The 120610-nt window shown below is 42.1% G+C and overlaps 2 protein-coding genes and 1 long non-coding RNA gene across 3 annotated transcripts; 1 reads left to right on the top strand and 2 right to left on the bottom strand.

Moving 5' to 3' along the window:
* Positions 1-50229: 50229 nt before the first annotated feature.
* RPAP3 (RNA polymerase II associated protein 3) lies at positions 50230-90160 on the bottom strand. The gene is made up of 17 exons (XM_049625341.1): positions 90065-90160; positions 87010-87193; positions 85858-85998; positions 82212-82334; positions 81254-81381; positions 74116-74237; positions 73331-73401; positions 72068-72193; positions 71011-71138; positions 67036-67157; positions 65569-65639; positions 65350-65451; positions 58792-59012; positions 57345-57531; positions 56181-56278; positions 55379-55479; positions 50230-52707 (listed from the first exon to the last, which is right to left on the bottom strand). Exons 2-17 carry the CDS (start codon positions 87160-87162, stop codon positions 52622-52624), a joined length of 1980 nt encoding a protein of 659 aa, XP_049481298.1. The 5' UTR covers positions 87163-87193; positions 90065-90160; the 3' UTR covers positions 50230-52621.
* Positions 90161-90210: 50 nt separating this feature from the next.
* On the top strand, positions 90211-105195 carry LOC125919001 (uncharacterized). The gene is made up of 6 exons (XR_007456658.1): positions 90211-90454; positions 93320-93520; positions 93749-93868; positions 94618-94701; positions 104534-104601; positions 105030-105195. It is a non-coding gene; the product is annotated as an uncharacterized LOC125919001 (long non-coding RNA).
* Positions 102328-117699, bottom strand: ENDOU (endonuclease, poly(U) specific). Its single transcript, XM_049625346.1, has 10 exons — positions 117645-117699; positions 112568-112690; positions 110184-110252; positions 109528-109662; positions 108882-109053; positions 108281-108480; positions 105190-105303; positions 104476-104582; positions 103596-103738; positions 102328-102452 (listed from the first exon to the last, which is right to left on the bottom strand). The coding sequence occupies exons 1-10, from the start codon at positions 117697-117699 to the stop codon at positions 102332-102334; spliced, it is 1239 nt and encodes a 412-aa protein (XP_049481303.1). The 3' UTR covers positions 102328-102331.
* Positions 117700-120610: the final 2911 nt, after the last annotated feature.

The following is a 120610-nucleotide window of genomic DNA, read 5'->3' on the forward strand; positions in this document are numbered from 1 at the left end:
TTTTAGGATAAGCTTATCAATTTCTACAAAAGCAGTCAGCTGTGATTTGATAAGGATTATAAGGATTGTGTTGAATCTATAGATCAGTTTGGGTAGTATTGCCATCTCAACAATGTTAAGTCTTCTTATTAATGAACATATTTTTTCCATTTTTTTAGATCTCTGTGTTCTCTCAACAGTGTTTTACGGTTTTAGTTATACAAGTCTCGGATTTCTTATGTTGAACAAATATATAAGTATTTTAGTCTTGTTGATTCTATTTTCAATGGAATTGTTTTCTTAATTTCATTTTCTGATTCCATTGCAACTGTATAGAAACACAAATGATATTTGTACATTGATCTGGCATCTTGCTCCTTGCTAGACTCGTTTATTTGTTCTAATAATTTTCTAGTGGATTCCTTGGGATTTTCTATCATATCATCTGCAAGTAGAATATCATATTTCTTCCATTACAGTATGGATGGCTTTTATTTCTTTTTATTCCCTAATTGTCTTGACTAGAATCTTCAGTACAATGTTGAATGGAAGTGGTGAGAATGAACATCCTTATTTTCTTCATGATCTTAGAGGGAAAGCGATCGGTCTTTCACAGTTAAGTACGATGTTCACCAAAGGTTTTTCATAGATATCTTTTATCGGGTTAAGGAAATTATGCTTTTATTTCTATTTTGTTGGATGTTTTTATCATGACAGAATGTTAGATTTTGTAAAATGTTTTGTCAATGTCCTATGTGATTTTTGTATCAGATATTTATTGATGTGTAAAAAATAACCCAAAACTTAGTGACTTAAAACAATATTGCTTTAACCTACTCTCCATTCAGTAGGTCAGCAATATGGACTAGACTCAGCTAGATGATTCTTCTCCTGGTCTTGCGGGGACTGGAGCTGGATAATCTAAGATGGCCTCACGCATATGTCTGGCAGTTGATGCTGGCTTTCAGCTGGGTCTCTTTTCATGTGATCTGTCATTTTCCAGGTGACTCAAGCAAGCTTCTCTACATGGCAGTCTCAGAGCAATGATGCAAGAAAATGGGAGAAGTTGAAAGTATTCTTGAGGACTTGCTCGGAAATCACACTGTTTATTCACCCACATTCTATTTGCCAAAGCTAGTTGCAAAGTACAGCCCAGCATAGCCCAGATTCAGGGAGTACCTTGAATCTCCATCTCCTGTGGGGAGGAATGGCATTTTAATCCTCACACCCATTAAAGTTCCTGTTTTCCTTCCTCCTGAGTCTGAGTTACATCTTCCCATAATCTTCCTCATTCATTCTTCTTTCCTTGAAATTCGAGGCACAGAATTTTCTTGGGTAGATAAGAACCAATAAAGATCACTTGTTCTGTGGTTTATAACCTTCTCCTCAAGGAAGAGAAAGAAACTAAATAAATTTCACTCTCAGAAGATAAGTAGACATGTCAGATCAAGGCAATGATAAAGTACAATTTACTGCTCCTATAAATGCAATGGAGAAGCATAATCTAGAAGATTGTAAACAGAATTCAGTTTTTTCTGTTTTCTGTTCAGAGCCTGGTATTTCTCTTAACTAATTACATTTACATGATTTGTTTGTTAATTGTTTCGAAGCAGCTGGTCCAAAATAAATAGAGACAATGATAGTAATTTGCATATGTTTTTTTATTATAATTAAAGTTCCAGACACAAGTTCAAGTCCTTTCAATGTAGAGCAGTTATGTAAGACTGTGTTTTGCAGAATGTGCCCGGGGAAAGTAAAGAATGTTGACACACTGGATTTATTCAATTGCCTAGAACCTTCAAGTTAACTGGAATTTTCAGCACTCCGTTGTGAAAATAGAGAAGGAAGTCATTAGAAAACATTGACAACTGACTTTTTAAAAACAAAACAAAACTTCTTTCTGTAAGCAGTACACGTTCAGTTTCAATCTCTTGCAATTAAAGAGAGGCACTCAGGCCTGTAAATCAAAAGAAGGTTTAATTTTAATCAGCATAAGGGTGGATGAGGCATATTTAAAAGATTTGAACTTCAGAATGGAAACAAAGGACCCTCTGGCACGCAGTTAACCAGAGAGATCAAGTAATCTTGATAGCCTTGTCAGCCCAATAATGCAAGTGAGTTAGGATTTACTTTTGTTTATAGTAGAGCCAATTTTATTTTTATTGATAATAATAAGTACCACATATTGAACGTTATCACATGCTTTGGTATATTGTATAAATTATTTAATCCCCGTGACAACTCCGTGTATTAGTTTCCTAGGGCTGTCGTAACAAAGTATCACAGACTGGGGGGCACATAATAGAGATTTATTTTCCTACGGTTCTGGAAGCTGGAAGTCTGGAATCAAGGTGTGCACAGGGGTGGTTCCTTCTGAGGGCTGTGAGGGGAGGCGCTGCTCCAGGCCTCTCTCCTCGGCTGTAAATGGTCATTTTCTCTCCATTTCTTCACATCATCTTCCCTCTATATGTGTCTGGGTCCAAATTCCTTCTTCTTCCAGTCCTATTGAACTAGGGCCCACCCTAATGAGCTCATTTGAACTTAATCGTCGCTTTAAAGCCTGTCTCCAAATATGGTCACCTTCTGGAGACCCTGTCTCCAAATACAGTGTTGGAGGTTAGGACCTCAATATATGAGTTTAGGAGGAGGACACGATTCAGCCAATAACAGATCTCTATTCCCCATTTTACAGCTGAGAAGATAGGCTCAGAAAGATTCCTATTTGTTCAAAGGCTCCAGCTAGTGGTAGTAGAATGGAGACAAACTCACATTTGTTGAATTCCAAAGCCTAGCTGTTAACCATGTCACTACACTACTGCCCTTAACAATGGTCATATGGGGGGCGCCTGGGTGGCTCAGTCGGTTAGGCGTCCGACTTCGGCTCGGGTCATGATCTCACAATTTGTGAGTTCAAGCCCCATGTCGAGGTTCATGCTGACAGCTCGGAACCTGCAGCCTGCTTCGATCTCTGTGTTTCCCTCTCTCTCTGTCCCTTCCCCACTCATACGCTGTCTCTGTCTCTCAAAAATAAATAAATATTAACAAAATTTAAAAAAAAATAGTAGTCAGATGGATCTTTTTCTCATCTGTGTCCCCCACCCAATTTCGGGCTCCCGTACCTCCAGGGGCTTCATTACCTTACACCAACTGCACCTCCCACACTAGCCTCCAGTTGTCCCCATTCTTACCTCCCCCAGGTCCTGTTGAGTGCTCTAGCCAGGACTTTCCCCCAAGACGGTCCCCGAGTGGCTCCCTTCCTTCCCAGCCTCCACCATCTCTGCTTCAATCCCTACTATTTCCACCTTCCAAGTACTATCAAGTGAGACACCCCCAGCTTTCTTTGAATCATATTTACACTTTATCTCATGAAGACTCCCTGGGCCTTCTAAGGCCCCATAAATTCAACCAAGATAATGAACTCAGGAGAGCGTTTAAGAGGTGCTTACTGCACACACGTGCCCGTCTCCTAACTTGTCTGTGTCACGAGCCTTTCCTGACTCTCACCCCCCTCCCCGGCAGAAGGGCTTACCCATTCCTTACGCCCCATGGGGCCAGAAAACGTTTTATCAGACACCAGCCATACCTTATTGTGACTATTTTCATATCTGCCTTTCCACCAGACTGTGAGATAGAAAGTGTGTCTATTTATCTCTGAATCCTCAGGGCTTAGCATTTTGCCTGGTGTTTGGTGACTAAACGAATGAATGAAGTCTCTACCTTATATACATCAATGTACTTCTTCACCCAGCCAAATGATGCATAAAATTATAATACTAGATACGGTGAGATTTTCTTCTTTGGGTTTAAGCATTTGTATCTTGTTCAAGGAGGAAGACTTTTCGGTGGTCTAAGCCTCGGTGTGAGTGATTTCCTTATGGGAAGGTGTATGGGGTTATTGGGAGAAATGATGGCTTGAGGCGCCTAATAAGAGGCTGAAGAAAGGAGAAGCTACGGAAGGATAATCAGAAGACTAGAGAAGCTTTTCCTCTTTAACAGCTTTTCTGAGGAGCAGCTCTGGTTGCCGTAGCAACAGCAGCACTTTGTGGTACTTCCTCCCGGCTTCCTACCTGCCAGTGAGGAGGAACTGAAAGCCACAACCTGTTAACCCAGCAGGACATTCTCTTGGCATCTCTCGAGAGGGGAGCTGGGGGGAAGGGGAGAGAGCAGCCTGCGCTAAACCAGCAAGGGTGGTGAAGGAAAGCAGCTAAGGGGAGCAGGACCACAGTGCTGCCGGGAGGTGAAGGCTAATGCGTGGGAACCAGTGACACGGGGGTAGGACGTAAGCTGCCACGGTCGCCAAATAATCGCAGCTGGGGCAACAGTTCTCAGGGCTGATTACCCAGGGATCCTCTGACTTAATTGATTTTATACGACCTCCTGACTGCAAAATTGGGAGCCTCAAACAATAAAGGCAATTTTCAAAGGACAGCTGCTTGCTCAAATGGACACCCCACCCAGAATTGTTTACTGGAGCTTCTAATGACTTATTCTTCTCAACGCGGCCAGAAAATGTTTCTCTAAACACCAAATGGGGAAAATGCTAGATCTATGAATAGAAGATTGTGCATGAGGGTGTTGCTACCGTGTGTAATTAGTAGTCTTCCTAATCAAATCAGCAGCTTTATTGTAAGATTCGCCCATTTCTCCAGCAGAAATATGATTTGAAAATGCTAACAAAATGTCTTTCTAGGTTCATCTTTTTGCTCATTCTAAGTTTCGAGCATAACTCAAATCAACAGTAGTTTTTGCTTTGTTTTGTTTTGTTTTGCAAGGTATAAGGAAAAGGGAGAATTAGAGGTAATCATAAATTACATTTGATACATTTATTAATCAGTTTAATTCATTTATTGCTGTGTAACCAACAACCCAAAATGAAGACATTATTGCTGTGTAACCAACAACCCAAAATGAACCCAAATGAATTCAGAAAAAAAAAAATTTGAAGCTCATCAAAGTTTTCCTTTAGAGAGAATTTTCTTTTCTCTCAACACCGAAGGGAAAACTTATCGAAACAATTCCTAGAGTTGATCACGGTTCATTGAGGAACAAAACGGCAGAAACATATAATTTCATGGCAACTCCCACCAAATGCAGCCTCTCATTACCAGCAACAAGCCAAATAATTTACTTAGCAACCCTTCTGCTGGCATTTAGCCTTTGTCTTTCTTACATCTTGTGCTCCAAGTATGATGCACTTAATAAACATGTTGATAAGCCGATAATTTATTTCTGGCACTCGGTTTGCTTCTTTTTACACCAAACTTCATTCACGGGGTGGAAACATCTTGATTGTCTCATTGTTCAGTGACCTTTCTTACTACGTTGATATGAGATTGTACAAAGCAGGCGGATGAGCCCAGTCTTAGAAATCATCAGCCTTGCATCAGCCGTAGGTTGACATTTTGTCCCACAGCCCGAGGTAAAGTGGCAAGCCAAGGCGCAGTGCGGGGGAAGCTCCACCTCAGAGCATTCCCAGAAGGCATCTCAGAGTCATAACAACATCAGGAATTGATGCATTCCGTGACCTCTAGATGACAATGCACAGTTTTGTTTTACGGCTACATGTTAAGTAGGAAAATCAAATAGAGCTAATGTGATTTGGTTTATGCAATTTTTATGTAAAAAACAGGCAGATGGAGATACCAGACAGTTACAGAACAACCAAAGACTGTTTGATATGTCTTCTAAGAGATTCATTCTACAAAATCTAAATGGCTCTTCTTTGCATGAGGATGTCACCTATGCATCCATGTGGCTGCCATTGACTCTGGGAGGAGATAGAATGAAGCAGCGGTTACCCTTCAGAGGACAGGAGCTCAGATCCTCAAGGGGAAGGCAGGTAGATAGATTCGGAAGTATCCTATGACAGAGAAACACCTAGACCAGGAATAAAAAGCAGCCTGAATCGACTCCTGGGTCTGCCACCAACAATCACGTAACCTAAATCTCTGAGCCTCTGTATCAATTAGCTATTGCCACATAGCAAACCACCCCAGAACGTAATGGCTAAAACCAGCAACCACTTATGATTTCTCACAGGTCTATGACTAGGTGGTTCTGCTGATCTGGGAGAGGCTCAAGGGAGCTCAACTGGGGTCCATGGACAGATGGAGGGGGCTGGCCGTTCTAGGATGGCTTCAGCTGTGACAAACTCGTTCTGCTTCATGAAGTTTATCTCAATTTCCATCAGGCTAGCCCAGGACTGTTCTTACAGTGGTAGAGGGATGAGGGAGAAAGAAACAGGGGAAGAGAGGAGAGAAGAAGGGGAGAGGAGAGAAGAGAAGGGAAGGGAAAAGATAAAGAGAGAGGAAGAGAGGGAAAGAGAGTGCATAAGAGAGAGACGGAGAGAGAAAAAGAGACAAAAAGAGAGAGAACATGGTCTCTTGAAACGTAGGCTTGGAACTGGCTCTCCCCACCCTGTGGTTCTCTGGGTATCTTGGGGGAAAAGTGAAAGTTCCCTAAGCAAAGAGCTGACACATTTTGTTTTTGTTGTTCACTTTCACCAAATGGCCACACGTTGGAGTTCAGATGTGTCTCAGGGGATGTATGGCACGTAGGATCTGATTTCAACTAAACTACCTTTCACAAAATGGAGAGAATTAAAGATAAATCCCCCGAAAAATAAGAAGACGCAAAAAAAAAAAGAGAGAAAGAAAGAAAGAAAAGAAAAGAAAATGGCATTGCATGTATTGCTGTGAATCTTAGAACATGCCAGCTTTTTTATCAGCCACATTATGAGGTAAAGCAAGGTTCTGATCTATCTGACCAAAAGTCAACCCCCAAATTTAAACTCAATAGAAAGCCTACTTAAAATATGGATTTACCTCCCGTCTCACTTGTTATGAACCTTGCCTTGAGTTTGTGTTGTGCCTGTTATTATTAGCTAATGGGAGCATGAAGTCATCAGGATCGGCAAGGCATTTTTAAAAGGAAGCAGCTAGAGCATTCATCATCATAATTGAGTGATACTGTTCTAGTAATTAATAAAATAAGAAAAAAAGTCACTTATTGTTATCTTTATTGTTACCTTTTCAATTGCTCTTTTATGCATACCTTGTAATATAGGTAACATATGGATATAGTGGCATGGGTATATAATTTATAAATAAATCCATACGGATTGGAGAGCATGCTGATACACTTTTTGGTTAATGAGGAAGGTCATTAAAACAGTCGGGTTATTGCTGCTTTAATTTAAAAGTTAACTGGTTGAATGGAATTATTAAAGTTAGAATCACTACATTTGGAGCACATTCACATAATAATTATTGTCATTGTAAAATAGTTGATGGAAGACTAGCCAGACTGGCCTGGCATCGACCCAGTGTGGGTGATGGCCACTGCTTTCCTTGTGTCCACGTTGGCCACTCAGCTACTCCCGGCCAGGGAGGCTGCTATAAACATTGGGGTGCATGTGCCCCTTCAAATCAGTATTTTTGTATCTTTGGGGTAAATACCTAGTCGTGCAATCCTTATCAAAATACCAGCAGCATTTTTCACAGAGCTAAAACAAACAACCCTAAAATTTGTATGGAACCACAAAAGACCCCAAATAGCCAAAAGAATCTTGAAAAGCAAAGCAAAGCTGAGGCATCACAATTCCAGACCTCAAGGTATATTACAAAGCTGTAGTCATTAAGACAGGATGGCACTGGCACAAAAACAGACACACAAATCAATGGAACAGAATAGAAAACCCAAAAGTGGACCTACAGCTCTATGGTCAACTAATCTTCAACAGAGCAGGAAAAAATATCCCATGGAAAAAAGATAGTCTCTTAATTAAATGGTTCTGGGAAAACTAGACAGCAATATGAAGAAGAATGAAACTGGACCACTTTTTTACATGGTATACAAAAATTCAAAATCCATGGAAGAACTAAATGTGAGAAAGGAAACCACCAAAAGCCTGGAGGAGAACAGAGACAGCACCGTCTTTGACCTTGGCAACATCAACTTCTTACTAGACATGTCACTGAAGGCAAGGGAAACAAAAGCAAAAATGAACTATTGGGACTTCATCAAGATAAAAAGTTCTGCACAGTGAAGGAAACAATCAGCAAAACTAAAAGGCAGACTACAGAATGGGAGAAGATATTTGCAAATGGCATATCTGATAAAGGATTAGTATCCAAAACCTGTAAGAAACTCATCAAACTCAACACCCAAAAAACAAATAATCTAGGTAAGAAATGGGAAGAAGACATGAATAGACACGTTTCCAAAGAAGACATCCAGACAGCTCACAGACACACGAGAAGATGCTCAACAAAACCACAATGAGATACCACCTCACACCTGTCAGAATGACTACAATTAACAATACAAGAAACAACCAATGTTGGCAAGGGTGTGGAGAAAAGGAAACCCTCTTGCACTGTTGGTGGGAATACAAACTGGTGCAGCCGCTCTGGAAAACAGGATGGAGGTTCGTCAAAAAGTTAACAATAGAACTACTCTATGACCCAGCAATTGCACTACTAGATATTTACCCAAAGGATGTAAGAAAGAAGAACTCTTAAAAACAATGAGTAGAATAGTGGTTACCAGGAACTGGAGGTAAGGGAATAGGAGACATGCTGTTTAATGGCACAAACTTGCAACTAATAGATAAATAAGCCCTGGAGATTTAATGCACGGTGTGGTAATTTTAGACAATAGTACCGCGTTATGAACATCAAACTTGCTAAGAGACCGGATCTTAATTTTTCCCACCACAAAAAAAGAAATGATAATTATGTGATATGATAGAAGTGTGAACAGTCACTACAATGGTAAACATGACTTAAATGAGTATCAATAACTTTGAATCCATATGGAACACATTCACCCTGAGCCAAAGCTAGCTATTGTCATATAGTCGCATATTGAGGAAAGGTTAGTAAAATCTTGAAGGATGCACAATGGCCATGAATGGACAAGCCAAGGCGAAGCTCATTTGCTCCTCATACAAAATGTTGGCCTGGAAACCCAGAACTACGGGATAGAGAGAAGATAGCTGTAACAATGAGGTGAAATGCTTCCAGTCCATTAAATGGTTGTTTAAAAAATGGGGTCCCATGTTCTTTGACTCTAACCAGATAGGACTGTGTCTATTGCTATCAATGTTTATGCACCTAAAACTCATATGTTGAATCCTTACCCCCAAAGGGGGTAAGCGTTAGGAGATGGGGTCTTCGGGGTGGTTAAGTCATTAACCAACCAGAAGCCCCTCTTTCTTCCCTTTTTTAAAAATTAGCAAAGCAGCCAATATCTACCAAAGAACACAGTGTCTTTTTAAGCGTCAGAGTCTGGAGCACCTCGGGGTGGAAGCCATGTGTGATGTGCATTGAAGCCTCGGTCTAATACAGAATCTGCCATAGAGTACACACTCCATAAATGGCTGTTGAATTATGAATGACATAAGGGCTAATATGTAGAATTTTTTAAGTTTGTTAATTTCAGACACTAACTTCCTTTACTCTTGTATTTAAAACAGGAAAGTAAACAAAGAATTAGCAGCAGCGTTTTTCAGATGTGTAGTTCCTGATGACGGACTCTGACATTTTTCAGTCTGAGCTTCTAATAACCAGCCCTGCCTGGCTTCTACAGAATAATGGCTGTTCTATTCTTAATAATGAGCCTACAGCTCTGCAAAACTCTGAATCACTACAGGAACACAAATTATCTCCAGTAGAATCTTAGAGCCGCACGTTGCATTGTACCCAGCATATACTGGCAGTGAGTTTAATGCCTCACTGGAAATATCGAACCAAAGACTGAATGATGATTATAGGTGGGTAGAAGGGACTCTTAAAATTATAAGGGGAAGGGAAAGGCAGGCTGTATGGTGTTGTGATCTGCAAACAGCATATGCCATGGTCATGATGTATAATTTTTAAAAATTGGCAATAGAATACAGCAAGGTTTATATCAATAGGACACTGGTTAAATATATTCTGTTCTACCTACTGGAAAACTGCACAAGGGAGAAGATAGGGTTATATATACTGACATGGAAAGAAGCCCATGATCTATTTTCTTGAAATATATTATGAAATCGATGATGATAACTTTTTAAAAAATTTGTTATGAAAAAGCAAATAACAGGGGTGCCTGGGTGGCTCAGTCAGTTAAGCGTCCGACTCTTGATTTTGGCTCGGGGTTTGTGAGATCGAGCCCCTGTGCTGACAGTGCAGAGCTTACTTGGGATCCTCTGTCTCTCCCTACCTCTCTCTCTCTGCCCCTCCTCCACTTGCACGCTCTCTCAAAATAAATAAATAAACATTAAAAAAAGAAAAAAAACAACAACAGAAGATTAGGTATTTATAAACAATTTAATTTTCATTTAAAAGGTAAATTTTGTGTGTTTTGGGGAACAGAGAAGAGTTTTAAATGTGCATAGAAAAATCTGGATGGCTATAGACCAAGCTATTGGTGATGAGTTCTGGGAAGTGAGACCAGAAGGGACCAGGAAGAGGTGGGCTTTCATTCTTAGATACTTAATACATAATCAGATTGTTTGAAATTTTTACAACTATGTACCATTATAAAAATATATATAACCAGTCACCCACGTGTGGGTAACCTACCACTCATGCGTGGCAACTTTCCATTAATCAGTATGTGAAGATCCTGTTTCTTACACAGGCGAGCTCACCACATTTGGAACAGAAACAATAGCCCTGTCAGAGTCAGGAGACCATATCTATTCTGCCTCTGCCCCAACCAGCTGTGTGTCCTTAGACAAGTCACTTCACCTTTTCGACCTCTATCAAGAGGATGGAAACATATTTCTTCACTTCTCCCTAAGGTCAAAATTCTTAAAGAGGAAAGAAACTTGACATAAGGGCCCACTTAAAAACTCGATTCAGCGGCAACTACCTAAATATAGTTTCTTCGCGAATCAAATAGTTCAAAACTTTGAAGAAAAAGGATGTGGTGGCAAATTTAAAAAAAAAAAAAATCTGTTGGACTTTTACCCCGAGTGCTGATTCTCCAATAAATAACCATACTCATTTGCCCACAAGACAACTCTTCCCCATTCTCTGATGCTGTGCATGGTCGCCCCAAAGTTACCAAGAGCTGCAAATTGCTTTTTCCCACAGCCTCCTGCTCCATGCATATTTATAACTTCTATCTTCTTTTGGAGAAAAAAATATACGGAGTTATAAAAGAGTTTGTTATGGGGATATCTAACCAAGCCATTAAGCCAAACAAACTTTATGCCGAAGAGTTACAAAGAAAGACAAAATGATTTATTTTGAGCCTAACTAAACATTCGCACATTAGAGTGGATAATATATCAATACCATGAGATTTCATGTAAACCCAAGAAACCAGGAAATTGGTTATATTTCAGCAATGTTTTAATAATAAATACATTTTGGTACAAGCCAGTCTAACAGATTGTGTTTATCAGTCAGACAGAGCGTAACTAATAAATAGGCCTAAATAAATGTCTTTTTAAATGATTTGACAACTGCATGAAGAAATATGGCCTGGAGCGTAAATACATTAAATTGTCAGCAGTAACGTTAACACAGCATTGCCATGAGTATCCATAAAGACGGTGGGTACAGTTCATCACAGAACGTTTGTGGATATTGGGACAGCTGGGCTGGGCTTGCACACAGCCGTGCCCAGCCAAGACCACCTTGCTTGAGGGAAGCCCAGATTTGATGGCCCCACTAGAAAAGTCTAGTCAAGAGTTGTGTTCCACAATCCCTGGCAGTTCTGAGCTTCGAAGTAAGAGAAGATGGGTTTAACTTTTTTTTTTTAATGTTTATTTATTTTTGAGAGAGAGAGAGAGAAATATAGCATGAACAGGGGAGGAGCAGAGAGAGGAAGACAGAATCCGAAGGAGGCTCCAGTCTCCTAGCTGTCAGCACAGAGCCCGACGTGGGGCTTGAACTCACACACCACGAGATCATGGCCCAAGCCAAAGTCAGACGCTTAACCAACTGAGCCAACCAGGCGCCCCGAGAAGACTGGCTTAAATCCACCTCCACCTCTTAGCCACGTAACCTTCCTGAGAGCGGGGATAATTCATACATAAAAACAAAGGAAGGTGGTCACCCACCATGAAAGAATACAGGTAAAATGGCTGATCACTGGTGCCCTGGTGGCTCAATAAATACTACTTTCCTTCCATCCAAGCAAAGATTCTCTTTCTAGAACCACTAGACCCCAGAGTGAACTCAGGACCTACTTTATACTCTTGGTCTGATGATTTTGCTGAGCCCAAATTGACCACTATGTGTCAAGTGAGCTGCGTAAGCCTCCCATCTATTTTCTCATCTGTAAGATTGGAGCAACGTCTCTTGGCCAGCCTGCTGCGTAGGGATGCCATGAAACCATGAGACCGTTCTATTTCTATAAGCAATGAAGCGTTCGTGCAAGTGTAAGCGGTAACATCATCATCACCATCCCTTTAGATGAAATTGCAGGTACCGCTTAAAACTCTCAGGTGAGAAAGAACGTTATAGAATGTGTAACCTCTCCCCTGGATTTTGCCATTGGAACAGAACACCTCCGGGTAGCCCCTCAACAGCGGGACTTCTGGGGATAATGGCCAGTGACAGAACTTTAGGCCAGCAGGCAAAGAAGATATTCAGGAGAGATGAGGGTCCCAGAGCACACATCCCGCATTCAAAGGAGCACCGGGAAGAGATATAAAATGTAGGCAATAAACAACTTGAGAATATAGCCCAATGGCAAGGGCCTGGTACAGCAGGCCCTTTAAGACTTTCATCCTCCTTCTGTGAGAAGCCGCACTTCCCAGGGCCTCTGGGGGGCGGGCCTCAGGGACCAGGAAGCTCACTCTTTGACACCTCAGAGCCTATTGCTGGCATTTTGTTCCAATCTGGCTGTTTTTATTTAATGTCCAGCCCAAGACTGACAACATGATACACTTTTGGTTTTTTTTCCAGAAAGCAAACAAATATAAGGCTTTGCACAAGGGGGGAAAAAAAGGAGCCTAATGTGGCTATTATTCCTCATTAAAACTTAAAGTGTCAAGCTCTAAACCCCAAGGAAGTTGCTGAGAGGCACTAGCTGGGAGACATTTATTGACTAGAGAGAAGCAGTGATAGATAGAAAGAGAAAGGTAATAGGATTGTGTCTTCCCCATCTCTCTCCGATGTGTTCCAGGTCTTGCTGTGGAAAGCCTGGCCCCGAGCAGGAGTTCATGTCGCATACCGCAAGCCGCATTCGTCACCCTGTAGCCCCAGCTGCCGCTTCCACGACCAGGGTTTAGGCTTCATATCAAGAGGGGTGACATGGGGGTCCTCTCCCCACACAGGCAGCTGGGCCCCGGACTCAAGGCTTTGTGAAATGCTCCTGACTCACCACTCATAAAAACAAAAACCCATTCTCTCATCTAATCCTCACTGCAGCCCAGTGGGGAGGTACTCTTCTTATCTTCATTTTATACGTGAGGAAATTAAGGTTTCGAGAGAGTAAGTAATTCGAAAGAGATTAAAACTCTCTTAAATGAGGACTCAGGGTGCAATTGAGATGCCTCCTCTCCGAGAGGGTAGCAGTCGATATGGCAAATGCCACCTTTTAAAAATACATAGCTTCCTACGTTTTCTAGTGGCTCATGAGTAACACGGGGAGGGTAGAAACATGGAGAAAAATACAGGAGGCAGCAGGTGTGAAGGGGCACAGTGGGCCACAGTAAGCACTAAGTCATGGTAGGTGTCCCCATTAAAACTCACAGCATCCCAAACTGGTGCAGCCACTCAGGAAAACAGTATGAAGGGTCCTCAAACAAATTAAAAATAGAACTACCCTACAACCCAGCAATTGCACTACTAGGTATTTATCCAAGGGATACAAGTGTGCTGTTTCGGAGGGACGCATGCACCCCCATGTTTGTAGCACATTATCAACTATAGCCAAAGGATGGAAAGAGCCCAACTGTCCATCGATGGATGAATGGATAAAGAAGATGTGGTATATACATATATATATATATATATATATACACACACAATGAAGTATTACTCAGCGATCAAAAAGAATGAAATCTTGCCATTTGCAACTACGTGGATGGAACCGGAGGGTATTATGCTAAGTGAAATTGGTCAGTCAGAGAAAGCCAAATATCCTATGAATTCACTCATCTAAAAGACTTTAAGACACAGAACAGATGAACACAAGGGAAGGGAAGCAAAAAATAATATAAAAACAGGGAGGGGGACAAAACAGAAGAGACTCTTAAATACGGAGAACAAACAGTATTACCGGTGGGGTTGTGGGAGGGGGATGGGCTAAATGGGTCAATCATTGTTGCACTATATGCCAACTCGGATGTAAATTTTAAAAAATAATAAAATAAAATAAAATAATTAAAAACATAAAAAAAAACCCTCAGCATCCCTGTGAGAAATCTGCCCCCACTTACCCATGACGAGACTGAGGCTTCACCATGGATAGATGGGCCCACAGCCATGTGGGTAGGAAATGGATTTGCTGGAAGGGGAACCCAGCTCCCACCCAGTCTGGAACCCTTCCCCTCCACCTCAGCTGCCCCCCAAATTCTTCCTGGACTCCTGGGGGTACCCCGAGCTGCACCACGTGCTTATTTTATCGAGTGCACACAACAGCCTGGTGATGATGGTACATTATTGTGCATTTAAAATTACCTAGTATGGGGCACCTGGGTGGCTCAGTGGGTTAAGCATCTGATTCTTGATTTTGCTTCAGGTGAGTTCGAACTCCTCGCCCCCCACCCCACACCCCACACTGTCAGCACAGAGCCTGCTTGGGATTCTCTCCCTTGCTCTTTGCCCCTCCCTCACCAAAATAAATAAATAAGCTTTTAAAAAAAATGAAAAAATAAAATCCCCTAGTATGAGAGCTTTGAAACTTCCAAATGAAAGGCATGTATCTTTCCTTTTCAATCCTCGTGTTGTTACCGAGATTTGGGCATTCCGAGAACAGTCGGGCAGGGAACACATCACCCATCTTTATGATATTTCAGGTCTGAAACTGAAAGACTTAAATTAGGAAAGGAAAAAAAAACTCAAATAAAATGTGGATAAGATTGAAGTTCTCTGATTTTTTTTTTTTTAAAGAGAAAACCTTATTTCTCATTTGATTCAGCCAGCCCAGGTAACGAGCAATGCCTCAGGTCACCTTCTAACATCACTACAACATAATAACACTGCAGACAGTCTCTTGAGACCATAACTTCATTCATTTGAAGCTGGCGCTGAGGTTATTTGAAATAACATTTTAATTTCTTCATCCCACCGTGATAGAATTATGCTTTGCATCTGAAGATCTCTCATGACATTATGTTCTCAGAATTAGCTGTGACTCAGGAGTGAGTCTGCCCCAGAGCTGCTCCATTTACTTGATAAGATAAAGTGAAAATCACCTGTCTAATAATGCATGTCTGAATTTTACTGTTTGCTAAAACTTTGAGATTAACATCTTTTGAACCAAAGGAAAAAATGCAAAACCTCACTTTGGAGGAGTAGAGGATATTCAGAAGAATTCTAAGGGCAAGGTTCTGAACTTGGCCTTTAATCCTTATAATCTAACTTGCCTTTAATCCTTATAATCACCTTCTAAAACCTACCCTTCTGAGAAGGAAGAGGGTTGTGACTTGGGGGTTGGGGGCGTGAAAGAGTCTGGGTGACTGGCAGGGTCCTGCATCGGGCAGGGGTGGTACTCTCCAACAAGTCATTGAGCTGCCCGTCTGTTTTCTGTGTTTGTGTTGTATTTAACAACTTTTAAAAGATTGTTTGTTTTAAAGAGTTCCACTATGGAGAAGGCAAGACACTAAGCTCCATGGGTTTAAGATCCCTTGTTTCTGTTTTGCTCACTGCAGAATCTTTAGGACCTATAAAAGTACGTGGCCTTCAGTAGGGACCTGATCAGTATTTGTGGAAGATTACACAAGTGAAAAGGACATTTGTTCATCCATTCCCTCACTGAGATAGCATATTTGATCAAATAAGATGCCAACTAGGGTTTAGCCTCATTCAGTAGGTCTGGATTGGAAACTAGGAATCAGAATTATTTTTAACTTTTTATTATGGATATTTTCAAGCATATAGAAAAATAGAGTATAATCACTCCCATATAGCTATTATTTAGACTGAGAGTTGTTCACATTGTTATATTTGACTCACCAATTTTTACTAAAGGATTTTAAATAAATGATAACATTTTTCTTGTCAAAGTCAACACCATTATATAGCTTTTAAAAATCATGATAATTCTTTGTTATTATCATCTAATATCTAATCCTTATTCAAATTTTATTAATTGCTCCAAAAATGTATGTTACACCCAGCTTAGAACTACAAAGATCCAATCTATGCTATGTTCGGTTTTTATATCCCTTAAGTCATTCGTAACTGAAAACAATGCTCCCCTTCCCCCTTTCTTCAGCATGACATTAACTTGGTAAAGAGACCAGGCCAGATGTCCCTCAGAATGGCCCACTTTCTGGATCTGTAGTGTCATGTAACTTATTCCTCTCATGCGTGCATTCCCTGTAAACTAGAGTTTGGATCTGGAGCCTGGATTACATTCAGGTTAAACATTTTAGGCGAGATATCATTATTTATGCTGTTTGATATTGCAACACATCGTGAGGTATATCATATCTAATTGAACCATTATTGGTAAGCCAGAGATAGCTTCATCCCTCCATTGTGAAGTTCCATTTTCTTTTTAAACCATCAGATCATCTGTAGAGTAATACTTCAGCTGCACTAAAGTATCCAATTCTCCATCAATATATCGCCTAATGGCTTGATCACTCACTGATGATTCTTACCCTAATCAATTCCTTCATTAGGGGTTGAAAAAATGTGATTTTTTTTTCTGTTTCTATCATTCATTCTATATTTATTAGCTGGCTATCTTTATGAGAGAGAGAGAGAGAGAGAGAGAAGAGAAAGAGATTTATTTCATCACGTGCTCCTCCTAGAAACACAAGGTAAATAATTATTTATCTTGAATTATCACTTTTCAGAGTAAGGAGTAGGTAACAAATGGTGTTTTGTTTGTTTCATTCTGTCTTTGATTTTCTCTTTTCTGAGTATCATTTTATAGACTTACAGATTCATATAGTCAGCATGTTTCATTCCATTGCAGTGACTCTTTTTGAAGCTCAAATTATTCCATTTTTGTCCTGTAAGCCCCCTCTTCAAATTGGCTCCTTTTCTAGCAAGCAAGGTATTCCAGGCTCCCTTGCTCACCCAGGCCCAGAATCAACCATTTCTCTAAAGAGTCCTGGTTCCTTTCAGTGGGAATGGATAGTTAGAAACCAAAATCTGGGTGCTAGGGGTACCCACTGCCATTGGATCATCAATGCTTTCAGGCCCTTCTATTGATAAAGGCAGGGGGAAATATACATATGTATATTTTTAAATCATATGTTCATATGGAAATTTCCAATTCAAAGTTAACAATACAGAGCTTTTACTTTAAGCAGATAGGAGATGGAAGATTGGTCACGTACAGGTGGATTGGGCAAATAAATGACTCTATTAAGGAAAATGGCAACCAAAGTTTCTCAGTGTCAGAGAAGGGAGTAACAAACAATAGGAAGGGAGAAAAGTAGAATGAATCCTGTGATATTAACTAGAAACTGGAGCTATCAAGCTGACCTCAGTTTTCAAAATATATTCATAGACATAGAAATAAATATAGATGTAAATTTATACATACAAACATATATATGTATATATACGTGTGTGTATATATATATATATATATATATTCATTTGTCCACTGATTTGTCCTGAGAGCAAACACTCCAATAATAACAAGTACAGCTAGCATATAAATCTTAGTTTGTAAATCTCCATCATTCTCCAGTAAAATGAACCAGGTATCCCTGGAGAAGTGGCTGATTCCAGGGCTGGGCAGGAAAAATCCAACATCAGAATACCATGTGCCAAAAAGCAAAGAAGTACTCCAAGAATAATGAAACCATCTCAAAAGGACCCAGAAGCCATCTTAAAGAGGCTCCTACTCATCAAATTTGGCACAGTTTGAGCCTCAAAATAATGATAGTAACAAATAATAATCCATGAATAAAATAGGAAACCATGATACAAATTAATTAATCAAAAGTTTGTTGAGGAACAGGATATTTACACACTTTCAAAGTCCCTGCCTACCCACTACACATTAATCACAAAGGGAAAAAGAGTAACTATAGTGGACCCCCTCAATCAAATGATCAAAGTTGACATCATCAGTCATGAGACAGCTCAAATTTATGTAATGAGAACACACATCATTTTTGTGATGAATGCACACCCTTGAACCTAATCATGAGGAAACATCAGACAACCCAAATCAAGGGATATTCTTCGACATAATGAGTATGCAATATTCAAAATCTTCAGAGGGTCTTGAAGTAAAGACTGAGGAACTGTTCCAGACTTTAAGAGACTAATGAACCTGACACTAAACATAGCATGTGATTCTCAGCAGGGATTCTTTGTTCTAAAGGACATTCAGAGACTGAATGGGGTCTAGGGATCCACACGTACATGTTTCTGTTTTAATGTCCTGATTTAATGATTGTACTATATTTCAGGGAAATGCACACTAAATTTTGGAGGGTGAAGGAAGCACTATTTCAGCAATGTACTCTAAATGATTATGAAAAAAACTTATTTGCCCCAGACTTGCAACTTTACTTTAACTTTGAGATTATTTTTGAAATAAAGAAGACTTTTCAAAAGTTTTAGATAGGTTACCATTTTTATTAGTTTCTGATTTAAACTTCCAATGGCTTGTGGAAAGAAAAATTAAGAAGAAAAATATGTAGGGGCGCCTGGGTGGCTCAGTCGGTTAAGCATACGACTTTGGCTCAAGTCATGATCTCGCGGTTTGTGGGTTCGAGCCCCGCGTCGGGCTCTGTGCTGACAGCTCGGAGCCTGGAGCCTGCTTCCGATTCTGTATCTCCCTCTCTCTCTGCCCCTCCCCTGCTCATGCTCTGTCTCTCTCTGTCTCAAAAATAAATAAAACATTTTAAAAAAAGAAAAAAATACATAAATTCTTATATCCTCCCTTCTTGAGCAAAAGTAGCATGGCACACAACAGGTCCTCATTCTGCTTTTTGTTTTTGACACTTAAAGTATTCTGGGTGGCACTTCACATCAGTAACATGGAGATCTTCCTCATTCCTTTCATGGCTGCATAGTGCTCCACTGAGTAGCCATATTATGACCTATCCTCCAGCCCTCTATTGATGCTCATTTGAGTTATCTCCAATACTTTTAAATTATAGGAAAGAAAGAAAGAAAGAAAGAAAGAAAGAAAGAAAGAAGAAAGAAAGAAGAAAGAGAAAGAAAGAAAGAAAGAAAGAAAGAAAGAAAGAAAGAAAGAAAATCATGATGAATACCTTTTGCACATGTGTTATTTTGTACTTATGCAGGCATATGTTTAGGATACATTTTTAGGAGTGAAATTTCTGGACCAAAGAATAAATTCTTCCTTAATTTATTATTCTATAATGTATTGTCATCTTCCTCTGCTAAGTACCAGATTGCATTCCCACCACCAACACATGAAAGGATCTGTTTCCCCCATAAGTCTCACAAGCAAAATGGGTCTTATAGATTTTTACCAATCTGACAAATAATTTGCATTTATTTTATGGTGAGGGTGGTTGAAAGTCTTTTCATATGTTTAAACATCACAGAAATTTGGTTAAACTCCACAGGTGAATCTGATGGGTGCCAGGTTTGGAAACCACTTTCTTGTCCTTTTGTGATTTGGGTAGCTAAGAAGAAGCACTGAATTAATAAATCTGTTCATGTTTATTGACTTTCACTGGAGTTTAGACAGACACGGGAAGATAAGTTTTATCTACTCAAATATCGTAGCCTCTACGAAAACTTCCCCAACTTCACTGAGCTGGTCTTAGCACGGTTTCCCCTGGCATTTTATATACACCTCTATTAGCACTTATCTTACCAAATTAAACCTATATGTTTAAATGACTTCCCGCTGGGTTTTTGAGCCTCGGAAGGTAAAACACTATACCTTATTCATCTTTAGATCCTTAGGATCAAATCTACTTTCTGGCACCTGGTAGACACTCAATAAGTGTGGTTTTGAATAAATAAATAAGCAACCAATAACACTGGTGTTAAATTCATAATCATATCTAGCACATAGTTTCTCAGTAAAAACACACAACAGAAAGGAAATGAGTTTTCTTTCTTGGACACCTTGAACTTTGAAGGACTGTTTATTTCAAGCTTCTGATCTCTGCCTAGCTTTGGTAGGCTTCACTAAGAAAACATGTCAGTCTCCAAAGTTCCTGCTTCCTTTCCTTTGCCAACACGCAGGTGTAGGAGCCCAACTCCTTTCACAGTGACATCTTCTGGTGCTTCCCAGAGGGAATGCTCCACAACCTGAACCCCTGCCTTAGCAGCAATATCTGTCACATTTCCAGAACATTTGGCATGAGTACAGTTGTCATGGGATGCCCTTCTGATGCCTTTGCTCCCTCTCTCCATGCTCCAAGAAGTTGCACTTCTGGCAACTCATTTCATCTGTGAAATTTCACTACACTAAGGTTAGAGCCCAATCATTTGAATCCAGAAGATGACAAGCATAATGTTCTGCCTTGACTACTGTGGTTCCATTTTTCTACCTAAGGGGGGGAAAGTCTTAAACATAAAACAACTTCTACTAATGATATGCCTTAGGAGATGGAACTCTCTTTCTAATAGTCTTATTCCTAGTTAATGCTCATATTTTTTCTGAGAAATATTTTAAATCTCTTTTAGAAGACAGCCATGTTCCTATTGCAAAGCATTACTGTAACATTGCATACTAAAAATGCCAGGACCCACGGCCGCACACAACGTTGTAATCAGAGAATAGGCACATTTAATCACATCATTTGTAAGTTAATTTAAAAACATACGAAGATTGAAGCTCTGGTCTTTAGGAAAGCTGTTCTGTGTAGTCATAATTGCATTTGTTACTTCAATAGTCTTTTTCTTTCCTAGCCCCCAAATATATCTGTACACTTCTATTAGAATGGCAAATCAGTTCTAAACCACCCATTGCTATTTATTTATTTTCTTAATTTTAGTTCAAAATCAAAGATGTTAGCTGGGATTCCATCTTGGCCATGAAGAATGTTGGACCATATCATTTGAAGGATGAAAGAAAGTGAAATGTGAAGAGGTGAAGAGAAAGGAACACCCCAGGAGGGTGTTTCTGGCTCCAGCCTGGCTCAGAGATGGTGGGGAAGAAGGCTTTCCCTCTGCTGTTCTGTGCTAGTTCCCTGGTCAGGCGACTTTAAAGGCCACCTCCACCCAGGACAGATGGAAGAAATGGAAATAGTTAAGCCAACTAACTGAAATGTATAAATCAAATAACATTAAGTTAATAATTTGTACCCACAACTATCTAATAAAAGCAAACAGGCAGGGTAGAAATTTTATTTTATTTTTTTGGCTTTTTTTTCTGTGATGTTGTATAAATACATTTAAAAAAAATAAAAGTGTGCACAAACTAGAATGACTGGACCGAACTGTTTTCTGCCTGAGACCTGGGAGGGAGGGGAGAGGAGTCGAGGGGTCGTCCTGGAACCCTCCCTCTCCTTAGTCCCCATGATGTGACTGCCTGGTCCTATCCCTGTACCTCTGGCACATCTCTCATTTCCATCCTCCCCACCTCGGCCTCATCACCTCACACTTACATCATGCAGGCAGCCTCACGATCAGCCTCCCGGCAGCCACACCTGAAGTCCATCTGCAGGCAGGTGGACTCTCCACAATTCAAAGCTGAACCCAGCCCCTCTTCCTGATGCCCTTTCGTGCATGAAAGGCCCTTCTCTGGCTGGCCTTTCCTATCTCCTCTGGTCTCATCATTTCTCACGTCCTGCACCACCACCTTCAACATGCACCCTTAGCTCTAGTCCTACTTAAGAACATGCAGTTCTCCCCCATGTAACATGCTACTTGAGTTTTTGAGTTGTGGACTTTTTGCTGGTTTGCTGATGGCTTGTCTCCCTTCACTAGAGTACAGGGTAACGAGGGGGAAAAACTTGTCTATCTTATGTATGCATTCCCAGCATTTGGAAGGATTCCAGGCACCTTAAAGGCACTTTTATAAAGATTTGTTGGCTAGATGAATGAATACCCCAGTGCCTTTGCACATGCTGCATCTACTATTTAAACTGTCCCTTCCCCCTGCCCTTCTGACTTAAATCTTATTTCTCTCTAAAACTCAGCTTAAATATCAATTCTTCTGGGAAGCCAACCATTGCTATAATTTCCCTTCCCTCTCCGACCACACACATGGACAGACACACATACACACACACACAGTTGGCTTTATTTCTCTTCTGAGCTCTCATTACACACTCATCCTCAGTGTGTAAGTCCCAAAAACAGTTGACTGTTTGCCAAAGACAAATACTCCCCTTCCCCTTCCATCATGTAGAATTGTTTCCAGAAAGTGGCTGTCCAGCCATGGCATTATGTGGAGGCAATGTGACTAAGCTCTGACAAATGGCCTGTGGTCACCACTTTCAAGCCTAGCCCAAAATTATCTTCCTGTGCAACACTCCAGTTTTCTCTTCCTTCCATCTGTTGACTGGATGCTGAGGACCCAGAAGAGAAACTCCAAGGCCATGGAGACTGTTGGAGCCATATGATGACTGCTTTTCAACCACTCGCATGACTCCGTAATACAAGAGGGAAATAAACACCTACCGAGCTGAGTCATGGGCTGGGGGTTGTTACAGCAGCTAGCCCATCATAACCTTCCCAGCATGCCAGTACCATAGTGCAGAGTCCTGCCATTGCCCATGTGTCTGTCTCCTTCTCTGTAGTCTGTACACTTTGTGCCACATTGCCATGTTACCAGGGTCTAGTTCAGGGTCTGGCACCTGCATGAGGTTAATACTTCTGGCAGCTAGTTCACAACTCTAGAAAAAAAACAGACTGCGCCAACCCTTGGTTTTCTCCCTAACAAACTTCCCATGAATACCTCTGCCATTTCCACTATAGAGAATTTCTCATATATATGTTTTGTCTTAAGCAGTACTTGGCCCCTCCTCTCTGCTAAGACACCTCACCCATCTAGAAGACCTCTGACCTCTGGGCTTTGTTACCAAAGTGTTCAGCTCTTGCCTCTACCCAAAGAGTTCAGCGAGGAGAATTTCTTTTGAAAAAGCGATCTATGCCTGTGATTCATTCCACCCTTCTGGGAATGTTCATTTGTTTTGTTTTTGTTTTAAATAGAACTTTTTTTCCTTTTAAAAAAATGAAATAAAATGTGCCTAATTTCTCTTCTCCTTTCCAATCCAAGCTGATCATTACCGCTTCTGACTTTGGTGAACTCATTCTTGTGAATCTTACATTTAATTGAGGTCCTAAAACACCACGGTGGGAGTTAATTCCATTTCTAACACGAAACATAAAATCTAAATGGATTCCAGAGTGTGAAACAGACTTTTCTGTTCCAAGCTCATGTATGGACTTACCACATCAAGTAAATCACTTACAGTAGGCGGGAGCATCATTTCAAATCATCGTTAATAACGACAAAAGGTACCATCTCGAGGCTCTATGCACCAGACACCATAGTAGACGCTTAAAATGTCATCCTTACCACAACAACAGGAAGTAAGAATTACTCCCTTTTGTAGGGTCACCATAGAATCTACTCAGGACGCTTGACATGTTGAATGGAGACGCTATGCATAAGTGTGCCAGGACACAAAGCATAAACCAAGATTGGCCCTGGCAAAGCGGGGCATATGGTACCCTCCTCGTGTTTCAGCTAAAGAAACCCTGACCCAGAGTACCAAGTGCCTTACCAGGTCCCACAGCTTACGAGGTGACAGGACGCAAAGGCAGGTCTGTGTGACTCCAAAATCCATGCTCTTTCTAGTGCCTTTGTCTTAAGTACTGGGCACAGTGGGAGGAGGTGGGAGGGCAGAGGGTAGAAGCAGAGGGCGTGAGGGTGTGACTGATCTGGTTACATCCACCTGCTTAACCAGGTCAGCCTCACTTCCACAGGCTGCCACCGTCACTGCTTATTCTGCAACTCCCCAAACTCCAGACCACACAGAGCCCATGATGGGACACAGTCAACCTGTGCTCTCTAATGATGGACTTTTCATGTAAGCTTTCTGGGGGGAAAGAAAGAGAAAATAAGAAAAGAGCAAACTGAAAGACGCTTGGGGATAACAAGGGAATCTAAAGAGAGTCACCAGAGAAACCAGACTAATGAACGCAGGAGGCTTCCCAGAGGACCCTGGGTTTTGCTGTCCAGGAACCACAAGTAAGAAAGGGGGGCAGTACACACTTTTAGCAGAAAGCATGATGATTTTTCAACCTGTGAGACGATTTCATAACCCAACCAACGGTTTCAAGGAATTATTCACCACTGCATATGCAGATGAATTTACATAATAAGGCTTCTCCATAGGCAAGTATTTACCATAAGATACGAAAATACATCTGACTTCCACAGGCTATGTTGTCTGAAAGCAGTTGTTTTTTAAAGAAATGTTTGACTCATGCATTTTCACTAACATGCCTTGATTGCATCTAAAGAAATATGAAATGAAATGACAAGTACTTCAACTGAAAAAAAAAAAAAAAAAAACAAGCAAAAAAGCAGTCACTCCCAAGGGGCATCTTATATGTCAGCTCAGACTATGCAGCTTGTGATTGATGTAAACGTGTTCTTCACCCCATAAACAGATATTCACTTCACTCGACTCCATGGCCCAGCACCTCCATTCCGTGAGAGACATGATTATTTCAGCAATGAAACCTACCAAATGTTAAAAATGACTCACAAGGCAGCGAGCGGCATGGAGATTGGACTGTGAGAGCTTCGGGATGGAAAAGGTCGGTAAAGAAAACAGTAGAAAGATTGGGAGAAAGGAGAGCGGCTGCAGAAACCTGCAGGTGGAGTCCCGGTGGGCTCAGGGCTTCGGAAAAGGGACTGGGGAGGAAGTGGTTTTCTGTTTGTCTGCCGGCTGCAGGTTCTGACGGTTAGGCACCTGCTTATCTGTCCCCTTCTCCAGTAAGTCTCTGAGGTCCCTGAAAAGCCAACACTGAGAGTGGAGAGGCAGCTACACAAATACTCCCAGTTTTTAAACAAGCTCAAAACTATTTAAAACCTGATGCTTCTGTTGCCACTACTCCCTAGCTTTCATTTCTGCCTTTTCGTGTGGTTACATCTTCACGTTTTCTTCTTTTGAAAGGTATCCGAGCCTCTCTTGAAACTGCTCTGATGAGCTCTGTTTGATGCGTTTCTTTTCTCCCTCTGTGCTCAGGGAGGTAGAGCACCAGGCCAGGCTGGCTCGCCATTCGCTAATGCTGTGACCCAGATTGCGTCTGTTTGGTTTAATAAACAGGCAGAGTTTTAGCCTCGGGGTGGTGATACATCTGAGGCTGCATCGAACCCCCAGTTTGTTTATGAGGGATGTTTTTGCCTGCGGTAAAATGTAGGCATCAGCTTTGGATTTCTTTGGAGTCCATTCAAGGTTCAGGAAAATTTTTTAGACTCTTCAAAAATATTCACAAAGGTGTTATCTCTGTCTCTTAACCTACTTAGGAAGAGGTGTAAGTTGCTTCCCCTTTTAAACTTGCCAATTTCTGTCCCCTTCTGATTACTAACTGGAAGGAAAAGATAGTGCCCAGCAGCACTTAGTGTAGAGAGAGCACTCAGCAAGCCTTCCTGATTTAGCCTGATAATGTTGCAGCATATTTATGCATATTATTTATTGAGCACTTACAACGTACCGTGCTCAGAGCTGAGCACTTCACATTCTCATTTAACTCATTTAAACTTCATAAGTACACTATGAGATAGATATCACTATTATCGCATATGATGGGTATCCAAGAACACACATCTATTAAGTAGAATGAAAACTTGCATCTGCCCTACTCCACACAGACCAGAGTTATTCTAGGAGTGCATAAGACTATAGATTCTAGATCACTTTAACTTTGGAATGATGGGGTTCCAGACATACTACCCTAAAATGTGGCACCTTGGCATATCCAACATTTTAAGCTGAAGGAGTTTGAGCAGGAAGGCCACCATGATCTTCCTTCCATCCTTCTGGAAATAGGTCATAAAACCCTCTTGTGGGAGGTGCCCTCCCCTGTCACTAGAGGCAAGGAGCACCCTTATCTCTGAAGAAGGGACCTGGAGAGAAATCCTAACAAGCAAGCCTCCCTAGGTTTTCCCAGCTTCCTACACTTACCTCCTACACCTCACTCTAACATAGTCCTCCATGGCTGTTCACTCTTCATTACATCTAATGTAAAAATACTCAGATCTAGGTGATTCTTTGGGCCTTCCTCTCCTTACGAAGTCTCCCATGTCACATGAGAGTTATCTTCAATAAATTTGTATGATTTTCCCCTTGTCAGTTCAAGTTTTGGACCCAGCCAGGGACCCTAAGAAGGTGGAGAAAAACTTCCCCCCTGCTGCAGGGATCAGCACAGCACCATAAAGCAAAGCACTCTCTATCTTTCAGACAAAGAAACCGAAGCTCCAAGAGTTTAAATGACTTGCCCTAAGTAAGGGGGCCAGACATAAGGGGAGAAAAACACAGGATACCTAGTTCAATTTATTCCAGGTAATAACAAATAATGTTTTAGTATAAGTATGTCCCCAACATTATTCATTATCTGAAATTCACATTTTTTAAATATTGTTTTAATGTGTATTTATTTTTGAGAGAGAGACAGAGACAGAGACAGAATATGAGCAGGGGAAGAGCAGAGAGAGAGGGAGACACAGAATCCAAAGCAGCTCCAGGCTCTGAGCTGGTAGCAGAGCCCGACATGGGGCTCGAGCCCACAAGCCATGAGATCATGACCTGAGCCGAAGTCAGACGCTTAACTGACTGAGCCACTCAGGTGCCCCTGAAATTCACATTTAATGGAATGTCCTGTATTTTTGTGGCAAACTTAGCCTACAGATGTGGTACTGATGTGAGGCAGTGTTGGACCGTAAGAGCCCCTAAGCCCAGGGCTCTTTCCATCACCTGAGGAAAAGGGCCTCAAATCCCTACCAGATTTGCAAATCATCCTAGAAAACTGCCTCTATCAGCTACTCAAACAGCCATGTAAACTACTGTCTGTCATGATAGCTAAACTGACCTTGTATTAGGTATGAACCTCAACCTATATACCCTGGTGTCAAAAATTATAACTTTATTTTTTATAACTCAACTTAGTTTCTATTTTATTTATTTTTTATTTTGTTTAATGTTTACTTATTTTTGGGAGAGAGAGACAGAGAGTGAGCAGGGGAGGGGCAGAGAGAGTGAGACACAGACTCTGAAGCAGGCCCCAGGCTCTGAGCCGTCAGCACAGAGCCTGACCGGGGCTCGAACCCACGAACCATGAGATCCTGACCTGAGCTGAATTCGGACGCTCAACCGGCTAAGCCACCCAGGCGCCCCACTCGGTTTCTGTTTTAAATCCTCCTTCTCCTGGGAAAGTGGAAGCACTGCTTCTTGATGCTTTCCCTGGGGTGTGCCACTGTGAGATAATAGAAAATAGAAAATATTGGCCTCTGCCCCTGTTCTTGGCACAGAGCTCCTAAAACCCTCGTGGATACCTGAGTGATAAAAGCACTTTTGTTCTAATCGTTGGTCTTTGACCCCAGTTCCTAACACAGATGTCCTAAATTCCATGAAATTTTCTGAGCAATAGTGTCTTTTGTTCTAAACAGGTGACTTTTGGTGGACTCCCCGATGGCTCCTGTCCCCAGAAAGACCAAGCCATGATGAGAAGCTCGGAATTTTCAGCCCTCTCCCACCACCACCGCCCCCCAACCCCTATTTTCCAGAAAGGGGAGAGGGGCTGGATATGCAGTTAATAATTGATCGTGCCTACGCCCCAAGGTATGGAGTTAGGAGAGCTTCTAGGTGGGTGAACACATCCACGTCACTTACTAGGAGGGTGACACAGCCCAATCCACAGGAACAGAAGTTTCTGCGCTCAGGATTCTCCCAGACCTCACCCTAGGTGCCTCTTCATCTGGCTGTTCATCTGTGTGCTTTAGCACATCCATTATTATATAGTAAACAGGTAAACATAAGTAAGTGTTTTCTGGAGTGCTGTGAGCTGTTCTAGGAAACAATCAAATCCAAGGCGGAGGACGTCATGGGAACCTCTGATGTGTAGCCAAGTCAGACAGAAGGTGTGGGTCACCCGGAGACCTACTACGTGCAGTGCCGTCTGAAGTAGGGGCAGTCTCAGGCAACTGAGCCCTCAGCCCGTGAGATAGGGTGCTACCTGGAGGTAGATGGTGTCGGAGAATTGCTTGGTGCAGAAACCTGGCCGCACCTGGTGTCAGAAGTACTGTGAGTGTGACAGTCGCGTGAGAGAGGAGGAGACACGCGGGAGGACAAGTGCAGGCTTCCTGCTCGGCCACAGCTCTGGAATCTCACAGTGCCAGGCTGCCGTAGGACAGGGTTTCCTCTGGTGACCGAGTTGTCCGCTCGCAACAGGGTGCTGCCTACAAGACCCTTCGAGTCCCGTGGTCCTGGTGCTGCACTGACATGGGGCGCAGGCCTTTGGGACCAACTAATTGCCTAAATGTGGAAGAGTCAGAAGTGAATTCCAGGAGAAAAAACACACATATATCCATTAGCATCTTACGATATTCTCCCGCCTTACATTACAACATAAGGTCCGAGCTATGCTTTTGCAAATAAACTATTTACACGTTATGAATTCCTCATTCGATACACTGCTGTCTACAACTCTGTCATTAAAATTAATATAATCGGCTTAACACATTGCAGCCAGACTGCTTTCCTGAAGGCGGATTCATCAGATTAGTTCAGAGCTCAGATCCCTCCAAAGGTTCCCCTTTGTCTCTGGAACGTAGTCCGGGCTCCTGGGTTTGGCGCCGGAGAACGTTCACAACCTATTCCCTTCTGTTTTCATCTCTGGCTTCCACAACCTGACACAGCAGGTCACAAGCCCATCAGAGCACCACCCCCTGAAGTGTTGCCCTGCCCCCCTGCTGCCTCTCCACACCTGTCAAGCATAACTCTTGGGTTCATACCCTGAAAGGGCGGACCTACACCAGCCGACTCCATCTTGTTCTGTGTCCTCCACCTTGAGTGACTATGTCCCCGACATGCCCTCTTTCCGTGGAAAATGGCAGAAACCTCAGACCATGCCTCCCCCCCTTGAGTAACCTCCCGCTCACCCGTTCAAACTTCCCAATCACAACACGCCCGGCAACCTGCCTAACAGGACTCGGACCCTTCCCCAGCCAATCGGCTGAGGCCACGACCCTTCCCCAGCCAATCGGCTGAGGCCACAGCCATTACCTCACCAACTGCCCCTAGACCCCAATAAAACCTTTGTGCTTTTGAACCTCGCTCTGTCTCCCCGGCATCTCACTGCTGCGTCGGTGCAGGTAGGGGATTGAGCTCGAGCTAGCTCGAATAAAGGCTCTTTTGCTTTTGCATCGGACTTGGCTCCCTGGTGGTCTTTGGGGATCACGAATTCTGGGCATAACAACCCCACTACCCAAAATGACGCCAGCCTGTGCCGACCCATTGTGGCCCACATCAACCAGCTCTCCCTTCAGCCACCTCACTTGGTGTCCCCTTTAAAACCTCTGAGAAGGTCACCTTGGCGGAGGGGGGCCAGGGATCACATGTGTGGGCACACAGAGTTGCCAACTAACACATCCAAGTTTCCTTGCTTTGTACTGGAATTGCACCACCTCAAGATAGTAAGGTGATGTCATAAACGTGAATGGCTGACCAAGTCCTGGATCAAGAAAAAGTGAGACCATATGTTTCCACTCATATGTGGATCCTGAGAAACTTAACAGAAGACCAGGGGGGAGGGAAAGGGGCAGGGGGAAGTTACAGAGAGGGAAGGAGGCAAACCATAAGAGACTCTTAAATACTGAGAACAAACTGAGGGTTGATGGGGGATGGGAGGGAGGGGAAAGTGGGTGATGGGCATGGAGGAGGGCACCTGTTGGGATGAGCACTGGGTGTTGTATGGAAACCAATTTGACAATAAATTGTATAAAAAATAATAAAAATTAAAAAGACTATCTTTTCTTCATTGCAAAAAACAAAAAAAGAAAAGAAAAAGAAAAAGTGAGAAAGCAAGGTTTGGTAGAAAAGGCTAGGAAAAGAAGAGATTCACTCAGATATAAGAGGCACTGGGAAGACCATCCCACCCGTCCAGCACACCCTTCATCTCACAGTTGAGGAAATACCTTCTGCCAGCCCCTGCCCCCCAGAGACAAGGTTCTTCCTGCCCCATGAAAGGTGGAAAACCCACCTGCTGAGAAGCTTATCAAAACTCATGGGCATAATTGGTGACAATCCAGAAACGTACCAAATGTGTGAATGGAGGACCCCAAAACAGACACTCTGGGAAAGGCATTGAGGAAGAGAGAGAGTCTGCCCAACTCTGGAAGGAAGTTTGTCCTTCCAGGCCTTCACTCTTCAGATCTCCCAGGGGAGCACCGTTTATCAGTGACTTCCTCCACAAAGCTGTAAGTGGAGGAACATTTTTAGTTATTATTTCCTCCCTTGGACATGTTAAGAACAAAACTGCTTTTTCTAAGCAGAGGTTTCACCTGAAACGCACCATCTTCCCAGGTGGCTGGAGAAAGACCCATCTTTGGACCAGAACCCAAAACTCAGTGGGAAGTCCCTACTGGACAGACAACATTAGCATTTTCCCTTGGCCTTGAACTTGAAGAACTGAAAGTGGCGAGGAGGCTAGGTGCTTACATCTGGGAAAGCAGATTGTGGCATCAGAGAAGAAGGCAGGTGCCCTCTGCATGGAGGCAGTCCGGCTGCTGGGACTAGGGGACTCCAGAAGGGACAGCAGAGTGCTGCAGGCTACCCAGATGTCACGACCCCCGGACTGTGCAAGCTGAACTTTGTCTGCCTCCAATATCTGCTTCATTTGTGTTCTATGTTTGCTCTTAGAATTTGGTAAAGTCAGGGGCGCCTGGGTGGCTCAGTCGGTTAAGTGGCCGACTTCGGCTCAGGTCATGATCTCGCAGTCTGTGAGTTCAAGCCCCGCGTCGGGTTCTGTGCTGACAGCTCAGAGCCTGGAGCCTGTTTCAGATTTTGTGTCTCCCTCTCTCTGACCATCCCCCACTCATGCTCTGTCTCTCTCTGTCTCAAAAATAAATAAACGTTAGGGGCGCCTGGGTGGCTCAGTCGGTTGAGCGTCTGACTTCAGCTCAGGTCACGATCTCACGGACCGTGAGTTCGAGCCCCGCATCGGGCTCTGGGCTGATGGCTCAGAGCCTGGAGCCTGCTTCCAGTTCTGTGTCTCCCTCTCTCTCTGCCCCTCCGCCGTTCATGCTCTGTCTCTCTCTGTCTCAAAAATAAATAAACGTTAAAAAAAAATTTTTTTTTAAATAAATAAAGGTTAAAAAAAAAAAAAAGAATTTGGTAAAGCCCTCTTGAAAATGTCAGTATGCCCGAGATCTGCTGAGGGGAACCAAAGAAAGAAGTTTCTATCTGTTTGTGGACCTGAATTTTCAAGCTTAATCGCCCAACCCTGGGAGCCAGGCCCTGGGGTGGCCGTGGCCATCCTGGACAAGTACTCCAAGGGAAAGCCAAGTCACAGGCCCTTGGTCCTGCCACACACCCCCACCTGGCAGGTCCCTTCAGCCCTGGGAGGGAGACCTCCGCACACCTGGCCTACAGGAGCATCGCCCAGCCCCTAGCTCTACCCACAGGGGTTACTGAAAATAGCAACAGAGCTCAGCACTGTTAACAGCTGGCCTTCAGCAAGATTCTCAATCCAGTATGTAAATCTTTCAACACCCGTTTCTTCCCCCTTACCCCTACAGATCTCTCGCTTGCTATTTATTACATGTCACTCTTTGTTGAGAGTCTATCTACTCATGCAAAAAAAAAAAAAAAAAAAAAAAAAAAAGAGCCAGACGAGCATGAAAGGCAGAACTTCAGAGCTGTCCTTGGGACTTTGGCTTCAGAGCCTGTTGGGGACAGGGCCTGGAATTACTGGTGGACCAGGGCTTAGTTTCAAGACACCACTGGTGTCACCAGCTGAACAATAAATATCCCCGTGGCAAGAAAACGAGAAACACTAACCCTCAGACATGCAGAGCCTGGGGGAGCCCAGACCACAGCCGGAGCCCAAGAGCCTCCTTTTCTGGAGGAGTCTTCACTACTATTCCAAAAATAAGAGCCAGAAGCCAGAGGGCTCCCTAGCGGAGTGGAGATTTAATTTAGATAGCGCATGCAGAAGAAAGCATGAAATCGGAATTGACGGTAGATAAAGGGCTAGTATGTTTCTTCCTATACGTGACCCAGACTCTAAATGAGAGAAGGTGATCTCAGCCACATCAGATTTTTAAAGCCACTCACTGGCATCGCTAACCACTGTGAGCTTGCTGCTAGAGGGCTGTTGCCTCCCCTCTAAGAAGGAACAGGATTCCCGAGCTGCGGGGAAGTTACACAAGAGGCTACTGGGGGCAAGGTGAACCCGAGTAAGGTCCTTCTGTTACCATGATGCCCATGAGGACCGTCATCACGGATGCCTCTCCTTCCAATTGGTCTGTTGATTTGGGTCAGGGGCATAATCGGCCGGATAGAGCTCCCCTGTCTGAAACGGGTCCCACACTAGACGTCATTAAGGCACCCTGCCCTCCACCTCTGCCTCAGCCCTCACATTTTATTACCTTCTCATTAGATTCACTCCCGGTAATAATAAAATACAACACTTGTCGTCACTAAGTTGCAAACCCAATGCCGAGCACTTCAGATGAATTGCCTTCTTTAATCCTCCCATCCACTCTGTGAAGTACATGCTACTATTATCTTCTTGTTACAGATGAAGAATCTGAACTTCAGGGACTTTGGGTCATCAACCCCCTAGCTAGGATTCACACTCCCAGCTTCCTGACTCTCGAACCTAAGTTCTGACGCTCCACTGCCTCTCTAGCCTATAAAGCACAGATGCAGGAACGGTATCGATCACTGATTCACACACAAACACTTATTGAACAACTACCACAGACCGTCCTGGGATATTCTAAATGCCAAGAGTACAGGAAACAGACAAGGTCCTTGTTTTCAAGAAGTTAGAACACAGACAAGAAACAAAGAACTTATAGACAAGATCAATCAGGCAGTGATGAATGCTAAGCTTGCAATAAAAGAAGCAAGCGGATATGCTGGTTAGAGAATGACTAGAGCAGGTGTATGGCAGGGAGGAAGAGAAAACCCGAGGCTGAATGATGAGGGAAGACCTCTCTTAGGAGGCAACCCTTGAGCTGAGGCCCAGCAAGATGAGGTGGGAAGAGAGTTCCAGGCAAGGGCCTCAGGCATGTCTGAGCAACAGAAAGGGGGCTCAAGTGGCTGGAGTGAAACGAACAAGGAGATCCTACCCGATGCTGAAAGTGAGAGTTTATCGTCAGTGTAAGAAGGAGCCAACAACAACATCTCCTTGGCCACGCAGTCTACAGCACTGATGTGTTCAAGGTACATGTCACTGGAACTGAATAAAATGCTCGCTCCTTGAAGTAGTGAAAAGGGGGACGGGACCTAGCTTCCGGTTCTTAGGAAGACTTCACAACACGGTGTATCCAGAAGTGGACTGATGGCTGACATTGACCCAAGGTGCAGAGTCCTCTACTTCCCAGCCCCGCTGCATGCTGGGAGAGCCCAGCTGGGTGGGGCGGGCTAGACTCCCCAGAGGCACTGCAGCATCACAGCTCACTCGTGTGTATACAATACAAGAAGGGGGAGATGGGCATGCACCCTGGAGGTGTGTGTGTGCGGGCACATGTGTGTGCACGCATGTGCGTGTGGCGCCCCTACCCACAAGCTGCACAATGGCTTCTTTGTGTGGCGGCGCGGCACAATCTCCTCTAATCTCCGGACGATGAACGTGCGTAACACCCCCAGGAGGCCATTTCCCTGTGGACTACAGTCCTCGCCTCCGGGTGACAGGTCCTGAAGAGTCCTGCTTCATGCTTTCAAGGGATGAGCAAGTTCAAGGGAACTTGGCAGAGAATCACACCGGCCTTCCCAAGGATGAGGGACAACGGGTTTAAGCCCGCCTGTACCTAACACTGTTTGCCTGATTCACACGTTGCCTTCTTTCACACTGTTCTTCTCATCTGTGATATGACATCTGATGGAAAAGGTTTTCTGATTATCTCCAAGCCGCAGATTCACTGTAGGGAGCAAGCACGCGGGCCGCTTTCAAGAGTTATCTGGTACAGTTTTATTTTGCCAAGAATTTTATTGGCTTATCCAGATAATGGCTCTGTGCCTCCAACTTCTCTAGACAGGTGGCACATCAGTGAGGTCAAAGAGACAACTCCTGGACTGGAGAGACGGTGCTATCCTTCCTCAGGGTCAGCCCAAAGTGTGACTGTGAACAGAGTGACCTGTGGCTTCCCACTCTATGTCTTGACCATTTTTTTTCCCACCATGCTCACTGTCACCACCACCACCCACCCCACCCACCCCCCCCGCCGTGTGACCACACGCTACCTACTATAGAAGGCAGGTGCCGAGAGGCAATCCAGCTTTGGAAACAGACCTGGTTTTGAATTCCAGTTTTGTTACTGTTAGAAGTATGACCTCAGTCGAGCTACTCAACTCCCACGTGCCCCAGTGACCCAATCCGTAAAATTAGAACAGCGTTGAGGAACTTAAAATGCCAAAAGCACCAGAGCACCCAGCTCTGTGTATTTCTGGCATATATTTGGCATATTCTCCTTCTCGTCTTCCCTCTACAACCAAGTGCCCATTCCCTCGGTTCCCGAAGGACACTGGCTAGCACGGAAGGAAGAGGCTCACGGTTCACTCTCAGGACGATGTTAATGTTCATAACGGTTTTCTGTATTTCTCTTCCCAGTGATATTTGCGTCCCGCCCAGCAAGACTGAATCCACAGCCAAGAGTTCCTAGTTCGGGGATTTCATGCTATGTGGTCATACCAGCAGAGGGTAAGAAAGCCTTCCCTAACTACGGTCCACCACACCATGCCAAGCCTGTGGAAAAAGCAAGCGAGGGCGTTTGCGAATTTACCATGATCCTATCCCCACTTTCACGTGGTGCAACGACAGTTCATTCAAACAGAAGAGGCTGATTGAGGGAAAACCACAAACAACTTCGGAAGTAAAATCTTAGACAAAGCAAACGTTCATTGACTCTTGGAGACAGATCAAATATTTATTAACTCAGAAAAGAATTAAAGTCTATTCATGCAGTTCTTGGGCCAGATTCACTTTAATGCTGACTTTAATAAGTGTTGTGAAAGTCCAGCCTGCTCTCAAACAGCTCACTGGCCCCTCTGCTTTCACATCTCCTCTCCTCTTCTGTCTGGAAAAGCTCTTATCACCCCTTCTGCACCTGGCAAAATCCTATTCATCTTTGAAGGCCTAGCTCAAATGGCGTGTTCTCTGTAAAGCGTTTCAAAATCTTCATCCAACCGTCCAGCAAAATTAGTCACACAATTTCTTTATCTCTTAGTGTTTTGTTCCTACCTTGAGAATAAGGTTTACCACAGTTTATTCACACATCGCATTGTAGTATTGTTAGCGCTTTCTGCTCTGTCTCCCACACCAGACTGTGAGAAATTAGAGGGTAAGAGCCCTGCTTTGTTCATGTTTGTGTTCCTGGAGCCACATATGTGTCTGGCATGTAGTGGGCCCTCGGTAAATGACGGTAGAACTGAATTCACTAATGTTGGGAAAAGTGCTGAGTCTCCTCAAGCCTCAGTTTCCAGCTTTATAAAAGATGACCAAGATATCTAGAACAAAAGGCCAGTGGTCAGATTCTATATGTCCAATATGAAAAATTATCTTATACCCAACATAGACCTCTGTACATAACTAGCTCGCTAGGAGTTGATTGAATTCATCCAATTAGTAAAAATTATTTAGATACTGTGTCTCCAGTGCATCTCAGAAAACAAGATAGGCAATAACCCTGATCTCATGGAGTTTATATCTCATAGGGAGAAGAGAACTGATGACTAGTAAACAGATATACCAGAAAACATTAGGGATAGATGTTTTGAAGGAAATTAAATAGGGCGTTGATATAGAAAGTTACTTAGGTAAGAGAGGGGGTAAGGAAAGCTTCTCCCAGAAGATGATGTTTTAGACAGAATCCACATACGCAAAAGAACCCTGTGAAGATCTGGGAAAAGAGCATTCTGGGCTCTGTAATAGCCCTGAGGCAAAGGCCCTGAGGCAGGTCCTAGAGAGAAGTACCGGGCAGGAAAAATGAGGTAAGTAAGATGGGATCATTTTGACTTAAAGGAGGGGTAGAAGAGATACAGATAGAGAGGTAGTCAAGGGGTAGATCATTTGGAGACTTAACAAAGTAGGATAAGGAGTTCGCATGCTATTCAAAATGCAATAAAAAAACCATTTAAAGGTACTGAATCAGGGTAGTGACATGAAGTGGTTTATATTTTTTAAAGTTTACTGTAATAATTGTAAGAGAATAGGTTGTAGGGGCAAGAATGGAAGCAGGGAAACCAGACTACTACTATCCGTAGTGGTCTAGGAAGGAGATCCTGACTTGACCTTGGCTAATGGAAGTGAACATGGAGAGGAGAGGATCTGAATATGTTTCAGAGATACAGCCAAGAGGACTTACCAATGGAAAATGAGGGAAAGTGAGGAACCAAACATGATTCAGAGATTCAGACTTAAGCTTCTGGAGGAGATTAAGTCTAAAAGTACAAAAAATATTTTAAAACTATTAGTAATAGGTGTACCTTTCCCTAGTTCTCCTGCTAAATACAAATAAAATCCCTAGCCATTACTTATAAATCAAATATAAGAAGATTGAAAAGTAGAATGAGACAGATCAACTAGGGACTTTGGGACCCAAAGAAAACAGTAGTGAATACCCTGAGTTTTCTTTTTGCCTCACACATCCCAAACATGTTGCTGAAAAGATCAGCAATCCAGAAACACCAACGGGCACAGATCAAAATAAGGCCCCCAAAGTTTGCCAAGGACCAGAAAAGGAGCAGCCAAACAAAGCACCATCTTTTAGAGAACAGAGCTCTGCTCCAGACAAACACCACAGAAAAATCTGTGGCTCCACTCTCATCCATACCAGAAAAAGCCAAGTAGGGAGCCTAGGCTCACACCCTCACCAGACTCTAATGAGGAGCTCCAACACCCGAGAGGGCTAGTAGGAGAGAAGGACAAGTAGGGGGCCAGGAATTTTATCCCCACTGGCCAGTAACAAGCATGCCAACCCCTCGTGGTATCAAATGGAGACCACTGGGCAACTGGACTTCAACCCCCACCCAGCAATAAGGAGGTGCCCACTCCCCTTCCCAGATGGGATGGTGTCAGAGGAGGCCTAATGGAGTATCAGGACTTTGACCACCACTCAGCAATCAGGAGACTGCCCCATCACAGTGTCAGTGGAGACCACATGAGGAAATGACACTGCCATATCCACCCATCAGTATGAAGAATCCCCATCCTCATATAGAGGCTGAATGGGGAACCCAGAATTCTACTTCCACCTGATAGTAACAGGGTGGTGGTGCCCCCACCCACATCTCTGCCAGAGAAGTGTCAAATTAAATCAGTTTAAAAAAGAAGGTTTAAGTAAGATCCAAATTCTCATACATGATATGAATATGCCCAGGTTTCAATTAAAAATCACTGGTTATACAAAGAAATAGGAAGTGCTCAAACTGAAAAGGACAACAAACTTCAACAAACAATTACAAACATGCTTAAAACAAATAAAAAATGGGAAACAGAGGATGTAAAGAGCGAAGTGGAAATTTGAGAACTGAAAAATACAATGACTGGAATAAAAATCTCAGTGGATGGGCTCAACAGCAGGAGGAAACATAGGAGAGAAACAATGAACTGAAAGATAGAACATTAGAAATTACAGAATAAATGAATTAATAGATTAGAAATATTGAAAGCAGCCAGAGAATAATGACAACTTAACTATAGGAAAATTACAATGACATTGGATTTCTCATCATAAACCACAGAGACCAAAAAGAACAGGCACAGTACTTTTCAGTGCTGAAAGAAGAGAACTATCAACCAAGAATCTAATAGGTTCACCAGATTCCAGTGAAGACATCTTTCAAGAATGATGTGGATATCAAAAAATTCTCACATGAAGGAAAACTAAGGTCTTATCAGGAGACCTGTCCAAAAAGATTGATTAAATAAAATTCTCTAAACAGAAAGAAAACAATAAAAGAAGAAACCCTGGAATATTAAAAACTAAACAAATACAACAGGCTTTCCTACATTATTTTCTTACATTTTTCCTATATAACATTATTTCCTACAATAAGCTTTCTGAATTATATTTGAGGGTTGAAGCAGGAATTATAACATTGTCTGCTATGGTTCTAAATATATGTAGAAAAAATATACAAGACTGTTATGCTATAAATAGGGGAGTATGAAGAGACATAAAGAGAGGTAAGATTTCTATACTTCACTCAAATTGGTAACATGACAATACAAGTAGACTACAATAAGTTATGTGTATATATAATGCAGTACCTAAAGCAACCAATAAAATGCTTTATTAAAACATAAACTTTAAAAACGTACAGAAATAATCAAAATGGAATTTTAGAATATGTTCCAATAGCACACAAGAAGGCAAGAAAAAGAGAACAGAAATGAAAAACAATAAGAATAAATGGAAAACAAAAAATAAAATGCCAAACTTATATCCTAATGTATCAATAATTACATTAAATATAAATGACCTAAACAGACAAATTTAAAGATCGGGATCAGCATATTGGATTACAAAACATGACCTAACCAAATTCTGATCGCAAGAAACTCACTTCATAATGATATAAGAAATTTGAAAGTAAAAGGACAGAAGAAGGTATATCATGTAAACATTAATCAAAGGAAAGCAATCAAAGGAGTGCCTATATTAAGTAAAGAAGACTTCAGAACAAAGAAAACCACTAGAAACAAGGAGATTACTTAATGACAAAAGGATCAATCCACAAAGAAGACATAGCAATCTGAAATGTGTATGTACCAAACAGGACAGCTGCAAAGTATGTGAAGCAAGAACTAATAGAATTGAAATAAGAAATAGACAAATCCACCATTATGGTTGGAGATTTCAACATTCCTCTCTCAACAGTTGTTGAGGACTAGACAAAAAATCAGCAAGATATGGAAGAACTCAACACCGTCTACCAACAGGTTGGGAGTTTATAAAATACTCCACCCAACAACAGCAGAATCCATAGCTTTTTCAAGTGCCCACAAATCATATACTATATCCTGGGCCATAAAACAAACCTTAAGAAATTTAACATAATCGAAATTACTTCAAGGATAATAAGAGAATACTATAAACAACTCTACACATACAAATCTGACAACTGACAAGAAATGAATCAAAACACAAACCACCATTATCATTCAATATGAAATACTTTAGACTTATAGTATTAAGGAAATTTAATTTGTCATTTAAAAATCCCCCCAAAACAAATCTCCAGGCCCAGATTGTTTCACTGGAGAATCTGATCTAATGTTTGAGGAAGAATTAGCACCAATTCTACATAATCCCTTCCTAAAAATATAAGAGGAGTAAACATTTCTCTATTTGTTTTATAAAACTACTATTACCTTAGTTCCAAAACCAGACAAAGACAGTACAAAGACAGAAACCAATAACCCTCATGAATATGAATGTAAAAAAAAAAAAAAAAAATCCTTAACACAATACTAGCAAATGGAATTCAACATGATACAAAAAGAATTCTATACCATGAATGGGCTTTATTCCAGGGATGCAAGACCAGTTGAATATTCAAAAAATAATCAATGCAATCCACTATATAAAAAGGCTAATGTAAAAAAAACTGAATGATCTTATCAATCAATAGAGAAAAAGCATTCAAAAAAATTTAACACCCCTTGTTGATTTTTTAAAAAACTTACAGAAATACAAATAGAGGATAGAGGGGACTTTCCTCAGCTTAATAGAGTATTTACATTTAAAAAAAAAAAAAACCTGCATCTAGCATTATACTTAATAATGAAAGGCTGAATGCTTCCCCTCTAAAATCAGGATCAAGGCAGAATGTTCCCTCTTACCAGTCTTATATAGCATAATGCTGGAAGATCTGGTCTGTGCAATTAGCCAGTGAAATTTTCACAAAAACTTACCCGAGATGGATCATAGACCTAAATGTACAACACAAAACTTCTAAAACTGAAATGCAAAGAGAAAAAAGAGTGAAAAAGACAAAATAGAATATTTAAGAAACATGGGACAATTACAAAAGGTGTAAAATACACATAACAGGAATACCAGAAAGACAAGAAAGAAGCAGAAGAAATATTTGAAGCAATGGTGACTAAGAATTTCCCAAATTTAATGAAAGACACCTACCCTACCGTTTCCCTGTTTCAGAGTCTCTCAAGCATTCTGGAATGTATTCCGATTAGTTTGCTAGGGCTGCCATAACAAAGTACCACAGATAACGTGGCTCAAACAGCAGAAATTCATTTTCTCACAATTCCGGAGGCTAGAGGTCCAAGGTCAAGGTGTCAGTAGGGTTGGTTTCTTCCGAAGGACTCTCTCCTTGGCTTGTAGGGAGCTGTTTCTTCCATGTGTCTCCACGTGGTTGTCCTTCTTCCCTCTGTGTGCCCTAATCTTTTCTTTATAAGGACAACAATCACACTGGATTAAAATGACCACATTTTAACTTAGTTACCTCTTTAAAGACCCTGTCTCCAAAGACAGTCACATTGGGAGGTACCGGGGGCTAGGACTTCATCATATTCAGCCACGACACCTTCCATATGCTCCTTCATGCAAATTCTTTCTCTAACACCCTCCGCCTTCATCTTTCCAAAATTTGTTGATATCTCATTTCCTAACCCCCAATTGCTTTTCTTTTTGCTGTTTATGATTTATTCATTTGTAATTATTTACTACTATTTTTGTAAGATCTGAGGAGGGAGAGGAAGAAAACTAAATGTGCTTGAGACACCATCTTTATCCAAAAGTCCCTACCTATCCCTTTAATTACCACCTCTGAAAAGTCTTGCTGATGTCAGGCCACAGCAATCTCTCCTTCCTCTTAACTCCTAATTCATTTAATACATAACTATCTTCTGTTTTATTATTATTAGCCTTGTGACTCCACATCTAAGTTTTAAGCCTCTTAGTGCAATGATAGCTTTTTATATTTCTACTCTACCTGCTGAAAATCCGGCACAGGATTAAGCATGGACTATTTGCTTGATAAAAAAACAAAACAAAACAAAACAAAACAAAACAAACAAACAAACAAAAAAACCCCAAAACCCACCACATTAATTTTATGAATTTAAAATATAATCCCAGTCCTATAACTCAGACTCAATGTTGTATTATTGTTTTAATGTAGTGAACCAATGAACACATTACATCGTGGATTTCACAATGCCCCGCCCTATTATCCATTTCAGTTCATGGGAAAAAAGGAGGTAGAAGATTTCACATCCAAGTCGCAACACAAAAAGCACACTGCCATCTCCTGGATCAAAGTTAATAATGCAGTCCTTTAAAAAATGATAATCCTACAGCTCCAGCTAAGAAAAGCAGATCTACAAAAAGTAATTATACGTGCAAATGAGACTCTGCTTTCCTTCTAACAAATGTTAAGGACAATGTCATTAACATCAATATTGATCACAATAGTAATGAAAATCTTAATCCTGAATTCAGGTCATTTACAAACCAGTCAATTTGGCCTATTAACATGAGCTTCCAAGTTCATCTAAGGACCCTCATTCCCCTAGATGCTTTATTCTTTTTCTGAATCTCTACCAGGTCTGGATTCACAGTTCTCTGGCGGTTAATGATGTTGTGCGTTCAGTTAGTGACAGCTTTGTTCTGCTTTGCTCTACCGAAAGCAATGACAAAATCAAGTGTGGCGCTGCAGCCTGACTTAGAAATATTTCAGACGGCAAAGGCTAAAGTTTGACAGATTATACACTCAGTTTGAACATTCTGACTTACTCTGATGACCCAAATCAGGCTTTCTTGGGTAGAAAAGAAGATGAAAAGGATGAGTAAAAAGGGCTAAGTCAAATCCCAAGTACCCAATGTAAGACACAAGGCTAAAATAAATAAATGAATTAATTAATTAATTAATTAAAGCCAACATTTGGGGAATCACAAGCATTCTCTGCGCATTCTGTATTAACTGGACTTTGTTTTTCTCTTGGGAAGTTTTTCCTATTGCTCTGAGAAAGACAAGTTGCGTTTTGGTCAAGCAGATCTAAGGCTAAGTGCCTACCCACTCATCTTTCTGAGAAGTCCTGAAGATGGGAGTAATCCAGGGCCAGGAGCAGAGGCTACAGAATGAGAGGCCGAGCCTTCAAATGTAAAAGCTACCTTCACAAAATAATCCTCTGCACAGAATGTTAGAGGAGGGCACCTGGTTTTTGCTTTATCTGGCTTGGGCCAGCTGGAAGAGAATTCTGGACTTGAGGAGGGGCACCATGCAAGGAAGCAGTGGACTCCAGGAACGGGGATGCCTGGTTTCAGATTCTCTTTCTGGCCTGTAATGTTCTGATGGCATCCTCAAATGTTGGATGAAGTCTTGTTAAGCTTCGCCTTCTAGTATCCCCTGTGTTTGGGAGGCTAACAGAGAGGTCTGTGCCCACACTTTGGGTTGAGCAGGCTTTGGAAGGTGCAGAAGCCAGAAGAAGTCGTCACAGGGTGGCCACGGCCAGAAAGCCTGCATCAGCTGTCCATAGAAGCTGCTGACAAGGAGCAGTCAGGATGGATTTGTGCACGTGTAAACACTCCAGGGTGGGTGTTTCTGGGACCCAACGGAAGATGATGTCTTCCAGGGACACAAGTAGGAGGCTCAGGCTATGTCTGGGGAAAATCAAAGAAATGGATGACCCACTAGAGCTGGAGCCCTTGAGGTTCTCCTGGTGAGTTACAGAAATCTATTTGAATCTGGATTCTGCCGTGTGAGGGCTTCAGATGGCCTTGCTATTTGGTTTGCAATAGGGCTGAAGGTAGATGGGAGCCACTTATAGCATCCTACTGAAACTTCCCTCCCACCACCTTGCTCTAGTGTTTGCTGGGGTAACAATAACCAGAGTACCTAACACTGAACTGACCCAGGAGAACACTCACCCTGGAGACCCATGGATACTTACATCAAGGCTGTGAGCCTAGGACCTCAGTGTCTCCAGGCCCCACTCAGGCAAAACTTTGAGTCTGTGGGAGGTAGACAGGGTCCATTTGCCTTCCTGTTCTCCTTCTCCAGTTGCCCTAGTTAGGTCACTCCCTACACTTCTGGATTACTTGGAATCTCACCCTGGCTTTGGCCTCCCAAGTCTGCCTTTGGATCCTTTTAGCATCATCCTCTCCAAGGCCTGAGGGTGGTATGGATTTTATGAGATAAAATCATCTCTGTTAATGGGCCAATTAGCTCTTTCAAATTATAATGACCGGGCCAAGGTAAAATTGTTTGTCTCCAAGAGGTCTAGAATAGGTTTTTCAGGCACTGCAGCAAGCCAGTGGGGAGATGTACTTGGCAAGGGGCCCTCTGGCACTTCTCGGTGGCCGCCTAATCCAGGCCCAGGGCTGAGGACACGATTGAGTCTATAACCGAGCAGAGTTTCTACCACTGTTAGACTCTAGAGATAATACTGCCCTGGGCCTCAAATTACAGGCTTTTAGGGCTAAAATCAGGTCAGTAGCAACTTCAGCTGGAGAAACAGCCTGGCACATCACTTTATTGCTAGGCAATAAATGGATGAGTCCTTCCCTTTGGTCCTTTTGCCATCCTAATAAGCTAATTTCTGCCCAATGAGCAGTGACCAATCACAGAGAATTCAAGGATGTTTAGCATTCACAAAAGGCTTGGTTCAAAGAGTAGAAAAGAGGATTGAACATGGCATAATCTTCAGGATATCGAACCAATGACCACAAAACTATGACAACATCTTGTTCCCAACTTGGCTTTTTGCCATGACAAATGCACCAGTTTACCATAATCCTGGATCTGCCTTGACTTCATAGTTATCATAGTTTTTGCTCTGATGTTATGGAACATGCACATTGAAATTATCCCAGTGAGAAATACCCAAATCACCATATTTTATTACTTAAATGGACTCCGTAAAGCAAAAATCAAAACAATTTTCTTGATGATGGAAAATGGGAAGCAAAGAAAGGAGAAGAGAAACAGATGGCCAGTAGCTAAAACAGACCTGAATATCATATACAGACCCTTAGCCATTTCCCACCGCACATACACACGCACACACACGCTCCTCTCTCCTCTGTCCCAAAGAAGGACAGACCATTTCTACACACTCATTTCTAACTGCATTTTGTGACCTCTTCAAAGTCCAGTCTATTTTTATTTTAGATCCCGGTCCCAGGTACTAAAGTACTGAAGGGAGGAAGAATACCCCCACGCACACCCTCCTAGTCCCTAGAAAGATCTTGTGACGCTGTAGAAAAAGGGATTCTGCTTGGCGTGGAAAGATGGAGCCTCTGATGTAGCCACAGCTGGGCACTGACTTTGATGTGGACATTTGCCCAGTGACCTCACAGCCTCCCAGTGTGAACACATCCAGGGATGTCAGATGACTTTGGCAAGACAGAGTGAATCCAATGGCTCATAACGGGGCTCAAACAAACACTAACAATACCCTTTCCTGTGTGCCAGCTCCTGAAGCCAACCACCCTGATGCCCGGCACAGAGGAGGTCTGCAGGACCTGTTAGTCAACAAGATGAACTGAAGAACTCACGCAGGACCAGACGTAACAAACTCTTGGCCACACTCTGTCCCTTCCCCATATCCTCCTCCCAGGTTTCAATACGAAACAACACCATCAAAGGTTAGACCTTCACGTTTGCTAAAAGTGCTAGGAGATTTCTACAGACGCTGAAGAGCCAACATCTTGCTGAGAAATTAAAATTCACTCTCATTTGGATTCCTATCAGCATGCTGTCTGTCATGCATGCGCTATTTTCTGAAGATGCAGTGGGTGGCAGTGATACCAAAGAAATGCCAGCTGCCAGCCTGTGTCTCCAGTCACCCTACTTCTGTGTTATTGGGGAGAGAGCTTGGCAGTGACTAAAGTGTGGAAGGAAGAGTATGAGTGTCTTAAGTCAGACTAACCTCTGTTCAACTCCCAGCTTCCCAGAACAACTTCTTTCTGAGCCTGTTCCTAGGACGGAGATAGTATGTGCAAAGCCCTGGATACAGTGCCTACCGCACACACAACAGAATGCATATAAATGGCAGCTAACATTATCACTAAGCCTTTTGAATTGTTATGACCAATAAGAGAGTTCCACATGAGAAACAAAATTCCTATTCCCTCTCTGCATTCATTTAAAATTCAAAGAACACTGGGGGAGGGGTGAAGTTCTCTGAACACAATCCTGCAAAACAGAATTAAAATAAGCCTCATTGATGATGAAAGGTCTTTAATGTTCAGGCAAGTGCTTTGAGCCAATTAAAAGGCTATTCGCCTGGAGGCTTCATCTTATTCCATAGCGCTTAATTCATTCATTCAGTTATTCAGCAAATATTAACTTCATTTTATGTGCCAAGTAATGTGCTTTGGAAACCATCCCTTGAAAGAAATCACATTACATGTCTATAATCCCACTGATATGCAGACTAACTCTAGTTCCCACTGAGCCACCAGTCAATGGTTTGTGGTGCTACGAGTTGCGTCGTAAGATCATTACTGGATTCCATGAGTGGGGACCTAATTGAAGTTTCTAGAACCACCACAGAGTTTTGAGTTATGTCGCAATTCACACGACTTTGGGCAAGTAATTTAACCTAACAGCTGCCCTATATATCTCACTGGATAGTTTCAAGGGTCACAAAGGAGCAACTGAATGCCATGCGGCACCAGAGCACGTATGATACAAACTCTACCTTCAGGGCGCCTGGGTGGCTCAGTTAAGTGTCCGACTTCAGCTCATCATGATCTCACAGGGCATGAGTTCGAGCCCCACTATGTTGACAGTGCAGAGCCTGGAGCCGGCTTTGGATTCTGTGTCTCCCTCTCTCTGCCCCTCCCCTGCTCGCACTCTCTCTAACATACATTAAAAAAACAAATAAATAAAATAAATAAATAAATAACCCACTTTCTACTATGGCCCTGATTCTTTGAGACAGAGTTCCAGATGTATTCTGAATGGTACTGCAAATTCCATTCTGGTACCTGATCAATAGAATGAGTCATCTACCCTTGTGTGTTTCCACTACTCTGGCTATAGAATGGCTGCTTTTAGAATTCTCCTTTTGTAAGATCAAATTAATTTACAATCGCTTCCGCCTGGTGTTGGTGAACAGGACTCAGCGACAACTGTCTTGAGCTTTACTCACTTTTCAATCAGTGAAGTGTTAATCGAGTGCCTACTCTGCTCTGCTCTATGCAAGTCAGTCTCCATGCTGAGGGAGGAAGCAAGCTTGTGTGGTGAGAGACTCATTACTAAAAGAGAGGCAGACCAGGTCAGAAAAGCATTTGATAGATTTCAGTAACTTACTAGCAGCTGAGAATCTTCTATTATTGATGACATCTTTACATATTTTTCAATATTTCTTCCTGTCTCTACCCAATCTCTATTAATCTCATTTTATCCTGTTCTTCGGTCCCACATCTCCCAAAGGATGCCCTAGTTTTATGAAACTACTGTTCTCCCGACTCTCAGCCTCAGCGTCATCTTCAATGTGTTCATTGGCTTTGGTGATTTTAAATGTCAGTCGGCAAGGCAAGCAGTAAAGTAGATTGAAACAGAACTCAGACAGGACTTCCTCATTTATGCTATTCCCTGAAGAGATGATAAACCAAAAGAAGGATCCTAATGAGGCCTAAATTTGTAGTTCCATCCGCGCGGATTGCATGACTGTCTGTTTCCTTTGATTTTTTTTTCTCTGACCCCTCCGGCTGGTATTTGAAAAGTGTGAAGTTTAAATGCTACAATGTCATCATGTAAAAATACAAGAGCCTCCGGGAGACGCAACAGAGGACAACTCTACTACTCACGGAGGGAACAGGACTGGGCTTTGCTGCCCCATTCAGAAACTGTCACAGCGGTTTCCATGCTGCCACTTTGTTGTCTATCCGTAACCCCTGGCAGCTAGGGTCACCTCTCTCCTAGCGAACCAGATCCTCTATGCCCTTCCAGGCCGCTCGGACCTCCTCACACAGCCTTCCCTGCCTATCCCCGTTATCTCCAGCTCCAGAATCACCAGTCAAGTCCCTCCACTGCTGGGTCTTTCATGACACACAGTCCTGCTTGCTTTGCCGCCATCAACACAGCACCAGTCGCTGTAAAGGCACAGTACTGATTCCATAAATCGACGGTGTCCTACCTCCCACGTTGGACTGGCTGGTTGCAGTCAGAGAGATCAACAAAAACTCAGAGTATCTTCTTAGATCTGCTACCCACAGCCCCATGTCCCGGGACAGGGAGGGCCCAGAGGCACACAGACCAAGCCCACCCCAGCCCCCCACACCACCACCACCCCGCACTGCTACCCGTGGTCCCCTCCAGAGTGGAAGTTCAGTGTGGCACCAGGGAAGGGCTGTGTACACACACAAGCTGTGTTTCTGCTGATGGCAGGGTGTGTGTGTATGTCTTGCCTTTCTGTTATTAGATATGGATATTCTAAGAGAAATATAGATGAACATTTATTGGATAAAATTACCCAGAGGTCTTTTTTACTTAATTTCAAATGCCATTGTAAGCATCAGCCAATGAAGGATTATTTCCAGATACTCGAGGTGCTCCAACTTTAGGAGCAGCTGTTTTCAGAAGAAAGATGTAGAATTCGGCTCCTCATGAACAGGTTAGAATCAGCAGTGCACATGGCCTGCTATATAAAACAAATGATCCATCTCGTTAGAAAGGCTGCTCTTAGGGCTAATGTAGACGGAGGCTTTCCATCCTCACTTGAGAGGGAAATAATTGAATTTTCAAACCTATCTATAATTCAAAACAATCATGTTAAAAAGAATTGCTAATCAAGTCCTATTGTTGCCCCAAATTATTTGACAAAACATAATCAAAGTGATTTTGAAATAACCTGTACCAGGTACAGCTTCACTCTTCTCCCTTTCAAGTAACTATTCTGGAAAAAGTTGTGAATAGTGTGATTCTCCAGTGAATTAGAAATTCTGCTTTATTTTTTAATTTTCTTTTTAACATTTATTTTGGAGAGACAGAGTGTGAGCAAGGGAGGGGCAGAGAGAGGGAGATACGGAATCCAAAGCAGGCTCCAGGCTCTGAGCTGTCAGCACAGAGCCCAATGCGGGTCTCTAACTCACGAACCATGAGATCATGACCTGAGCCGAAGTCAGATGCTTCACCAACAGCCACCCGGGTGCCCCAAAATTTTGCTTTATTTTTTAATGTGACCTGCTTCATAACTCACTTCAGAAAAAACTGAATCTCTCACACCTTTTTCAAAAGCAGACGCTCCTGAAAGTCTACTTTCCATGCCATTTCGGATTTTTAAAAGCATGAAAACAAGATTTAACTACATCTGTAAAAACGAGCCGTCACCAAATACCTGCCATCCACGCCACATCAAGTCACAGCCCCAGAAGAAAGGAGACGTAGCACCGTACTGTTAACGGCCAGTTTTTTGGACTCCCTAGCTACACTGAGAGTCACCTGAGGGTAGAAGCTGTGTCTGGTTTTCCCCAGTGCTTAGTCCCCTACATTCCTGTGTCACCCTCTGTGGTCTCCATTTCTGCGAATGAAACCACCACTCTCTGGGGGGAAAACTGGGCATGGTCCTCAATGCTTCCTTCTGCTTCTCAACCTCTCACCCCAATACTCGTTCCACAACAGGATCAGAAAGCTGCACGGATAGGAAGCATTCACAGTACGTCCAGGGGTGCCATTCCCTAGGCAGTCGGTGCGAACGGGCGCTCGCTGGAGTGACGCGCTGAATGTGGAGGCCCTGGATCCAGAGCCAGGTCTCATCTATTCTACTTCCTAAATATTTCTCCATTCTTACCACTTCTCTCTCTCCTTATGGCTAGTACTCACCATAATCTCTTACCTTAATCACCCAAAAAGTCTGCCAACAAGTTGCCCTGACTCCAGAGTTCCCATGCAACTGTGCTTCCCACAGCAGCCAAAGGAAACTTTGTAAGATACAAACCTGACGGCCACTCCTCTACATGAATCCTCCCTAGTTTCCCAGTTCGCTCACAGGAAAGTCCACGTCTCTTATGATCTTGGCCCGGCTTTCTTCTCCCGCTTCATTTCTTACCGCTGTCTAGCTCCCACTCCATGCTCCAAATTAAAGTTTGTCAAACAGGGCTTGTATTTTGCATCTGTTCCTGTTTCCCATGACCCCCTCGTATTACCTGTCATAACAGCTGTCATACTGTTTATTTTATCCCCCACACCCTTTTAAGCTTTGTGAAGGCAAAATCCATTTTTAGTTTGTTCATTTTGTATTTCCAGTGCCTACTAGCGCCTGGCATTAGATGTGTACTCAAAAAATACTTGTTGAATGAATGAATGAATGAATGAATCAAACAATAGTTTAATTAACATTAAATGTTTTAATGTTAAACAGAATTCTGACAAATATCAAACATTAAGAAATTATAAAAAGGTAAACTGAGCTTTGGTACTGTGTTCAGAAATGCTTTCTCTTGACACAAATAATAGATTTGTAGGTTGGGAGTAAAATCTTTCTCAAACGCATTAACAAAAACTACTGAAATGGTAGGGACTTGGGTACATTGTACCCATTTGTTGAAATTAATGCAAATAAAAAGACTGGGAGAAAGTCAATAAATGGTAGGCATGGTTTTCTGTCAATAATGCAAGATTATGATTTAAATGTTGCTATCAAGTAAGGAGATATTATTAACAGTGAAGAACTAGATTTTTAGAAAGAAATCATTTGGGAAGTTCTGCTTTTGTGTTTTTATGTCAATTAGTGATATTACTATTATTAACAAAAATAACTAAGCACTCACTATATGACAGGCACTGTATTAAATGCTTGTATGTATCAGCACATTTATCTTTCCAAGAATCTTTGAAGGAGGCACTTACTATTTTTCTAATTTTATGTAAGGAGAAACTGAGGCTTAGGAAGGTTGAGCAATGTGTCTGAAGTCACAAGCAATTTAAGTGCAAATGGGATGTACACTCGGAATACAAAATGACTCTCTTTACCACTGTGCTATTTTGCAGTAAGGCAACAATAAGACATTCCCTAAAGACTATATTCCAACAACTTTCAGGATATGAGGGTAACTATAATAATAACAACAATAGTAACTTAAAGTGCTTGCTATATATCTGGACTCTGTTCCAAACACAAATGTGTCCATTCCTTTAATCCTCACGGTCGCCCAATGAGGTAGAAACTACTAGTATGTCCATTCCACAGCTCAGGAAACCAAAGCAAAGCAAAGTGATTGGTCCAAGGCCCTAAAGCCAGAAGAATGAAGCCAGAATACAAATGAGAAGTCTGACTCCAAACCTTTGTCTTAACCACTACATGAAATCTTCTCTGGGGGAAAACAGGCTATCATTAAAACTAATACAAATTCTAAAGTAAATTTTGGGATCCATACTTCAGTCAGTCCACAGTCTGTACGGAAGTAATGCAAAATAAATATTCCAGGTTGGACTAGTTCAAATAGCTGTAGGTTACGAATAGAAGACACTATATTCTGAACCTATTCTGCTATTTTTTAGCTCTGAAATCATGGAACCATTTACCCTGTAAATCTCCGTTTCTTGTGTTAAAAATGGCAATCGCCTATCGATAGATGAATGGACAGAGAAGATGTGGTGTATATATAAAATAGAGTATTATTCAGCCATAAAAAAAGAATGAAATCTTGCCATTTGCAACAAAATGGATGGAGCTAGGGAGTATAATGCTAAGTGAAGTCGGTCAGAGAAAGGTAAGTACCATATAATCTTACTCATATGTGGAACTTAAACTAAATGAGCAAAGGAAAATGAGAGAGACAAACCAAGAAACAGACTCTTAACTATAGATAACAAATTGATGATTACCAGAGGAAAAGTGGATGGAGGGATGGGTGAAATAGGGAATGGGGATTAAGGATGACACTTGTGATGAGCACAGGGTGATGTATGGAAGTGGTGAATCACTGTTATATACCTGAAACTAATAGAACACTATACTATGTCATACAGTATGTTAAACAGTATGTTAACTACACTGGGATTAAAATTAAAAACCTAAAAAAAAGGCAATCACACTACCTGCCCTAACTAGTTTGTAAGCCTTCCAAGGATCACTCAAGAAAATAAAGAACATTTTTGCCTTTGGAATGCACTTCTGTACATCAAAATCATTAAAGTCATTCAAAATTCAATACTTGTAGCTTATGTATAAGCTATACATAAAAGGCTCGATTTCATTGCCTTTCCATAGGCCAAAATAGAATACACTTAGCAATGCATAACACTAACGAGCTCTATCCTAAGTGTATTGTAAAATACGGAAGCTACACAAATTATGATCATTTTAATAATGCATACCATGAACTGGGAAATTATCTTTGTAAACACAGTACGATTATTACTCAAGCAATTTTAAGCATATGTACGATGTAACAAAATAACCAACAGTATAAAATAAAAGTCCTAAATTTGTCTTACTGATGCTGATAACAGCTACAGAATGGTGACCTAATATTTTAACAACCTGATGGCCTCTAAAATTAACTTAGTTTTAACATTTACAGTATGCCCAAAATTTGCTAGGGTGCTATTTTAAACATTTACTAAAGTTGATTCCTATGGTAAAAATGAATTAAATTGTGTAAATACCAATTGAGTGCTTTATTATGTGCAAAGGACTGTGCCAGGTACTATGTAAAACAAGGATGAGTAGAACACCAGCCTTGCTTTCAGAAGCTTTACAGACACCACCACACTTACACACAAACACACACGCAGGCTACATGCTAATTACAACTTTAAACATTCTTAGTTTTTAAAATTCTTACACTTTACTTTAGATAACTGTCTGCCTTTAGAAGACATAAATGTGGATATCAGGAGGAAAAAAAACTGCAGCATGAAAACTGAAGGATGCTGTGACTCTTTGATTAACCTGTTCAAAGAGTCTAGTTAACAGTGTCCTTTCAACATAAATACTAAAATTATATACCCTGCAATTAAATAATTTTATATTACTTAACTAGCATAATGATATTAAAACTATAGAAACTGTTTATCTACTTAACCTCTATACCAATATAACTTTATTCATATGCTAACGAAGCAACCTTGTCACATGGCTACAAAAACATGAAAATATAAAAATACTGTTATAATTATGGGGTACTGAAGAATGTAGATTTAAAATTTTAAATGACGTAAAATATTGATCTTCATAAGTATACATTATATTTTTATTTCTGGAAAATGACTTATAAATAGTTCACTTGAGGACATTTCTCATTACTTAAGTCACAGTTCACTGTACAATTAACTTACGTCTACAGATACTCCTTTCCTGTATGATTTCATTTTCTTAAAAAGCAAAATACTTTATTTTCAGTAAAAAAAAATTTACATATGAAAGTCAAAGACAATAATTTCAGTAAACAATGGAAATCAGCCACCATATCTTTTCTTAAGTTCTTCAACAGACTTATCCTTCAATCCTGATTTGTCTATGTGATTGAACAACACACGTGCAACTGAAAAAAAGAGAAAAGAATCATTTTAATCTCCATTTTTTAAAAACTAAGTGAAACAAAAACTAAAGGCAATAACCTGATTTGCCAAGTAAAACTCTTCATATTTTAAAGCAATAATCATTAGGATTATTTATAAATTCTAATTCAGATATTTAAAAAGGTTATCTGAGAAAAAAAACACAGGAAACTAATGACATTTCTTACCAGAATATTCTGTAAAAAAATTCCCCTACTTTCTCAATAACATTAAACTTGCAGATTAAACTTAACTGATTCTGTACTACCTTAAACACTTTTGCCTGTGTAACAAGTATACTTTTAGTTACTTAATATTTCAATTAACTGTTTTTTAAACTGAAACCATTTTATTTTAAAAGAAAATTCTGTATCACTACTGTAAATTAAAACTTCCTAATAACATCACAAAATCATGTTAGTGATACATTTTTATAATATCTAATAAAATATGCAACCCTTAAAAGTTAAAACAGGGCGATTGGGTGGCTCAGTCTGTTAAGCGTCTAACTCTTGATCTCAGCTCAGGCCATGATCTCATGGTTTGTGGGTTCTAGCCCCAAGTCAGGCTCTGTGCTGACACTATGGAGACTGCTTGGGATTCTCTTTCCCTCTCTCTCTCTCTCTGCCCCTCCCCTGCTTGTGTGCTCTCTCGCTCTCAAAATAAAAAAATAAACTTAAAAAAGTAAAACAGAATTTGCCTATAAATCATATAAAATCACCTTTCATACCACTGAATGGCCCACATTCAACACTTTGGAAAACTCCGTTATAGTTCATACATTTCTCAACATTAAAACCAGCTACTGGTTGTTAATGATACAACAGATAACAACAGCTAAATATTAATTAAATGCTTAGTTACATGCCAGGAGCCCTTCCAGGTGCTCCCCAGGTGCTCCCCTTGGCTGGCAATGGTGACCCAACCAAGACAGTACTGTTGGTAGGCCAGTCTAAGGAAACAACTCCCATTCTTTGAATACACTTGAACTTCCCACATGACAGTAGCAAGAAGCTCCTTTATTCAATGCATTTATACTGACAGGCTGTTATGCACTAAGCACGGTTCTACGCCCTGAGGCCTAGAGAACAAGGTACACAAAGATCCTGTTCTCAGGGAGCTTTCATTCTAACAGGGAGAGAAAAATAATAAACAAATACAGGAAATATTTTCAGCTAGTTACATACTATGAAGAAAAGTGAAGCAGGGTAAGAAGCCAGAGGTGATGAGGGAGGGCAGAGGAGCAGTTATTCTGAGTAGGTCTACTGAGAAAAGGTGCCTCTGAGGTGGCAACTCTCAGGTGAAAACTGAATGAAGTGAAGAAGTAGGCAAGGGGAAGACATTCTAGGCTGAGGCAACGGCCAAACGCAGAGCGCCAAAGGCCAAAATAAGTTTACTAGATATATCTAAAGTTTATATAGATATATATAATATAGATATTATATATAGATATATTATATATATTATATAGATATATATATACTAGATATATCAAGTTTACTTGATATATCTAAAGATATAAAGTCAGTATAGTGGAGCAGGAAAAAAAGTAGTACAAAAGATTAGAATAGTAATTAAGAGAAGCCAATATTTTTTAGGGAATTTCAGGGGCTATTTTTGACTTAAAACAGAAACGTCTTTTACTTTTTAAACTCTACCCAAAAAGTTCATGTAAAATTACATGTCCACTTCTCTAAGTACAATGTAAAATGTATTTTTCTTAGTGATTCAGACTCAATGTTGCTGCGAGAAACATAAACAAGAAAAGGAGCCCAAAGTACGTTTAGTCCAGGAGGTATATGAAAATGGTACACAGTTTTTGCTATTTTTAAAACTAAACAACCGGTACTCTTGTATTCTAATACCTTTCTCTTTTTCCTAAAACTTAAGTAAAATCCCAAACTCTAAGTAATTGAAGTTCCCGCACAGGTCGATTTTAGTCAGGTTTCCCTAAGCTGACACCTCATGGTAAAGACCAAGATGTAGAAATAAATAAGGAATACAATTCTGCAGGCTCATCACCTGCCAATTTCCCCCCCATAATCCAGCTGCACTGTACTTAGTTTCTGAATTCAGTCTGCTCTCTCCTGCCTCAGAACTTCTGCATACGTCACTCCCTGGGTCAAAACTCTTCCCCACCCTCTTCATTAATCAACTCCTGTGCTTCTCTGAGGATTCAGCTGAAATCAAACACAAGAAAATTACTCTCATAGTATGAGTCCCACCTCCTTGCACTCATGCCCAGTTACCTGCTCCTGTGGCAGGTACCCTTTACGTGGTCCACGACAGCAGGCTCTCCACCGTTATGCTCTGATGCATTTTCAAGAAGAGTCCAGACTATAAAGCCAGACTGCCTAAGGTTGAATCCTGGGTCTGACTTCCTACCTAGGTGACCTTGGTCAAGTTCCTTACCTCTCTATGCCTCAGTTTCCACCTTTGTAAAAGGGAACTGATAATCACACCTACAACTCATAACGCTGTTGTCAGGATTAAAAGATTTTATTTCACTTAATTCAATTTAACTTGTGATTAAATTTAAATGTATGTGCCTTATACACAGTAAATATTCAATACATGTTCCCTACTGTTTGTTGAAAACATAAAGGAACATGTCAGAATAAAGAGATCTGGAAAAGCTTTCTTCACAGAACTTACTTTTTTTCTCAGGTTCTGACATAAACATCACTGCCATATCAAACCTTTTTAGTTCAGAAAGTCTCTGTAAGATTTCAAAGATGAGTGATGGCTCTTCTTTCCTGAAATAATCCAAATATAAAACAAATGATTAAAAGTAGCTCATTTAATTCTGGTTTTTTCTAACACAGTATTTCTAATTATATAGAAATAAGACCTCCATTTATCTTTCTCCCTGGATATAGTCTATATTTTAAGTGCCCAAATGAAGAGATTTATCGTCAACTGAAGAAATTACAATATTCCTAAATGTGAAGCTTAGCACAGACTTTATTAACTTGCTATCACATCTGTCACTTCTACACCTTCCTTTCTTTAAAAAAAGTTTTTTTAAGGGGCGCCTGGGTGGCTCAGGCAGTTAAGCGTCCGACTTCGACTCAGGTCATGATCTCACAGTTTGTGAGTTCGAGCCCCACATCAGGCTCTGTGCTGACAGCTCAGAGCCTGGAGCATGCTTCAGATTCTGTCTCCTCTCTCTGCCCCTCCCGTGCTCATGCTCTGTCTCTGTCTCTCAATAATAAATAAACGTTACAAAAAAAATTTAAAAAAATTTGTAAGTCCTTTTTCCTCCTACCTAGTCATTTCTCTTATTGCTTGCACTTGTCATCTTTTTACAACTTCTGTAATGCTGAAATTTACTAGAAAGCTGATTTAGTTATACAGAAGGTAGTAATAATGAAATCCAAGAGAATGACTTTCCCAAATCACTAGAAACAGTGTAACATTACAATACACAGGTATAAGGGAAAAAAATTCAACTTACTCAATGTAAAAGTCATGCAGAATTTTAATGATTTGGTTGAATACATCTGGATCTAGATTCTTCTGAAACAACTTAGGATACATGGATGGTTCAATTTTCTTGGAAGAGATATAAAGAGTTAGAAAACTACATTATGGCAACATTCACATATCACAAATTATGTATATAACAATTGCTTAGGTGAATATGGTAAAGAATAACTATTATGCATTAGTCCTTACTGAGTAATAATGAGGTCACAGTGAAATGTAACTGTGATAGAACCAAAGAGGAACTGTAAGATAATCACTCTGCTCAAGGCAGAGAAAAATCTCATGAACAGAGAGATGGAGATGTACACCCCCTTAGGAGAGACAGGAAACTTGAGAGTGCTCTCAAGGAGCAATAAAAATAACCGGACAGTTTAAAAAATAGAATTAGGGGCGCCTGGGTGGCGCAGTCGGTTAAGCGTCCGACTTCAGCCAGGTCACGATCTCGCGGTCCGTGAGTTCGAGCCCCGCGTCAGGCTCTGGGCCGATGGCTCGGAGCCTGGAGCCTGTTTCCGATTCTGTGTCTCCCTCTCTCTCTGCCCCTCCCCCGTTCATGCTCTGTCTCTCTCTGTCCCAAAAAAAAAATAAAAAAAAAAAAAAAAAAAAAAAAAAAAGTTGAAAAAAAAATAGAATTACATGAGACAATGTATTTAGAAGTAATTGCGTTCTGGAAAATTGCAAGGGATTATTACTGTAATCACACTTGAGAAAGACAATGCTAAAATCCATTATTTGGTCAATTTCATAAGATTTGTTCTTTTTCTGGGAGCAAATAAGAGCTCATTTTCAGGAGAATGATTGCCTAAATATTGCAAGCAGTTGCTTGGGGCACATGGAAGGCACTCAATGTATTTTAACTTCTTAAAGAAGTTAAAGAAGAATGAAGAATTAAGTTTAGGTTATGGTTTTTCAAATTAGATTAAGTTATTTTAGACCACAGAATTTAACACAGAACCTATTTCCAAAGGCTTCCTGGTTGCAAGTATTTAAAATAGTCTGGCCAGGGTAATATACGCATTCAGCAAGTGCTCTACAACCCTCTTATACAAGAGCAAATACAGTACTCTTATTATATAGTGACAAAAGCAGCTCTGACCTTTCACTTAACTAGAACTGCTAGCTTCCTCTTTCTTACCTTCACATACCGATACAACATATCTGGGGAATTTTTAAGTTGTCTGAAATCAGATTCAAGCTGAAACGAGTTTGCAGGAACAGGAGGAAGAACAGTAGTGATAAACTGAGCAGGTGCTCTGTCTATCTGTATAGAAGTCTTCTCACTGAAAGACTGACATACATCCTGTTTCAGGTTGACTTGGGGTCTGAAATATTTCAGAGGCATCAAACAATTAGAAAAGAACCACAAATCGTCAAAGCTTATATAAGGAGACATCAACAGAGATTTTTTAATTTCTGACTTTACTAATATATTATTGTAACTATTTATATTCTGCACATAGCAAATTCTTTTAGCTGTCAATATCTGTATTTTTGGTAAGACAGATTATACTTTTGCAAATTTTCACATACTGGCTATATAACAACTATTCTCATCTATAGGGCTAATATAACCTGGTCACCTTTTAAAGCGCACCATTTCTATATACAACATTACTACATCACATACACTCACAACTCAGCCTTTCCGAAATCTGAATTAGCACGTGTCAAGAAAGATACTCCAAGACACTAAGTGCCTCCTCCTTTAAAAACAATATCTGCCTACTTAGTGTTTTCCTCAAATCACTTATCACTATCACTTTAAATAAAACCACTGAAATTCAACATTAAAAAAAAACTTTTAATAGGATTGCTGAGTGGCAATACAAGAATGGATGAATAAAGCTTCAACATCCCAAAATAAACCGAATTAATCTATATCTTTTATGTTCTTACCATTAAGCATACATATGACTATTTTAAAATTCCAAGCATAATTTAAGGAGCCCACAAATAATCTTATGTATTAATGACTAGAATAACGATGACTAAATTCTACACTTTTTATGAAGCTTCCTTTTAAAAAATTAAAGATTTTTGGGAGTGCCCAGGTGGCTGAGTCAGTTAAGTGTCTGACTTCGGCTCAGGTAATGATCTCACAGTTCGTGAATTCGAGCCTCACATCGGGCTCTGTGCTGACAGCTCAGAGCCTGGAACCTGCTTCATACTCTGTGTCTCCCTCTCTCTCTGCCCCTCCCCCACTTGTGTGCACTCTCAGTCTCTCTCTCTCTCAACAATAAACATTAAAAATTTTCATAAAAAAGAAACTAAAGATTTTTCTAAATTAAAAAGTGAAATACATACACTGAAGTTCTAGAACAAAAATGCACAGAATCAATTTGCTCAAGATACTTTCTTATTTCTAACTCTCCCACTATGGTATAGGAATAGTGATCACACCTTAAACGAACCCTCTCTTACAGTTAAGTACATATGAAAAAGAAAAACTAGAATGTGAAGTTGGGCAGTTCAAAGAATTTTGGTGATGAGCACAAACCAGAAGTCTCATCAGTAATATCAACTTTCTAGTGAATTACAACCATTCCAGATGAGTATAAAATAAGAGTATTTCTTCTACTCACGGCCGGACTGAAGTATCACTGATTTCTTCTATTTTCAGTACTTTTGCTTTTGGAATATCACTTGTGGGCAAAAGGTCATCTTGGCTTGAATTTTTCTTACTTGTAGCGCCTGCACTTGCTATCCCATTTGCCAGAGTAATGTTATTAGCAGCAGTATCTGGCACATCAATAGTCTGTATCAAATTACCAGTTTCTTCAATAATAACCTTCTTGAGTGGTTTCTAAAACAATTAAAATCAATTCTTTAAATCAACGTATTAGGGTTTTCTATTTTAGGATCACAAATTAAAAGGTTGCAGTGTTCTTACAGCTGATATCGGCTATGTATTTTGAGAATGTACTTGGATTTTAATTTCCCAGACTAACAGTTGTAAGTAAATTCAATTTGATGGTTAGACACACAGGAGTCATACTCTGAGAATATAAAGACTAAAAAGATGCACAGTCCCTACCATATGGAAGTCTAAATGGGAGAAAGAAGAGATGCTCCTATACATAATTACAAGACAATGGGATGCATGCTATAAAAGGTGAAGTACAAAATGCTAAGAGAACAAGGGAGGCTTCACAGAAAAAGGACACATGAACGGCAATGTGGAAGGGCACTGCATGGTCAGTGGAAATATGAGAAGTCCAATGGGGCTGGTGCAAGGGGAGGAGTGGTGGTATGGACAAAGCCTGAAAGGCTCCTTAAAGGCAGTTATAAAGGAATTATGCGCCATGTCAAGGAGTTTGGACTTCATCCTACAGGCAACAAAGCCAAGAAAAATGATAGCCAAACCTACAGTGGGCTAACTGAAGACACGCAGAAAAAGGTCAGTTAATTAGTATTCTGTATGAAACAGACTAACATTAAAATCGAAGTAGATTTTCTAATATGTAGCAGCTGGATAAAACCAGCGAAGGATTAAAGATCTGCCAAAGATATTCACGAAGTTGGTAAGACTTGACCGTATGGTTTTTAATTTAATAAAATAAATAGGGTTCACTCTTTCAGTCACTGTGTCAAACATGTTCAATTTCTTCTTAAGTTTACATATAATACTCTGTTAGTAATAAAAAATTTTTCTTCAATATAATCTAAGTGTTCATTCCAACTGTATGGTTGAACTTTAAATCAAAACGTTGTAGATATAAAAACTTTTTGGGGCGCCTGGGTGGCTCAGTCGGTTGGTTGAGCATCCAACTTTGGCTCAGGTCATGATCTCATGGTTTGTGAGTTCAAGCCCTGCGTCAGGCTCTGGGCTGACAGCTCAGAGCCTGGAGCCTGCTTTGGATTCGGTGTCTCCCTCTCTCTCTGCCCCTCCCCCGCTCATGCTCTGTCTCTCTGTCAAAAATAAACAAACATTAAAAAAAAAAAACTTTTTGACATATATACTGAACTCAATGACATACAAACTCAATGTTAAATGCAGACATTCTATTAACACAGCTAAGACTAACAGTTAACAACCAAATGTTACTGGATGAACGTAACTTTTAAAAGCCATTAGCAAATTTGTTAACAGAATCACAGTAGCAGTTCTATTTAAAGTGCAATTACGTTAAGCTAAGGCCTTCGCTTTGCTGAGAAAAATCAACAGCAACAGTTTTCTATGAAGATATTAACCAAGAATGGGCATGTGTTAGTGCTGCAAAATAAACTGTCATTTCTGACAGGCAATAATCATTGAACTAAATCAATATAGTCCCATTTAAAGCCAAATCCTTTCACTGACAACAGATGTGTCAACATGATCCCAATTTTAAAATTTCCTAATCGGTGGTCTCTATTAAGTGTAGGCAGCTCCCACTGGGAGCTGCTGAGGGCTACTGATGGTTAGGGGGGCAGGGGGAATGACAGTATGCTGGTTAACAGGAGTCAAACACAAAAGATATCACTACAGAAAGATGTAAGAATATATGAAAGCTTCAATTAACCATTTTTTTAAAATTAAATTTAGATGCATGACATTTTACTTAGCTCTATATGAACATGGCCATTTCAAGAAAAGGAAGAGAAAAATAATAAACAGAAAGGGAGAAAGAGATGGGAAGTACCAGGTAGAAAGGTGAAGTTTTGCTACAGGAAAACAGAGAAATGAAAATAAAGTATTTCAGCAGAGGCTATGAGATCAGGAAACGCTTCATTTACTACCACCCATTAGGGAGCCCCAGGTCCCAGATAATCTACATCACTGCTCTTCTACATTCTCTCCGGAGATTTGCCAGAAGTGCTCTCAGGCTGTCAGCCCTTGAAACAGAGACTTCCCTGGCCTAGGCTCTCACTTGACTAAAATCATCCTAGGACTCTCTCCACGTCCTGGACTTTCCTCTCTTTCCTGACCACTTTTCCCGTGATCAGGTTCCTGAAAAGGAAATTAATATTCATTTCACCTAAAACTGCCTTAGCGTTAATCGGTATTATTTCCTTTGATCTAAACTAACCTGTGAGTTATTCTCAAGGAGAAAAAGTAAGGATCACACAGGGATTTGGTAACTGGCCCAAGACTTCAAAGTTTATGAAGGGGGACTAAAATCAACTCTTAAAAACATTACATCAAACTGCATCTTTGATTTTTTAAATAACACCCACTTTTTTACTATAGAGACCTATTATAAAAATAAACAGCAATTTTCCCTTCCCCGCTAGGATACTGATTTTGTTTGGGATCATTTACAGAATGGTTTACCTCAGATGTTACATTTCATAGAGGTGTTTTGTTTTGTTTTGAGGTCTTCCCACAAAAGATTTAAATACATGTTGCGTTTTCAAACTATTAACATAAACTGATTTTTAAAGTGAGGGAGAAGAGAACCTAACAAATATATAAAAGCTCCTCAGGGCACACTGGCCATGGCACATCACATACACAGATATTTGGTTTACTACATGTCAATGTTTTTATAATTATGGACAACGAAGTCTGACAAAAGCTTTTTAAACCTTGTGAATTAATTTTTGTGAAAACATCTTACAAAGATGTAAAAGTTTAAACCACTTTTAATTAAACATCTGATCACCTTTACTGAAAAGAACAGAATAGCAGCACATTAACATAATGTATGAAAATGCATACAATGTATAAAAGCTACTAGGTTTATGCCTGGCATATGAACAAGTACAGTCTCAGAATAAAGTCACAGTAAGAACACTAGGGGGCGCCTGGCTGTCTCAGTCAGTAGAGCATGCAACTCTTGATCTCAGGGTCCTGAGTTCAAGTCCCACGTTGGGTGTGGAATTAAAAACAACACTGGAAAAGCATTAAACTAAGAAATTCTGTTACTAACCTGAAATATGAACTTGACAAACTTTCTTTGCCTTTCTTCCTTTGTAAAAAGAAGACAAAGTATCTGTTTTGACTTCCTCACAAAATTATTTCTCTCAAAATATCTGCTATGCATAACAGTTACTTCCAGGAGGCAGGGAGAGAATCACGAGCAGTGAGGGGCACACGGGGAGATTTTGGGGGCTGACACCTTTCAAGTTTTGACCTAGCTGATTTCATGGGTGTTCACTTTATAATTATTTTTTAAATCTTAATTTGTCTTGTGTACTCTTCTGTATATGTGAATGTTAGAAATTACCATAGAGTCATATCATATATAGATATATTTATATATATATATATTTGCCCTAAATGAATAACTTTAAAGATCCAGCACAGAACAAATTGCTAAATTCACACCAGCTATTCCTTCTAATATTGCAGGGGGAAAAAACTGGCTTTGTTGGGCTTAATGAAAAATACTACAGTATACCAAAAACAATGTGCAATGGTATATTTTTAAGGACGATTTGCATATACTACAGTTTTGCCGTAGGTGCTGATTTTTTTTTTTTTTTAAGGTGTAGATATAGTACTGAGGGCTTTGCAATGTTAGGGTAATAAACCTGACTGAGGACATTTTAACGATCCTCAGGTTTCTCCGGACATACATGCGATGGGCTGTGTCATTTCCCCACACAGAGCTGGGAGCAGGTGTCTCTCAGAGAGAATGAGGCTGATTACAGCAAGGTGGACATACCACTTGTGCAAATGTGCATTGTACAAAGACCATGTGCTGGATTCTTCGAGCCACGAGGCACACCTCTAACTTTATTTCCAACTGACTGAGCCCCAGGCTGTCCACAGTTGTTTGATGAGTTATGAAAACACCCGAACCAGGGCCCTGTGGTGTCTTCACTAAGTAAAAGGGACAGGTCTCCCCCTTATCCTTGGGGGTTACCTGAACATGTGAAAAACTCTCTGCTTCTGAGCAGGGACCTGAGAGTAGAGAGTTTAAGATGGTGAAGGAATAAATGGGGGTTTCTTTTAATTCTGCACAATCTATGCAAATCACAACAGGCCTCCAATCCTCCTAGGGCCTTTATCAGATCCAGAAGCTGGTGCTGCTCCCGTGAGGAACAGCAGCTCTGTCTCTACCAAGGGTACAGAGGACAAGGGAGACGCTGCGGTCATTTTCAGTTGTGACTCTTCCGGGAAACCTTCATCTTTCTGGACAGCACCCTCTCCTGGCCTTACCTCTGTTTTGTGTGTTGTGTGGTGTGTCTGCTGCGTTACTTATTTTCAAAGTCCAAACTCTTAGCTCAGGAGCCTCCAGGCTTCTCGATTTTCAGCTTGTTGTCTTGGTTGTGCCTCCAGAAGCCAAAAGCACTTAAAGGCTGAGGACCTTGGGGCTTTTACCGCGCATTTCTGGGAATAACACGAGGAGGATGGCACCACACTCCATACTGAAGTCTCACGGCCTGGCTGACTCCCAAGAACTCCTCTATGTGGGATGGTTGTTGTTTCCTCCTCTCCTGTCTCCAGTGAGACAATTAACCTGTTCAGAATGTCTGCGGTAAATCCTCACAACTGGAAAATGTGAAACCTCATCCCTCCAACTTTACACTGTGTGCTTTGTGCCATTTTGAATGGTCTTAGGTAAATTTCCTAACTCATCACTGCTCCTTCTCTGGTGGCAGATGCGCTACACGGAATCCCTCCAGTTGTACCCTGGGTAAAAATATGCTTAATTATCAGAAGTCACGTATTTGTGCTAGAAAACGTACACTGGAAATGGAAGTTATGAAGAAAGAAAATCAGTTAAAACTGCAGGGCCAGTTCCCCACAAAGTCCTTCAGTTGCGTTCACATGAGCACGTTCTGTTGTGTCCTGAGTCACTGTTAGAATGGATACCACCCCTCATGATACATCATGGGAGTTTTATACTAGAAGCTGAAACACATCTGTGTTGATCCTATCATTTAGAATTTTTGTCTTTTTCCATAGAATATAATCACTGTGTCTCACAGTGTACTTAAAAATCAGAATTAACAAAGTAACATAAACATAGCTGAGCTTAGTTGACATTTATAAGTAACATGCTCCTCTCAGAAAACACGTTCTCAGTTCCCCTGCAAGACTCCAGACATCCCTATCCAACCAGAGATCTGAGGCCATTGACAGAACTCCCAGAGAAGACTTCTTTGTCTGGGAGGGACACAGAGGGAGGTCAGGGCTGACAGGCAGAACTTTTTCATGGGAGTGGCTATGATTCCACGTGCAGAGTATGGGCTTTTTATTCCCATTCGTTCTCTTCTCAATATACAAATAACAACCTTCTGTGGCCACGGAGAGGGAGGGATGCGAATGCCTGTCTGAAATGCTACTTTATTAGTCTGTAATTACTTGTGTTCGTCCTCTAGGATGCGACCCCTTGCTGTTCTACATTCGCAAACATGGGCAGTGACGGGTGGTGACAGTCGTTTAACCTCCTGGCATCTATTCCCCCAAGCTGTAGGTGACACCCAGTGGGAAGGGTAGCGTTTTCTGGCACTGATGCTGCTCTCTTGCAACCCGGTGGTAGGAAAGGTGGCAGGTGCTGACACCTGCTTTTTTGGGTTTCAGCTGCTGCTGGTATTGGTTCTTCTGTCATATCAACATAGCTTTCACTTCTGTTCTGCAGGTCAATATGGATGCAAGAGAACTTCCTCCCTTACCAGGACCATCCTGCACGTCCTACTCCATGCCCCCCCCTCATCACCATTCATGCGCTACAAGCCACCTCTACCTCCCACATCTTGGTGGCCCCGGGGAGTGCACCTACCACCTCCACCTGCAGAGGATGTGAACAGTAGGAGTTGACATGCAAAGCACATTCACCTTATTTCTGTTGTGGTTGAACTCAGGTGCTGATTTTAGATTAAACCCCACACAAGATGCAAAGCTCTTATAATAAAATCATAATCTCGAACAAGAATGGTACTAGCAATTAAAAATATTTAATTATTATAAAATGTAAAACGACTTCAAATATCTTTAATATCAGAAAACATATGGAAATATTTAAATTTATACCGCTAAATTAAGTCACTGAAAAAGTTATACCAGAATTCTAAATAGCTGAATTTTCTCCAGTTTTATTACGTCAATAATCCTAAGAAGTGTTTTTTAAAGATTCTAAAAATGGTCCTAAGAACTTTCAACATTTCTTTTCAGAGTTTATTAATTCAACAGTTTGTTTCCAACTCTTATTAATACAACACTGATACTTAAAATGGAAAAAAACGAAAGAAAAGTGCTTTTCACTTACAGTTGACCCAAGATGAGATGGATTATCAACAGGTTTTATCACATTTTGCCTTTGTGCAGAATCGAGAAAAACATCATCCCAGTGTCCTTTCTCAATTAAGTCCTTGAAAATAAATTTGTAAGCATGACTATCAAAATATCCTCAAGTTATTTATGTTAACAGATAATGTGTTTCTGTTTCAGAAAATAAGACCGTATTTTGGTGAAAAGAACACATTACCTTTTTAATTTTGGAAAGTTCAGTTACTGCTTGCTTATTCCCAGGTTCCAGAAGTAAAACAGTTTCAAAATCTAAAGTGAATTTTTAAGAACTACAATAAATTAGTGAAATACTTTATGGAGTTCAAGACATGATACATTTAGTTAATAACCCATGTTTATCTCAAGAAGTTTTGCTCAGGATGCTAGAAACAGGGAGCAACAGTAAGAGCTAAGCATTTACTAAGTTCTATTCTAGTTACTTTATGTGAATTCTCTTGTAACCCTCATCACAACGCCACTTTACAGATGATACAAATAAGACCTAGAGGTCATCTAACTCACCAAAGCTCTCACACACACTACTAAAGAATGACAGGGTCACTCAGCAAATGTAAGATAGAATCTAAGAGACCATATAATGGGATATTGTTCAGCCTTAAACCTTGAAGACATTATGCTAAGTGAAATAAGCCAGACACACTCCCTCTCTCTCTGACCCTCCCCCGTTCATGCTCTGTCTCTGTCTCAAAAATAAATAAACGTTAAAAAAATAAAAGAAATAAGCCAGACACAAAATGACAAATATTGCATGATTCAACTTATATAACGTATGTAGAATAGTCAAATTCATAGATAGAAAGTAGAATGGTGGTTACCAAGGGCTGGAAGGGGGGGGGGGGGGGGGGACAAGAAGTTCTTATTTAATGGGGAGATTTTCAGGATTAGATGATGAAAAAGTTCTAAAGATGTTTGGTAGTGATGCTTGCACAACAGTGTGAACGTACTTAATGCTACTGAACTGTACACTTAAAAAGGGTTAAGATGGTAAATTTTGTTCACGTTATGTATATTTTACTACCATTTTTTAAATGCATGAGCTACAGCTAAAGCCAGGCTTAGAGAGAAACTGTCATATTTAAATGCACATATGAGAAAAGGCGGCTGAAAATCCAAGTACTGACGTCAAAGTATTAGAAAACATGCAAATTAAACCTAAACAAAGCTGAAGAGCAGAAATAAAATGAAACAGAAAACACACACAATAAAACCAAGTTGGTTCTTTAAAGAAACTAACAGAATGAATACTTAAAATCTGACAGATCCTGGAAAAATAAAATAATTAGTACCAAGAATAAAAAGGCGCATCACTCCAGATTCCACATTATCCTCTAACCCTGAACAGCTGATCCCCTTCCCTTTTCTTTCTGCCTTTTCCTTTTCACTGATAATTCAAATTACTCATTAATTTCCACTGGCAGTTAGCCAGATTAGACTATATGCTATTAAAGTAAAAGATAATCCGGTCCACTACGGAAGCCATATTCCTCCAAATATGCCAACTATGAATGATCTAAACTGTGAAAGAAAATTTACTTCTCTAAGTTCTGTATTCTTGAACCCTGGAAAAGCTACATGAATCTCTGCTTCTGTAACTTGGCAGTCTCATCAGGACAAGTGAGTGACAGTTGTCATAAAACAGTCGTACCTTGTTTGGCATCATTTAACTTTCCCAAAAATGTTCTCGCCGTTCCTCTCCTGGCAAAAGCTTTAGAGTATGAGCCATCTAATAAAATAGCTTGTGTGCAGTCTTTTTCAGCTTCTTCATATCTGTTAAACACGACAAAATTACCAACTGGAAAATGCAGCTTATAGAAAAACTTCACATAAACTTGAGTTTCTAATGTAAAAAGCAGGCATATTATTTCAACTAAAAACTCCCAAATCTGTCTTTGAAGGAAGACCATTTCTTTTTTATTCTTCATTCTCACCAAAACTTGGGATCATTTGGTAAGGAGGGAAAAGGTACCAGATTAAAAGAAAGCCAGAAAAAAGTGTGCTGGAAGGATGCAATCGAATGATGGTAAAGCACAAGCAGAGCAGACAAAAGAATCCCACTGCTGGCAGCCTACCTCCCCTCTAACTTTACGTGTAGTACACGTAAGTACTACACTAACAGTTAGAACTGGCACTAATTTTCAAATACAACTTCAATAATATTTACCCACAATAGACACCACCTAAGGAAAACAAGACCATGGGACTTAGGACTCCTTATATGTGTGATGGCATATCATCTAACGCTTTTCATAAATTCTACTCAACCATGCAACCAGCTATCAATTCAGTCAGACTGGGTAGTGCTCTATAAAAACAAAAAGCTAAGGAGACCTTAAAAAAAACCAAAAACTTAAGACCCTCCTATATTTCAAAATGACATTAATGAATTACTGTAAATTTATTTGGCATGATAATGGTATTGTGGTTATGTACAAAAAATCTTTTAGGGATTAGATGTCATAATACCTATGATTTGCTTTACAATAATTCAGAGGGAAAAAAGCTAAATGTAACAAAAAAAGTACGGCTTGTTAAAACTAGATGATTTGGTACATGAAGTTTATTATATTACTTTCATGAAAGCTGCAAACATTTCATAATAAAAATATTCTAAAACAGGAGAATCTCCTGTGATTACATTTTCCCTAAGGCCTACATGACTGCTATCCTATCCTTGAAACAAGACCTCCTAAGAACAAAATAAAATTTCTAATGAACTTAAACATCCCTTAATCCTTTAATTCGCTTTTCAATGAAAGAAAGAGTATGTCTGTATATGTGCAAATATAGAGGCCCTATGCCTCTACCAATATATTTTCTACTTTGCTGATTAGGTCATTCTCCCATTCAAGACATGAACACGGCCCCCACACTTTTCAGGGTACAGTACTTTAAAGAGCACAAAGCCAAGGGCTTGTCTGGCTCTCCAGCCTTATCTCTATCACTGGACCCTGCATAACAGTCATAATACGAACCACTTGCCCTTTCAGAAGTTACATGAACTTTTCCACTCTGAACTGGGACACTCAACCTATTTTTCACCTCTCAACCTATTATTCACTCTCACTGATCAAAATAATGTATCTCTAATTGTGTCTATTTTTTTAATTTTTAGTATCTATTCAGTCTTGAGAGAGAGAGAGAGAGAGAGCGAGCGAGCAAGGGGCAGAGAGAGAGGGAGACACAGAATCCGAAGCAGGCCCCAGGCTCCGAGCTGTCAGCACAGAGCCCAACACAGGACTCGAACCCACAAACCACGAGATCATGACCTGAACCAAAGTCAGATGCTTAATCGACTGAGCCACCTAGGCACCCCATGTTTGTCTGTTAGTTTAAATGAGGATATATATAAACAAAATTTACTTGTATGACAGGAGTTCCTAACCTGAGGTCCTTTGAGAGATGTGAAAAGCTGAATGGAAAAAACACTACATGCTTATTTTCAGTTACTTACTTTAAATGGGATTTAGCTTTTCTTTCCATTATAACTGCAGACAATAAACCATGGTAGCAAAAGCAGTAGGTGATTTTACACTAATAAGTATCACTGATATTTTCATATCACATTACAACTGTTACAAACATCTCAAAATACTATTTATGCTCACCACTATTTCAGATTTACAGTAGTAATTTAACCTGCTGTTTGTTTGTATGTGATCACAGAATCCCTGTTTATAAATGCTCCTATGACCTAACTGGCCAACTATCGGGCAACTCTGTCCCTAGCAGTCATTCAGATGCCAAAGAGCAAGGTCACGTGTTATCACACTGGGAACACAATCATCTGTGCACCTTTTTGGGTATTTCCTATCCACACTTATCAGTTCATCAGTATGTGGAAGAAGATGTCACAGATCACCCCAAACCTAAAGTTTCACATTACGTCTTTCAAAAACATTTTTAGCTTTAAATTTACCTGTATTTTTTTTTTAATTTTTTTTTTTTTTAACGTTTATTTATTTTTGAGACAGAGAGAGAGACAGAGCATGAACGGGGGAGGAGCAGAGAGAGAGACACAGAATCGGAAGCAGGCTCCAGGCTCTGAGCCATCAGCCCAGAGCCCGACGCGGGGCTCGAACTCACGGACCGTGAGATCGCGAGATCGTGACCTGAGCTGAAGTCGGACGCTTAACCGACTGAGCCACCCAGGCGCCCCAAATTTACCTGTATTTTTTTTAAAGTAGGCTCCATGCCCAGCATAGAACCTGAACTCACAGACCTGAGATCAAGACCTGAGCTGAGATCAAGAAGTCAGACGCTTCACCAACTGAGCCACCCCAGCACCCCGAATTCGCCTATGTTTTAAATGTAGTTTCTCATTTTGTTGTGGTATGTATATCACTGTATCACAAATTTTTAAAAACTGTTTCAATAAAATTGATTTCCTTTGTACTCTCAAATGTATAATTATACATGGAAAAATACTATTCTGAAGAAGGTTCCCCATGCAGCCAAAGGGGTCCATGGCACCAAGGTAACTACGAATCCCTATTTTAAGTATTTACATGGTTTTTTCTTAAATTCTGTCACTAGTGTATAAAATATTATCACAACAGATATAAAGAACCATGAGACACAGTTTCTGCCGTCAGATATTATCCTGATTGTCCAACTTGGAACCCCTGAGTACATCCCGAACAGTTGTTTAGTACCATAGGACCAAGTTTTAGCTGTATATATATAATCAATCAGCTTATCTCAATGGCAACAATTCTCTTTTGTGATGTATGGATATGCATATATAAAACACTTCCAGATAAAAATGTGCCCAAAAGGTTCTGAGGTTAAAATAATTTTTAGGGACACCTGCGTGGCTCAGTCAGTTAAGCGTCCGACTTCGGCTCAGGTCACGATCTCACAGCTTATGAGTTTGAGCCCTACATCGGGCTCTGTTACTGACAGCTCAGAACCTGAAGCCTGTGTCTCCCTCTCTCCCTGTCCCTCCCCACTCAAGCTGTCTCTCTCTCAATAAACATTAAAAAGATTTTTTTAATAATTTTTAAATCATTAATTCAGAATAACACGCATGAAACAATTAATGTTAAATTGTGTAATGGCAGACTATTAAAAGTGGGACAATAGGGGCGCCTGGGTGGCTCAGTTGGTTGAGCATCCGACTTTGGCTCAGGTCATGATCTCACAGCTCATGAGTTCGAGCCCCGCGTCGGGCTCTGTGCTGAGAGCTCAGAGCCTGAAGCCTGCTTGGGATTCTGTGTCTCCCTCTCTCTCTGCCCCTAACCCACTCGCATTCTGTCTCTGTTTCTCTCAAAAATAAACAAACATTAAAAAAAACAAAAATAGTGGGAAAATAATAACAAGAGCTAATATTTACTGAATACATACTGATATTCAGTCTCTCTCTCTCTCTCATTTAAATTTAATGCTCAGCTGCTTCTGATTCTGTGTCTCCCTCTCTCTCTGCCCCTCTCCCACTCATGCACGCACGCGCACGCTCTCTCTGTGAAAAATAAACATTAAAAAAAAATTTTTTTTAAATAAAAAATAAATTTAATGCTCAGGAGTAAATAAATTATATTTTATTTAATTGTCTATCTAATAAGCCAATTTATGGTAAATTTCATTTTCACCCTGAAAAGCATTAAGTACATCCAACACTTACTTCTGAATCTTCAGATAGGCCATTGCTCTGTTAGCCGGAAGAAGGGCATTAGTGCCATCTGCTACTATCCCCCGAGTGTAGCATTCAATTGCCCTTTCGTATTTCCCCTCTTTGAAAAATCCATTCCCCTATCATTTTGGAGAGAAATATAAAGAAGAACGAAAAAAAATGCCAAAAAGTTAGTTGAATCCAAATCTTAAGTAAACACTATAAGAATACTCAACAATATTATACCAGTAATTAAAGTATATTTTAATGTTAAAAATCTAGTCCATGATATATGCTTTAGAATGTTAGTTTAGGTGGTTTTTTGTAATGGCATTCTTCTCTTTTCAGAACTAAAAAGAAACATACACTACTATCCTACTTTGCAGCATTAACCATTATTCTACTAATTAAATGTTAAAGCTTAATTTAAAAACACATTGTAATATAGGCTTAAATATTATACTCTAGTTACACCAAAGGTTGCACAATAGAATTTCATAACCCAAGTAATTTTTGTGAAAGGACAGAGTACCAAAATTGTACAGTTCATTCTTTGCTAACATTAACATGTCTAAACACAGGATAAATTAAACCATATTAGAATGTGCATACCAGATTACCCTGTAACATTGATTTATAGGCTTATCACAATCAATAATCATTCCATAAGTATTTATTAAAAATCTTCTGTGGGTCCATGAAAAACTACAGATAAATTAAATGTCAATGATTTCTAAACGAATTTATTAGAAACAGTCTAGTGTGAATTAGCGGAAAAAAAATTATATAGAAGAATGAACTGTAACTTATTTCTACGCTAAATTTACATCTATATGTAAGTATGTTAAAATAATCAGAGTAATTTGCTCCCTAAACTATGTTTTTTTTTTTTTAATTATGTACCAAGTCATCAATTACTCAAGTTTTGAATTATAAGCTCCAGAGGTTTTTAGTGTAATTTGCAACTCCTACTGAAGAATCTAAATATTAGAGAAGACAGAAACAGATGAACAAGAAACAAAGAGCAAATTCAACAAAACATATGTATGTTGAAATCCCTCTGGATTACCAGATCTTTCTGTGAAATGGCCTGCTGCTTATTCTGTTGCTGTTCAATTTGCTTTTTCTCTTCTTCAGTTGTCTTAATCATCGTATCAGCTCCCTTTGGGCATGAATTTTCTTTGGATGCTAAAGCCTAGGAGACACAGTAGTCCACTAAAATAAAACAAGTAATACAAGATGCATACATATTTCACTGTGAAATACTAAATTACTCAAATATATTAGAATTTCTACCATACTTCAAATTAATACTGAAATAATATCTTTCACTCTAATTCAAAATCTAATTCAAATTACAAAACAAAACAGATACATAATAAATTTAATACACATCTTATTCCAATTAAAATCACTAATGGTAGTTGTTCATTTATTTATCCAACAAATATTTACTGAAATTCTACACAGGCCAGGCACCATCCTAGAAACTATTTTCAAAAATAAACGGATAATCAAGACATCACCAAATTTCTCAAACTTCATATTCATAGTCATTACTTGACCTCAGACAAAATATAAAAATATATAACACAGTTAACAATTATAAGACAGTTGATATATTTATCAACAGATTTTATGTGCTATAAGTAATGGCAATATTTAAAAGCAGATTTTCCCCAATCATTGTCACTTTTTTCTCAAAGTTTCAATGCATGGCACAATAATTATGACTCTGATTCAACAGCAAAGTGAAAGGAATATGTAACTGTACAGTATAATTTGACAAAAAACTTTTTAAGTATTTTCTTACTGTTAAAAAATTAGTATTATTTTTGCTAAGATATAAACTATAAAGACAGAACAACTTAAAACTAACAAAATCAAAGAAATATGCAAAAACTTAGTACAGAAATAAAAGCACAAGCCAAAAAGAAAAATTATGGGGATAAAGAAAAATAATTGTCATCTGGGAAAAAATAAAGCAGCAGGAGTTGAAAAACTTCCAGTGATTTTTTTTGAAGATTTTAAGTAATCTCTACACCAACAGTGAGGCTCAAACTCACAACCCCAAAATCAAGAGTCTTATACTCTATACCAAGTGGGCCAGTCAGGTGTCTCTCAGATGACTTTTTTAAATGATGATTCCTAGGGATCCTGAAATACTATTCTACTTCCTCTAGCTTGCAAATTTGTTTAGTAAAACTGTACAGTACAAAGAATTAAAATTAGAAAAAGTCTATATTAAGTAATCTATGGTACAAAGACTATGCAAAAACCTTTACTTCATCAAATAAACATTAAGTAATGCACTTAAATAACTATGTTTTACCTGATTAATTTTCCTGAGTTCATTTGTTGCTTCAAAGTTATTTGGTTCTAGTTCTAATACTTTTTCATAATCTAAGTAAATTTGAAGATAAAGAATATGTGAAAGACAAGATATTAAAAAATTCCATAGAACAATCATTTGCTACATGTGACAAACAGGCATGCATCCTACAGCAAAATTACGAGGAACCAAGAAATAACCAACAGGACGGTTACTGGACTATCTTCATTCTCCACCAAGACAAACAAAATCCTAACAGAATCCCTTGACAAATCACCCTCTTCCACCAGCCCCAGGAAGGACACTTACTATCATTAAGTTGTACATCTTAAAACCAGAAACACAGAATCCTATTAGATTATCAACTTTATTCAGATTTTATGATTTATAGTACACAAACTTATTTTATGGAGTAACAAAAGGCTTAGACTTTACAAATGAAGAAAAACATGTCACGGACTCTATGTGCCGTGCCTCTCTGCCTCACGATATCCAACAAGATGCTTTAATCCCTATTTTACGGCAGGAAAACTGAAAATCATAGGGGACCCACAACCTTCCCCTTGGTCACATAGCTAATACACAGTGGAGTAAGAATTTGAACCAAAGTCTGATTGGTGGCAAATAATGCATTCCTTCCCAAAGTAGCAAAAATGAGATTTCTTCAAATATAGAAATCTCTCTGAGGGTAGTAACTGTGATTACCTAGTATTCTTTGTATAGCATCTGTTAAATTAAACTATTAAAGAGTGTTTTAGATAATAATAAGATGAAAATATTAATACCTTTTTTGGCATCCTCTAACTTTTGCAAAGCAAATCGAGCAGCACCTCGTCTTGTATAAGCCTTGGTGTAACTTCTATTCAAGGCAATCGCTAAATTACAATCAGACTCAGCAACAGCAAATCTGCAATTTAAAAAAGTTGAAGTTAATAATATTCATTTGTCAAACCAAAACTTCAAAATTTGTTTCTGAAATCCCATCTTCTTTTATTTACTTAAGGCTACTGAAAAGCATTAATTCATGATGGTGAGATGTAAGTAACATTCCCTCTAAACGAAAAAGAATGCCCACTACCACTGCTTTCTGTCAGTATTATATTAGAGGTCCTGGCTAATGCAGTTTCACAAGAAAGAAATATACAGCTAAAAGACTGGAGAGGAACAAAACTCAGATGATGTGATGGTCTACCTAAAAAACTCAAAACAATCTGGAGACACTGTTAGTAATAATGAAAGTTTGCAAGGTGACTGCTTTACTAAAGATAAGCAACAACAACAAAAAAACAGAAATAAATCTAACAAAAGATATGTAAGACCCATATGCAGAACATTTGAAGACTGTCTTCAAAAACATTAAAGACTTAAGTGAAGATATATCATATTCATGATTTATACTAAGTCACAAAACCATAGCAATATAATTCTCTCCAAACTGATCTATAAATCCAAAGCAATTAGAATCAAAATACCTACAGAATTTTTCAAGGAGTTTGACAAGATGATTCCGGTATTTACACTGATAAGCAAAAGTCCAAGAATACCCAAGACATTCCCAAAAAATAATAAGGTAAGAATACATGTCCTATGCCAAATATGGAGACTTATTATAATGCTATAGCAATTAAAGGTAGTATGGAATGAGTTATACGAATAGGCAACAGATCAACTGGAGAACAGAATGATGAAAAAGAGATCCATGTGGAACACCTAGGTGGCTCAGTGGGTTGAGCTCAGTGGATTTCAGTTCATGGTCTCATGGTTTATGAGACTGAACTCCACATCAAGCTCTGTGCTGACAGTGCGGAGTCTGCTTGGCATTCTCTCTCTCCCTGCCCCTCCCTTGCCCTCTCTCGCTATCAAAATAAGTAAATAAACATAAAAAAAAAAAAAAAGAAAGAAAGAAAAAGAGATCCATGCAAACTAAGCATACGACAAGGTGGCATTGCAGATCCATGGGGAAAGTGTGGATGTTCAATAAATAAGACTGACATGACTGAAATAGTCATATGAAAAGATACGAAATTAGACTTCTACCTTCAGCATACATAAAGACTTAAACATGAAAATTAAAACTTAAAAACTTTTAGAAGAAAATATAGAAGACTATTATGAGCTTAGCATGGGAAACTACTGTTGTAACAAATTATATTTTTTAAAGTGCTAACCTCTAAAAAAAAAAACAAATTGAAATATATTAAAATTAAGAATTTCTGCTCATTGAGACTTCACAGAGAAAGAAAAAAAGCAAAGCTGCAGATTGGGGGGAAATAATTATTATAAACACTGAAGGATTAGTATCCCGAAAGAATTCTTAAAAATCAATAGAAAAACAGACTTACAGAAAAATGCCCAAAAGACAAAACAGGCATTTCACAGGGAAACAAAGGAATACAGGTGACAAATAAATATATAAGATGTTCAACCTCATTAGCAGTTGTGGAAATGCAAATTAAGACCAAGGTGAATTACCATTTTGCACCCACTTGACTGAAAACAATTAAGAAGCCCGATTCTACCAGTGTTGGTAAAGACACGGAGCAAGCATCCACACACACTCCTAATGAGAACATAAACTTCTACAACTACCTTTGCATTACTTGTACAACTGGTCATCACCATGTAAGTAGAACGTATATATACATCCTGTGACCCAACCCCAAGAAACCTACAAAACTGTCAACATTATCACTGCTTTAAGGAAGGGAGAAAAGGGTGGTAGGGAGGGAGAGAGGGGGGGAAAGAGGGAGAAGAAAAGGAAAGAGTGAAAGAAAGGAGGCAACCAACAATCCAGCACCAGGAAAATGGATACAGGGAGGAAGCCCTGGTGGTGAAGAAAGATAAGAGAGAGGAGAGCACACCGGGAAACGCAAGGGGAGAACACTTCCCCAAAGCCACTGGTTTGGAAAACAAGGGACTAATTTTCTAGTTTCTGCAACCAGCAGGGCTCAAAGACAGGAGTTTTAGAGGTCATAGGGCAGGGCTAGGATAGAGCCCTGAAGGGCACCGCCCTACTCCTGGAGGGCAGGCAGGCAAACAACCCTGGGGCAGACAGTACAGTGATCTGAGGATCCCCTAAAATTGTTCCCTTTTCTTGGAGCACATCTATGAGAGGTGGCTTTCAAAAAGGGGCCTCTCCGGGGATGAAAGAACCATTTCCATCCCCCCACACCTCTCAGCGTAGGCACAGAGACACTGACTGAGGGCAGCTAACCCAGACACTGGCTATTTAACCTGCTTTGCTCCAAATCCCATGACCCTGAGCTACAGCGATTGCCCTTCTTGGTCAAAACTGCATCCATCCCAGCACAGTGAGACCCTCCTCCAGATGACCAGCGAGGGTCCCCACCAGACCAGGTCCCTAAAGTCTGGAGTTTTAAAAGTCAGCAGCCTTGGCTACAACAGAGCCCAAAGTGCACTGCACTGTTCCAGGCAGGCAACATGGAAAGAGCATGAAACCAGCAATCTGAAAACCACCTGGGATGCACAAGGGAAAATTATTTGCTCTTCTGGAATGCTTCCCTGAGAGCACAGAGACCCCTCTCCGAGGACAAAGGAGCTGGCTGACACCAGTTCCCTCCCCTACCACCCAGCATAAACCAACTTCAGTAAACAACACGGTGCCAACACTGGCTGCCCTACCTGCTCACACCAAGTCACACCCACCTGTGCTCCACTGGCACTGCTTTTCTCAGGCAAGAGTGCCTAAGTCACAGAGCAGCAGGCCCCTTCCTCAGAAAGCCAGCAGAAACCTCTTCATGCACCACAGCTACTGGCCATAGAGTTCTGCAAAGCTCTGGTTCTAGTGGAAGTAGACTTAGGTCTCATTTAATAAGTGGACCAAAGCACACCTAGTTAAAACTCCCCATACTCTGGCTAATCCAAACACTGCCCACTGCAGGCAAGGAGAGCCTCTGCAGATGACTGACCTGAAAGACAGAGCAGCCAAAACCCAGCAGCAGAGTGCATGCAGCACACACCAGAGACACTTCCTGAAGCTCCACGCCTTGGACACTTATATGACCTCTTCTTCACAAAGCCATGACTCTCAGGAGCAGGAAACATAACAGGCTTTTCTAACACAGAGAAGAAGACAGAGACTCAGACAAAGTGCCAACATGGAGGAATTCATCCCAAAAGAAAGAACAAGAAAAGATCCTGAACAGAGATCTAATGGAAAAAAAGCATAAGTAATATGCCTGATGGAAAATTTAAAGCAACACTTAAAAGGATACTTGGTGGTCTTGAGAAAAGCATGAAAGACATCAGGGACAGCCGTACCACAGAGAAAAAAGAGCTAAAAAACAGTCAGAAATGAGAAATGCAATAACCGAGATTTGAAACAGACTGCATGTAATGACCACAACGATGGAAGAAGCAGAGGAACAAATAAGTGATACAGAAGATAGAATAATGGAAAATAATAAAGCTGAACAAAAGAGAAGAATTATGGATCACGAGAATACTAGGGAACTCAGTGATTCCATCAAATGTAGTAATATTTGTATCATAGGAGTCCCAGAAAGAAAGACAGAAAAGGGTGCAGGTTTATTTGAGGAAATAATAATTGAAAACTTCCCTAATCTGGGAAAGGAAATAAACATCCAAATCCAGGAGGCACAGAGAACTCCAATCAAAATCAACAGAAGCAGACCAACATCAGACATATTCTAATTAAACTTGCAAAATACTGTGATAAAAAAAAAAAAATCCTAAAAGCAGCAAGACAAAAGAAGTCCCTAACTTACAAAGGAAGACCCATAAGGCCAAGCTGCAGATCTCTCCACAAAAACTTGGCAAGCCAGAAGGGAGTAGCATGATACATTCAACACGCTAAATAGGAAAAATATGCAGCCAAGAATACTCTATCCAGCAAGGCTGTCATTCAGAATAGGAGAGATAAAGAGTTTCCCAGACAAACAAAAACTAAAGGAGTTCGTGACCACTAAACCAGCCCCGCAAGAAATATTAAGGGGGACTCTTTGAGTGGGAAAAGACCAAAAACAACAAAGACTAGAAACGGATAGAGAAAATCTCCAGAAACAACAATAAAATAACACTAAACTCATATCCATCAAGAATTACTCTAAATGTAAATGGACCAAATGCTCCAATCAAAAGACGTGTCAGAATGGATAAAAAAAATAAGACCCATGTATATGCTATCTATAAGAGACTCAGCTGCAGACTGGAAATGAGGGGATGGAAAACCATCTATCATGCAAATGGAAGCCAAAAGAAAGCCAGAGTAGCAATATCAGACAAACTAGATTTTGCTTATTTTTTTTAAGTTTATTTATTCGAAAGAGAAAGTGCACGCGTGTGTGCAACCGGGCAAGGGACAGAGACAGAGAGGATTCCCAGGATCCCAAGCAGGCTTTGTGTAGCCAGAACTCACAAACCATGAGATCATAACCTGAGCCCAAATCAAGAATTGGAACACTTAACTGACTGAGCCACACAGGCGCCCCAGACAAACTAGATTTTAAACCAAAGACAAGAGAGGAAGAAGGGCACCATATCATAATAAGGGGACTATCCAACAAGATGATCTTAACAATTATAAATATTTATGCCCCCATATGAGAGCACCAGATATGTAAAACAATTAATATCAAACCTAAAGAAACTCATTTATAATAATACAGTAACAGTAGGAAAGAATATCCAATGGAAAAAAGACAGCCTCTTCTGGGCACCTGGGTGGCTCAGTTGGTTAAGCATCTGACTTCGGCTCAAGTCATGATCTCATGTATCGTGGGTTCGAGCCCCAACTGTGCTCCATGCTGACAGCTCAGAGCCTGGAGTCTGCTTTGGATTCTGTGTCCCCTCTCTCTCCCATGCTCATCCTCCCAAGCTCATCCTCTGTCTCTCTCCCATGTCTCAAAAATAAATAAACATTAAAAAAAAAAAATTTTTTTTTAAGCCTCTTTAATAAATGGTGTTGGGAAAACTGGATAGCAACATGCGGAATGAAACTGGACTACTTTCTTACACTATACACAAAAATAAACAAATTCAAAATGGATGAAAGACCTAAATGTGAGACAGGAAACCATTAAAATTCTAGAAGAGAACACAGGTAGCAACCTCTCTGACCTAAACCATAGCAACTTCTTACTACGCATGTCTCCTGAGGCAAGAGAAGCAAAAGCAAAAATGAACTACTGGGACTTCATCAAGATAAAAAGTTTCTGGGGGCCCCTAGGTAGCTCAGTTAGTTAAGCATCTGGCTATTGATTTTGGCTCAGGTCGTGATCTGGTGGTCATGGGATTGAGCCCTGTGATGAGCTCTGCACTGATAGGGCAGAGTCTGCTTGGGATTCTCTCTCTCCTTCTCTCTCTGCCCCTCCTCCACTTGTGCTCTCTCTCAAAATAAATATATAAACATTTAAAAAAATAGCTTCTTCACAGCAAAGGAAATAATCAATAAAACTAAAAGGCAATCTTCAGAATGGGAGAAGATATCTGTAAATGGCATATCTGATAAAGGTTTAGTTACCAAAATCTATACAGAACTGATCAAAAACACCCAAAACAACAAATAATCCAGCGAAGAAGTGGGCACAAGACATGCATAGTGATTTCTCCAAAGACGTACAGACGGCTAACAGATGCATGAAAAGATGCTCAACATCACTCATCATCAGGTAAATACAAATCAAAACTGCAATGAGGTATCACCTCGCACCTGTCAGAATGGCTACAATTAACAACGCAGGAAACAACAGATGTTGGTAAGGATGTGGAGAACAGGGAACCCTTTTACCCTGTTGATGGGAAGGCACACTGGTACAGCCACTGTGGAAAACAGTATGGAAGGTCTTCAAAAAGTTAAAAAGAGGACTACCCTAAATTCCAGCAATTACACTACTAGAAATTTACCCAAAGCATTAAAAAATACTAAATACATGCACCCTGATGTTTATATCAACATTATCAATAGCCAAATTATGGAAAGAGCCCAAATGTCCATCAACTGATAAATGGATAAAGAAGATACGGTATCTATACACAACAGAATATTACTTAGCCATCAAAAAGAATGAAAGCTTGCCATTTGTGTCAACACAGAGGCAGCCAGAGAGTATTATGCTAAATGAAGTAAGTCAGTCAGAGAAAGACAAATACCATATAATTTCACTCATATGTGGAATTTAGAAAACAAATCAAATGAACTGGGGTGGGAGGGAGAGAGACAAAGCAAGAAACAGACTCTTAACTTTCGTGAACAAACTGAGGGTTGCTGGACGGGAGGTGGGTTACGCTGGGGTGGGGGGATAGGTTAAGCAGATGATGGATATTAAGGAGTGCACTTGTAATGAGCATCAGGTGTTGTATTAAGTGACGAATCACTACATTCTATACCTGAAACTAACATTACACTGTATGTTAACTGGAATTTCAATGAAAACTTGGAAGAAAAAAAAAAATGAAGACCCCACCCCCATTTTCAAGGGAAGATGACAGTTATCTTTTTATGATGTATGGTTCCCAAATGCTACTCTGCATGCAAATGCCAAAATTTGGGACAAGTTTTTACCACTTTATGTTGAAAATCTGGAAAAGAAAGGCCATGTGGGAAATTTTTATAAAGCCAAATTGATTTCATTTAAAAGACTGCTCTAAGATTATGTCCTTAATACTGCCAAATGCTCTTTTGTTCAAGAAATTATAATGAAAGCAAATGATTGTAGGTTTGTTTTACTATGCTTAGTAATGAGAATAAAAAGTCAGTAACACTATTAAAAAAAAAAGAAGAAATATGTGTCTGGAGTTTCTCTACGACTTTTCAAGGCTTAGTAACTCATGCCTTTTTATTTCTGAATATTATGTCATTGCCTGGGTGTATGAAAGATTCTTTTCTTCAATCAGTGTTGATACACACATAAAATATTCACACACATTATGGAAATCCCTTACTTTTTCAACCTAAAGTACGCTGACGCTCTGTTTGTTGGCAACACAGGATTATACGGATCAGCATCCATGCCTTTGGTGTAGCATTCAATTGCTTCATCATATTTTCCTTGTTTGAAGTATTTATTGCCCTGAAAAAGCATATAAGTCAGATACATACTGGCACAGAATTCCAGAGACATTTGCTTTCAATATTATGCATAGCTTTCTAACTCATTAGCTCTGTAATCAAGGTTAACAGTAAAGAAAACAGAATTAAGCAAAACGGTCTTTCAACAAATGCTGATAATTCACTATATAGTCATTGTATGGGCACAATCCAAAAGCCCTGGTAGAAAAATGAGTAACACACCTAGCATTATATACCTTTTACTGACAATAACCCACAGAAATGTAACAAAAGAAAGGCATCAAGATGAAGTTTAATCTGAAAAGAGTTCCATCTTTTTGAAAAGCAAAAGGCTTTTTGAAAAGCCTAGTTTTATAACAAGGCTTTTCCAAAGAGGGATGTTTAACATTCCAAAAAGTAACCAAAGATGGCCTGTGATATGGAGGAGTGGAATTTAATACCCATGTCATGCTGATTTTAAGTTACTTTTGTCTACTACAAAAAATCTTAAAACGACTCTCTGTACAGTCCATGCACTTTACATATAGTAATTCCCTTAATATTCATAATAACCCATTGAAATTTACTAATAATATTAATCTGATATTTACAGTTAAGAAAACTGAGGTACAAGCAATTTAAAGAACTTGTCACAGGATCTGAACCCATGTAATCTGGTTTCAGAGCATACGTTCCTAATCAACAAGCTCTACTCTCTCTTGATATGGGTACAGCCAATAAAAACTTAAAATTTGAATACCCCCCAAACTATGTTGAAGAAATAATGGGAGCCATGTGATTTTCTACATATCCTGCTTACATGAAGGAAACTAATGCTAACCTAAAGAATACCTTTTCTTTTAGAGTAAGAGCCTTTTGTGAATCTACATGAATCCCATCTTCTTCTGACTCTGATTCTTGAGACACAGAATCATGGGTACTCTCTTCTTTATCAAGCTCATCAAGGATGCTGTCCTGAAATTGTAAGTAGGAAAACTTAGTGTTCATAACTACATGACCATTAAAATAAAGAAGACATAAAAAAGAAAAAAAAAAAAAAAAGGACACTCAATAGAACTTAGGTTGTTATCACCTAAAGACGTAAAGGTCTAAGGTTGCTTTCAACCCATATAACCCCTCATGGTTAGGATTATATCCAGAGAAAAATGTACCCTTAGAAAACCAAGATCCAAACCACTTAAAGAATCTACCTTTGAACACATAAAGTAAGCTAAGTCAATAGGGTCCACAAAACACCCCTAAGTCACAAACTATTAGTAGTGAGGTATTAGCTTGACATAACCAAAGTTTGCAAATAACCCCAAATTAATATAATAAACAACCAATAGCCAAGAGAGTGTTTTTTACTAAAACGCTTTTTCCTTCCTTAATCTTAAAACATTAAAAACTGCTTGTAGAACACAATAACTCCTAATCTTCAAAAAACCTATGAGGTAAGTGTAGTTACCCATTTTTCACTGCAAGGAACCGAAACACAGAAGTTTGTTAACTCAACATCACTCAGCTAATAAGTGGTCAAGTCAGGATTTGAACCCAGGCAAATCTGACTCCTCTGTCCGCGGCTGTTGTATTGTTTCTCAGCGAATTCCAAAAATATAGCAGACTATCAAAGAAAATATGTATTATGCTAGTCCCGCAATTCCCAATCTCTTTGGGATCACACTTTCCTTTCATGGTAATAAATCATCTCATGAACCCCATCAATATATTTTAAATATATATGATAAAAGAATGGGTTTTACAAAGAGATTTTAAACTAGTAAGCATTAAAGAGTTCACTAAAGCTCATTTAAATATTTTTTAATGTTTTTATTTATTTTGGGGAGAGAGAGGCAGAGTGTGAGTGGGGGAGGGCAGAGAGAGAGAGAGAGGGAGAATCCAAAGCAGGCTCCAGCCTCTGAGCTGTCAGCGCAGAGCCCGACGCAGGGCTCCAACTCATGAATGGTGAGATCATGCCTGAGCCGAAGTCAGATGCTTAACCAACTTAGCCACCCAAGAACCCCCACTAAAGCTCATTTAAACAAAAACTTCAATTATGTAAACAAAATCGTTTTTGCATTTAACAAACAGCATACTATTTTATGTAAAAAAAAAAAAAAAAAAAAAAAAAAGTATTGACTAATTAAAAAATAAAATCTATGCTTAGTTACACTGAATGAACATTAAGAGATAGACTGAAGCTTAGCTGTGTGTTAGCATGAAGATTCCAGAAATACCACCACCCTACCAACATTAACGAGACAAGATTATCCATTCCTGCTATGTTTATATGTGTATAATACCACCAGCAGCAGGACACTAAAGCAGGATGCTCAGATCTGAACTAGAGCGGATGGTAAGTAAACACCTATTATCTTGCATAGATACACTAAAATGACATCAAGCAATGCAGTACATCATGACAGCATTGACCACACAAAGCAGTTCAATCAGTATCTGCTGAATGAACAAACGTTTGTGTAGAAAGCACCTCTCTAGGTAATGATCTGAGATGATGCCTTTCAAGAAAAAGCACTGTAAGATACCACCTTATGAAAAGGAAAAGGCTACATAATGAGGGGTAAGGTCACGAAAAATGCAAAGTGGACTATATAATACTCAGCAGAGTAAAAGTCATGTTCAGAAAGTATCATTTCCCACAGTAATAAATTCAAGACCTAAAACCATACTTCTCTTACATCAGGACAATACTGAAACAGATAGCAAACTATTTAATTAATAGTGCCAGCTCCATCTTGAGTCAATTAGCCTTGGTTTCATTAAGAAAAATACAACTAATTTGGAAAACCACTAAGCAGTATCTTCTAAAACTAAATGTGTATATAAAGTATGACCTGGCAAATTCCCCCCGGGTGCTTATATCCATCAAAAGACACATACAAGAATGTTCATAACAGGTTTGTTTATAATAGCAACCCAAATGTATGTCAACAGAAGAGTGGATACACAAATTGTGATATACTCTCACAATGGAATTCTGATCAGCAATGAAAAAAACAAATTACTGCTATTGACAATACGGATCAATGTCAGATAATGCTAGTAACCGAAGCTAAAAAAAAAGAGTGTATACTATATGATACATTTATATGAAATTCCATTAACTGGCAAAACTCATCTAAAATATTAGAGATCACAACAGCAGCTACCTTTGGGGGGCAATCAACTGAAAAGGGAGGTTTCTGAGATGCTGGAAATGTCTTATATCTTGATGTGGATGGTGGTTTCTCAAGTATACATAGGAGCAAAAATTCAGATTTTTGCACTTTACTGTATGTATAACCTCAAATAAAAATGTTAAACAGTAAAGTGCAAATAAAATAACAAACACAAAAATCACAAGAGTGGTTATCTATGGAAGTAGAGGGGGAGAAAAGAAGATGGGGTAGGAAAGGAGCACACTGGTAGCTTCAACAGGACTGAAAAATTCTCTGTAAGTTACATGGTGGGCTCACATATTCATTTTATTATTATGCTTTAGACCATATATCTTCGCTTACTCTTTTGTATAAATTGACTATTACATTAACACTTTCAGAAAGACTAAAAAGGAATATATATTTCAGATCAATCAAACCAAATCAACCCTTAAGGTGGGTGAGAGTCTAGAATAAGGCTGACCAACAGATTGCCTTTCACAGGCTGACCTAATGATGGCTGCTTGAAGCACTACATAGAGGGTTCGGAGGCAGAGTACTGGTGGTAATTTTCCAGTTATACCATGTGTTACGTGTGGGAGATGGGAGGCAAACAGATTTACCCTCATCTAGAAGGGTGAAGCCCATTCTCTGGGGATCAAGAGAGGCCTACTTTTATTGTCCCATAGCCACGGCCCCAAGACTAGACACTAAGGCATTCCCTTTCAGCCAGTATTAGGTCCTTCAGTCTATAAAAACATATAGCAGAGTCCTTCTTTTCTGGGAGTTATTACTATCTTAGAATTCTGGCTGTCTAGGGATTAGAGACGGTGGGGAGGAGGGATGTGGGCAAGTATTAACGGACAGCACGAGAGATCTTTGTGGCAATGCAATATTTTTGAGTTCTAAATGCCATGGTGGTTACCCAAGTGTTCATGGGATAAAATGGCACAGAACTATACATACATTGTACCATATCAATTTCCTGGTTTTGATACTGCACTGTAGTTAAGGATGATATAACCACTGGGGTAAACTGGAAGAAGAGTACACTGGACCTCTACATATTATTTTTGCAAAAAGAGAAAAAAGGAAGAAAAAAATAGGAAAAAAAGAAAAGAACACTGGCTGTTTTAGCCACTATACACTGAAAGAGGGCTGCAGGAGAAAAAATAATGTAGCAAATTGAAGAGCACTATGAATGAATTTGTATCCACATAAAACAATCCAAATGGCAAAAACAGGCATAAGAACTTTATTTTTCATTTAACCCATGACTCTAGCTAACTCTAAGATAATTTTATTCAAATACTAAGAAGCACAGGAGTAGATTAACTTACCACATCAAGTTTTGCCCATGCTTCATAATCATAAGATTTTATCCTGTTTTTTGTGTTTTCATCTTTGGTTTTTTTAGAGGACTCTTTAGGTTTGCCTTTCTTCTTTTTCCTAAAATTCCCATTTCGAATAGGAGGTAAATTCTAGGGACAGGGGAAAAAAAAACACACACAATGTTTTAAGCCCTGCTCTATTAATTACATTTTTGTGTAACTAGCAACGTTTAAAATTCTCACTAAATTATACCTTCAAGTAGGAAGTACTTTTTATTTTTTAAGTATGTAAAAATATCAATTTACCATCTTCACTTATGACAATTCATGCCTGAAATGTTAAATTCATTCTCTGACAAATGTTGAACATTGTTTAGTCACAAGAAAAGTTAGTATCTAGAAAGTTTCATTATACATTTAATTTGCAATCCTAAATGCACACTTCCAAACCTGCCTGCTCTTCGGCCTTACTATAATGAATTAGCAGTAGTACAACAGCAAACTGAACTGCCTCCACATCATTAGTATGAAAAAGCTATCCATATTTAAATGCACACTCTTAAGAAAAACGTTTGGTTGTACCATCTACGTTATATGCTAATACTGTATGTTAATATATCATGAAATATATAATTATATATGATCTGTATAATATATATACACACTAAATATTATATGATGTTACTCATTTACCTTAAGAATTTTCACATGGCCTTCCTTTCAGGAACTATTCGCTAAGTCTTAAAATGTCTTCATGTAGTTAATATAAATAATTACAAAGACTTTAAAAAGCAGAATTTTTCAGAATGCCAACAGGCAGCAAATCACTTCAAATTCAGTCTTTTCACAAAACATTTTAAAAGGTTGTGCTTTGGGGCACCTAGGTGGCTCAGTCAGTTCAGCGTCAGACTTCGTCTCAGGTCATGATCTCATGCTTCATGGGTTCAAGCCTCGTGTCAGGCTCTGTGCTGACAGCTCAGAGCCTGGAGCCTGCTTTGGATTCTGTGTCTCCCGCTCTATCTGTCCCTCCTCTGCTTGTGCTCTGTCTCTCTCTCTCTCTCTCAAGAATAAACAAACATTAAAAAAAATTTTTTAATGGTTCTGCTTCACTTTAAATTAGTTATGCTGGATGCTAAAGTAGGATTTAATTAAGAAATTTACCTCTTCAGGAACACCATTCTGTCTTCTTAGTTCCATATCCTTCTGCTTAATATCCTTTTCCCAGTTTTCTAAATCTCTCATAAAGTCTTGTAATTCTTCTGCATTTTGTTTCACTTGTAGTTGTAATTCAATTGCTTTATTTGTCGAAGTCATTATGGCCTGCAGAGTTTTGACCAACCAATCTCTGACAAGAATTAAACAAAAATATTTGGTTTATTTTTTTGAAGCTTAGCTAATTACTTTTTACCACTTCATAAATGGTCAAAAAACATAGATAGAGGAGAGCCTAAAGTGATGCTGAAGAAAGAAAACATCAGTGTATCATTTTTTAGATGAATCAATGTTTGCTGAATGAACAAATGAAAAACAGACAAGTCCGGGAGTCGCTGCAATCAATGTAAATGAAAGGCAATGAGGAAATCGCTGAAATTAGCAAGTAGCCCATGGTAGCAGAATGTCTGCCCATCTCTAGCTTATAAAGTAATCCTAAGGGCGCCTGGGTGGCTCAGTCGGTTAAGCGGCCGACTTCGGCTCAGGTCACGATCTCGCGGTCCGTGAGTTCGAGCCCCGCGTCGGGCTCTGTGCTGACAGCTCAGAGCCTGGAGCCTGTTTCAGATTCTGTGTCTCCCTCTCTCTGACCCTCCCCTGTTCATGCTCTGTCTCTCCCTGTCTCAAAAATAAATAAAACGTTAAAAAAATAAAAAAATAAATTAATCCTAATTATCTCCTTTACTCCTTTTCAAAATTTATTGAACTTCTGCTATGTGACAGGCCCTGTAAAAACAAGACAAGGTCTTACGTCTAGTGGAGAAGGAAGCAAAATAATCAAGTGCTGAGCAACAAAATATTAGGCTAGGCAGGGTTTCTTAACCTTAGGGCTATCAATATTTTGGGACAGATTATTCTTTGTGGTAGGAGATCTGTCCTACGCATTGTAAGATGGTTGGCAACATCTCTGGCCTCTTCCAACTAGGTAGCGGTATTCCGCCTCCCCTCCAGACTGTGACAAAGTGCTCCAGACATTGTTAAATGTCACCTGGGAGGCATAATTAACTCCTGGTTGAGAGCAACTGTGCTAAATAGAGGTACACAGAGATGCTGTGGGACTGACAACAAAGGACAGGCATGAATCAGATGGTGGGTAGGATGGTGGGTTCAAGGAAAGAGTCCCCAAAGTTGCTGTAACTAGCCAAGCTTCAAACAGGCCAGCCAAGTGATTAACCATGGGGAAGTGGGCAGGCAGACTGAAGGACTAAGAAAGAGAATGATGAGAGAGAAGGCCGAGGTGGCTATGGGACAGATCTTGAAATGCCATGCCATGAGGTCTGAAAGCTATGTGAAAAGTATTATAGTGGGAAAATAAAAGATACATGATGACTGACTCACATAAGGAGTGGGAGAGCAGAGGACTTAACCAGTGTCTTAGATTTCTGGCTTGGGAGCCTGGTTAAATTAGTAGTGCCATTTTGAGTCTGGATCACAATTTTAAAAGGAAAAAAAGGGGGCACCTGGCTGGCTCAGTTGGTGGAGCATGTGACTCTTGATTTTGGGGTTATGAGTTCAAGCCCCACATTGGGTGTAGAGATTACTTAAAAAATTTTTCTTTAGACCTTTAAAAAAAAAAAGAAAGAAAGAAAAGGAAAAAGTTTCAGGATTGGAGGACAAGAGGAAAGGCAAATATCTCAGTTTGAGATATGCTGAACTGGGTGCTTATGGAAGATCAGGATATAACCAGTAGGTAGTTATAGGTAGTCACACAGGGCTAGAGATACAAATTTGAGTGTCGCTAGCATAAAGGTGGAAATTGCAATCATGGATTTGGACATGCTTAATCACTGTGACTACAGGTTTGGGTGGGGAGGGACTGGAACCTGGAAAACACTATCATTTGGGGAACAAGCAGAGGAAGAGATGCCAACACACACAGGAAAAACTAGGCAGCAACAACTAGAGAGTTGGTAGGAAAACTTGGGCGAGTAATTTCACCGAATAGAATTCTTAAGAGTTCCAGGTGAGAGAGGTTAGCAGTGCCAAATGACACAAAGATCATCTAAGAGTAATGAAAGTGCATTATATTTGGTCATGTAAAGATTTATTAAGAATTTTATTGAGATTTAAAGAAAAAGTGGAAATAAAATGAGATGCTGAGTAAATGAGATTATATTGGGATTATCGTGATTCTGTAATAATCTAAGATTGCTCAGGAGTATAGTCTGGCGAAGAGAAACAAGATAAGATCTAGGAAAAAGGGTGAGTGATGGGACAAAGTTCCCAAAAAGGTGGGAGGGGACTCACAGCTTAAGAGGAGTGGGGGAGTAGAAAGGGAGAGAGAGAAATTAGAAAAATTAGTTTTCTAACGGTTGCAAATGCAGATAGGTCTTCTGACCCCTAGCCTGGCCCTAGAACCTAAACTAAGTTTAAGATTCTTCTCAGGCAGTGCCCATGTTTGATCACATATGTAGATCTCATTTAAAAAAATAAAGCGAAACCAGTATAGTGCTTTGCTGGGGGCTCAAAAATAGGAATAAAGCCGCAGCAAGCCACTGTGATGCTGCAAAGCGTCGAAACCCTTTTCCATTTCATTCATCACCTCTGCTGCTCCCTCAGGCGCAATGGCTCCCAACGGTACCTGCGACGAGGCTCAGTCGGAGCAAGCACCCAGAAACTTCCAGCGCGGGGCGTATCGCTTTTACACTCAATATCCGAGCGAACACTGCACACCGACGCCGACAGGGGGCGTGCCCCACCGCAGTTCTCTCGGGAGAGTGGGTCTGCGGTCCGACCACCGCAAACCCGCCCAGTACCCCGGGCAGCCGGGGTGGAGGGACGGTCAGCAGGGCAGGTCGTCCAGACCCGGGCGCGCCGAGCAAGCCCCTTCCGGAACGCTCACCCGGGACGCCGCTACCCTGGACACCGCCGCGCCCTCGCCGCCCACCCTCACGCCCTCACGCCCTCCGCCTCACCCGGGACCACGGCCGCGCGCCTCCTTCGAGCCACGCGACCCCAAAAGCCCCGTCGGCTGCCAAAGCCGGCGATAACGACAAGGCCAGCTCACCTCACCAGGCCGTTACTGCCCACAAGGCCGGCATCCCAGGCTCGCAGCAACTCACGCCGAGCCCCGCCTTCCTGAGCTTTCCCACAAGACCTCGCGTGCCGTCGCCCCGCCCCCTGGCGTCCGGGCGGAGCATGCGCAGAAGGTCAGATACAGTGCCCGGTTCTTCTCAGGGTACAATTAGAGAATTGACAGGTGCGTTAAAGCCGAATCAGACGCCTTGCCTGCTTCCAATATAATTAAACTTCACGGGAGATAACCCCCAAACTGCAGAGTCACCCTGACTTGTTCCGATTGCCAAAATAATAACTCCTTGACTATTTCCTTGGACTCCCCTCAAGATGATTTCATCCTGAATATTTGCCCTGCGGGTGTCTATAGGTCACGACCTTTGTAAGTACGATAATTATCTGAGAAAGTTACTGTTTCTCTATCTGAACAGACTGTGAAATCTTGTAACTCTGACAAATGTGCAAGGTTGTTTTGTTTTGCTTCCTGTAAGTACTTGTATTTGACAAACCAATTCTTCAGTCTGCCTCTCTTCACCTTTGCGAGTAAACTCTGCTTTTCTAAGTGTATCTGACTCTGAGTCTTTCTTGGTCGTGTGTCAGTACTAAGGTTTCTCTTTAGAGTGCCCTGGCTTACAAAGAAGAAAGAATGTGAACCTTTTAACATTTCTTGCGTATGCTTCCTGTGTGAGTGAGCTTTCTTTCATTTTCAGGACAACTCTAAAATTGTAAGACAAAAATAATTTCAAAAGTCCATGAAAACAAACGGAAGCAAAGAAACCTGTCAGTTCGAAACAACTCAGTGATCTCAGACATTAGCCTCAAAATCCAGTTCAGTGGCTCTCAGGCTTGACTGAACTTTGAAATCATCTATGGAGCGTTTAAAAAAAAAAAATCTTATTTCTAGATTTTGTCCCCAGAGATTCTGATTTAATTAGTGCAGCCAGAGAATCCTGATTTTTTAAAGCACAGGATACAATTGTTCATTTAAGACTGGGAGCCACTAATCCAGATAATCATCAATGAAAACCCACCCTGGGGTCCTCTCTTACAAGGGCAGATCATTAGCTCATCTTTCCAACTGTATATTTATATAGTATCTTTGTATTTTCACATCATAATAGTCAAATCATCGAGTGTATCATCAACATATTTACTAATGAAATGATCCTTTTGGTTTTGTGTTTTTAATTATAATAAATCATTTTAAAACAGATATTGATTTATGGATGTTCTTAACAAAAGCAATCTATTTTTTTAAATGAATTCTACCAGAGTCAATTGAGATGAGAGGGATGGGGGCTGCTGGCTCCTTTAGTAAAACCTCATAGACCCTTGGGTGAATCCTCCCTCCTATTTTTCTTCCTCTCAAGTCACATAATAGACAATTTCTTAGTGAGTACAGAAGCAAAGTGAAAGGAGTTAAATCAAATGGTCTTGAGGGCTTTTGCTACCTAATTCTGAGGCTCACATTGTTCTACCAAAAACAGCTATGCCTGTAATGACCGCCTTCTCTCTTGTGAGCCCAGACATGGGCCATTGTAAGTTCTTTTCTAGAGTGCAGACTTCCCCACTTCTGTTGACATGTCTTCAAATAGTTTTCAACAAGGTTGGTAAATTATGCTTTTATGCCTCATTAATTAATTTCTTTTTAGGGAAAACAAACCCCAGTCATCTCAGTTGCACTTATTGTTAATATCTGAATAGTCACTTTCAAAAAGGTGTCTCTATGTGTTCTATATGTTGAATTTCTAATAGTGGAAGTATATATAAATGTTTATTATTGCAAGAGTAAAATGCTGCAATTAATGATTATGAATGGTGTTAATTTTGTCAATGGTGTTAATGTCTGAAAAAATTATTGACATCTTCAAAATAGCTAAATAAGGAAACACTCTGAAAGTTAATATGAATCTTAAGAAAAGGAATACTAGAGGCTCCTGGGTGGCTCAGTTGGTTAAGCGTCCAACTCTTGATTTCAGCTCAGGTCATGATCTCACAGTTCATGAAGTAGAACCCCACATCCGGCTCTGCGCTGACAGTGTGGAGCCTGCTTGAGATTCTCTCCCTTGCTCTGTCCCTTGTGTGTTCGCTCTCTCTCTCTCTCTCTAAAAAATAAATAAAACAATTTATGTATGGGGTTTAATTGCATGTGAGATAAAGCCCAGTATAAGAGTAGCTTAAACATGAGAGAATATTTCTCTCTCAAATAAAATAAGACTGAATATGAGCAATCCAGGGTTGGTATTTGTCACAGACTTTGAGTCTGGAGTTCTCTCTTGTCCAGCAAGAGAGTGGATGCAGAATTGACTATGAAAGAGGCTAATGTCTGGGAGGAGACAAGAGCCCCCCACAGAGGTTTCATCTCCATATTTATTGAGCTCTCAAGATCTTACATACATGGTGAATGTGAAGCAAACTATCAGATAGTAATCATTAACTCATATAAGAAGCAAAGGGCCTGGGGGCAAGTGGAGTTTGTGATCAGGTACACTGGTGTCAGATGGAAAGGAATTTTACTCATGATCCCATTACAGTATCTCGCTACCTAGCCTCGGGTGCTTTTGCCCCATGGTGGTGGCTTTCTGCCCTAAGCTTTTTCCTAACCCATTTATGTAAGTAGAACCTATTTCTCCATAGGTATGATAATTTCAGTGTCAGACCCAGGCACCTTCGACCTTATGGCTCCATCATCTTCAGCATATGGCTTCCCTGGTGGCTCAAGATGGATGCTTAAGCTCCAGCCATCGTATCTGCAATCCAGACAGCAGGAAGGGGCAGAGTGGGAATAGTGGCCTTTAAGAACACTCCTTTTTCCATGCCACTGGCCAGGACTTAGACACATGGCCACTCCTGGCTGCAAGAGAAGTTTTTACTCTTGGAAGTCATGTTGCTCATCTAAAAACAATTCAGGAAAAACAAGAGGAGAGCAGATATTGAAGGGAAATTAGTAACCTCTATCATAGGCCTTCATAAGTATTCTTTGAAAGAATGACAAACACATAAATGAGTCAATACTGCTAGAAATCCAAGCTCACTCTAGCCAGAGGAAAAGGGTTAAATTTTGTAACCCTGTTCTGCTACCTACTGAGAATGTGGCTTAACCTAAGCCTTAGTTGCCCAGGTAAAATTAAAATGGTAAAGATAGAAATAACTAATAGACTGAGCAAAATGTATGTAAAAACCCAACCTAGCACAGTCTGGGACAGCTTGAGATCTTAAATATTAATTCCTGCCCCTCCCTCCTTAGCAAAGCTAAGATCCAGACCCTGGGATGTGATCACTCCTACATTTCTGACTCTGTCTCCCACTTGACTGCCTGGAATACCTCTGAAGGGGTCTGTAAGGAGGATGAGTACTAGGCACCAGTAGATGAATGTTAAGGTTAATCGCAGGGAACATGAGCTACCTCTCTTCATGAAAAATGAAATCTGTGTAATAAGCGAGACAGGTAAGCATTATCGTAAGTAATAAGCGTATTATACATTTACCTCACAACGTGATGGTAATATTATCCCCATCATACCAGTGAGGAAACTGATCTGAATAATTAAGAAATTTGCCTAGACAGCCAGCAAATGACAGGGTTTGGTGAGGTACCTGGCCATTCTGACTTCAGAGCCAGCACCTATGACCACCATGTTCTACTGACTCACTGTCTTGTTCATTTGACTGTTAGCTCCCCTGAGGAAGGACAAGATGAGGCCCTGTTTCATCCATCTGAATTTTAACTTGCCTGAGGTATTCCTTCATACCTGGCATTTTCCTAGCATCTGTGACCTACATCATCTGTTTACAGGTAAGAACTCTCTTTTTATCTCTCTTTATCTCCCCCTCCTCCCTCACTTTGGTCAACTCCCACAACCACAGAAGCTACATCCAGAAGCGTCCTTACGTTCCTTGTGGATGTGGTCAAGGGGGCTGGTTACAAGAGCTAGGGATCACCAGTCTCCATTTACCGGACCCCATAATCTATGTGCAATGCTCCTTCCAATCTTTGTTTTTAGACTTTATTTTTTTAATAGAAGCTTTAGGGTTCCAATAAGCTGAGAGGAAGGTACCGAAATTTCCCATATACCTCCTGCCCACACATACCTAGCCTCTCTCATTATCAATATCAGTCATCAGAATAGTGCAATTTTTTACCAAAGATGAACTTAACATTGACACATCACAGGCACCCAGAGTCTTAACTTAGTTTAACTAAGACCCAGAGTCTAACTTTAGTTTAACTAAAGGTTCACTCTTAGTACTGCACAGTGGGTTTGGAAAAATTTATAACAACAATACATCCATCATTGTATCATACGGAATATTTTCACTGTCCTAAAAATCCTCTGTTATATGTCTATTCATCCCTCCCCACTACCTGCAACTCTGGGAACGACTGATCTTTTTTATTGTCTCCATAGTTTTCCTTTTTCCAGAATGTCATATACTTGGAATCATACAGATGTAGCCTGCTCATATTGGCTTGTTTTCACTCAGTATAATGAATTTTAGGTTCCTCCATGTTTTTTCGTGGCTTGATAACTCATTTCTTTCTAGCGCTGAATAATATTCTATTGCCTGGATGGACCACAGTTTATCCATTCACCTACTGAAGAGCATCCTGTTTGCTTCCAAGTTTTGGTAATTATGAATGCAGCTGCTATAAACATTCACATGCATGTTATTGTGTGGACATAAGTTTTCAGATCCTTTGGGTAGATACCAAGAAGAATAATTGCTGGATCATATGGTAAGAGTATGTTTCGTTTTGCGAGAAATTGCCAGACTGTCTTCCAATGTAACTGTCCATTTTGCGTTCCCACCAGTAATGAGTGAGAGTTCCTGTTGCTTCACATCAGTACCAGCGTTTGGTGTTGTCAGTGTTCCAGATTTTGGCCATCAAATAGGTCTATAGTGGTGTCATGTTGTTTTAATCTGCATTTCCCTGATGACATTTGATGTGGAGCATCTTTTCATATGCTTATTTGCCATCTGTATATCTTCTTTGGGGCGGTGTTTGTTATGGTCCCATTTTTTAATTGAGTTGTTTTCTTATTGTTGAGTTTTAAGAGTTCTTTGTATATTTTAGATAACAGTCTATTATCAGATGTGTATCTTGCAAATATTTTTTCCTGGTCTGTAACTTCTCCACCAATGCTCTTGCTACTGTTTTTCACAGAGCAGACGTTTTTAATTTTAATGAAGTATAGCTTATCAACTTGTCTTTCATGAATCATGTCTTTGGTATTGTATCTAAAAAGGCATCACCATACCCAAAGCCATCTAGGTTTTCTCGTATGTTATCTTCTAGGAGTTTTATGGTTTTGTGTTTTACATTTAGATCTATGATCCATTTAGAGTTAACTTTTGTGAAGGGTATGAGACCTTTGTTTAGACTGATGTTTTTTACATGTAGATGTCTGGTTGTTCCAGAATCTTGTTGAAAATATCTTAACTCCATTCTATTACCTTGGCTCCTTTGTAAAAATCATTGGCAATATTTATGCGAGGCTATTTCTGGGCTCCCTATTCTGTTCCATCGAACTACTTGTCTTTTCTTTCACCAAACACCACACTGTCTTGATTACTGTAGCTGTATAGTAAGGCTTGAAGTCGGGTAGCATAGTCCTTCAACTTTGTTCTTCGCTTCCAATATTGTGTTGGCTCTTCTGTGTCTTTTGCCCCTCTATATAAAGTTTAGAATTGATTTGTCAATACCTATAAAATAATTTGCTGGGATTTTGATTGGGATTCCATTGAATCTATAGATCAAGTTGGGAAGAATTGACATCTTGACAATATTGAATCTTCCTATCTGAACATGGAATATCTATCCCTTTACTTATTTTTACATCTTATTCATCAAAATGTTTTAAGTTTCTTCATAAAGATCTTATATTTTGTCAGGTTTATACTTATTTCATTTTGGGGGGTGCTAATGTAAATGGTATTTTGTTTTTCATTTCAAATTCTACTTATTCATTGCTGGTATATAGGAAACCAACTTACTTTATATATTAACCTTGTATCCTTTAACCTTGCTATAAGCACTTATTAATTCCAAGAGGTTTTTTGTTGAGTCTTTCAGACTTTCTACATAGATGATCATGTCATCTGTGAATAAAGATAGTTTTATGTCTTCTTTTCCCAATAAGCATACCTTTTACTTCCTTTTCTTGCCATATTGCATTAAAAAGAGTATTGTGTTGAAAAAGGGTAGTGAGAGGGGACATTTTTGCCTTGTACCTGATTTTAGTGGGAAACGTTCAAGTTTCTCAGTATTAAGTGTGATGTTAGCTGTAAGTTTTTTGTATATTTTTTAAATCAAGTTGAGAAAGTTTCCTCTTTTTCCTAGTTTACTGTGAGCTTTTATTATGAGTGGGCATTGGATTTTGTCAAATGCTTTTTTTGCACCTATTAATATGATCATGTGATTTCTCTTTTTTAGTCTGTCGATGTGCTAGATTATATTAATTGATTTTTGAATGTTGAACCAGCCTTGGATACCTGGAATAAATTCTACTTGGTCACAAGTATAAATCACAAGATTTATATAGTTCTTTTTATACTTTTTTTTTGGATTCTATTTACTAATTTTTTTTTGAGGATTTTTACATCTATGTTCATGAGATATATTGGTCTGTAGTTTTCTTTTCTTGTAATGTCTTTGTCTGGTTTTAGTATCAGCATAATGCTGACCTCATAGAATTACTTAGGAAGCATTCCCTCTTTTTCTATCCTCTGAAAGAGATTGTAGAAAATTGGTTAAATTTCTTCCTTACCTATTTAAAAAAATTCACCAGGAAACCCATCTGGACCTGGTCCTTTCTCTTGTGGAAGGTTATTAATATTATTACTTCTTTAATAGATATAGGCCTATTCACATCATCTATTATTTCTTATGTCTTTCAAGGAAGTCATTCATTTCATCTAGGTTATCGAATTTATGAGCATAGAGTTGTTCATAGTATTCCTTTATTATCCTTTTAATTTCCATAGAATCTGTGGTGTTGTTCTTCTTTCATTTTGATATTAATAATTTGTGTCCTTTCCTTTTTTCTTGGTTAGCCCAGCTAGAGGCGTATCAACTTTTTTGATCTTTTCAAAGAACTTTTAGTTTCATTGATTTTCTCTATTGGTTTCCTGTTTTCAATTTAATTGATTTCTGCTCTAATTCTTATTATTTATTTTCTTCTACTTATGTTTTACTTAATTTTCTCTTCTTTTTCTAGTTTCCTAAGGTGGAAACTTACATGATTTATTTTAGATCTCTCTCCTTTTCTAATATATGCGTTAAATGCTACAATTTTTCCTCTAAGCACTGCATCTCACAAGTTCTGGTAAGTTGTATTGTCATTTTCATTTAGTTCAAAATATTTTAAATTTTGTCTTGAGATTTTTTTTCCTTGACTCGTATTATTTAGAAGTGTGTTATTTAATGTCCATGTATTTTAGGGTTTTCCAGTTATCTTTTGTTATCTTTTGAGAGCAGACATTGTAGGATTCTATTCTTCTGAATTTGTTAAAGAGTATTTTATGGGCCAGAATGTGGTCTATCTTGGTGAATGACCCATATGAATATGAATATTGGATGAAATAGTTTATGGATGTCAATGATATTCAATGTTGATTGATGGACAGTTTAACTGTTCTTAGTGATTTTCTGCCTACCAGATCTGTCTGCTTCTGAGAACAAGATATTCACATCTCCAACTATGATACTGGACTCATCTGTTTCTTCTATTTTATCAGATTTTGCCTCTTGGAATTTCATGCTCTGTTGTTATATGCATACACATTAAGAATTTTTACATCTTCCAGGTGCCTAGGTGGCTCAGTAGGTTAAGTGCCTTGACTCTTGATTTCAGTTCAGGTCATGATCTCATGGTTTGTGGGTTTGAGCCCCACTGCCCAGGATTCTCTCTCTCTCCCTCTCTCTCTGCCCCTCCCTCACTCGTGCATGCTCTTTCTCTCTCTCTCTCTCTCTCTCTCTCTCTCTCTCTCAAAATAAATAAACATTTTAAAAAATACAAAGAATTGTTATATCTCCTTGGAGAGTTGACTCCTTTATCGTTATGTAATGCCCTTTTTTTTCCCCTGATAACTTTCCTTACTTGAAGTCTAGTCTGTCTGAAATTAACATAGTGCTGCCTGCTTTCTTTTGATTAGTGCTAGCATGGTATTTTTTTCTCTATCCATTTACTTTCTATCTATGTGTGTCTTTATATTTGAAGTTGGTTTCTTGTAGACAACATATAATTGATTCTTGTGGGGTTTTTTTAATGTTTTATTTATTTTTGAGGGTGGGAGGGGCAGAGAGAAAGGGACAGAGGATCCAAAGAGGGCTCCATGCTGCCAGTGCAGAACCAGATGCAAGGATCAAACTCACTAAGCATGAGATCATGACCTGAGCTGAAGTCAGAAGCTTAACCGACTGAGCCACCCCGCTTTGATCCACTATGACAATCTCTTTTATTTGTTGCACTTAGACCACTGACATTCAAAGTGACTATTGATATAGTTGAATTAATATGTACCATATTCATTACTGTTTTCTATTTGTTGTCCTAGGTCTTTGTTCCTATTTTTGTTTCCCATTCTTTTTCTGGCTTTTATGCTCTTTTAAAAAAAAATTTTTTTTTACATTTATTTATTTTTGAGAGACAGAGTGCCAGCAGGGGAGAGGCAGAGAGAGAAGGAGACATAGAACCTGAAGCAGGCTCCAGGCTCTGAGCCTGGCTTTTATATTCTTAATTGAGCTTTTCATGTGATTCCATTTTTTTCTCCTTTCTTAGTAGATCCATTATATTTCTTTTTTTTTTTTTTTTACTTTTTTAAATCATTATCCTAGATTTTGCAATATACATTTACAATATTAATCCATATCCACTTTCAAATAACACTATGCCACATCATGGGTAATTGGAGTACCTTATACTAACAAAATAATTCTAATCCCTTCCTCTCATCCCTTGTACCTGTTATTAATTTCATTTATATGTAAGGATAAATATATACATATATATCCATAATACATATATGTATACAAGTATACATAAGTATGTGTGTGTGTGTGTGTATATATATATATATATATATGCATAATATATGTGATAGAACACATTATTGCTGTTGTTATTTTGTATATGTGCAGCCAAAGTGAGCACTTGCTACTGTTATTCTGAACAAACTGTTGTCTTTTAGAGAAATTAATAATAAGAGAAATAAAAGTTTTTACTTATCTTCATGTTTCACTTCTTCTTTTCCTTCTCTCCAAAGAACTTCTTTTAAAAATTTTTGTTTAATTAAGAAAGTCTTTGGGGCACCTGTCTGGCTCAGTCAGAAGAGCATGTGACTCTGATCTCAGGGTTGTAAGTTCGAGCCCTACATTGGGTACAGATGTTACTTAAAAATAAAGTCTTCAAAAAAAAAAAAAAAAAGACAGTCTTTATCTCTCCTTCCATTTTGAAGAATAATTTTTCAGGGTCCAGAATTCTAGGCTGGTGGGTTTTTTCCTGTCAACATTTTAAATATTTCACATTATTCTCTTCTGGATTGCATGGTTTCTGAGGGGAAATCAGATGTAATTCTTATCTTTGTTCCTCTGTAGGTAAGATTCCCCCCACCCCCAGCTTCTTTCACAATTTTTCTTTAAGTTTGATTTTCTATAATTTGAATATGATATGTCAAAGTAGAGTTGGGTTTTTTTGACATTTATTCTGCTTGGTGTTTTCTGAAATTTCTGGATCTCTGGTGTCTGTCATAATTGGGGGAAATTCTCAGTCATTATTGTTTCAAATATTTCTTTTGTTCCTTTCTCCCTTTCTTCTCCTTCTGGTATTCTCATTATGTGTATGTTACACCTTTTGTAGTTGTCCTACAGGCCTTGGATATTTGTCTTGGATGTTTTTCAGCCTTTGTTCTCTTGCATTTTGGTTTGGGGGATTCTTTTGAGCTATCCTCAAGCTCAGAGATTCTCTCATCAAATGTGTTCAGTCTGCTAATAAGCCCATCAAAGGTATTCTTCATTTCCGTTACAGTGTTTTCATCTCTAGAATTTCTTTTTGGTTCTTTCTTAGGCTTTTCATTTCTCTGCTTACATTTTGCCCATCAGTTCTTGCGTGCTGTCTACTTTATTTATTATAGCCCTTAACATATTAATCAGTTGCTTTAAATTCCTTATCTGATGATTCCAACATCCCTGCCATGTCTGTTTCTGATGTTTGCCCTATAGCTTCAAATTATGTTACTTTGCCTTTTGGTATGCTTTGCTGATTGCCAGGCTTGGTAAATAGGCCTTTAGTAACGTGGTGGTGAGGTGTGGGGAGAGGGGAAACGTCCTACAATGATTGTGGCTGAGTCTTTTAGTGAGCCTGTGCCTCTGGATTGAGAATTTCACGAGTGTTTCTCAGAAGGTTTTTTTCTCCCCCTTTGTGTGTGAGAGGATGGCTAAAGTGGGTTGATTTGGGTATTTCCCTTCCCCAGATCAGTTAGGCTCTAATAATATTTCAGCAGGTTAGCCTCTGGCTAACAAGTTTCCCCCAAAGGCAGGCTTTGTTAAGGACAGAGTGCTCTAGTTATTTCAAAATGATTCCACCTCTCCTCCCTATGCCAGAAGCCCAAGGGGGTTTCTCTCTGATACACTCTATGGGACCTGGCAGAACTCCAAGAGGTAAATCTCACAATACTGTGGCATCCCCCTGTGACTGGGTTCCTGGAGTTTTTAACTCTCAGAGTAGTCTGTACCGCCTCTCCATCAGGCAATTCATCAGTTGCAGTTCAGATTTTCCTGTCTTGTCACTGCCTTCTGCAATGGTTTCTGCCTGAGAGTCTCCGCCCCAGTAAGCTGTCTTTCCAAACTTATTCCAATCTTTATTTGCCTGACTTTCCAATCTTAAGGACATCTGTTTGCCTGTGTCCTCTCCTCTCTTCCAGATCCAAGAAGGGTTGTTGCTATTTCAGTCTGTTCAGCTTTGTATTTGTTGGTAGGCTGGGGTAGTAACTTCCAGGCTCCTTATATGTGGAACCAGAAGCCATAAGTACACTCCTTCCACTCTTCCCATTACAAATCCACCAGGAAGAACTCCCTTCCCCTGTTGGCTAGAGAGACTTGGTGAGTCCTCAAGGACTTCAAGATACCGCATTCCCACACCATCCTGAAGAGACACTGAAGCCAGCAGCATCGCTCCCAGCCCTGCTCCAGGGAAAAGGCAGGGAGGGAGACAGACACTTGGGTGGGGTCACATACAAAGAAGGGACAGATTTCAGGTTTTCTTAATGACTTTAATTGGAGACTCGAATGCTGTAAACCATCATTCAAACCTAGTTCTGTGAGACAGTATCTGGTTCTCCCTGAGGTCAGGGAGAAATGCGAAACTGAGGTTGGAAGAGGGAGTCCCACTCTCCCTGGTCTTTAATTCCAGAGTAAAATGATGGCTGCTGGATAAGTCCTTAAAATAACTGTTAATGCCACCAAGCTGTAAATTCTTTCTTCTGATGCAAAATCTTCTTCCTATTTGGGGGACTCTTTCACAAAATATGTGGGGTCAAAATATACCTCTGCACCCGCACTAAACAAGTAGAATGCTTCTTGATGCAGGCACTGAGCTGGCTGCAAAAACACCCAGGCCCGGAGAAGTTCACTCCCTCCCAGGTTCACTCACAGTGCCAACCCATTATCCTCTCCATCAGGCATCAGCGTTCTCCCAGACCCTGTTCTGAGAGGATATAACCCTAGAAAAGACCAAACGACCACTGCTTAATTTCCATGACCAGAGTCCTTTGAGGCCCCGACATAGGGCTGAACTTCAGTTTGCAAAGCTGTGTACGATAACAGCTGTTACAGTGACCTTAAATTTTTATCTGCTGTTCTTCTTAAGAACAATTGAAAACACCTTCACGGTGACGATACCGTCAGGTTTGCCCTCTCACCAACCCCCCCAAAAAGGAAAGGGGGAAAACTCCTTCCCTTTACATTCAAAGGAAACATGAGGCCTAGAGACGTCAAGGACTTGTCTCCACCAGGGCAAAGGGCTATGGAGGGCTCCCATCTTCTCTGTCTGGACTCTATTTCCAAAATGCTACAGCACAAAGATTTGACAGTTTCTCTGCATTTTTCTTACTTGTTTCTTTTCCCTCTTTCCCGTAAGGGCATTTTTAGACTTGGGAATCCCCCCTCCAGTCTTCCCCATCCTCCTCCAGCCCAGAGGAGATAGCACCTGAGTCTTGCAAGAGCTCCCACTGTCCTCATGCCCCTGTCTGGCTCCAAGCTCTATTGGGTGGAAGATACCACATAGGCTGTGGCGATGTATTTCTTGCCATTTCCATAGGTGGACTTGTCCCACGTATAGGTCTGGATGGCCAAGGGGTATCCACCCAGGCTTAACTGGCACCTGTGGGGAAAGACGGCCAAGTCAGAGGGGCCCATCACATCTCTCCGCACCCATCCCCTGCCTAGGAAGATCAAGCCCGACCCATGCAGAAAGGCTCCACCCGGACTTGAACAGCCTTTAAGAGACCTGCCACAGCTTTATTTCAGCCACTACCTCCAGCACAAGCAGCCCTTCAAAATCTGTGCCTTATTTTCTATCTTCTTAAAGAACACTGCTCCTCATCTCCTCCAGAACAGTATTATTCTAAAATCTCAGACTCTAGGGCTGAGCCCCCCAGAAATGAAATGTCTTGTTAGGGTTTTAGAAGTAGTAGGACCCCAAATCCTCAAATGTTGGAATGCATGGGGCCCCGTGGTTTCTAGCTATACTCTCTGGGATGTCAGGTTCCCACTAGGAGCCTTGGGTGCCAAAGAGAGAGGCTCAGGGTGCCAGGGCAGCTCCATTTTCTCACTGTTTTATTTTTTTTAATGTTTATTTTTAAGAGAGAGAGAGAGAGAGAGCAGGGGAGGGGCAGAGAGAGAGGGAGACAACGAATCCAAAGCAGGCTCCAGGCTCCGAGCTGTCACCACAGAGCCCGACACGGGGCCCTAATCCACAAGCCTTGAGATCCTGACCTGAGCCAAAGTCAGACACTTAACCGACTGAGCCACCCAGGCGCCCCTCACTGTTTTACATAGGAAGGTTCTGCATAAGATTTCACGTGGTGGTTCTGCTGCTAAGGTAAAGTTTGGCAACCACCAGTCTTTTTTTTTTTTTTTTTAATGTTGATTTATTTATTTTGAGAGAGAGCACGCATGTGCATTAGCAGGTAGGGGCAAAGAGAGAGAGAGAGAGAGAGAGAGAGAGAGAATCCTAAGCAGGCTGCTCGCTGTCAGTGCAGAGCCTAATGTGGGGCTCAATCCCACGAATCGTGAGATCATGACCTGAGCTGAAATCAGACGCTTAACCGACTGAGCCACTCAGGTGTCCCTGGCAACCACCAGTCTTATCTAACAACTCCATTTCACAAGTGAGAAAACCGAGGTCCAGAAGGGTGATTTGTCGAAGCCACAGAGTCACAGAACCCAGCTCTCCCGACGGTCCTGGCTGAGGATGACGTGTGGCCCCAGCCTGCTCCCCGGGCCTGGCCGGCCCAGTACTTACACTTTGCCAGGCCTGGCAATGAAGCACAGGGAGTAGAGCGCAAACTCAAACTCAGGGCTGCTGCCGATGAAGGCTGAGCCCACTTCCTTGTAGTAGCCGTCCCAGTTGAACTGCATGGCTAACACGTCGGGGTAAGAATCCCACTGTGGAGAGTAGCAGAGAGGGCCTGGTGAATACCGCAGAGTGGGGTCTGACAGAGACGTGGCAAACGATAGCAGCCGGCCAAGATTTGGCGATGGCCCATCTGAGTTTTCTGGGGAGGCTGGCTTCTTCGCGTCGACCAAGGAGACAGTCTGGCCCGCTAAGGTGTCGGCACCCTCCGTCTGGAGCTGCCAGTGTGCATCTCCCAGGGAGGCCAGAGCCAACATTCCTGTGACTGACAGCCGGAGCTCTGTTTCTTGTGGCCATTACGTGTGGAGGAGGACAATGTATTGCCCCCAAATTATTTCCTGGCACAGGGCAGCAAAGATTTCTTTTTTATAAAATGTAAGGGGTTGAACTCAGACTAGCCAGGCTGAAACTTCCAGCCAAGGCCACCTTCTAAGGAAATTCAGGCAGGGGGTAATGGCACATCTTTGAGAGCGGTCTTCCCCGCCCTGAGAATCCTCCCCTCCCCTCAGCCTCGCATCCAGAAATGGTGCTGTCTGCCTCCTGCCCTCTGCAGTCTGGAGCCTTCAGTGTTTAGAAGGGAATCTCGGGGTCCCAGCTGCCTAAACGTGCTCTCCAGCAGATAAGGAAGTCATATTCACAATCCCCACTAGGTGGCCAATGAGAGTCACGGTGAGAGGCAAGTCTGGCTATTTGGAGTGCAGAGTGAGGGCAGGAAGTCTGACTACTCATAAGGCTTCTTCAGCTCTTGGGGTCATCACTCAGTACTCACAGGGCCGTCATAGATGTGACTGTAATAGTCAACCAGGCCCTCCTTCTCTTGCATGTAGAAGCGGATCCAGTTATGGAAGCCAGTGACTTTGCCTTTTTTGACTTCACCTATAATAAAGAGTTCAAGGTGGGTGATCTGGGCCTCCCCTCCAACCCCTACGGCCCCTCCCATGCCGAGGCTGTCCCCCTTCTTCAGGCTTTGGCTTGTAGCATGCACACCTGCTCAGTCCCTTGCCCTGACTTCCCAGCATCCCACACATCCCTAACTCTCACCCAGGAAAGCCTCCCCCCCAACCCTTTCAGCTCAAGCTCTTGGGAGGATTCCTCCTCCTGGCTGGCCCTGGTGATCAATCTGGATACTCCTCTCAGCCATTTCCCCAGGAGCAAGCCAAACCTGGTGGGAGCTTCATGGGGTGGGACAGTGGGGAGAAAGCCCATGGCCCTCTTGGAAAGCAGAGGACCATCCAGAGGTAGACGGTCATACCCCCCAAACACATCTCCCTTCCTATGTGTGCCCTTGGGGAGCCCCAGTATCTGGTCTCCTTTCCTCTCCAGATACTCCAGAAGAGACCGTTCTTCAAAAACGGCTCCTCAGACGTGTCCCTCCCCGTTAGCTGGCTTGGCTGCCGATTCATCAGTGCCCAATGCCATCCTACTCCTGAGGGAAGCTCTCTTCCTTCCTCCAACTCTTTCTTTCCAAGCAGAATAATCTCACCTGAGAAGACATGTTCAAAGCCACTTGAGTCTTCCTCTCCATTGCCTCTTGAATAGAGCCCAAACCACATGTTCTTCAAGTCACTGACAAACTCTTGTTCCGAGCTGTAGCGGTCTACGGAGAGGAACATGGAGGACTCAGGAGAGGAGAAGGTGGGACCAGGTCCTGGGAAGCAGGGAAGGGTCGCCTGCTCCAGCACATCAAGAGACACACAGGTTCAACCATCAAATATGTATTCAGTTGTGTATTCAATAACTATCCACAGTGCCTCTGTTCTGTGCCAAGCCAGATAAAGGCTGAGGATCCAGCAGGGAAAGGCAAGGACAAGATCCTTGCCTTCATGGTTTCCGTTCCAGTGAAGAGACAAATATTAAACAATATGATTGAAAATAAGTGCCATAAAGAAAATAAAGCAGAGCATCCCATGATGACTGGAGGTGGGGTGGGGGTAGGGGGCTCTTCTAGAAAAGAAGGTCAGAAAGGCTTCTCAGAGAAGGTAGCACTAATCAGAGACCTGAAGGAGTCAGCCATGTGAAACCAGGGGGAGAGATTCTTCCACGTAGAGGGAGCAGCAGGTACAAGGCTCTAAGATGACTTGGGCTTCGTGTTCAGAGCGAAGAAAAAGTCAGTGTGGCCGGAGCATAGTGGGCTGCAGGGGAGAGTGGTAGGAGAGGCAGTCTGAGAGGTAGGCAGCAGCCCCCCACACAAGCCATGGCAAGAAAGCTGGGTGTCACCAAAAAGTAATTGTACAAAAATATTTTAGACGTACCGAGTACGTTCTATGTGCCTGAAATGTTTTAAGTGCTTTCAGTCCGCACACTGACGGTTCACATAAGGTTGATACTAATTATCCCCAATTTAGAAATGAGGAAATCGAGGCAGATCTAGGCTATGTAACTCACACAAGATCACGCAGTTAATGACCGGTAAATATGGCCCGTGAGCTCACGCGATCGTTACCTACGGCAACTGGTCTCTCGACTCTTTCATAGCTTCTGAGAGGACAAAGAGCCACCAAAAGTTTTTAAGCACGGAAATTATGCGATAGCTTTGTTTTCAAAGGCTCACTCTGGGGGCGCCTGGGTGGCTCAGTCGGTTGAGCGGCCGACTTCGGCTCAGGTCATGATCTCGCAGTCCTTGGGTTCGAGCCCCGTGTCGGGCTCTGTGCTGACAGCTCGGAGCCTGGAGCCTGTTTCGGATTCTGTGTCTCCCTCTGTCTCTGACCCTCCCCTGTTCATGCTCTGTCTCTCTCTCTGTCTCAAAAATAGATAAATGTTAAAAAAAAAAAAAAAAAAGGCTCACTCTGGCGGTATATGTAAAAAGCCAGCAGGGACACCAGTTTTGAGGCTAACGCCTTGTCCAGGTCTGAAACCGCGGTGACAGCCATGGAGGAGGGGTGAGAAGCAGGGAGGTAGATCTTGAAGGAGGATGTGCTGGACATTACTGATGGGGCAGTTGGAGGTGAGGAGCTGTGAAGCAAAGAGAAGAACTGAATATAATTCCCGGGGTTTGGGCCTGAGCATTGGGATAAGCTGTGGTGTCACTGATGGGATGGCGCAGCCCGAGGAAGGAGGTCTGGAAGAAGAGGTGGGAAGCGTGAGTTCTCTCCCCACTAAGTTCTGAGTAGATGCCATGAGAGCCACGTGAGACGTCAGAGAGGCAGCGGGGAAAAGTTGGGGCTGGAGCTCTAATTTAGGGAGCCATCAGATATCGACTGCCTGCCGCCCAGAATTGTGTGCTGGAGGCTACCAAAGAGGTACCAGACATCTTCCCTCCTTTCAAGGACTTAAAGCACAGCCAGAAAACAAGAAACAATACACATGAAATAAGACAATGGTTTCACCATCTGAAGGGCTACCACTTACCCGGTGCTCGGCTTTCCCCTCGGTGCTTTACATGCATTAATCTGCCGAGACCCCATTTCACAGATAAGGCTCAAACAGGGAAGATCATTTGCCCGACAAGTGGCACGGTCTCTCCGGCCCAAGGCGATTTGGGGCTACCCCACCACCCCCCCACCGCAAACCCTTGACCTCTGAGGAGATGCTGAAAGCCAGCAGTGAGCTGGGGCAGGTGCAGCTTCAGCAGTGTGGGATGTGAGCTAGACCTGGAAGGACGGTCTGGATTTGGACAGGGAGAGAGGTGAGGACAGGATAAGTAGTGGAACAGGCTGGCCCCAGTATCGAATCCCTGGGTCCCAGAGAACTCGCAACTTCCCTCATGGTCTCAGACAGGTCACCTAGCCCGTGTGAGCCTCCGCTTCTCTCCTCTGACAAGCTGGAGGGCTGCCTTGACCTCCAAGACTCTCTCCTGTGTTTACTGCAGAGGAGCACCAGGGGGCGGTGCCGGCTCGCGCCCTCTTCACAGGGATTACTTGTGTGTCACCGGCTTTACCTAAAAATGCGTGTCACTCACTCTTAAGGGAAGGTGGGCAGGTGGAATGCAGAGGCTCTGAGGCAGGGGAAAGACCTGGACAGAGCTGCCCACGAGGCAGAGCCCGGCTGCCTGGAGTTCACGAGAGGCATCTGCACGACCCTAACAAACACAACCCATGCCAAAAAGTCCTGCGGCTCAAACCTTTTTTTGGTCTGATTCAAATGTGTCCCTGTCTGGAGCCGCTCCAAACAGAACCCCTCCCGGGAGAACGTCCCTCTCTGAACTTTTGGTGATTTTCTGTTGCTGTTTCTGTTGTGAAAAAGGAGGGAGGAGAATCAGGGACCCTATGTGCCCCAGAAAGTGGCGCTGCCCCTGGGAGCGGCTGCGGTGGGGTGGAGTGGGGTGACTCCCCATCCTGCAGAGACCCTGAGACTGAAGCAGTGAGTGGCGGGGATAAATGAGGCAGCTAAGGGTAGATCAAAAAGAGAGGCGACCTCCAAGCTAGACAGAGGCCTTCTTCAGCCCCCCAGGGCCACGGTCTGTCCTGGGCTCCTCGCTGGCCCCTTCCCTGCCCCTCGCAGGCATCCACTGGCCACTACACGGTCCCCACCTGCTCTCTTCGCCTCCCCACCATGGAGCCCCAGGGCTGGCAGGCTCTCCTGCAGACACCCTCGTCCTCAGCACCGCCTCCTGGGGCCCGGGGAGGCTCACTCACTCTGGTGATGGAGGAAGGCATAGAGTTCCTTCATGACTGCCGTCTTCGTGACCTCTCTGAGGAAGGCATCCTGCTCGGCCAGCTGCTGGGCACTGAAGTGCTCCCCACGGCCCGTGGCCCGCTGGTAGTTGTTGAGGAGGTTGATGAAGGCGGCATAGGTCGGCTTGGAAAACAGCTTCTCGTTGACATATGTGAAGAGCCTGGGGAAGGCAGAGGGAGGCTCAGTGAGAGGCCGAACATGGAGCAAAAAACCCCCCACGGGAACTGCCAGACAGGCCAGGGCAGGCAGGGGAGGGTTGGGTTGGGGAGCAGAGCGGGGACTAGAGACGCTCTCCAAGGGTGTACGTGAGGTCACTCTTTTCGTCCCCTTCAGCTCTTGGAAGGTCAGTTCTATTATCGGCCCAATCACAGCAACCCTCCCAACGGGACACCCACAGTCCCTCAAGACGACTTTATTTGTCTCTGGAGACCTTTTTTTTTTTTCCTCAACCTTTGATCCTTCCTGCCTTGAGGAGAGAAGAACAGGGGCAGGGAAGGAAGCAAAGCGGGGGTGGGAGCAGGTAGGGGGGACTTTGCTGGAAGAGGAGTGACGAGAACTCACGGCTCTGGGCAGCAGTCCACTTGGTCTCTGGTCTCCGAGGGCGAGATGCGGTTTTGGCTGTTAATAATGACATCTTCCTTCTGGGCTTTGTTGGTGTCTGCCCTGTAGATCTTCTCAGAGATGCTCTGCAGCTCCTCCTTGGTTATGGCGTCACTGCTGTAGGAGAAGCCCTCTAGAAGGAATTCGGGAGGGGTATCTCAGCCCAAGGCAGGCCCGGGGGCGGGGGCAGCGATCTGCGTGCCCCCTCTCTTGGGCAACTTCCAGAAGCCGGCGGCCAGGGAGACAGGCCGCATGGGTCACCCTCGTGGTTGGAGGGCAGGGGCCTGGGGCCCAAAGGATACTTAAAATCAGCTCGTGGCCTTGCCCACAGAATGTCCACACAGTGTCCACACCGCCCCCTCCTCTAGGGAGGTTCTCAAACTTGGGCATGCACCAGAATCCCCTGGAAGGCTTGCTAAAACAGGTCAGGGGGCCCCACCCCCAGAGTTTCTGACAGTGGGTCTGGGGGAAGCGCCAGAGTTTGCATTTCTAATAAATCCTCAGGTGTTCCTGCTGCTGCAGGGTCCAGGGACCACCCCCTGGACAACTACTGCTCTGGAGAGTTCCTCCGTCTCTGGGGCTGTGCTAAAGGGAGCAGGAGACTGACCGTGGCCACACAGGCTCTCGAAATCCTTGCAGCAGTTCCCAAACTCTGGGCAGCGGGCATCACAGTGGCATGGTTGGTGCCTGTCGAAGGCCTCCTGGCAGCGGTCCCGGCAGGAGCTGGGCGCGGAGTACAAGTCTGAGAAAACAGGGGAGGGCGGGTGTGTGTGTGTGTGTGTGTGTGTGTGTGTGTGTGTGTGTGTGTGTGTACGCGGCAGACCACTAGAGGGCACCCCTCCATCCGATGGCCAGTTCACCCTCTCCAACCCCCCAGCCTCGCCCTCGCCCTCGTGCACTCCTATTCCAGATCTCCAGGGAAGGAAAACAAACAAGCTAAGTTGGTGCACACCCTTCACAGTCCGGAAGCCCTTTCAGAGAGGCCGAACTCTACTTTCTGGCCTGTTGTTTTTATAATCTTCCCACTCTAAAAATAAAATCTCTTCCCCCTTCCCTCTGTAGGCCTCAGACTCCCTTCCTGCCTACAGCCCAGGCTGCGGAGGCCAGCCCTCTCACCACCTCCAGGTGCTGGGTTGGGGTGGGGGGTGTCCATCTGGCTTAGGCCTGGGCCTGCGGCCACCGGGATGGCTGACCCCTCCTTGTCACCCTTTCATGTCCCCACTCCTCTGGCCTGAGGGCCCTGCTTTAGGAAGGCCAACTTACGGCTCGATGGGGCCTCTGTCTCTTCCTCCAGCTCCAGGAATGGCTCTGGCTCATTGGGGTCCTCTTCCACTATAGGTCAGAGAAAGAAAGTCACCAACCACCCCCGTGGGGTCCCTTCCCTTTATCTCGGTTCTCAGATCCCCCAACCTCAGGGACAAGCAGTGCAGCGGCAGAGAATACAAAACAGGGGCTGAGGCGCAGGGGGTAAGGCCCACATGAAGAAGGAGACAGACTGAAAATGGCTGCAGACTGTATAAAAAGCGAAAGGAATCTCCGCAGGGAACAACTCTTGCTTGCCACGTTAGCATTCAGGTATTCGGCGGGATCGGCTGAAACGGGAGATCTATTTGTATTTGTTCATCTGTGTAAAGGGGAGGGGTGGCAGAGGTGGTGCCTTCTGGACTGAAAACTCTGATTTTCTTATGACTTTTCTTTAGTCTAAGTTGCTAGATGGACAGGCTTGACATTCTCCAAATGACAAGGCCCTCACTCACTTAGAACATCCCTTACCTATAACAACTCCCCGTCAGAGTCAAGGGTGAACTCCACCCAGGCCCTCCAGGACGGAGAACTGTTTGCTGAGATACCAACTTCCCTTCTTTCTTTACAACACTTGGCAGTGGCCACAGAGACTGTCTGGGGGGAGGGCGTGTACAGAAAAGCACATTCTTAATGCTGCCCTATTCCCTGGCCTGCAGGCTGTGTGACTGCAGCCCCGCTCTGGGCAGAGCAGGGTGGGCGGAGTGGGGGGTGGGGAGGAGGAGGAAGGCTACTCCTGGGGACTCTGAGCTCCTCTCCCAGGCGCTAATTTGCCCCGAAGAAGCAACACTATTACAAAGTACTTCAGAATCTGTTAGTGAGCTTTCTGGAGACTGTTGTGTTATTACAATCAGAACCGCGGGTCGGCTGATTCATTCAGCCAACCGATATCTTCTGATCACTTACTTTGCGCCAGGCTGCGTGTTCTAAGTGCTGAGTGTTCTAAGTGCTGACAATCCGCAGGGTTCTCGACGCAGCCAATGTTATGCTAAATGGACTTTCAAGGGCTGATTTAGAGTCTGGAGCGTGAGCATCGTCTATATTTTTTTTTCTGTGGGGAAAGGATTCTGCGTTGCAAATCAGAGACTTGGAGATGGACTGGCTCCAAAGCTAAGTATTGTCTCTGCTGTGAAATGCCAGCCCGATGGTCCAAGGTGAACGGGCTCTCCTGTGTCTCCTGAATAGGGCACAAGGCAGGGGAAAGGGGCAGGCTCTGATTCTGGCAGTGAGCTCCGGACCTGGGTTTCCCTACCTGGGTCTGATCAGCAGAACTTCTGCTGGTGGTGTTTTTGTGTAAATTGAACGAGGGTTCCTTCAGGGTGGAAGCAGCTCGGTGAACACATGGCCAGGTCAGCAGATACCAGAATTTACTTCGGGAAAATTAGGAAAAGGTACTCCTTCCTCTCAGCAGACCGAGCTCTTCATCAGGGCACATGGCTCAGCAAGAAGGGTATCGATTCAATTTTGGTCCAGCTTGCCTTCTCAGCCAGGTGGCCTTGTGCAGTGCACAACCTGCACAACCGTATGCGGTGGTCTTGCTGGCCATTACCTACCATTGGCTTCAGTGATCACGTTTACCAAACTGAGAAGCAGGGCACATGGTTTGGCAGTGAACTTAGCAAGGCTTTGTGTCACAAAGCAGAAGACCATTTATCTGGTGCTCTACAACATTGGAGGCACCCAAGCGGGGGAATTATTCAAAATTCTTTTGTCAAACGATTCCTTTAAAACTATGTTGTTAGCATAGCAGAGAAACAATTGGCTTTTGAGGGTGGTGCGTGTCCCGTTCAATCGCTAGGCAGGGAATGACAGATTGGAGATGTTGCAGCCACTGGGTCCACTCATTATAGGACAAGTAGAGTGAGTCACAACAGTACTGTGACGCGCGCAGTCTTCCCAGTGGCTTGAACATCGGGAGGTTCGATGCCGTTATTACACTTCTGCGATTTAACGTGTTGAATAACAATTGGTAACGTAATTCACACTATATTAACGTTTGCTGTCATTTTGTTGTTGGGGGAATTACTTAAACTTCTGAGATAGGACTGTTAATCCTGACAGTTCAGACATATACTCCAGGTAAATGCCATCTATTTTCCTTTACGTTGGGATTTTACAATGGGGACGTCCTAAAATACCTGGGACGAATAGTGGCCAAATCCCTGACCCTTGCTCTGTGCCTCAGTGTCCCCATTCAGGCCCTTTGAGCCCTGTCATCAGTCTTGAACCCCGCGATGAACCGCTGGATGCCCAAGCCAGCGTCCCTTCAGGCAGGCTGGGCATGCGCCTGGACTTGGCCTGGCGTGCTGTGCCTCCCAGAGCCCTCACTCCTCAAGGAGCCTCACCAGTACACAGCTGGTCATAGTCTTCACAGCAATCCCCGTGCCGGGGACACCGGCGGTCACACTGGCAAGCAGCATCCCGGTTAAATTTCTCATTACAGCGAGACGCACATGACTCCATTTTTCCTGTGGACAGTGAAGGTCACAAACTCAGTGCTGTGAGGCTCCTATTCTCCTCATCCAGGTGCCCCCTGCAGTAGGGTTTGCAGACAGGGAAGCAGGGAAGATCATTGCTATCTGCAAGGGAGAGATACACGCGTAGCCTCCCGAGCATGACATAAGCCTCGTCCTCACCGCCTTCCACCCACTGTGTATTGCAGGGCTCGTAACACAGATGAGGCTGACAAACTCAAGTGCCTATTGAGACCAGACCGCTAGTAGAAGCAGGTAAAGAAGCAGGGGTGGGGCGGGCGGTAGGAAGAGGTGGGGACCGTGACAAACTTGGCAGGGATGCTCTGCCTGAAATCAGCAGCCACTCTCAGCTCCAGTCACTTGCTGCCATGTCGGGACGTAGGCTCGGTGTTGCCCGAGCCTCTAGTTTTTCAAGAGAAGCCTTCATTTTTAGGTGAAATTTCCCGATTTAAAAAAAAAAAAGAAAAAAGTCAGGCAGACCAAAGAAAGAGGTCCGTGGGCTGGTGGTGACTCACAGGCCACCCTTCACCGGTCATGCAGACGAAGGCGAGTCACTGCCGCCCCAGGGATCCCACCTGCCCTCTCCCCTGTGCTACCCCCTTCCTCTCATCCCGCCCCTTTTATGTCTTCTGCTGCTTTGTTCTTTGCTCCCCTTCGTCCGGTCTTCCCCACACCCTGTTTCCCCTGGGTCCCAGCTTTCTGTTTCTGCTAGCCTTTGGAATGCGTTTGAATTAGTTCATGCTGGGGGTGGGGGGGTACGAGGAGGGTACAGGTGAGATCTGGGTTCTGGAATAGGCTCTGTGATGGAACCGCAGGCCACATCGCTAGCTCCGGCCAGATGACTTTTGCAGAAGCAAATTTTCAGTCACGAAGGGCGTGAGACAAAAAAGTCTTGAAAGCAATGGCACAAACCCACTACCACTCCTAAAGACGCAAGCCCCACCAGGGTTACAGCTGGCCTTGGGGGCCCCTTCCTTCCACTTTGAGCTTTAAGGGTAATTACAGAGTCTCTGTTTCCACTTGAGGTTCCTGAGGTTTGGATTTAGCGAAGGCTGGGCTTGGGGGCCAGGCTGTGGGCTACAGAGGAGGTCAAGATCAGAGTCAGAGTGACTATTAGCATCGGAATTTGAATGAACTCGGAAACGGAAACCTCACTTGGGCCAGAGTTGGGATTAGGCTAGGTTGAGACGAAGAGCTACCACCGGGATTTGGGCTGGAGTTACATTTGTTGATAAAAGTAACAATTTTGTCTCCACGTTTGGGTGAGGAATGTGGGGGATGGGTTTAAGACCGCTTCAGGGTCCACGAATGTGTCAGGATCAGAAGGGAAACTATCCCAGTTTTGCCTCAGATTAGATGTGGGGTTTGGTTCCGCTTGTGACTGCACACAGGTACGGTGTCTCAAGCCTGGAGTGGGTGGGAGGTGGGAGGTGAATATTAGGGATATGGATTCAGTTACTGGTTTGGGGTCCGGGAGGCGGGTTTATCCTGTGCTAATGAGGGGGGAATAGCAGGGAGGTTGAGAAACCGGACCCGGTGCCCAAACGACAGGGAGCTGGAATTCTGGTTCTTTGGCTTTCCAGCTACAAGATCTCGGGCAAGTTATTTGACCATCTGTGCCTCAGTTTCCCTATCTGTGAAGGGGTCATAACGATGGAGACCATCTCATAGAATATTTATAAGAATGAAATGGGTGGATCCTGGTAAAGCACTGGACAGCACATGACACGTAGTGGCCGCGTGTGTTCGATAAATGCACAGTGACAATATTCCATGGCCACCTTCAACGTGGCAAGTGTTCAGACAGGCTGGAGCAGTCTTCCCTGTCGACATACGTAATCTATCTGACTCCCTCCCCACGTTTCAGCTGGACCATCCCTTGGACTGAGGTGTCGGTGCATTTATGTTGCTGACGGTGATGTCATTGCTGTGAGCCTGTGTTCTTTACCTCAAAGAGGTGTCAGGTCAAGGTTAACCAGATCCTGAGGCAGCCTCAAGTTGCGCACAGGGCCTCCAATGTGGCCAGGAAGGCAGGCCTTTGATCCGATGGACTGTCCTTAAAAACAACCAGGCCCGGGGCACCTGGGTGGCTCAGTCGGTTGAGCGGCCAACTTCGGCTCAGGTCGTGATCTCGCGGTCCGTGAGTTCGAGCCCCGCGTCGGGCTCTGTGCTGACGGCTCGGAGCCTGGAGCCTGTTTCAGATTCTGTGTCTCCCTCTCTCTGACCCTCCCCCGTTCATGCTCTGTCTCTCTCTGTCTCAAAAATAAATAAACGTTAAAAAAAATTTTTAAAAAAAACAACCAGGCCCAAGGCCACTGGTCCCTTGGGGCTCAGGGGAAGTCCTCTTGAATCTAAATGATGCTCCCTTGGAGCCCCAATGCAGAGATCTTAAGGAGAAATTTTTAGGCCAGGAGGAAGGCTTGGTCAGCTGCCCGCTCGGTCAGCCTGGCAGTACACCCAGAATCCAAAGGGAGAAAATCCAGACAAATCAGGGCAACATTTACAATGGGCCAGATCAGCAGAGTCCAAGGAGAGAATTCACTTCTTTCCAGCAGCTGGCACCAGTTGAGAAGGCCCCAAGTGAATGGTCTGTTCTGGGGAGCTCAGAACACCCCCACTGGCCCTGGCTGCGGGGACTTTTTCATCTCTGTTCAAGAACTTTGTCCCAGTAAGAACCCCCTTCCAGGGGTTCCCTGTAAACTCCGTCTTCTTCCAGATGACCTGGGGATTTGAGGGGGGAGAGGGGGAGGTAGGAGGGACTTTTCCTCGTAGGTGCCTTGCTGTGCTGTCCTGGGGACACTCAGTGGACTAGTCACCCTGACTCCTCACTCCAGCATCCCCGCCCTGTGCCTCCGGGCCACACAAGGCTCTTTGTGTGCCTCACCCACTGGTCAGGTGCAGTCACTGCTTCAGCAACCATCTGTCCCTTGCCCTTCTGCCTCATCTCTCCGAGCCTCTGCCTTTCTTCGTTTTGGCCTTTTCTATCTCAGGTTTTCCCTCCATCCCCCTCTCCTCCTCTCCCATGAAATGTTAAATTTCTGTGCACTCTTCAAGACTTCAATATGCCACAATGCCCCCTCCCTATCCATGCTGCCCACCAAGAGAGTCTGGTCCCAAGCCTGAATGTCCCTATTATATTAGGCCCTCTGATGATTGGGGCATCCTACATCCATGGCTGTCCAGGAGCCCCAGATGCTGTTTCCCTGGAGACCTAGTCAACCAAGAAGATTCATTTCTAGGACCAGCTTCCTGCCTCAGTTCACTTGAAACAACCAAGGTCCTGAGGCCGGCAGTGACTCCTTCATCTGATTCACATTCTTGAATCTCAGTTCTGAGATGTTGGAACCAGAGAGACAAGAGCAGAGCCTCTTCCCTCCCACCTTAGGAAAGAAGGCATCGCCCACTGGCCCCTCCTCACCTCCCCATCCACCCCACGGCCAGATCAGATCACCATCCCAGACTCAGGGGTCCACCTGCACTTCAGAAGCCACTGTTGCCTCTGCCCTCAGGGGTGTCCGTCTGGGGACCAAATGTCTCAAGCCGCTCTCCTCTCCTGAGACTGGGATGTGCCAACCCAGCGGCCACTCCTTCACGCTAAGCTGAAAGGTCTCATGCCCTCCCTTATTGGCTGTCCACCACCCAGGGCCCAGACAGAGCTGACTCCCAGCTGTTCTGCTGTGGGTGCCAGAGTAGAGGCGGTCCGTCCCGGTGCAGGGAGCCTGGGAATAGCTTTCTCCTCCAAACCTTTTCCGTTTGGGCATCCCGCTAGGGGTCTCCTTAGACATAACCTGACTGGAAAGGACTCCAAGAGGGAGTTTTTCCCAGGAATATTTATAAGCATAATCACAACCAAAACCCCAGTTCATTGGAGGCACCTGGGTGGCTCAGCCAGTTCAGCCACCGACTTCGGCTCAGGTCATGATCTCACGGTTCGTGAATTCCAGCCCCAGCATCGGTCTCTGTGCTGACAGCTCAGAGCCTGGAGCCTGCTTTGGATTCTGTGTCTCCCTCCCTCTCTCTCTGCCCCTCCCCTGCTCTCTCTTTCTCTCTCTCTAAAATAAATAAACATTAAAATTTTCTTTAAAACCCAGTTCATTGAGATCTCACTCCGCGTAAGGTACTTCTTATACATTATCTTAATCCTTACAACAACCCTATATAGGAACAACCTGGGTTGGGTGGGATGGATATCAAGCTCTGATTCTTTCTCCTCTGGCAGGGGAGAATTCCCCACACACCTCTCAGCTCGGCCCCCTCCCTTGGCACTCGTTCCTACTCACCCATTAACCGTCAGTTAACACATCGGCATCAGCATTTTGCACAGCTACCAGGCAGGAAGCCGCCGGTCCCACCTCCGGCACCGCTTAGTAACTGCAGGCGGGACCCTTCTCTGTGCTCTGGTCCCTCTGACACTGGGTCAAAGAGCCATTCCTCTGACCGCTTGTACAGCTGGTAGAGCACATGACCCACCTCCTGGTCAGGGGCTTTTCCAGTAGCCGTCCCCCCCCCGCCCCCCCCCCCCCGCTCCCAGACAACCTCACCCAACCCCAGGCAGTGGAGCCAGTGACCAAAGGCAACGAGGCCACTCAAACCCAGCAGGCCCCAGCCCCAGCCCCAGCCCCAGCCTTATACCACATAGTGAGCCTGCAGACAAAACCTTGGTGAGATCACAAGTCAGGTTGGACTAAGAGATGTTTGGAGCTGGTCTTCCAAAGAGTCAAGAAGGAGCATCCATGACATTAGTCCATCAGCCCTGCAGCCCCCTTTACACAGTCCCCTTCACCCCAGAGATCACTCCTATACTCCAACACGGACAGGTCTAAGATGCTCCATGGCTGTAGAACAGAGCTGACCCTCTCTTGTCCCACTACCTCACTTTCTACCAAGTTCCCTACCTCTCTGCTTCTCTAGGCAGGACGCTTTTCACCCCCACCAGATAACGACTTACCAGCCCAGGCCAGGCTGCAGAGCATGGCCACTATCAAGGGCACGCAGGCCCTCATGGTGCCCGGTTGGAGGCCAAAAGGGGACTGGCTGTTGGACTTTCACTAGAGTCAAGGTGAACGTCACAGCTCTCAAATGAGCCTTATTTCCCAGGCTGATCTTTTTAAAGGCATCGGAACTTGTGGATCTGGTACCTCCAGATCCTTCCAGGAAGAAAAAAGGGAGGGAGGGACCCTAGATGGACAGGAGGTGGAGAGGGGGTGGGGCCCTGCAGCTGTTTGAAGCCAGAGGGAAGGTGACTAAGCAGGCAGGTAATTCCAGATGTTTAGAACAGGTAATGCTAGCTGTTTGTAGCCAGAAAAATAGGTCATGCAAACAGGCACAGCAAGATGGATCTAGTTTGGGGGGGGGGGGGTTCCTCTGTCCAAATTGGGAGCACTGATAGGCTTATCTTTGGGTGATGCCCTCCAAACACCGACCCACCTGCAAGCCACAGGCCTGACTTTCCAAGGAGCTACAGCCTCGCTTCATCTTTAAGTTCCTGGGGTTTAATATGAGGAACATAGAAAGGTGGTCATTACAGGTCTGAAAAACAGTAAGTGCTCAGGCAAGCGTGGAGGGCAGCAGAAGGAGAGATATAGGAGGTGTGGGTCGGGAAGAGGGGCTGCCCTTGTTAACATCAAGCCACACAGAGCTCAGTCACCCCAGCAATAGTGTGCAAATGGTCTCTAACTCTTGCTGAGTCAGCAGCTCAGGTTTTACATGTTCCAGGTTCTCACAGCTTCCCGATTTACGGTCATCCAGGCCAGGGATGGGCAAGAGGCCTTAGAGGGAGCCAGAGGGCCCACCCTTCCTCTCCTGGGGGCCCAGCAGCCTGCTCCCTGCATCCCTTACTTACACTCGTCTTCCCAAGGACCCTCCCCAGAGAGATGAGGCTTCTCAGCATCCTTGCTCCCCAAGTCCAAGAGCAGAAGTGCAGGAACTTGGGGCTGCCAGATTTTCCCTCCTATTGAAGGTAAAATCTGGTAAAACGCCCTGTTCCAGAAAGAACGCCGCATGGAGATTCTGCCCTCTCAGTAGAAGAAAACTCTCGAATGAAAAGGCACAATTGATGAACGATTGAGACTACTCTATAGTGACTTTTTGCCAGGGGTGAAGTAGGAGGGCGTGTCCCCCTCAGCCAGTGTGCTTGAAATGTGAGACACTTCCCCTCTCTGACCTCAGTCTCCCCATCTCTGAAATGACAGGGTTGGACCTGACAATCCCTTCCAAGTTCATTTCGGGGCTTCCCGCCCCGAGCCCTGGTTAGGGACGGTCTTCCACCTGTGCCGTGTGGAGAAGAGGCCACAGGTGGGGTCTCCGGGGTGCAGGGGACAGCCTGCAGCAAGCCACCTCGCGAGGGACTCACAGCAGAAGCACAGCTGACGAGTCCGCCTGGCCCTCTCCTGGAGGGGGGAGGCCAGTGGAAGGAGTAGGAGCAGAAAGGCTGCTCGGCCTGCCTGAGTTTCGTCTGCACAAGCCGAGAGCAGGCAGCGACCCCCGCCAGCCAGAACCCGTGGCCTCTGGGGGTGGGCAGCACAGGCCCAGATCTCAGACTCTAGTTAGTTTAGGGAAGAAAGGAGACTATCACTGGCTGGGCCAGGAGAATGACGCCTCGGAATTCGGGGTGGACGGTGCCTTCAAGGGCCCGGCCAGGTGAACCCTGGCTAAGGCCAGGCTATCGAGCCCTGCCGGTGTGGCCCTACTGTCCTGCTGACCTGCCTGTGGGACAGAGCTTCTGGGGCAGGAGCTCCTCCCTCCAACAGGGGAAGTGTAGGCCAGGAGCAAGGCTGGGAGCCAGGGACGGTTGAGACTGACCCCATAGAGCCAGAGGGCACATCAGAGGACCCGGCTCTTTCAGACCCAGGTCCCCTAGCAAGAACTACAACGCCAACGTTGAGGACAACTGTTAACACCGATGAAGCATGTGTCACGTGTCACACACGAAGCCCCCTGTGCACCCTCTCCTTTACTCTCCCTGCAACCCTTAACGGTATCGTTGTTATCCTCACTCACCGATGAGGAAACTGAGGCCCAGAATGGTTGGGAGACACAGTCGGGAGCACATCGGTGAGCTATGCAGTGGGGCTTCCCACCAGAGGCCATCCTAAGGGGCACTGATGTCCCGTTGTCTTGCAAAACGCATCAACAGCCACTTAATCGCGTCTGGGTTGCTATGCGAGGGGGTCTGCACTCAGACTCAGTGGCAACTAAAGTATGGTGTTGCAAGCCCTTACGTGATCCTGAGAGGCTATCCCACCTCCACCTGAATGCCTCTGTGCCTCTCGGGGCTGCTCATCCCCACTCCCCGGGTCAGATCCCCAAACCCCAGGACTCTACAACCCAAGACGCGCTGACATGGCCACAAGTATAGGACAGGAGGAAAAAAGTCCACCCGCCAAGGTATGAACACACATCTGTACGTTCACACGAAGACGCCTCCTAGATCAACTTAGATGCACGTACGTATGTACGTAGAGACGAACGCATTAAATGGTATTGCAGACAGCAGCTGGTCTAGACAGAAACCTCTGCTGTTCCTCTTTCTGAGTTCTCTCACCGGCTGGGTCTTCACGTGGGCTTTCCACCCTTGATCGAAAGCTCTTGCCGTGGGGCCAGCCAGCAAGGTGGGAGGCCCAGGAGGCTGCATTCTGGTGACAGAGGGCAGGGAGGGGGTGGGGAGAGGTGCGCGGGAGATGGTGCACCCGTGATGAGAGCACCAACGGGGGGGGGGGCCTCCTCTCCATCAGGAAGTGAGGATTGCGTGCCGCTGTGGAAGGTTTAGAGGGCGAAGCCACCTGGGCAAGGATCAGGAGGCAGGCGGGCTGTCAGCAGTGTGAGCAATGAGCATTCCATCAGCAAGTATTTACTGAGCTCTCACCGTGTGCCTGGTGCTATGCCGTTTACTGGATGGGCAGGATTCAGGCTGGG

This window comes from Panthera uncia, chromosome B4, assembly GCF_023721935.1.
Source record: "Panthera uncia isolate 11264 chromosome B4, Puncia_PCG_1.0, whole genome shotgun sequence".
NCBI lineage: Eukaryota > Metazoa > Chordata > Mammalia > Carnivora > Felidae > Panthera > Panthera uncia.

Coding starts and splice junctions, on each gene's coding strand:
- RPAP3 (XM_049625341.1), bottom strand. CDS start 87,162: ATGACTTCGACAAATAAAGCAATTGAATTACAACTACAAGTGAAACAA. Junction 67,158..71,010: donor GCCTATCTGAAGATTCAGAA/GTAAGTGTTGGA, acceptor CGTGTTTAACAG/ATATGAAGAAGCTGAAAAAG. Junction 59,013..65,349: donor CATCTCATCTTGGGTCAACT/GTAAGTGAAAAG, acceptor TAATTGTTTTAG/AAACCACTCAAGAAGGTTAT.
- ENDOU (XM_049625346.1), bottom strand. CDS start 117,699: ATGAGGGCCTGCGTGCCCTTGATAGTGGCCATGCTCTGCAGCCTGGCC. Junction 110,253..112,567: donor CTATGACCAGCTGTGTACTG/GTGAGGCTCCTT, acceptor TCTGACCTATAG/TGGAAGAGGACCCCAATGAG. Junction 109,663..110,183: donor GACAGAGGCCCCATCGAGCC/GTAAGTTGGCCT, acceptor CTGTTTTCTCAG/ACTTGTACTCCGCGCCCAGC.